This window comes from Centroberyx affinis, unplaced genomic scaffold, assembly GCF_046629955.1.
Source record: "Centroberyx affinis isolate AG114_WGS23_722 - 3 ecotype Tasmania unplaced genomic scaffold, CSIRO-AGI_Caff_v1 ptg002802l_1, whole genome shotgun sequence".
Classification (NCBI taxonomy): Eukaryota; Metazoa; Chordata; class Actinopteri; order Beryciformes; family Berycidae; genus Centroberyx; species Centroberyx affinis.
In genome coordinates this window covers 186,612-330,790 of record NW_027280948.1, presented here as the reverse complement: position 1 = coordinate 330,790, position 144,179 = coordinate 186,612, and the positions used below count along the sequence as shown (strand labels likewise).

General features: G+C 44.1%; 3 protein-coding genes across 3 annotated transcripts; 2 read left to right on the top strand and 1 right to left on the bottom strand.

Annotated features, from left to right (window-relative positions):
• The first annotated feature begins 72,728 nt into the window (after positions 1 to 72,728).
• Positions 72,729 to 73,856, top strand: pou3f1 (POU class 3 homeobox 1). Its single transcript, XM_071535963.1, has one exon. It carries the CDS (start codon positions 72,729 to 72,731, stop codon positions 73,854 to 73,856), a length of 1,128 nt encoding a protein of 375 aa, XP_071392064.1.
• Positions 73,857 to 100,761: 26,905 nt separating this feature from the next.
• utp11 (UTP11 small subunit processome component) lies at positions 100,762 to 104,252 on the bottom strand. Its single transcript, XM_071535965.1, has 8 exons — positions 104,078 to 104,252; positions 103,782 to 103,843; positions 103,518 to 103,620; positions 103,226 to 103,345; positions 102,126 to 102,219; positions 101,872 to 102,002; positions 101,528 to 101,638; positions 100,762 to 101,080 (listed from the first exon to the last, which is right to left on the bottom strand). Exons 1-8 carry the CDS (start codon positions 104,135 to 104,137, stop codon positions 100,997 to 100,999), a joined length of 765 nt encoding a protein of 254 aa, XP_071392066.1. The 5' UTR covers positions 104,138 to 104,252; the 3' UTR covers positions 100,762 to 100,996.
• A 7,078-nt stretch (positions 104,253 to 111,330) lies between these two features.
• fhl3a (four and a half LIM domains 3a) lies at positions 111,331 to 141,219 on the top strand. Its single transcript, XM_071535953.1, has 6 exons — positions 111,331 to 111,513; positions 133,276 to 133,448; positions 134,827 to 135,001; positions 138,036 to 138,205; positions 138,406 to 138,592; positions 139,608 to 141,219. The coding sequence occupies exons 1-6, from the start codon at positions 111,435 to 111,437 to the stop codon at positions 139,757 to 139,759; spliced, it is 936 nt and encodes a 311-aa protein (XP_071392054.1). The 5' UTR covers positions 111,331 to 111,434; the 3' UTR covers positions 139,760 to 141,219.
• The last annotated feature ends 2,960 nt before the right edge of the window (positions 141,220 to 144,179 follow it).

The window sequence follows — 144,179 nt, the reverse complement described above, 5'->3', positions numbered from 1 at the left end:
GCACTATTAATAGGACATGTCCAAATCACTGCTGTCGCATTAGCGGCTAACCGCTAAAGCACGGGGAGTTTAAGTGTTGCTAACCGAGCGTGCCTGGTTTATTATGCCTTGTGTGAATAATAAAATACCTCTCTCCCTCTCTCTCTTTCTGTCTTTGCCCTCTCTCTCTCTATCGCTCTCTCTCTCTCTCTCTCTCTCCCTGCCACACTCCCTCCCGTCACAGTACCTCTACATACATGGGTGAACTTGGCAGAGCACTTTGTTTGAACACTGAGTAGATTGCCTTGTATCGTGAATATTTAACTTTCTCTGACGGCGCTGCGGCTAACGTCGTTACAGAGGGGGGCAAATTAAAAGGCCGCGCCACTGATTAGCTGTGGATGAGCTAACGTCAGTCGCAATTCTCCCTCTCTTTCTGTCTCTGCTTCTCTCTCTCTCTCTCTCTTTAAAGATGCTATGTGTTGCATTTTTAAACATCGATATATCATTGTCAAATTAATTGTGATACCTTTGTATGATTAGCGTAAACAGATGAGATCTTGGTCGAGACGCTTGGGCCTCTATCTCATGCCAGTGTGTCGTTAGTGCTAGTGTTTCTCATAACTAAGACCACATTTCCCATAAGCCCTGTTGATTTCTGTTGCAAAGATAATCTTTGTTTGTTCAGTCAAAGGTTTTCCTTTTTGTTTTACTGAAAAGGATAAACGTGTTGGAAGGGATTTTTTCATACTTGTTGCATCACCTGCCATTGCGAGAAGCTTTAGCTCTGTTTACGCTGGAAGAACAGCGCCCTCTTCCTGTTTTGTGCAGTAAAGCAATCTCTCTTTGTGCCGTAAAGCAATCCAGCAGATTTCCTGTGAAACCGACCCAGTGCCACACAATGTAAAATACAGTGCAGAGGCTGGTAGATGCTGCCAATTATATGAATGTCTCAAAATTATTGTGGTACTTATCTATTGAAGTTAAAATGCTACACATAGCACCTTTAGTAAATCACTCTGTCTTTTTACTTTCTCTGTTTACTGTTCTCTCATTTGTTTCTCTCATTCACCCAGTTTCTCTTTCTCACTCTCTCATGTATATACTGTATATACAGTATGAAGAGTTGCAATCCAGAATGAGACATCCCCCATTTTGAAAAAAAAAAAAAAAAAGATTGACAGGAAAATGTGAGCCGAATTATGGTAGGGTATGGTAGGAGAGTAGGCAAGAAAAATCCTCTGTTGACAAAAATGATGGCACTTTTACAGATCGGATCCTGTATATTTTAGAGATACTGATGATAAACTTTAGGTGATGAAATTCTCCCAAATGGCTATATAGCATTTTGGAACAGAACTTTTTAAACTATGTCATCATGTGTTAGGATATATGATGCCGATTTCTTCCCACCTCATCTAGCCCCTCTTAGAGTTCCCCTTTTCTTCCCGCACTCTCTCCTCTTTCCCCTCTAACTAGGTTTCTCTTCCCTCCCTCTCCCTCTATGCCACCCCGCCGCCGTCTCTCCCTCCTTCCTTCTTTTCTCCTCGTGTCTTTTCTCTCTCCTCCTCCTTCTATCGTCCCCTCTCTCATCTCATGCAGAGGAGATCCCCTGGGATGGCGTTTTCATGTAACACGCCAACAAGCGGAGAACAAGAGGCGAGGAGACTTAAGTGTCCTGCTAAACTGTGTGTGCTTCCCCCCCCCCCCCCCCTCTCTCTCTCTCTCATTCTACCTCTCTCTATCGTTCTCATTTCCTCTTCTTTCACCCCGAAGACTGTTAGCTCTGCACATTCTTAGAGTCACATTCTGAAGGGGTCTTTATATTTTTGACTTGATGGTTTAGTGAATGGGTAAATCTCTGTAAAGCATCCTTGAGAAGAGTAAATGTCATTGCTGTGACGGTTTCGTTTGGATTTCTTTGAGGTTCGGATTTGAATTTGAAATCAGGAGGAAGCTGCTTTTGTGCCGTTCACATAATTGACAATTTACACTGTACACTCGGCTTGATTTCAATACAGATTTTTGCCATAGTCAAGTGCAAGATTACACGCTATGACATGTATGACATGTACAGTTATACTGCACAACTATTGCGTCATTGGTTATACTGTGCATTAATGAAAATAATGAACATCCTTCAGCCAGTCAGAATCAAGTATTCTCCCAGGCCAGGTGGATATTCACAATCCTTAATATCTACCACCAGAGAAGGAACAAGATCCAAATCTCCATCAGGATGTACACCCCAGGAAGACAGTGGTAGTCATTATATTGCCTACCCAGCTCTCCCCCTCATTCCCTCTCTTTCCCATGTTGCTTTGGACAGGCTGACAGGGCCATGATTCCTAATGGGCCAGGACCGGTTCCTTCATTCCAGCCTCCTTGGATTTTCCATTAGCCTATCATAAGGTCAAGGCCTGTGGGCAAGACCCACGACGGCAGCGGCCCATTATTTCTGAGGGAAATTGATTATTGATTGGGACCGACAACAGAACTGATTGAGGGTGGAGGGAGAGAGATAGGGGATGAAAGAGGGAGAGAAAGAGAGAGAGAGGGACGGAGGGCTCAATAAAGAATGACTGAAGCATGTCACAGCGGGGATATTGGCTGGATTGGAATCGAAACAGAGAAGGACCACAATTTACATAGGTTTATATCGACTCCATTCCCACTGAGATTGACAGATTGTCTTGGCTCCTGACTTCATCCCTGTTTTCTATTGTCCTGAGATTTCTTTAATTTCTTTTCTTTTCACTCTTTCTTTTTCCTCTATCTAGCGTTTTCTCTCCCTTTATCCACATAATCTGTCCCTCATTGCACCTACTGTCTGTACAGCACATGACTTTATACATAACTGTATCTGTGCTATATACATAATTGTATCTGCGTGTATTGCTCTTTGCCTGCGAGTGTGTGTGTGTATGTGTGTGTGTGTGTGTGTGAGGTCCAAGTTCCTGCGGTGTTGACAGGTCCCGTGCATGTCCTGGCCACTCCAGACAAACCAAGGTTGGGTTTAATCTTATAATGGCTGAGAGAAGGCCTGCTTAAAGCAAATCATAATGCATTGACCAAAAGACTCATGCATTATTCAGAGTTCATCGGGGTTTCTTTTTTGTTGTTGTTGTTTGTTGTTTTTTCATATCACACAGCCGCAGCAACACACACACATGCACGCACGCACGTACACGCTCATTTGCACTAATGTTTGTGTGTAAAGTGCAGACACACACACACACACACACACTCACACACACACACACACACACACACACTGCCCCACCCTCCTCTCTAGGCCCCACCACCAGTCAGACAGGATTTGGTTGTAATTCAAATAATTTATATGCATCTGTAGATTGATTGAGTTAACCTGAACCGGTCTGAACAAATCACCGAGTCCCTTTGGTCAAAACCCTCAACAGAACAAAGCTATTTATTTAGGTGGGTTTCAAATAGATTTTGGCAACGACCTTGTGCTGGCCGGCATCCAGTAAGTAGGCATTTGTTTTTAGGCTGTATGTAGTCGTGGTGTTTGTTACTGTGTGTTATAAACAGGTTATCTCATATTTACTCATCAAATAAAAATAGACCACATCAAAATAGCACCAACTTGTAAAATATGTTATGACGCTCTTCCTGTGGATGGCACAAAAGAGCTTTGGGAAACCCTGCTTTAAAATGTGGAGGTTATGTGTATCCGTGTGTGTGTGTGTGTGTGTGTGTGTGTGTGTGTGTGTGTGTCCAAGTGACTGTATGTGTGTCTGTATATCAAGCTGAAACGCCCTCCATCACCCCGTAGTGTTCAATACACTAATTACAGACAGATTAAATATTCATTAACGGAGCTATTAGTAAAATAATCTGATGGATTTTAACAGTGAAAAAGGACTCCAGACTCATGTGTTTGACAGGGGATGGACAGTAAATTATTCTGGAATTAAAGCTGTATTTTATTTTGGTGGTGCATTCTTCAATATCAGCTTATGTCACAATTTAACAGTCAAACACCGACATTCAGGCTTTTCTTAGAGACTGGCTATCGATCATTGCAAACAGGCAAAACTCACTCTACCAATATTAAATATCTGTTTAACCGCTGTCAAACGTTTGCTGCTCTATGGCACATCAATAATGTATGAAATATAGATTTTGCCAAAATAAATAAAATGTTGAACTACTCACGCTAAAAGGTAAAACTGAAAAGAAACCCCACTTATTTTTGCCGCCAACATCTAGCCTCAGTTGCATACGTGCCCTTGACTTGGCCTGAAAATAATGATAGGTTAAGACACACATACACACACACAGAGTACGCACATACATGCACAGGGACAGAGCACGCAAACACACACACACACACATGCACCGGTTCAGTCGCAGTAGGGTTTGTATACTTAGCCCCTGTGTGTCCTGCCTTCCCCTAATTGGCTCCTCTGCAGCGGAGTCCTGCCACTGAGACGCAGGGTGTGCCTCCCTCTCTCTTCCATCCATCCCTCCATCCTTCCTTCCATGTTCTGCCCCCCCGCCCACCCCCTCTATTCCCTCCCCACCCCCCTCTCTCTTTTAGAGGGTCCCGGCTGATCCCCTTCCCCCCCATCACCTTTCCATTTACCCTGGGTAGAACAGGGGGGCACGCTGAGCCACCTGGTTCCTGGGTCTGGGGCACCATTAGCCTGCCCTTCAACCTCTCTAGAGTTCATAATGATTAAGCCAGGAAAATCACAACCTACATGCAGTGCAGTGGAATGCTATAGGAAGTCCAAATAGTAAGTACTATGGACTAAACGGAAATCTTTTTTTGGGGTGGTGGGAGGAGGTTTTATGTTGCATCATATGCAGGGATGTGATGGAAAACTCAGCTAAACTCAGTTTACTGTTTATTTGCAGAATAGATCTTATCCATATTTTAAGCTGACAAAAATGTTTAGGACATAAAATCATGGTATTCATCATAGTTAGCAGTATCAAACTGATTTATGTTATAGGAGAATGGTATCTTTTAAGGGTAAAAATCATAAATTAATGCTTTTCTGAAAATATAATTGTTTTTTTTTTATATTTGTGGTTGTGATGCATCATGATGTTCACTGACTGGAAATTATTGTTTACCCTCCTTTTTATTTACCACTACATCATGATGATATGTAACAATATGTGAGCATAAAATGTGATTTTTCTTTATTTTTAATTAGGGCTATTGGTTGTACATTTCTGTAATGAATTGTGCAAATACAGACTTGTTTTTGGTTTAGCTGTTAAATTATAGTATATGATATCAGATGCATATTGTCCCATTTCAAGAGTGAGCTTAGCTGTATTTGGCCTGAGGGGACACTTATAAACACATGAATATGCCCCGACCCAGACACAAAGAGATGGCACCATACACACATACACACACACACACACACACACACACACACACACAGATATATATGCAAAGACAGACACAAACACAGACAGTGTGGACATAAGCAAGACTATGCAAGGTGTTTGATGCATGCATAAATACACTCATGCATGCATGAACACACAAACACACACACATACACACACACACACACATACACACACATGCCCCCACTCTTCCACTCACCTTAATTGGCCCACCAAGCATCACTTAAAAAGCCTTTGAGACACAGAGAGTGTGAGAGAGACATAGAGAGAGGGAGAAAGAGACCCAGAGATACAGACAGAAAAGAAAAGAAAGAGAAAGAGTCTGAGAGAGAAGGAGGAGGAGATCGGGAAGAGGGAAAAGAGGGAGGGCAGGAGGTGTGAGGAGGAGAGAGGGAGGAAGCTCCCTGTGTATTTCTGTGGGTAATTACAGATGCAGATTCGCGTTGCCACTTGCAACATGGCTGAATTCATTTCCATCTTCGCTCTGCCCTTCCCCGGTGCCCCTGGGGAGGTGCAGACAGAGCTTGTGTGTGTGTGAGTGTGTGTTGAAGGAGGCAAATCTGGGAATCTGCATAACAAGCTGGGAAAGAAAGGAGGAAGAGAAGGGAAGAAGAGTAAGAGAAAGAGGAAGAATGTGGAGGAAAGTCAGTGTGTGTGTGTGTGTGTGTGTGTGTGTGTGTGGGGGGGGGGGTATCTAATGATAGCTACTGAATGATGAAATAATGTTTAAACCTGATTTAAACCTGATACAACCTGGCCACTATCTCCTTATGAAATCACATTGGACATATAACTATATAGGGAACAGCATGGTGCTTAATTCAACAAGGACCACAATGGAAACAAATCCATTACATGACCTTTTGTATAAAATGGATTGTGTTTTAAAGATTAGGATAATAGGATATAGTGTCTGGTTATAACACAGATAATTAGCGGTGATCAGGTCTGCAGACAAACAACCAAACAATATTTGCAAACACTTTTTATGGTTTGTTTTATTGCCGAAATGGTGGCAACAATACAACGAGTGCCACAAAGTTTCAACAATCACAGGAAAGTATTTGAAAGTCAATCCAGTATACTCTTGTGTGATTGATAGCTCGCCTGAAAACATCTGAATTGTCCTCCTGTGGTAAATCCCACCCATCTGCTGCTCCCTGCAGATTAAAACATTCAATTTCAAATGAAAGGTGTGGCTCCAACTCAACCATCCCATTCTTACCTGCTGTGATTATTGGTGAATATTCTGCTGGTTAGTGTCCTGTAGAAGGTTCAATTCCTGCAGCAGCCAGTGTGTCCATCAACCGCATCCTTGAGCAAGATACTGAATCCCTAACTGCTCCCTCTGGAAAAGCATGTCAGCTAACTGCCTGCAAAGTAAATGTACGTCAACAGGCAGCCATAGAAAACCGATGCACTGTTTACCCCGCTCACTCTGTTTTCATTGTGAGAGAGAGAATACAGGTGTTTGATGCCACAGCAAAACCCCGGTGGTGTGTTTACTCCAGACTTGTCCTTCAGTCAGTGGAAGATTGATGGAGAGTCACACGCTCCCTCAGCGCATCAGTGTTTGTGTAGTGACAGCTTATGGCCACCAGGGGCTTACTGATCACAGGGCAGTCTGTGTGTGTGTGTGAGAGAGAGAGAGAGAGAGAGCGAGAGAGGGGGAGAGAAAGACAGACAGGCAGAATGGGAAACAGAAGCAGAGATAGAGAGAAAGAGAAAAAGAGAAAGACAGAGATAAAAAGATAGAAACACTGACTGTCTTTGTAAATGAACGTGTATTCAGTTTAAGCATGAGTATATGTGTGTGTTTGGGTGTGCACGTGTTTGTGGGCTCATATGTTGTTGTTCATCTGCACAGCCTCTTTGTTTTCTGTTTTCATGTCCCTATGTTTGTTTTTGGGCATTGTCTCTGGAGAGAGAGGGAGAGAGAGAGAGGGAGAGAGAGAGAGAGGAGAGGAAGAGTCTACCTCTGAGTGTGTCTCTGCGCTTTCGTGCCTGTGTGCAATGCAATATACACACACGTGCGCGCGCACACACACACACACACATACACACCACAGCTCCTTTCCTGTAAGCCCACCTGGCTTCCCGCTGCCAGTCCACCAGCCAGCTAGGCAGCCAGAGACTTGGCCCGATTAATTATCTCCCTGCTAATTGAATGTAGAGGGACTCTACAGGGATGGCTCATTAAACTGATGCAGCGTATGTTTGTCTCCACTGTTTATCTATCTGCAGCTAAAAGATACATCAGACACACCACACACAGGCACACACACAAACACACACATATGCAAGGATACGGCACAGGCACACGTGCAAACAAACACACACCATGCTCACACACACATGCATACACAGACTCTCTCCATCACACACACACACACACAAATAAGCCACGCAGAAATAATTTTGGGTCAATGCCAGATGGATGGGGTTTGCATCACAGGACAGTACAATGAGTGCCAGAAAGTTTAAACAATAACAGGAATGTCAGGAATGTCAATTTAGCATATTTTTGTGATTGACAATTTACCAATCTCAATTCTGCTCATGTACTAAATCCTAAAATAGACAGTTTAAAGATTTATTTGCAAATGCTACTTTACCCAGGTCTGACGCAAACAGATTTACGCTGCCACTTGGCTTTCATCAGAGAAAAGTCTGGCAATGTTGTCACATAATCAAAGCTGCGCGTGTGTTTATTATTTTCAATTATATGTCTGTGTGTGTTCATGTTGTAATGTATGCATAGCAAGCTTGTGCAGCCCACTCAAGTTATCTCAAAAAGGACAAGATTATATTGAGTCATCAAATGTAGTCATCCTCTAATTTCTAATGAGGCTTCTTGAAGTCTGTTCTCTCCCACTGACAAAGGACTGACATTAATACAAAGACAAACACTATAAGGACTCACACACACAAAGACACGCGCACGCACACACACGGAGCATGTGCCGAGGCCTTATGAAAGCCTTATTAATAGAATGTATATGGGGTGTAATTAATGCAAAGCACTTTAGGTGTGACAAGCAAGCCCTTGGTCTCGGCATTAAGCCTACATTGTTTCAGTGCTAACGAGAGGGCTCTCAGGGGAAGTGCAGTCAATGGCGAGCCTCTCTTCTCGTCTTCTCTCCCGTCTTTGTCTTTATCACCTCCTTCATGTTATTGGTGTCATGTGATCCTCCATACTGCGACTCAGTAATGATATGCCAACCCCGAGACGTTGGAGAAGAGAGTGTAATAGCGTTGACACACTCTTAGTGGATATGGTGTCACCGCGGAAAAAGAGAACATATGTTAAGAGAAGCCGGACAAAATCTTTTACAGAGACCTGGCCAAGAGGCAGCAAGTGCCAAGCGTAAAACAATGAATTTTAAAACAAAATCTACCATGTGACACATAGTGTAGTGCAGGTTTACTTTACTTACTTACTTTGTAGTGTAGCGTTACACCTTACTCTGACTGGTCTATACCTTATTTGCTTGTGGACATTGTTGTGCCACTTTTACCTGAGTTGTACACCAATAGCACACATACATTTACAATTAATATACAGGTATTATACATCAATATACTATACGTCTAGTTTTGCATCCAGGGGAATTCAACGTCTCCAAAAACTGCTGTCATGTCTGTCTTGTTTTTGTCCTTCCTCTCCCAACGGTAGGTCAATGATATTCCTATGTATTTGTATTTAGGAGCCTGCGCTGGCTATTCAGCCCCATATATGAGGCCCATTGTTGGCTGGTAAAGGCTGACGGCCGACACCGAGGCCCATTCCCCCCACATGCCTGCACACACATAATGGCCATTTCACAGCTCGTCTGGGGGTAATGGAGCCTGGCTGGGCCCGCCGAGATGGATCACCCCCAGATGGGGATGAAATGAGTGATCTGGCAGGATTGACGAGGCCTGGAGGTGCTGTAAGGGGACCTGACGACCAAAGTTAGACACCCCTCCCTCCCCCATCCTCTGTGTCATCTGCATTGGGTGGAGGTTATGTGGATGAGGTGGAGGGTAGAGGATGGGACATTGATTTGGAGGAAGGTCTGATTGTCACAGGGTTTGGGCGGGTGAGAGATGGATTAGGGTGTTTTGATGTGTTTGTGTGTGTGTGTGAATGTGTCCATCTCTGGATGTACGTATGTGTGTATGTGTGCATCTTGTGTGTATGCATGTATGTGTTGTGTGTGTGTGTGTGTGTATGTGTGTGTGTGTGTATGTGTGGCCAAGTAGAATGTAGAGAACACAGAACGCAAAGAGAATCTGACAAGGATCCAAAGCAATCACCCTAATCACCTAGCCGGGCCCACATAACTACCTGAATTACATCCCCCCCCCGCCACATACACACACACACACACACACACTCCAAACTTAACACAACCAAAACACAACATGACTGTGCTGGTATTTCGAGTGGACCTTTCAGACGAGCTGCGGCTGACGTTATAAATGGCGTGCGGTGGATAACGTCAATACTCTGTGATTGGACTGAGCCTGCTGAGTCGCTAAAGGTCAGCGAGGAGCGCATCGCTGATTGTTTTCCAAAGACAGCCCATTGAAGTTTGTCTGATAGGGGTCATTTAGTTTAAGACACACTCAGAGGCCGAGTTATCGGTCTGTGTCATTGGTGCTCCCTCTTGAAATAGCGCTGTTTATTTGAAGAGTTTTTTTGTTCCAGCCCATTGGTAACGGGCTGAAGTTGTCTAGTCAAGTTTTTGTTTATCCATATTGATTTCATTAATGTCTATTGATTATTGTCGGCAGTGAATGCGGTTTGTTTTGCTTGCGTTGGGTTCAGGGGAAATAGCTCTGTCATTGGAAGATGAACAGGCCATCTTTCATATAGTTCAGTGGCAAATTGACAGATGGATGTCACATGTGCTATGATATCATACATCGATATGTCTATACAAAACTTCACTGTTGATTCAGTTATTGGGCTAAAACATAAACCTGTCATGTTGTAAGCTGTGATTTATGATCAAAGCATGGAACACAATCCCAAACTATAAACTGGTAGTCATTGTAGTTGTATAGTTGTAGCCATCTGTTCAGCTGTAGCCATCAGTTGTGGCATCTGTCCTGCATCTATCCTGTATTAGCACTAGTGGTAACTGTGGACAATTCTTTCTCAAACTACATATGGAGAAACCAAAACAACACAGTGCCCTCTGATCACTATACAATAGAAATTTGAACTTTACAATTGAACCATAGGAGAAGCAACAATACATTCAGTTCAGGATGAGTTAGGTTCAGAATGAGTTATTCAGTAACTATAGAAGCACAAGTAAACAAAAAATTCCAAGCCCATACACTGTCAAATACAACCAAACAAACCAAATAGCCTGAACACCCACAGAGTATGTCCACAATCTTCTTGAAGGGTGAACCAAATTGTGCACTTAAGTAGCGAATCTCTTCATCTGCATCCATGGAAAAGAAATCCCTGTCTTTTTTTCCTATATCCCCCAACCCCTTACAACGAGACGCTTTAATCTCAGCTATTTTAATGTCCATTAAAACACATACCCCACTCAAAATAATAAAATGCATGTATTAACATCTGTTAATCAAGGCTTTTAGGTCTAATTTCAGTGACAATGTTCCTTTTGTGGTATATCCATGAGGAGTGATCTGAAAAACCACAAGATGCAAATGTGGATATTTGCCATGCTATCCGCCCACATCATTTGCGGAGTAGGTGTGTGTGTGTGTGTGTGCGTGTGTGAGAGTGAGCAAGGTGCGTACATGTGCGCTCACGACACCCCTCGTCTCGGTGCCTCTTCAAAGGCATTGAGTGGCGCCCTTTGTGGCCCCCGCTCCCTCCCCTTTCACTCTCCCTCCTTTTGTCTTAGCGTTTCATATTTAATAGGGCTGGCTCAGAAACAGAGCAAGGATAGGTACCTGAAGCTGAGGGCGAAGGCCTACTGATGCCCGGGTAAAGTGTCTCCTCTCTCTCTCTCTCCCCCTCTCTCTCTCTCTCTCTTTCTGTCTCTCTATCTTTCTCTCTCTCACTCTCCCTCGCCCATGATCCTTTCAAGAGAATCTATGAGCGCAGATCAAAGGGATCCACTGATGCCCCCTATTCTGTCAGGATGGAGCGGTCGTTGAGACCCCCCCCCCCCCCGTGTGCGTACACACACACACACACACACACACACACACACACACACACACACACACACTTGCCCACTTTCAAACAGGTGTCTTGACTGATGAGTGATATACATATGGAGTGCCAAAAACAGATGGGCGGAAAATTTAGGGAGCACTCCACAATTGAGTGCAGATTCGGTCATTCTCGCTCTCCATTTCTTTTGCTTTCTTCTTTAGTCCACATCCTTTCTCTCTCTCTTTGTATCTCTTTTATTCCTGCTGTGTTTATCTGTGTATGATTGAATCGAAGGCATTTATCCCCTTAGCTCAGTTTGATTGGGATGGCAGGAGCACCTCAACTGAACTCGAATGCGCCCACCAAACCACCAGCCCCCTGTCTGGCTGTCTTCCTGAACCCTGGAGCGGTTTTGAAGTTAGAACATCATCAAACCAAAAACTACCAAGGGATTCACACATTCTTTGAATGGCTTGGTATCATGTGCATCAAGACCATCACGTTTCACCTTTAGTTTGTTGGAAATAGACAAATACAGACAGCCCAAATAGTAGTGTGTGATTGTTTTTTTTTTGCAAGTCAGTTTAGCCAAACTTGAAATTTGGCTTCCCTACATGGCCGCATGATTTTAAGTAGCATATGGTATGTTTGTCACTGGGCAATGCAAAACATAACTGAACCAGTGAATGCTTGCAATTTCACTTCTAATTCTGATCAACCACTGGTGAGAAAACCCCCTCTCTCTGTCTCTTTCTTTCTCTCTCTCTTTTTTACTACAGTAAGGCGATGAGAGCCCATTGGCGTCTGTCAAACTATCTGGCTGATTTTATAGCTGGCTTTCAATCACCTGCCTTGTAAAGAACAAGAACACATGTTCGCTATTGATCATCAATCAATGATCAATTAAGCAAGCCATTTGTCCAATTAGAGCAAAGGGCCCATCCGGACTACAGCTTATTCAGCTATTTGATTGGAGGGGAGCAGAGGGAATGGATATGCTTGCATAATTGATCAAGACCAGGTCTTTAAACACTTATCTCATCCACGTCCAATTGCGAGGCCATGAAGGTTGCTATCCAGGAAATCTGTTGCCAATAGTAGACTATCCAGCAACATCAGGAAAAAAATGTGGTTTTGTGGGAGTTTGGATCATTGTGTTTTGTGATTATGGTACGACAGTAGATTGCATTTGTTGGATAGATGGTTGAATTTGTTGATGAAAGGATGTTGGGCCGATGAATCAACATTAGGTCTGTCCCTCAAAGGTTGCTGATAGGTGTTTGAGATTCCTCAAGTTCACCACAGTAGGGAGCATCAGACTCCCCCGGCCTCTTCACCCACACTCCCTCTCCTCTCTACCCCCATGATGCCCCCCCTGCTCCTCTCACTACAGAGGGGGCGCTCTCTCACCATCATCACCCAGCAACTCGAACCTCAAACCCTCTGAACCCTCTTTCTCCTCCTCCTACCACTTCTTTTGGGGGAGAGAGATTGTTTATTTGGGTCAAATAGTCAGTTATCTCAGGGAAAAAAAAGAGGGGGCGTCTTCCACCCCCGCCATCCCCTTTTCCCAAATCCTCACCCTCCTTCTCCTTCTTCTCCACTTTTTTTTTGGAGGGGGGGGTTCAGCCATTTAACCAGTCAGCAACAATCAGAGCTGACAGAGCGACGGGAAACAATCGGGGCGGGGTCACCGGAGGGGTGACCTCAGAGGGGTGGGGGGTGGGGAGCGAAGGGAGGCCCAGGCAAAAAACCGCCACCCCAGCGCAGTGTCCCGCCTGGCCCTTTGTTGCGGTCGGCCAGTGAGAAAATGGGGACACTTTAGCTCTCCTCTGTATCCACCTCTCTCCTACCCCCCCACCACCACCACTCCTTTCTCCCCTCCACTCTCTCTCCCTTCCCCATCGCCCTCTCATTCGCTCCCCTCGCACTGTTTTCTTGTCTCTCTTTGTGCTATCGCCCAGAGAGGGGGAACAGAGGGGGCAGAGAGTGATAAAGTGACTGACGGGCCACTTTTCCTCCCATTTTTTCTTCTTCCCTTTCTCTCCGGCAGTGTCTGTGACTGCGTGACACTCAGGTCGCTGATTGACAGGGGGCGTGGATGTGTGAGGGACTGTGGATGCGTATTTGTGTGTGTGTGTGTGTGTGTGTGTGTGTGTTTGGGAGGGGGCGAAGTGTGAGTGTGCGTGTCTCCGTGCATGTCTGTCTGGACGCTTTGAGGGAGGGGGATTGTGGGAGCTCTCGGCTCCCGAAGTGGGCGCAGTGGGGGGAGGAGGGTCGGTGTCGGGGTGGGAGAGTGGAGAGGAAGAAGTGTTAGGATGGAGGGGGGTGGGGGGTGGGGGGTGCTTCCTCTCATTCTCTCACCCTCTCCGTGACAGTTTGGAGGTTTCACACTTAGCTGCCCCTGCGTTTGTCTGTCTGCGCGCCTCGACCAGGTTCCCACGTGAAAGTGCGCTCTCACTGTCCCATGGACTCATCCGACCGTTGGGCGTCACAGCAGTCAGAACCGGAGCTGAGACACACATAGACAGACACTGACAGCTGGGCCCAGATCTGCAGACGCAGGGCATGCAGCACCTCAGAAGGACTCCCCTGGTTCCCATGCCTGTGGCCCACTGGGTGACCTCATGGGTTTTGTTTACTTGGGCCAGGAGGACTAATTACACTGCGTGCTGTTTTGGTGCCACAGTGTTATTTCTGCATGCTGCTGTATAGATATTCCAATCAAATACGTTTACTTTTCATATATTTTAATATTTTCAAATAAACCCGCGCCTTTCAAACCAAGCATTGTTTGTAAAAGTAACTTTAATAGCTTAGATCTAGAGAATGCATCATCTTCAGTGTTGAGTAAGGAACAGCCTACACTCCAATGACACACTTCTCAAGCGGCACATTTTTTACTTCAAATAATCTCACAGGTTAACGTTATGTCATGTTATTGTTATAGTAATGTCTGACAATTTGTTAAATAATCACAGTAATTGTATGCATATTATTGCTCTATCTACTGGAAAATGTCAAACTCGGTTGACTTCATTCTCTCCAAATATCAAACAAATACACTGATACGCATAATTAGAGGTCATGGACTGGCAATTAAAGCAGTATCCCTGTTCTCACTAGGGCTCATCACAAATGTATGATAATTTAATAATTTTGCCACTGGTGTCGTATATGGATGATTGATTAGAGAGAGAGAGAGAGAGAAGGGCGAGAGATGGGTGGAGGCGAGGCGAAAGGAGACAGAGTGGGAGGGAAGGAGGGAGGGAGAGAAAGGGGGGAGCGAGGGATGAATTAGTGACGGGACGGAGGGAGAGCGAGAGGGAAGAAAGGAGAAAGGGAGGGAAGGAGGGAGCGCATTCCTGGGTGATTCAGCACGCCAGGCCGGCATGAGGGAGGGACGGTGAGTGGACAGACAGAGGGAGGGAGGGAGGGAGGGAGGGATGGATGGATGGATGGAGGGGAGAGGAGGAGGGGTGACAGGCCTCCCCTCTAGCAAGTGAGGCGACAGGGACAGATGGCGTCCCTCGGAGGACTGAGTGAGTCCCAGTTTTCACCTGCGGCCCCATGGGAAAAATCCGCCTTCCTCACACATGCAGCCATACAAGAGGCCCTGGAATGCTCGCGCAACACTACAGCAAGATGAAGGATGGACTCCGAGGAGGAGGGGGGGTTACATAGAGGGAAGGATGGAGACGAGAGGAGAGGGAGAGAAAAACAGAGAAGCAGGTCAAGGGAACAGCGAGATAGGATAGTCTGAGCGAACTTTAAAGGAGAGGGAAACACGCAGAGTGGAAAAGAGCAAGTGCAAAGGAGGATTAGAAGATTGTGGAAAGTAGAAATTGAAGGAAGATATAAAATGAGGCAGTGAAAAAAAAAAAAAAAATCAATAAGCACCGTGTTAGAAGAAAGGAAAGCGGCGGGGAAGCCTTCACACTGTGAAAACTATCCGACAGATACTTTCCGACAGACAGCGAAACACACAGCCAGATGCCTCTCTCCCTCTCTCTCTCCCCCTCTCTCTCTCTCTCGCTTTCTCTCTCTTTCCTTCCCTCCCTCCTTGTCCGTCATCTCCTTTCTCCCTGCCTTGTTTTCTTTCCCCTCCTTGCCCCCTCCCTGTCTCCCTCTTTCTCCCCGTCTTTCTCTCGCTCTCTCTCACTCACTCCCTGACTGTTGGGTGATACAGATGGTGCTTTTGAGGGCTGTGAATGGGGTCAGGCCGGGTCGGGAGGGGGGGTGGGGGGGGGTGGGGGGGCAAGGGAGGACCAGACAATAATGTAACGATTCGGCCGGCCCCCCGGACCAGCAGGGCCGTGGAGGAGAGTGAAAGTAAACAATGGTCCGGCACTGAGGGGGTCAGTGGGAGGGGAGAGGAGTAGGGAAGAGGGAAGGGGGGTGTGCGGGGGGTGGAGGGGGGGTTGGGGGGCGGGAGGTGCAGAGGGGGTCAGTCTCCCAGGGTCACGACGCGGGCCGCTGTCGGGAGGGGGCCTAAGTTGGTGCGTGTGTACGTACGCGCACACAGGCGGGCTGCAGAGGGGCAGCGAGGTCGTGAGGCAGCAGCACTCCACTGTTGGCATGTGGTCTCTGTTTGCAAGTTTGTATTTCCCCGAGTAGAAATGCTGGAAACTCATTACTGCACTAATCCTATAGCCCACTGCTATTGTTGTGTGTCTGTATCTCTCTTCTCTCATCTCAAGCCTTTGTCTGAGAATGATGTAGTGTCAAATTTAAATCATGCATTGTAGCAATGACTAAATTAATATGGTAAGAGATGTGGAAAACTCAAGTCAATGAACAGTATTTGCAATTGTCCCAGTCTGTGTCCAAATAAAATCATATGTAATCAAATTTAAAGGCTCCTACACATTTAAGAATTAGTTTTCCAGTAATGGAACCTACATGGAAAATTAAAATATGGATGAAACATTCTTCCAAAATACCTAGCAAATCAGGGGGTTGCAGGTTATTCACTCAAACATCATTAAAATGAGCATTTAGCTGTCCAAAAAATAAAAGCTTTGGTATATATAAACTATATGTGCCCACATCACCATACCTTATGTGATTTTTTTAACCTTTTATTTATCCAGGAACAGTCATCGCTTTTCCAGCAACACCCTGCTTCACAGTTACACACATTCACACATGCAAGCTGCCCAGTACAGTTGGGGGGGGTAGTTAAGTGCCTTGCTCAAGTTCACCTTGACGATTGTTGTTTAGGTGCCCTTTTCTCATTTTCCCAGAAGATCTGGGGATTCAAACCGGCGATCTTCCAATCACAAGCCCACTTCTCTAACCTCCAGGCTCCCACCATCCCAGTGCCACCTCTAAATGAAAACTGTACTAAGCAGCAACTTTTGATATTAAGTTCTGAAGCATTTTTTGTTTCCTTTAGTTTGGTTCTGTGTTGACAGAGAAATCTGTAACTTCTATTGTTAAAACCTTGAAATGTTCAAAAATAGACACTGCACAGCACCAAAGTAATAATTTCTTACTGTTACACCTTATTGAATGTTTGTATGATTAGTTTACAATTGTTTTGTCCATGGAAAATTATTTCCCATAAAAGACACTGAAAAAGGTCTTACTTACATTCAAGGAACTGAAATCTCTGCCTCACACTAGCAAGGAAATCCTCCTTTTTTTATACAATTCTTCATATGTGTCTTGTTCATTAGTTTCAGATTAGTGTTCTACAGGCTGTATTGGACTGTATAGGTTACCATCTGTGCACTGGCAACATGTGTTGGTGTACAAATGAAGGGGATGGTAGAGTGTGACAGTTGACACATGGCTAAGCAGGCCTACAGATGCCTCATTGATCTAATTGACTGGAGAGCCAGAGATCAATACCAGTGATCAGCAGGCCCCCAAAGTCCAATAATCTGCACAATGACTTCACTTCTCAAGCTATCCAGATGTTCGTCTTTTCAGCCCTTACTGAAGACGCCAATTTGACCTCAAGGCAATTGTTTGCTGATAATATGTGGGGCATCAATTGTAGTGCCCTCATCACTTAGGTCAGGCTTTTATGAATGTATTCATTTATCAAGAGAGTAAAATGTGGCTGAAATAGAAAGTCAATTCAGCAGTCCTAAACCTTCTGTTTCCTTTAGTTTGGCTCCATGCTGAACCTGAAACCTGCAACATTTAATGTTATCAATTGATTGTTTGATTGTAAAGTTTTTTGGGATTTTTTTTTTGCACAAAATGTAATATAGCTCAAGGACAGAGCAATTATACCATGTAACCACAAAGTCTTGGGTTTGAATCCAGCCTGGACCTTTATCACATGTCATCATCCTCTCTCTCTCCTCAGTCTTTCCTGTCTCTTTTCACTGTACACATCTAACGCAAAGGCAAAAATACCCCAAAAACAAAAACAAAAAGTTTCCTACCCGAGAGCCACGACAGAGTCCTATGCCGGCTGGCTTAGCTCACAGTAACCTCCTATTTGTATTTTGCAGTCATTCTTTCCTCCTTCTCTAGATTTCATGCAAAAACTTTCAATGGACCAAAGAACCTTTACCGCTCTAGAAAATGACAATTTTGTGCTATCACTTCCTCTCCCTTTTCTCTCCATCTGTGATTTTTGATTGACAGCAGCTGGGAAGTGGAGAGGGACCTTCAGTCCAGAGATGAGAAGGCAGGCTGTGGGGGTCGAGTCCTCGGGCCCCGGGGCCTCCTCTCCGCCTCCACCCCCGTCCCAGGCCAAGGGGCCCAGACAGGGGCCAGGAGATGCTGATCGGAAACCCGCATTGTCTGGGAGCCTCTTGATTGTCTGATTGAAAAGTCAGAGTGTCTGTGTTGTGACACGCTGAAGGGAGTGTAAGCGAAACATTCACACATGCACACACACTCACACACACACACACACACACACACACACACACACACACAGCCACACATACACAAGCAATCTCTTCTGGCAAGGTGTGCACTAACACACTCATGCTACACTAATGTGTGTATGTGTGTGTGTCTGTGTGGGTGGTTGTGGGTGTGTGTGCATATCTGTATGCGACACATGAGCAGAGACACATTCACACACAGATAGACACAAAGCACACACACTACAAACCACTCTATTACTGCCACTCCATAAATCTGGTCCTCAGCTCAAAAGGAGCTGTCTGCAGTGGGAGGCGAGACTTTTAAGGGATGATTGCCGGAGAATACACTGAGTTGTCTGTGTGTGTGTGTGTTTCTCTCTCTCTCTCTCTCTCTCTCTCACTCCTTCTCTGTCTCCCTCTCCCTCTCTATGTCTCCCTTTCTCTCTCTTACTCTGTCTCACTCCTCTCTCTGTCTCACCCTCTCTCTCCAAGACAGATTTTTTTCAGCTGTTCACAAATACACACTCATGCACAAACAGACAGCCACACACATGCATGCAGGATAAAGCAGGGCAGCAACTGTGGTCAGGTAGTGCTGGCGATGCAGTGAAAATAAGGAGAAGGCAGTAAAAAGAGAGAGAAAGAGAGATTGACTCCCCTTGAGAATGTAGGTAAGACCTCATTATGGGTGCATCTTTTCAACGCAACATATTGGCGTAAGTGTTATGTGAGTGATATGAAATTTCACTGTGGTTGACCATCTATATTTTTTAAGTTGCTTACAAAGCTCATTAACTTCTGGCATTAGATATCCCTGGAATCTGTAGCTACTATTGGCATCGATGGTTGGTTGATTGATTTTCTCCTCGCATTGATAATTATAAATATGCAAAATTGCTTCCTGAAATTCATTGTGCAGATCACAGAAAACTAAAAATAATATTATCGTCATCACTATTGATACCCTCGCTAGCTATTTTATGTGGTCAACTATCCATGAATTAATAAGGCACTTTGTGAAAGTGAAAATGTTCCACTAAAAAAGTGAAATATTGCTTTAATCAACGCTGTATCCTACCAACAACACTGCTTAGATTGATTTGTTGTTGACTGCAGGTGCTTTTGTCATGAGACTCGAGTCTCCACTCCACCTGCATGTGCCAAGGTCAAGGACAGTCTTGTGTGTATAAAGGATCATCCTAAGGATGCAATGTACACACAAGCGCAGACACAGGCACATACACACTGGTGCAGACACAGGCACACACACACACACACACCCCTCCACTAATAGAGCCAGACCCTGGGCCTGCTCCAGACCCCACGGACCCCTGGCCTCAACCCCACAGCTGCATCTTCCATGTTAATGCATTAGGTGTGAGCGAGTGAAAGAGTGTGTGTGTGTGTGTGTCTGTGTATGTGTCTGTGTGTGTGCATATGTATGTACGTATGTGTAAGTGTGTGCTACATTTTTCGTTTTTATCCCATATATTGCAAGTGTATAGTCAGAGAGAACATCCCCTGACTACCATCTAAAGATTTTATATGCTAGATGAAGAATTTCATGCTTGAGCAGCATGCATTCACAGTTCCTGGAATGATCAAACAGCTCTATGGCTCCTTCTTAGGCAAAGCTCACATGCAACATGTGGAGAAAAAAGGAGAACTGAGGTGCACTGCAGCTCCGTACATCCTTAGACAAGTTGTTCATCCCCCTGTTGAATCACTGTGCTTTTATATAAGTGTGATTGGCAGCCGCAAGAGCCTCACGAACACCCAGCTCTGTCAAAACGAGGTACGTTTCACAACCTGGTCTTTGCATGGCTTTGCCCAGCAACAAGGCTGAGGTGGAATCTCATGCAGAGGAAACTCGGTGGACCAATCCTACCTATCCTTCATCCCTCCACCGCACCACAGTGGCTCATGGAAGGAGTGGTGGCTGTTATGTGTGTGTGTGTGTGTGTGTGTGTGTGTGTGCACATGTGCATTTGTGAGGGGAGATTTGTGTGTGCCATGAGCGAACGTGTGTGTATGCGTGAGTGTGTGAGGGCAGAAGATGTGAGAAGGTAGAAGCGCAGGCGACGGAGATGTGAGGGAGAAAAAGGGGGATGAGAGAGAGAGAGAGAGAGAGAGAGAGAGAGAGAGAGAGAGAGGGGAGGGTGGGCAGGGGTTTGTAGCGGGACACAGCGGACGCCGGGCCCTGGCCCTAATTGATCTCTGGGTAGTGCAGAGGGCCCTGCCTCGGGGCCCACTGGAGGGGTCATTAGAATGCAAATATAACAGTGTGTTCCTCCTGCACACACCACACAGACAGACAGACAGGTACAGAGGAAGAGGAGGGGGAGACGAAGAGGAGGGAGTGATTCAGAGGAGAGAGACAGAGGAAACAGAGTCTGCCTGTTTCTGTCACTCTTCTTCTGATCTTCTTTCTCCCCCTTTTTCTTAGATTGTTACTTATCATGTCAATTGTTGTTTTGTCCATATCCAACTGTGCTGCTGCTGTCTTGGCTAGGTACAGCACCAACTAAATAAATGTTAGTTTAAAAAAAAATAAAAATAAGAGATGGAGAGAGGAAAGGGTGGCAGTCAAGAATGTAGTGGAGGCTAAATCCAATCTAAACTCAGTTTATTTTTTCATTTTTGAAATAGATCTTCAGGATCAAAAAAAGGATCATAAATCTTTGGGATCCGACTTTTAGTATAGGACTGATGTAAATGGCATCAACAAAGAACTTTTCAAGAAAATAAAACATAAATTGATACTATTCTGAAAACCTCATTGGTGGTAGTAGGACAGTAGAAATGATGCAGGGGAGTTGAATTGGGGAGGAAGATGATGAGGAGAAGAGAATTATAGGTGTAGTAAAGGCAAAAATGAAATTGGGATAGGAACAAATAGCAATGGGTGGGTACACATAGAGGATGATAGAGACTAATAATATTAATATTTTAAAACTGTCATTCTCGAAAAAGGCATTCAGCTCCCCACAGGATGACACCTACCCTTAAAAAATACAAATAGCGCTTTTTAAAGGATAGTCGACAATTTAGAAAAGAGATTATGACATACTGAATGAAGAACTTCAGGTAATCTTTTTTTTCCCAAAATGGATATATAATATTTTGGAATTAAACTATACATTTGCAAGGACAGTCTGGAGAAGAAGGGGGTAAAATGCAGATAAGTATTCATATCAGAAGCACATTGGGGAAGGGAATCAGCATCTCTGTGTCGCGTATGCTTATCGTGTTTGTACTAAAAAGCCATCCGTGCCCTTCCACTCAAACAAACCTGGACCTCTGCCCTATTCAAGATGCATGCTGCTAATCCAAATGCTGGGGCCCCGCCCCTTGTACCCATGTCTCCTATTATTTGTCTTTTTCATGTTTCCATTTTTTAAGACAAAAGCCGGGGATATCCGTGGCAGGGGTTGGGGGCTGGGGGCCAGCGAGAGTGGGGATCGTTTTTTCATTCCCCCCTAATTGACGTGAACAGTTCTTTTGACCCTAATTAGCGCTCTGTAATCTCTCATTTGCATATCACAAAGGCAACAGCATTTGCATATTTGTAAACGAGATGGGCCCTGCATCTGCATGCGTTCCCTTGTTTCCTTGCCTTTCTTCTTTGCCCCTCGCGTCTCTTTCTCTCTCTCTCCCTCTCTCTCTCTCTGTCTCTCTCTCTCCCTCGCGTGGGGACAATGCCAGAAAGCGGCAGCGACAACAGGGCAACACGCAGACAGGGACAAGAAGCTGGCATTGGCTGCCTGGCACGCGCCCTGGCACAGACACTGACGAGGAGAAAATGAGGCAGAGAAGGGAAGGGAAAGCAAGTTTGAAAGAGTTTGTGTGGTTGGGGGGAGTTTGAGAGACAGAGAGAAAGTGGGCATAGAGAAATGAGGGCATAGAGGACGAGCTAACGGTAGTCAGTACAAAATTTTAGATAGACTGATGATGGAGAGAGAGAGATAGATAAAGGGATAACAGAAAGGTGATAAAGGGATGAAAGAAAGGCAGTAAAGATGCAGACTGGACAGAGAAAGAAACAGGAGCAGATGTGGGGAGAGAAAAAGCTGATGTGGCTTTATACCACATGCAAATCACTGGCTTGGTATGTAGACTGTGGCCATGAGTGGTGGTGAAGTGGTTAAGACTCCTGTTTCTGGAACTTGTATGCGCCCCTGCTGACAGGGGGTTCTCGCACATCAATTGTGCGAGAACCCCCTCAGTCTCGATTGATTGATTGGTTGAATTTATTTGATCATCTTAAAAACAAGTACAGGAGTGGGATTCAGCCAGAAAATATCTTCACGTTCAGTTTTAAAATGCAAGTATGTCTTTCTACTGCCTCTGTGAAAAAGGGATGTGAACCACTAAATAAATAAAAATAAATTGTGCTCATGGACTGGCTGCCCACAGTCTCTTCATTTCTCTGAATCTTCTCTCTAAATGAGTCTTCTCGTGTAGCTGTTTGTTTTACAACAGTCATTATTGGTAATCACTACCACTTACTGCCACTTACTGTCAGAGTAGCTATTGACAGCTTGGAAAACAGACATGTCAGATTGGCCGTTTGTCTTTTGCTTTCTGTTTTAATTTGGTGCCCTATACTAATTCCCTCTGTGGCTCACAGCATCCAAAATATTACTTTAAATCTCTAAAATAGTAAATCACACTTGATCAGATACATAAGCAATGTCAAAAATACCAAGCAATTTCTTTTTAGGGTCTGAGTCCCATATATTGAGATTCACCCTAGTAAGTCATAAAGGAAACTTTTTGGCCATTTTTTTTTTGGGCACTGCTCATTTACTGATCACTATACTGTATGTAGTCTCTATACTACTACTAATGCTACGAATAAAATGGTTTTGTCATTTTGTAAATCACATTTTAACTTTGTTTTTTGTTCAAACACTTATCAATTGGTCACTTTTTTATCTTCATTTTAACTTGTAACGCATTTCAAAAGTAGCCAATTTCCATTTTCCACAGTAAATTCACTGCTTGTTCAAAACATTACATCATAACAAATCATAGCGATGACCCTTATAAGGTCATTGCATCTATCAAAATGTCTACATCCCAAGGAGAAACAGAGGAACTTGTCTCAAAGGGCAACACTCTGCAAAAACAACTGTCTTCCAGAGTCCAACTCTGCCACAGTTGGCCCACAGCGAGCTTCTCTGTCACCTCCAAATCTTGCCTATAGTGTTTTTTCGGCAAACTAGACCGGACTCCATATCTTGATCCGCTTGTCATTGTATTGACCTTCACTGTTCTCCAATGATACCTGTATGATTTCACCTCCCCACACAGTCACATCGCTGACTTTGCCCTGCCTTTTTTTCGGGCCATAATGGAGACTGACATTGGTCTGCCTACAGGTAAACTGACAACTCTCTCTCACTCTCGCTTACTCTCTCTCCCTCTGACCGCCCTCCTTCTCCCCTTGTCAGTCCTGACCCTCGCGACGCAGCGCTCTATTACTATGGTAATGGGGGCTAATTGAATGGCCGAGGTGTAATGGGGAAGACAACACAGCCTACATTATGATAAGGAGCCTAGACAATAGCCCCGCGTCCAGGGTCACCACTCACCAATAAGGTGGGCTTAAAGGGGGGATAGATGTCCTCCTTACCTCCCCCACCCTCCCCTCTCCATCCCCTCCATCTCTCCTTGTGTTTGTCTGTCTCTCATTCCCTCATTCTCCCTCGCCCTCCTGTCTCTCATTCCCTCATTCTCTCTCGCCCTCTTTTTCTCCTGAGGATCCCACGCGAGGCTTTGAATCCTAACCCCGGTGTTATCATTCAGGATTGTCATGGAGTGAGCTTGGAAGGGTCAAGGGTGTAGGTGCTAATGCGGTGTGCAGGTGCTAGCTATGCTATAGGTAGCCAGCGGTAAGGAGATATTATGTGTTTTCGATGTTGTATAGTGACGGGTGGGGAGGGCGGATGTCGTCTCGCGGAGGCAAAACTAGATGAAAAATGTAATGGGGACGATTCGTTGTTTTCCATCCTGGCTGCTGTGACGCTGGGGAAGTGAGCGGGCATTCATTTGCTCTCATTCTACATGGTCCTCTAATGTATTCAACGGGGAAAGGTACTCCGTCAAACGTGAAAGCGAGGGGGTCCGCGGTATTGCCTTTTTTGCATATGTGAGATCATCTCTCGATTGCTGTGTTTTGGGACAATGAAGTTCTAAACGCGGCACTTTCGCCATTTTGACGCTTTAAATATTCACGCAGAACATAAACACCAGGCACGCCATCAGTGAAACCTTTGAAATAAGCAACCACTCTAGTGCGGGAAACACGGGAAACATTATAAAATGGTGTAGAGGTTTTCGGTTTTGAAAGGGATATTATTTACCAAGCATTTAGATCACCATTTATTGAAATTGCAGCTTTTAGGTGCACTGACCTACAGTCTTTGGAATAGGTGCAGCTTTGAAAAGAAAGGTTGTTTATGGTGATTTGGGTTCTTAAATAGCATCCATTATGGCTTCCTCTGGAAAAGAAGAACAATGTGGTATTTTAGAACGAGGGTGGTGTTTTTGTGAGGTGGGCCCGAATTCACTTATTGAGGAACATTAAAGAGAGGATGTGGAGGGGAGAAAGTGCAGTTCTCTTTGATTTTGTTTATGTTCTGGAAATTGCATCGCCTTTGCAATTAGCCCTAATAACCTTTGTTTGTGTAGTGCTGCAGTGTGTGTGTGTGTGTGTGTGTGCCCGCGTGCGCATGTGCATGTTTGTATGTGTACTTAAACAGATAAAAGGGAAGGTGGGAGATCAGAGAAGAGGGTGTTAAGGTGTTCACTGCACAATTACATCCAGCAACCTCTCTTAGACATGTTCTCCTCTGTTTTCTTCAGCTAAATTCAACAATCATAAAACCACCAATATATTATGAAATCTATCTATCTATCTATCTATTTTCAACCTTTGTTTAAACCTCTTGTATCGTTACATTTTACTCAACTGTCACACACACTTTACTTTAGGCCTGGGTTTAATATTTGCAAGTTTATCTTACCATCTGTTTTTAACTGGTTGGAGTATAAGATGGGTGAGGTTACCAGTTACTACACTGACACTTCAAGCAGAACAGAATCAGGTAAGTACTGAAGTGGTAGTAAAGTGTAATAATGACTTTCAATTTCTGTCTAGACTTTCTGGGATTGTGCTGTGTCTCATTTGGGACCCCAGGCAGGTTAAAACAAACGCTGAGGATTATTCGCAAATGCTGTTTGACCCAGGTCTAATGACTATAAGCACCATTGAAACTCGGCTAAGTGCCATTTGTCTCAGAGAAACTTGTTCTCATTCACTCACTAAATCAGTGCTGGAATCCACAATTGTTTGCTCTGAGTCCTCTTCCTCTCAATCTGCCCCCCCCACCCCCCTGCCCTTTGCCAGCATGTCTCTCACCTTTACCCACCCTGCGCACTTTGTTGATGTGAAACTCCCCGACCTGAGAGACCCAGCGGCCATGCATAAAACATGTCATACAGTGCTCGCGCCGCTACTCAGGGCTAGCCACGTTTTTCTTTTAGCATTTATACAAAGTCCAATCTTCTTTGACTTTTTAAACCCGCAGAAACAACTTTCAGAAGTTGAGCTCTGCTTTGGCTTTCAGAGCCTCAAAAGTCACTTAGGTGTGCTGGAGAGAGAGAGAGAGAAAGAGAGGGATAGAGAGAACGAGAGAGAGGGATAGACAGAGGGTGGTTTCTTTAATAACAGACCCCCCCCACGCACACCGGGTCTTGTTCGGACCCCCACTCAGTCTCAGCAGCAGGGTCAAGCGGGCTGCACTTCCCAATCTCGACACTACCCCAGTGAGCAGGCCATCAGTGAGGAAAACAGAGAGATAGAGAGAAAGAGAGAGAGACGGAGAGAGAGAGTCATGGAGAGAAGAGGAGCAGTGGGAAGGAGAGGGAGCCAGGAAGCCATTTGAAGCCACCTCCCGTCGGAGGTCTGGGCATCCTCCACCTCTCTCCCTCTCTTCCCACCTCCTCCTTCTCTTCATCATGTTGTTGCTGTGTTTTCCACCCCTGCCGAGGGCCCACTTGCGCCCCCCGCCTCAACCCCATATTGGATCTCAGTGGGCATTTTGTGCTTTTAAATGAATAGGCAAATGAGAAATGGGGTCCAATCGAAGAAGGGTGAGGGAGAGTGGGTGAGGGCGGGTAGGGGTAAAAAGGGGGAAACGAGTAGCAGGGGAGCGGAGGCAATCGGGTCTCTGGGCGGAAACACGAGCCCCCGCCACCCCTCCCTCCGCCCCAAACACTCCACGCGCACACACACATACACTCAAATGTCAGGGGTGGCTAAGTGCCTGGGGGATGGCGCCTCATTTCAATATGGCCTCCCGCCAGGCACCCCTGATGCAGCGACCGGGAGACCCCCGCTCAGAGAGCCACTGATCTGTGATAAAAGGTGCCCCCGCATCCTCCTCATCCTCTCCCAACTTCAAAATCCAATTCCAACTCCTCCAAATTGCTTATTGGTCTTTTTTCTCTCGGCGCGCTGCACTGTCGTATGCCAAAAGACATTTGTTTGTAGTCGTGTTGGGCTTTGCCGTTGGCCTGCAAGATCCTATTTGCCTCTCTAAATGCACCTTTAACATCATCACTGGTGCTCCCTGCATTAGGCTTTTGACATTATGGTTTGGATGGTTGAGATGCACTGAGAGGTAACCAGAGCTACCTATGCAATGATATATGCGGCTATACATATGCATAAAAACACTCATAAGCACACACATCTACACCTATGTTGCTTAGAGAGCAGTTATCTCTGAGTCAGACAGTGTGAGCATACTGTGGAAGGCAGGAAGAAGGAGGAAGAAAGAAGAAGAAAAGGACCAAAAATTTAATGAATTTTTATCTGACGTGTTGCCAGCAGCCTCCATTAAGGAGTTTATCAGATGATCAGAGAGGAGAGAGAATGAGAAAGATAATAAAGATTCAAAGAACATACAAAATCCATCATTTTGTCAACCAATAACTCAAGTCACCTATAATCCTTAATAAGGGACATTTGTTTTAATTTTGTGTTATCAGTCTTTTTATAAGAATAGGTGTCACTTATTGGTTGATAACTCATTTTGGTGCGAAAAGGGGGTAAAGCTTGTGGTGAGGAGATGGATGACACGCACACGGTCACACTTACACCAACACAAGAAATGAAGCATGAAAAGAGAGCAAAGAGTGAAAGAAAGGACAGGGGGAAGAGACAAAGACACAAAGAAGAGTTGCAGCAGCAAGGTGAGCTGGTGTTCCACCATGCACCCAAGCCATGGTGGTTTGGTGGAGGCGGTACAGGGGTCTCCAATAAGGCCCGCTGAAATATTTATCCCTCCCTCTCCTACAGCAGGAATGTGACACACACACACACATTCACACTCACACACACACAGTAGCTCCCACCGGCTCCTGCACCGAGCCTGCAGAGGGCCCTGAAATATTAATGGCCAAAGTAAATTAAAGCTGCAACAAAAAGAGATAGGGTTTTCTCTTTCTCTTCCTGTATATCTGACTGTCTATTCTTTATGACTGGGTGTGGGGGTGGCAGTCAGTGCAAGGGAGAAAAAGAGAGGGAGTGGGTGGATGAATAGAGGAGGGGAGGAGGTGAGGAAGGTGGGTGGCAGATGAAGAGAGAGAGACATACAGTATCTAATGACTGTGAGGACATGGAGGGGTGTTGTGCTGTCACAACTGTGGACGGTGTCCTTGTTGACCAGCTGGATCGCTTCAGAACTCACTGAATTAAAACATGTAAGAGAGAGAGAGAGCAATAAGTAAGCCAGCAGAAACAGGAGAAAGAGAAAAACAGTAAAAAGTAAGAAAATGCTTAAAGGGGGAAAACTGATAAAGAAGTTGAGGGAGAAGAAGTCTAAAAAAAAAAGAGAGAGAGAGAGAGAGACAGAGAGCAGTGTTACTGTGTGAGGGTCTGAGGTCATGTATGCCAGAGTCGAGAAAGGGGATCGACACAGGCTTGTTTTGCATGTATATAAATACCTTGTCGGCTTGTTTATGAATGTGGACCCTCATTTTCTGCTGCGTGGTGAGAGAGGGGCGAGAGGGAGGCAGCGGTCTTAGACCCCCCTGGCTGACCTTTGACCCCTTCGACCTAGACTGGCAGCTCATCACACCTGTACTTCTGAGAGCACATGCCCACAGACACACACACTTACACACACACGCATATATACACAGGTGCACACATACTTTCAAAAGAATCTACAATGAGAAACATAACAAACAAGAATGTGCAAAAATTCATGTTTGTTTGTACTATATGCAGAGCAACACACACATCTTCTCTCACTCTCTCTGTCATCATCAGTTTTGTCTCTCTCTCTCTCACACACACACACACACACACACACACACACACATACCAAGGCTTCAATCCTCCACGTACACTCCCATATCCGTTTGCTTGCATGGTATCAACTAATCAAACGCAACAAAACCTACCTATCTTCCAACATGTTCACACAGCACAAAGACTCGTCCTAAAAAGCCCCAAATTACCACCTGATCAAATACTCGCATATAGACATCGATATGTGCCATAAATCTCTCTCTGCCTCATTCTCTCGCGCACACACACACACACACACACACACATATAATATATATATATATATATATATATATATACAGTATATATACACACACACACACACACAGCAGCAGCAGAGACTTTATCTCCACCATCAATTTCCGCTTTCTGCATATGGCTGGAGCTGCTTATGCATGTGCCGCGGAGCTGTACTTTATCAAAGGGCCCGTCCTGGGCTCGGGGCCATGCATTATTAAACACACATCCCACACACACACACACTCACACACACACACACACACACACACACACCCCAATCAGGAAAGGGCTGCTGCAGGGCCAGGCCAGCCAGGTATATACAGACTCTCCAGTACAGGCAGACACAGACCAGGTGATAGGGGGCAGACACAGAGGCATATGGGGCACTGGAGCTTGTATGGCCACAGACCCAGAAGACACTGACAAGAATGGATATGTGTAGGCTTTGCAGTTGTGTCACAAATCTAGCACAACTGGCGCCATCGTGGAGGTCCATTGGAGAATTGGCTGTAGCCTTTGTAAATAATGGCTAAACAACAGGGCAAGAAACAGAGAGAAACCTCCAAAAGAGCGTTGTGGTGTGGGTGTAGATCCAATCAGCAACGTTATAAGTAAAAGTCAATAGTCTGATAAGGTAGATTTGTTTCTAAATTTAAACAGTCTTGTCTTTAGCCCTAGTCTCTACTCTGAAGAACTACAAATTCTAGCTTGAGAAGAGTCAGTTCAGTTAGCCCAAACAGTTGTTTTTTAGCAAAGCGACCTAATGTTAACATGCAGTTACTAGCCACTACTAACGCTAGCTAGTAGAGGTGTACAGAGACGCAAGGGCGTCACTTTGTGTTGAAAAGTGGTGGGGACATAAGGGCTCAGATGAAAAAACATTTTTTAAATGGTCTTGAATGCGATTTTAGGCAGTGTAATGGGGGGGATCGGTATGAGGTCAGAGGTGATAATTACGGCGAGAAAAAAATTGCATGATGGCGCATCAAAAGGGCCAGAGTCTAGGCTACTACAGAGTCGACAATACGAAAATACTCAGCATAAAACGCACAACAACGTCGACCGCACAAGTACAGTCATCCATATGCATCACATCCACAGCTGCAACACAATTCAAGAAAGTTACTGATCGGCGCATGCACGTTTTTGGGTCATTTTAGAATCAGTAGGCTAGGAGGGATTTTTTTTTTTTAGCTTATGTTACTTTTTTTGGACAATGCACATTTGTTTCTTCTATATATTACATTGTGTTGTATGTTTTCTTATTGTGCAAATAAACCTTTCTCAAAGCATTCTCATTTGTCAGTTAACATTTCTTGGTGCAAGCTATTTTTCAGAACATTTTTAACAAATCGCCAATCGCTTTCAAAAAGTGATGGGGACAAAATCGGCCATTTCAAAAAGTGGTGGGGACATATCCCCAGCGTCCCCAGTGTAAATGACACCTATGCAGAGACGTCATTATCTGTATCTGTTCAACCAACAAAATTATCTGTCTCTGTATCTGTATTCGGATAGAAGACTGGAAGTGGGCGTGGTTTATACCAGAAGTCACGTTAAATCAGGCAAATGTTGTATTTTCTAACCTAATATTCATTGGCAATGCAATTTTTGTGCCTTCAAAGCATCAAATTGATTTAATATTGGCATATAATTAATTATGAAATATATTTCCACATCCTCATACTGTACTTTTCATCTCTCTCTCTCTTTTTTTATTTCTATTTTTAACTAAACTAAGTTTGGGGGACATTGAACAATCAGAAACTGAAAAAAATGTTTTATAAATCGAAAGATTCTGTTTTGCATTGGAAATAGAAACTATTTACAGTAAAGATATATAGAAAAATATCCTTCAGCTGAAGGGAATAATGTTAAATTCCAATGAATTTACTTTACAACAGTAATTACAGAACAGTAATACATGAATTTTTTTTTGCCTGTTTTATTTTATTTTTTATTTTTTTTCTCCCCTACTGAACTAAGGTTGGATAGACTGCAAACCATCTGAACCCCCCCCCCCCCAGTCAGTTTGAACTAGGAAAATTAAGCTTTATAATCTTTTTTTTTTTTTTGTATTATGTATTTGTTACCTCCCTAACATGGGTCAGTGAATAATCAGAACAAAACATTGTTTTGCATTGGAAATGAAAACTAGTTACAATACATGAACTTTTTTTTCCTATTCTATTTTTTCTTTCTTTCAAAGACCCTTCAGACTTTTTCTTGAACTATAACCTTCCTTTGATAAATGAAATAAATGACAAACTGAAAGAGCACCCATCTTAATGTATGCAAATAGTACACATCTTTGTGCAATTACTCAAACTTCCCTAAGTTGTATTTGGTGAAAACCAGCTGCTGCACATGAGCTGGGAGCAGTCTGGAGCGATGGGGAGACACAACATCTCCTGCTGTGCTAAATAATCTCTCTGATGAGATGCTTGTTGGGGGACAGGTCAAATATTTCACAGCCACGTACACCAGTGCTGGATGTGGATCTGAGGACAGTAACTCTGTGTTGCACTCTGCTAGGTAGTTATCTACTACACTACTGGAGGACAGGTGAGTTGACACAGATGTCTCAGATTTCGTTGACATACTTTGCATAGCCCCCCAAAAGAGGCTTTTGCTGTGAGTGCCCTCTCCTTGCTCCGTACCTGGGGACAGATCAATAGCAGCTGCAGCTGCAGCGGCAGGTTCTCCAGTCAGCTGAGTCAACTTGTGATCCACCTCAGAAACAACATCAGCCTTCAGCCTATTAAAGTCTGACTCACTGAGAAGTGACTTGGGCATCATCTTGAATCTGGGATCCAAGAGGGTGGCCTTAAAGTAGGGGCCAGTGGGGTCATCAAAGATTGGCTGGAAGCGTTCAACCAACAGTGTCTCCAAGGATGTTGCAAACCTGCGAGCCTCTGGCAGAGCTTGCACTGCTTCATTTGCCATCAAGTTACCCAAGGAAGCTTTGAGAGCCTGCACACATGGGATAACTGAGGACAGAGATCTAACATCCTCACAGACATTGCGGGGTTGCTTCCTCAAAAGGCTGCAGTATCTTTACTGTGGCCTCCACTATGCACCATTGGTGGTGCAAGAATTAGCCCCCTAAATCCATTTGTGTCCCCATGACAATCATTTTCCCTTTTCTGCTCTAGCAACTGCCGGAGCATGTGGAATGTAGAAATCCACCTGGTGGACACATCATGCACCAGGGCATTCACAGGGAGGCCAATTTCCTCCTGGATTTTGTGGAGTTTCACAGTGGCCTTGTTTGAGCACAAACGCTGTGATTTTCCTGCCGATGGTGATGGCATGGCTCACTCCTTGGCACTGTTTCAGAGCATTTGAAACTACCAAGTGCAGGGAGTGAGCCATGCACCTGATGTGCACAAAACCACCATCAGCGATGGCCTTCACCATGCTTGAGGCATTGTCCGTTACAAAAAACTGCACAGAAAACTGACCATTGACCTCATTTTGCCAAGCTGCAATGAGGCTCTGGAGCTGATCTAGTATATTCACTGCAGTGTGATCCACATTGATCACGGCCATGTAGAGTAGGGTAGTGACACGTCTGTGTGTCACTGCCCCAGATCCAGTGATCTCACGTCCTACCCAATGCCCTGTGAGTGACATGTAGGCATTAGTGGAAAACTTGCTCGTCCACATATCTGTGGTACAGTGTATCACATCACCCTCCATGCTTAACAGGGTTTTGCTCACCTTTGCTTTAACATCACTGTACAGGTTTGGCACAACTGTACGTGAGAAATGAATGCGTGAGAGTACCCTGTAGCGTCGTGCAGTGACAGTTAGGAGCTTACGGAAACCCGTGTTTTCCACAATTGAGTAGGGCAAGAGGTCCTGGCAAATCATTTCACCCACAGTTTCTGTAATTTGCTTGGCAGTCGGGTGGTTGTCTGGGTACAGTGTTTTTGAATTGAACGCAGCCATTATTGGTGACAAAGAGGAGGCTGGTTGCGGCTGTGTATTAGCCCTTGCTTGTTGTTAGCAATAGCACTGGTTGTTTTGCGATTTTTTTTTTTTTTTGCTGGGGGTGCTGCAGAGTCCATTGCTAGATTCACAAATCACTTGTTGCAATAACCATGAAATACTTGGTAGGGTGTTAGTGGACGCTAAGTCAAAATTTCATGAAACCTATGGCTGATACATACAGCATGTTACATCTTAAACGGATGAATACTGACTGAACTTTTTTTCAATATTGGGTTTTTTAAATGGAGGAAATTAACATATACAGCTGTAGGTTCTAAGCTTCATTTCGATGTATAGGTTGCGGGGGTAATCCAGCTGCCACACCAGGCTTTTGTCTCGCTAGCTCCCGCACCTGACTGACGATGGGGGCGACTACAGAATAGCGATCACTTTTCAATAATGTGTAGTAAATGAAATGACTAGTTAGTGAAATCAAAGTCCTATGTTGCAAACAGAATGGGCATTTTTATCTTGTGGCCATCCACAATGATATGAATCGATTTGAAGAAACATAATGGCTGACACGCAGTCATGTCAATCATGGCTTTTTCTTTTTTTTTTCAATAATAACGAGCAACTTCGGGTAGAAGAAATATCTGTTTCCATCGCATTATTTGTGCTTTCCTGAATAACGGATTCGGATTCGGGAACATCCCTACTAGCTAGTGTGCAAATCAGGTGTGTTTACTACAAGACTGTGATGGTTAGCTGACCAGATACTAAAATCAATGAGATTTTAAATCAATGAGATAGAAATTAACCATGGCTATCAAATTCTGTTGAGACAGCCAGGTTGTACGTTTAGAAACACAATCAGCCATTCACAGCCAAACCTGAGACTCTCCAGTACGGTCTCCAGAGTGTTACTACACCTGAAAGCCCAGATGAGTCAACCCGGTCTCACGGCAGTTTGTGAAATAGTCACAAAATTTAATCTATTGATTGGTGCACATGGACACGATTTTTCCATTTTTTTGTGACACTCAGCACGACTTTCAAACTAATGTATTTCAATTGGAAGTGTTTTTTTTCTGTCAGTCGGGACATTGAAATAAAACAGTGGCCAGTAAGGGTGTTGTGGTTGGGGTGGTGGATGGGCGTATAAGTTTGCCTTCGATGCCGACAACCAGGGTTCGATTCCCGTTCGATTCGATTTCTTTTAGGTCGTGTTCATTTCACGAAAAAAATGGTAAAATCGTGTCCATGTACACGAATCAATAGATTCAATTTTCGTGACTATTTCATGAACTGCCGTGAGACCGTGTTGGATGAGTACATACACACATAGCAAGCACAACAACAAACACACAGAAGCAAGCAGATACACATGTGCTCACACACACATATACACACACACACACACACACACACACACACTCTTCTGGACTCTGCTGAGCTGCTCACCAGGGTAATATGTCCTGTCACTGCAGAAAGTGAATGTGACAAATTGAGCGTCAAGTGTGCGGTACACTGAGCTTTGGATCTGAACCACTGTTTTTTTTTCCCCTCCAGTGTCCAAGAAAATGAAATCCTGCTTGCAGAGAAGCAGGCTTTATGACACAGAAGTGCTCCGGTCTCTCCCTTTGGATCAACTGGCTGATGAATTCTCTGTTAATGGCAGAATAACTACATGAGAGACTAAGGCTTGCGTCCTGGCCATTACCACATACTTGCATCAGCCATTCATTATAGTCTGTTAACACTGTAATATAGTGTGATATGTACCTCTTCCCCTTAACAGGTGTGAGAGTCAGCCAAGGTAACCAGCTGCTGGGTCGCCCTCCCTCTCACCTCTCTCACCCCTTCTGTCTGATAGAAACTGGAACATTTACAGCGTTAGTGGCAGGAAGTGCCACAGGTGTGTGTGTGTGTATCTGTGTGTGTGCGTGAGACAGAGAGAGTTTGTGATAACATACCCAGCCTCACCCAAACACACTGACATGCCAAGCAGGTGTGTGAGGAGACTCTTGTGATCTTGGAGACCTTTCAAAGTTTGATACGCTGTGATTAGAATGTGATTTATAGCTAGAATGGTGGATTTTTGTATCCGCTTGAAGCAAGACTGCTCTTCGCCCATCCTAGCACGCAATACATTAATTCGCTTTCATAAGAGTTTCAGCTGAAGGTGCTTCCAATGGAAATTCAGCATCTGCAACATTTGAAAAATATTTCTGCCATTGTAGTGTACATGGCGATGTATTAACCTAAGTGATTATGACTGTATAATATTTTGTGGTTCAAATTTAAACCTCAACTCTAGTGCTGCATACAAGCTTCATATAGAAAATAATTCAGTTTATATGTGTGTGGCTGTTTCCACACACATGTATGTACAGACATACATTTCTCTTTGACCTCCAAAAATGACGGTCACTCTGCTCCTGTCACAGACACATCTTCTCTGCACCCAACTTCAGATTTGTTCAGAGGGGTTATAAAACAGGTGGCTCACATTAATATTTAGGGGATAGCTAGCACCTCAACAGGAGCTGGTAGGTATACCGATGAGCTCATATTGTCAGGGTTCAACTTTGACCCTCACAGCATAGACGGCGGAGGAAGTGGCGCAGAGTAGACGAGTCGGGTGCTGATGACCACGCTGTATCGGTCATCAAGGTGACTGGAGCGCAGAGGGGCCAGCGGACGACCGCTGTGTTCTCCACCGGAGCCGCCCTGCATGTCCGTCACGCCGCCGACCACCGCTGAGACCGTAGCCTTTGCAAATGAGGAGCAGGGATGCGATGGACAAAATGCATGAGCTGCGATGGGATGGAGGGTGAGAGATGGAGGAATGCAGAGATGGAGGAGCGCACACCATCCTTCCAACAGGTCATGTATATTCAGGGACTGAGCTGACCGCGAGGGTTTCTCAACCCTGTCATGTTCAAGAATGACTTGTGGACATTTTGTTGCGTCCCACCAAAACTAGAACACTTACTAGGATATGTTGCAGGTTATGACCCCATATCAGATCAGAGTCCTCTACTGCAAAGTCATAGAGAACAGGAACACAGAGGAGTTGATAGGAATCAATTGCTTTTTTTTACCAAACTCTCATCTTCTGTTTCCTGATGAAGTACTTTAGATGGGTCTAGCTGAACACACCAAGCAGGGTTCACAGAGGGTGTTACATTTGGCATTCAGACCTGTTTGTAGCTGTGGGGCAAGGGCTGGACTGCTGGGATGCGTCTGTGACCTGTGGGATCATGTAACGTGTTTTACAAGCATCTGAGACTTCCGCCCTGCGAGGCCCAGTGTACGGTTGCCAGGTCTGGCAGTGCATTCATCCCTCTCTGGGGTGATGCTGGCTGAGTTTCCTCTCTGGATCCCCTGCCAAAATTCCCCCACCAGCCTCAAACTCCCAAAGCAGCCCTCTCTGCTTTGAATAATACGCTCAGACGGGTTACTTCCCAATATGCACGTATTGTTTTGAATGTAAAGAGATCAAAGGAAGCACATGCCGACAATGTTTTCGTACTTTCGTTGATCATTGTTTTCAAGGTGTTTCTCGGCAGTCACAGCTCACGGGTGACAAGCTAGAAGAGCAGTCTAGCACATTCTGTCTGCCTCATTGCACCCGCGCCCAGCCGCAACATGCTTGCTTACCCCCACAAAATGAAAAATCAATACATGTCTCCCATCTCCCCCGTCTTTTGCAGGACAATTGACCCTGACACCATGATCTCTCAGTGTGAGTGATATTATTTCCAGTAAATTGGACAAGAGGTAACAGACACATTTTTCAACAGGAAAAGGGGGCACCTCTGAAGGCACCTTCCTGCCAATGGCCAATAAAGTCAAGTGCAGGCCATCAAACAAATAAATAGTTGTGGCAGTTTTAGGGTCTTGAGGGGCTTGATAAAAAAAAATCATGCATTTGTACCGTTTGTAGTAAAAAAAATATTTAAAAAAAAGTTTACATTTTAACATAAATAAAGAAATATCTTACATCCAAATTCGGGCTGTCCTTCTCAATACAGTATATTTTCTCCTGTAGTAGATTCTATTGAATTAACATTAGTAAATATTAATATTACTACTACTAAGCCATAATGGAGGCTCAATTGCTTGTCGGAAGTCTTTTCAAATAGGACAAGACAATTCTGAAAATTTTCCACCTAAAAGGGAAATGCTAAATTAATCAACATTATCTGAAAGCAATCAAACTTTTCCGCCTCTCAAACGCAGTTTTCTTCTGGCTTTCCCCGGGACGCGGCGTTGGCTGCATTCCTCCCATTTCCTCAACATGCCATAACTCAGAGCCCGGGACACAGACTTCCTGCTGAGGTGTCGCGCTTTGAGCTTTCTCAAACACGGGCATGTTTTAATGTATTAAAATACACTCTGTCAGCACATTTCAGAAATTATGGGCTAGATTAAACGGCAACTTTGACCCACCTGTCAGAAGATACAAGCTTTTTTGCTGAGGGAGATTAATGCTTTGCTCTAACATTTTCTCCTGCCCCCCCCCAGAATGTTAATCAGAGCCCAAGAGCAGCAGCAGGGAGATTGGTCATTAGGTGAGGTGGAACACATTGATTTTTAATTTTGACATGCAAATTTGTTTGCTACCCTATTTGTACAGTAAAGCCGACCTGCTTGCGTTCTTCTCAGCACTTGGGAATCATGGGATACTTTGTTTCAAAGTGAGTGATTAGTTTACTTTCCTGGCAAAGTTGTGTGGAACTACAGTCCAGTGGTAACTGTGTTTTCCCTTTTCCCCTTTACAAACAAGATTTCAAAACTATTATCCTAATAACATAATCCTGCAACTATATATGTAGTGTGCAGTGTTTGTGGATAGAAAGCTGTTCAAATACATTCTAAGATTTGATTTTCTCTGACTAAAAGGTTTTCTAGTATTGTGTTTTTTTCTAAAGCAGGGTGTATTACTTTTCATTATTCTTGTACATTCTGACCTTTGACATAGATGTGAAATATAGAGGTATAATGCTACATCCACATTATAATGGAAAGATAGTAGATACAAGGTTCCTAAAATACTGTTCATCTTAGCTTTCAGGACTTAAATACTACTATTTGGTGATGGACCATGATTTCTCAGATTTCCCTTCTGAAATCACTTACAACACAACTACCTATTTGTCAAGTGTAGAGAATGATATAGTGCATTTGTTTCAAATAAAACCAACAAAATGAACGGTTTTCATCACATTTTGTCATCACAATACATGGCAAGGCATAACTATTTGCTGGATTTTGTCATTTGTGTTGACATTGCATTGTCTGGATTGCTGTAAAACATGAACTCAAATGTATGACTCAATAAGTGCTCTTGTGTTAAGTGGGGAAAAGCTGAGCACAAAGTCTACAGAAAAGTTCAATCATGGCATTTGACGGCTTACCTTGCGAGGCAGCTGGATTCGCGAGATCACGATCACGCGAGAATCCATCTTGCCAGGCTTCAAGTTATGCGTTTGTGTCCGAACCACCGTGGTGCGGACCAATCAGCGTCCTATGAGGGCAGCTACGGGCGTGGTGTAGGTGTGGCGACAGCAAGAAGCGACTGTTCATTCACAACAATGGCGGCTCCTAAAGAGGCTAGCGTAGATGCTGCTATAACATCAGCTATTGAACTGGAGAGTATTTCTTCATTGAAAGAAGAGCAAAGAACGGCACTGAAGGCTTTTCTGGATGGAAAAGATGTTTTCGCTCTTCTCCCGACTGGCTGGCAAGAGTTTGTTTATATGGTTTGTTGATATGATTGGTTGAAAGTAGCCCGTGATAGACGGTGATAGACAGATGGTTCATCCAATCACCTGCCAAATAGTTTCCAATGACGACTTCCCAGATGGTTCTGTGTAACAAACCATCTGGTGCGTCAGGTTATTTGACGGCCTCAAACGAGTTCAAATGCGTGAACACTTCCAAGTTGCTGCCTTAACGTTATCGACAGTTATTCCCATATGAAGTAAACGCAGCATAAGGTTTGCTTTAAGCTAAATGAGGAAAACCAGTCGTTTACAAAAGCTTGCACTGTGTAGGTGCATATTTATGTTGTTTGGAACGTAGGTGTAAACCCGCACTTGTACAAAAAGTCTCTTGAGGACTAAAACATCACCGATGCTTGTAAGGTTTCGCGAGAGGAGTGTCAGTCAAGAGGGACCGCACAGGAGGTCATTAGGTCACAAACCTAACCATGACTTTGTCTCCCAGGCCGCTCCTTGCCTCCATGACTACCTGAAACAACTGGACAGCGATCAATGCAGGCTGGAGAGGTGGCCATGTTTCTGACCTCCAATCCCCGCCTCCTCAAAAGGACTGAGAAAATGGCCAGGAGGCATGCAGGGAGCAGGCCCCTTAGGAGATGTGCACCAGTGAGAGGAATAGACAGGAACACAGAGGGAAGAAAACACACAGTGTAGGGGGGAGGGGAGGGAGAGGGAGGTATAGAGGGATGTTTGTATGGATGAGACTGGGCTTCACCTGAGGCTCAGCTCCAATTGATCCACTCACCTTCCCCCAGACCCCTGGCACCACTCCACTGTGCACCGTTCCTGTCTCTGCACAACTCCTGTTCTGTGTAAGTTTTGCCTTCGTCTTTCTTTGTCTTTCTTCAACACCTACCTCCTCATCTACATCTCTCTGACTGACCTGTGTCACTCCCACTGCTGCAGGATTAACTCTAGGGCAGTGAGGTCACTGATTTGTATAGGTTCCTCCTTCCCTCACAATTTACCTTTAGCCTACACTTTTACACTTCTGCCACCCCCCTGTAAGTCCCACACAGCCGGACGAGTCGCGGCTGTGTGGCAACTGCGGCTGCCACTGTGATCATCACTTAGAAGTCACCATGTGTTAGTCATATCAGAAAAGCAGATAACTCAGAAAAACCCCTCTCTGTCAAGGCGTGTCAAAGATTTAGCTCAGCATGGGAGATCGCCCGTGGCACTGTCAAGCGAAATTAGAAAAAATTAAGACATCCATCCCAGAGACATCCAATGAGAAAGACAGAAGCGGAGACAGCCTCCAATAGATTGACGTATGGGCTTTGCCGCATATTCATTTGAGCGTGTTCATGGGAGCGCAAGCGGTGTCAGTGACAGCACTTTCTCACCTCAGTGACAGTGAAAAAGGCGCTGTGATCAGCGCAGTGCAAGGCGCAGCATGGCGGGGTTGGATTAGCTATGATAATATGATGACAGTAATTGAGCTTGTCATAATTGCTCAATCACTGAGTCTATCCCCGGGGTCCGAGAGGCAACCGTTAGCGCTGTACAAGCCTTCATTACAGGGGTGTGATACCGGGATAATTCACTTACATTAGGACCACTGGCACTGATCATCCTGCCCCACATTAAACTGCTAAAGCACGTTTCACACAATGTTGACTGTAGCATGCGATGTAATAAATTAGTTAACTTGAACATGGTTCTTATACATGTGTGAATAATGGGTTGAACTAATGAAGGAAGGTCATTTTGTTTCATGTATATAAAGTATTCAGATTTCAGGTTTGTTCTTACATCCAAAATGCTCTTTGTCAAACAGTAAGTAGAGACAATCTACTGTACTGTGATTACGAGTGGCAGCCACTTAGAGGTGAGAAGTGTGAAGGTGTGAAGGATTTCCAGTGTGTTGATTGACTTGATAATAACCAGGGGGCCATAAACAAGCAGACAACATCCTCAGCTCTCACTGTCCCCTACAGACAAAGACACAGGGAGGGAGAGAGGGAGGGAGGGAAAGAGGGATGGAAGGAGGGAGGGAGAGAAATATTGGGAGAGAGAGCCGGCGACGACAGGACCACCTCACGGCGGAATTTACTGTCAGATTTTCTCCACGAGAATCTGGACCAAAAACCCCTTCGCCACGAACGAGAGGACGGAGAGAGAAAAAAAGGGAAATTGGAAAAAACAGCTGAGGGTGTAAATAATTCATGCAGACAATATGACTTTTTTATGTAAATTCGGTGCATTAACCCTCTATTATAATGATGGACGACAGATACGGGTGATGTTTCCTTGGTAAGAGCTAATGGATGACCATCATAAATTCACTGCACATTTTATTGTGTTGCCGGGAAAATTGTGCCTGCAGGCAACGTTGTTTACTTTTATGTCAGGGAGGAGAAAAAAAAATCCCGCCGTCTTCAAAAGGAGAGAGGGGAAAAGAGAATGGGGAGTAAAAATAATGGGGCCCACACAGAGCGCCTTGTTCCGTACCTTCTGCCGTGTTTGGAGCAAGCGATCCCCCGACTGACTCGGTGTGTGTTCTTCCTTCCCGCTTCTCCTCCTGCCTCTCTTTTTCCTCCTCTTCTTCCTCCCCTCCAGCGCTGTCTTCCTCAGAGAACAGCGGGGTCTATTCGCATTAGCAGCGCTGCACTCCTCCACATCGCCCCGATTACAGATTCCTCACTTTTGCCACTGCTGCTAGACTTGAAATTTGGGGAGGGAGAGGGACATCATTTTTCATTACTGTCTTCTGCGAGCAACATGATACTTGTCGGGCGATGTGAGCGAAAGTATTGCATATGACATCAATTTTCATCAAGGGGAAAACCTCAGTGTGAGTTTTTTGAGCTCTGATCCATGAAAATACAGTCTTAGCCACAGTAGATCAAAAAGGATAATTGATTAAAATGAGTGACACTTGAAGGAGTATCAAGTGAGTGAACACATTGACTTTAGAGCAAATAAATGAGTCCGAGTGAGCAGCTCTGCTAACAGACTTTCTGTTGCCACTTTAGTAGTTTGTTATTGATGAAAGGAGGAGGGCTGCGCAGGCCTGATCAGCCCCTGGTTAGCCGGTCTATCATTCCCCTGTCTGCCCTGTAGCCTACCCTCAGGCCATGCTCAAGTCTTCACCCCTCCCTCCCTCCCTCCCTCTCTCTCTCTCTCTCTCTCTCTCTCTCTCTCTCTCTCTCACTCTCTCACTCTCTCGTTCTTTCCTTCCCTTTACTCCTCCTCTATCCCTCTTCCCTCATCTCCCTCTCCTCCAACCCCTCCCTCCATGTTCCCTCCATCTTTGATTTATCTTGTAATATTGGCTCCCTAATTAACACTAGCACTGTATGTCTCAAGTGCCATGTTTCGGGGGGATTTTAGCATACTAACCCCCAACCCCCCAATCCCTCTCTTTCCTGAGTCTGTTAGATAGAGTGGGCTTGCTTGGAGCAAATGATTAACAACCAAAGGGAAAAGCTAACGTACTCTAGGTAGTCTTAGTGTAGCTTTCAAAAGAAATATGCATCCAAGGGATAAAGGAATGTTTTAGTTTTAGTTTTTTTCAAAAAATAAATGGCAATGTTTTTTTTTCTCTCCTATTTTAAAGGGAACCTTAGCATTACTTGGCTTATTTGCCTCCACATTGTTACCTCTCAAAGCAAATGGTATCACTTTTGAGTAAGTATGGAATTGTGCGTTAGAATGGGAAAAAGAAAGGATCTACCACACATGGAACACACACACACACACACACACACACACACTGGTGCTGTTGATGTAGAGGGGTAGCAGATGGTGGGAGCCAGCTGTTTCGTACCAAGCTGGCAGTGGGCACACATGGAGACACCAGCGGACTCACACACACACACACACACACACACACACACACATCTGGGCCCCATGCTCACCATGCTCCCAGCTGGAACTTCATGGGGTCGCTCTCTCACCTTCCCCAAGGACACCCAACTGCACCCGTTCACACCGAGGCCACCCCTGCCGCCCTGGCACCTCGGTACGGGTCGCACACCTGCATCACAAACCAAGGTACCAACTATGGCTGACTTACCAGCAACTGCAGTGGAGCGCTGCCTACTGTAAAGGCAGCGTACCATTGAGAATCTGCACTCATCCCCCACCCACCCACACACACACATACCACAGCACAGAGCTAAATGGGCTAGCTGGTTGACAAGTGGTTAAAGCACAAGTCATATATGTTGCCCTGGATAAGGGCGCCTGCTAAACACATGATGATAATTACCCACCCAGCTGCCTGGTGCCATGTGCCGTAATAGGTCTCGCCTCAGCACCGGGTCCTCCGAGACTTTCCCACGTTGCTAATTTCTCAATTTGTCCGCCACACTTTCCTCTCTCATTTTACCACGCTTAACCTTTTCCGTCCGCTAATGTACACCTTCTCTGCCTCTTTGTCAAATCTGGGCCAAATTGATGCTTCCTAATGATTCACTTACCCGGAGAGTCATTCTGTAGATTCAAATGAATCCCTGATATCAAACGAGCAAACAACAGCTCAAATCTCACTGGGGATTCGATTAATAATAAGATGTAATAAGATGTACATAAGGAATCGACAAAATGAATGAATAATATGTTTTGTTCAAATTGCGAACAAGCCTCGCTAGGTGTTTAGTAGATTTTGTTTGTGCTTAGAAGTTCCATCCTGAGCCTGCGGCAAAGCAGCCAGCGAAGCAGGCGGCACTTTGTGCAGCGTAGGACCACTTCGCTCAGCCCAGCAAGCGTCTGGGAGCCCTTCTCCATTGCAATTGCTGGAGGACAACCAAAGCTTGGCGTCGTTTCCCCCTCTTGTTTGCGGGCATTGGGGGGTGTTTATCTAGAAAGAATAACAACTTGTTTTATTCATGTTGGGGATGGAAGACACCATGCCCTCCTGAGAGAGGGGGTTGATGGGTATTAGCAGAAGAAGGATAGTCGCTTTTTATTGTGTGTGAGTGTGTGTGTGTGTGTGTGTGTGTGTGTGTGTGTGTGGTGTGTGTGTGCAGGTGCCTTATAGTACTGATGGTACACATGTGCCAAGGATTCTCCCTGGCTTTGTGTCAGCTGGTGTGTGTGTGTGTGGGGTGGGGGTGGGGGGGCTTCTGTTCTTCAAGTCCTTTCTTTGCAGTCCTGGCAAAATAGCAGCTGAATATTATTATCTCATTGTCCAAATGATGAGTCCCTTTTTATGCATTTTCAATAAACCATAACTCAAATAGTTCAAATATTTGCAATCATATGCCGCATGAATCCATATGAAAAAACGCCTTTTAATAAAAATGATGTGCAAAAACAATCTTTAAACCATATTCAAATATTGTTTTCAGTTTCAGTATTGTTTTCCAGATTCCAGATATTCTTCTTCATAATGTCATGTGTTTCTTGTCTGAGAGTCAACACACTGTTCCTGATAAGAAAGTGATGAACTTATGTACAAGATGTTTTTGACACTTTTGTTTCTACCTTTGATGAGTGGTCTGAGACATACAAAGGGCATCAACCATCTAGCCCACTCATCAAAAATGTTAATTAACAGTATGTTGTATATTGGCGAATTCTGAAACATCATCTATATCCTTGTTATTGTAAAGTTGTGTGTCCTCATATGAAAAACAGAACTGATACAGTTACATTTTTTGTCTTGAGACTGTGGGCAGTGCTGCTTTAGGTCAAAGCCAGTGGTAGAGAAACACGACTCATTCGACATTTTAAAGCAGAGAGCATGGGACGACAGGCTCTGTTCGTGTGAAGCCTCCCTCTCAGCACGAGCGGTATTAATCCACGGCAATTAAAATATTAATCATCTTACTATTAATTAAGCCGGTTTAAGTGCTAGTTGCGGTTTTATTAGTGCCGCCATTTGGTGGTCTAAGTGACAACCCTAATGGGGCCACTCTGAGAAAAAGACGGTAATTGGGTTTTGGCAATTCCATTTCCTCCACCGACCATCCTCACCCACCCTCTCGCCCATCAATAATTTATCTAATTACTGATATTGTGGCGTGAGTCACTCTCAATTTGGGAGACAAACATGATTATTTAATAATAATAATGCTCCCAAACATATGCAATGTCTCCTGGCCTGCCTTACTTCCTTCAATTTTTTAATGACTTGTTAACACAATGGGCAAGAGAGACCTCAAACAGCACAACAAAAGAAGTCCATCAGTGACCTTTACCAGCTAAATACCAAGTGAGAATTAGAATAATACCAGTCGCAAAATACAGAGCCGCCCGGCTGTGTGTGTACGCATGTGCGTGTGTGTATGTTTGACTATGTGCTTTATTGATAAATGGAAGCTGGATTAGGAAAGCTTTGGTAACCTTTTCGCGAGAGGACTCCAAGATTCAGAATTGCAACAACAAAAAGGGTGGGAGTGGGGGGTGGAAGGGGGGGCGGCGTCTGAATACTATCCACATCCCATAATGATCTCAATAATAACCCTGACAACACTCGTGGACATAAAATAGTGTGTGATATGGTGATATGTGTGTGTGTGTATGTGTGCGTGTGTGAGTGTGTATGTGTGTGGTTGGCTTGGATTATGTGGAGCAGTAAAACACAGAGAAACTCAGTGAATATGCTGGAGGTAAATGAAGTCCCAGGGGGGTAATATTCGCCCCGCTGTAATAATTCTGCCACTGTCAAAAGCCAGCTAGCTTTGCTCTAAGTCTGTGTGTGTGTGAGAGTGTGTGTCTGTGTGTGTGTGTGTGTGTGTGCGAAAGGGAAAGAGAATATGTGCATGTGTGTGTGTGTTTGTGTGTGTGCATGACGTCTGCTGAAGCTAGCACACATTCTCTCTCTCGCCCCTCTGCATTGCAAGCCGAATCCAACTTCCCTTTTCTTTCTCTCTCCATGGCAAGCTCGACAACTCGGAACTGCACCTCAGTAGTCGGCTGAGGCGAGCAGGAGGAAGTAGTCATTCATCCAGTGTGTGTCAACCACAAGTTCACTAGCAGAATGAGCAGGGAAGCAAAGCGATGTCTATTTCTGTCTCGGATGAGTGGAAATGGTCAGGGAGGAGAGCACAGACAACCCACTGAGAGAGACACTGGGTTTCATTGTGAGCTCCGGGGCTGTAGGGAGCAGTGATCGGAAGGATGGATCTGTTGAATATGTGTGTGTGTGTGTGTGTGTTTGTGAGTGTGTGTGCATATGCGCTTGCATGTCTCCTCTGCACCCAAATGCAATGAATGGCACTCATTAGCCTCGTGGTAGCCTTGCTGGCCGCTATGCCCCGCGGCAATGAGGTCACACACAAGGTCTTGACTTGATTACATGGTAACGCACTCGAAAAGACATTGGTGTGTAAGAAACATAACACTAACAAATCTCTTACATAGACTTTCAATACTCCCAACATAGCAAAAATCAACAAACATGTACTTTTCAGAAGTGTTCTCCATAAAACATTAAATGCATGTTTTATGTCGATCTCCACCTTTTGTCTTTGAATCAAGAGGTGTGGGTATAGGAGAAAAGAAGAGCCTGAGGGCATGCTATGTTCTAGGTCATCAACATTGATTTTTGTTCCTACTAAATATTATGCTACGATATCCTTCTCTATAGCCACTCTCATCCACTCCCCTTTCCTTTAAAATCCAAGCCCGGTCTCTACTTTGACACTCAGCCTCGTTTAGCCACATCAGGTCCCGGGTATTGGTAAATGTCAGTAGTTTGTGGCACTTTTCAATGACTCAAGAATTCCACCCTAAAACACTTTACCGCTGTTAAAAAAAAAAAACAATCGGTGATGTACCTTGCGTTTCTGGGTCCATTTTGTTTCCAGCAAAAGGAGAAAAAATGTCTAAAACATCAACAGTAAGCGTCAGGATTTGGCATCAGTCCCTCAGAATCAAAGAGTAAAGGCTTCTTTATAGACACTCCATTTTTCACTGACAATACATAGTCATACAATAGTCATACAGGGAGAAATCAATTTTAGATGAGGAAGAGATACCAATTTCTCCAAAGTCTTAATATTCCATAATGCAATGCAGCCACAAGACATGTTGCATTCTGTGTAAGGGGTGCAACCCTTGCTTTTCTGGACTGGATTATCGCTATCACTAACCCACAGCTGAAATGCAACATGGGTACAACCCAAAGCTAAATTACAACACTTCATCACCAAGCGTGAATATGATTCATAATTATATTAGTTTTGGCAAAACTATGAGTAACCTACAGTAAACAGTAACTGTTGATGCGACGTATGGGTGGGGCAACTTTCCCATATGCTAATTAACAAGTTGTTGAACCTGCTATGAGGGAGTGTGTGTGGGTGTGTGTATGCATGTGAAAGAGTGAGGTAGAAAATTAGCGTCTATCTCCGCGTGTTTGCCTGTGTATGTCATGTTGAGCGTACATGTCTTCGTGTGTGCGTGTGTGGGAGAAAGAGTGTATGAGGGTGTCTTTCTTTGTGCACTTGCATGCCTGTGTCATTTTGAGCATACACGTCTTGTGTGTGTGTGTGTGTGTGTGTGTGTGTGTGGTGTGCACATGTGTGAGAGAGAGTGTATGTGTGTGTCTATCTTTGTGGGGTTGCATGTGTGTGTCATTTTGAGCGTGCCTGTCTTTGTGTGTGTGTGTGTGTGTATGTGGATGTGTGTGTGAGTGTGTGTGTGTGTGTGTGTGTGTAGGCTTGATCCCACAGCCCTCTAACTCAGACTGGGGGCCTAACAGAGGCGAGGCGCTCTACCTGAAATTAGTCTCTGTGGGAAGACAGGAGGCAGCGGTAAGGCCTTCTCTTTTAGCCAGCCGGCCCGGCCCACAGCTGCCCAGCCACTGTCACACTGAGAAGCACATGTCATTGAAAGGAGACATTAATTGCCTTGGCGCTACGGCAGGACGCTCGCTAGCCGTGCTCAGGTGCACCTTTGCTGCTGCCTTGCAAATGAGATGCAGAGCGTTGGCTACAGTACCTCCTTCCCCGGGATAATTGACCCTGGGGGTCCGCCCTGCAGTCCACCCACCCAACCTCCCTCCTTCCTTACCTCCTCCCCCACCTCCTCCTCTCCTCTCCCCCCTCTTTTCCCTTCTTGACAGTGCAGGACACCATCTGATTGGTCGGTAGTCAGCAGGAAGGGGTTGGCCCTTTGACCCCCGCGGCCTCCCCTCCCCTTCACTTCTTCAATCCTTCCCTCTTTCTCTGCCTGGCTCCAGCTCCTTCACAAGGGCGTTCGCATGCTGATGCGGCCAGTGGAGAGGGGAAGAGAGGGGAGGAGAGGGGAGGAGAGGGGGCTCCTTGACACGTCTTCTGCCCGGATCGTTCTCGCAACCTCTGAAGGAGGCGCACACAAGCACACATACAAACATATGACCACACACATACTGGTCAACCCCTACTCCTCCTCTTTTCCTATCGAAAATACTCCCCCTCCCTTCCCCCACGCACATTGCCTCCCCCTCCCAATTCTGTAACACACACTCCCCCTCGCTCCCTCCCTAACACACCCATGCACACCCGCTGCTTAGTCATGTTGTTTTTGTTGTCGCGGCTCCAAGTTTTAATGAGGTGAGAACTCCTTGTATACCACCGTGTTCCTGGCCGGGCTACAGCAGGCGGTGGTGTTTATTTACAGCTAAAGGTCCGCACCGCTCAACTTTAATCGGCCCGCACTCGCTCAATCACAGGCAAGTATATGAAAGACAAACGCCCACCTGACCAGTCCTTGTACCTCTTCACAACCCCCCTCCTCTCTCTCTCTCTCTCTCTCTCTCTCTCTCTCTCTCTCTTTCATCTACTTTACCTTTCAGAACTCAATCAGTAAAATCAGTTAGTACAAGTGCAGGCCTGGTAAGCCATTTGCAAGAAGCCCGCGGCTCAAGTCGCAGCCCCCTGAGGATAATATGTGAGGTGTGGCAGAGAATGACACTGTTAATCTTGAAGGATTACTTTCTCATGGAGCAATTTGTCACAGGAAAAGTCTATACTGTTTGCCTATGTACTCTGTACACATCCTGTAACCCTGTGTTTCTTTGCAACTGCTGATTTGCTTATGTGCACTTGCTTATGTGTGGGTGTTTGAGTGTGGAATTACTGATCTGGTGTAATTGAATAGTGGGCCATCTGTTCGGATGTTTATCTTCATTTTTTTTTTTTGCAGATGTATTCATGCCTGTATGTTTGTGCGTGTCTGATTTCATCTCAGTGTGTATGGGTGTATATGTGTGTCGTGAACGTATGTCTGTGCGTGCGCGTGTTTCATCCGCAGCCTTTAACTGGCTTGAAGCCCCCACTGTGGTGGAGAGGCCAGCCATGGCAGAAGAGGGCTGTGCTTAGTGCGTTTCATGCTTAATTCTCTGTCAATTAGTTGACTGCTACCTTCCCTCCAGCGAAAAAGCGCAGTGAGAAACACAAGCCCACAGAAATCCTCCGGCTTTGACAGGCGTGGTGTTCAATCATTTATCCCAAGGCCCCAGGCCACGGAGCACTGTCAACAAACATTCCATTGAAATCATATCAAGCCTCTTCTGTTCTTTCATTTTTTGCTCTCTGCCTCTCTCCCTCTTTCTCTCTATCCCTCTCACTCTTTCCATCTCTCCTTCTCTCTCTTTCTCTCCCTCTGCCTCCTCTCCCATTCAGCCTTTACCCACCTTCCCTCCCTCTCTTCCTCCTCCTCACCCCTCACCCTCTGGGGTTTCTCGGTCTCTGCAGCAGGGGTTTTAGTTCTTTCTGTAAGCCTCTGTGCCTCGGCTTCCCTCCCAGTACTTGGCAGCAGAGTGGTAATTTGTTAAGCTGTTGCCTGTTTGCGTTGGTTTCACCCCCAGCTTGGCATACGGTCAAGTTGCGGTCGAAGCTCAAGACGAGCACCAGATCAACCAAGATCACAGGAAATAATTAATATATTTCAGCCTGAATTTGTTTCAAAGAATATTTTAATAGAACAGAGACGGACGCATCATAAAACATACATATCAGAGAGGCATACTGTATATGCATTTGTGTATACAAATGCATATACCTTCATATCCTTTAAAACCCATGCAGATGCCTTTGTAAATGCTGTGGTTTTCAATATAGGTTGAAGTTGAAAGGGATCTTTGATCGCAGCATGTGGCTAGATTGGAGGCCTATCATCTAAAAAATATGGAAAATATTGAAACTGAGCGGAGGTATAGTGTACCAGACCACTCTTTAGTTTTACTCACTCACTAACTTTACTTTCATACTGTGTATCAGAGAAAATATATCCTTTTTAGATAACATTCAAACTGTACTCTACAGAGATTTCAGGTCAACATGCCACGTAAAAAAAACAGACAAATTATTTTGAATACATCGGCCAATTAGCTTTGCAGCCTCCCTCTCTCTCCAGTCTCCGCGTTCCTGGTTTTTAGCCCACTGGAGCTCTGGGAAATATGCTGATGTGGGGTGTTTTGCAGGTAAGGTGGACAGAGGCCAAAGCTGGGTTTTTTCTTGGCTTCCTCTGCTCTGGGCTACAAACATTGACGCAGAGGAAGAGATAGAAGAGAAGAAGAGAGGAATCTACCACTCCCTCCCATCCCCTGAGCATTCATCCCAAGAGAAGCTGAACTCACCTGGGTATCTCTGTGGTGGAGAGTAATAAATAAATGTATCAAGTTAATTATTAAAGACAGCCTAAACGGATCCCTCCTGCCTCCATTGAAGATGGATACTATCTTCTGTAGGCTTGGGGGTTCTTCAAACCTCATCTTACTCAAAAGTTGTTGTGATTCCTGTTTGTTTGCCCCATTGGGGGTCAACAGAGTTAGCTTCAGTATGTCTTCTAAACTTCACTCTATCATTTTAGACAATCCTCCATACTTATCCTATTCTTCCTTTCTCCCAGTAAGTGGACAGATACTCACAGTGGGTGAGTCATAAACAGGAAGGTGCACAAAGAGAAAACTGCAAGAGTAAACAATCTTCCAACAATGTCTCAAACATGTATTGAAAATTAACCTTGAATACATGACAACACAAATAAAATGGATCAAAGGGCACCTGAATTGGGTTTTCCTCAGTTTAGACTGAAGTCCTTTGAACAATCGTTTGTGGGTGCACTCTCTTACTCAGCGCAACATTAGCCACCCACAACAAAACCACAGAGCTTTGCTGCAACACTCACCACAGATGCAAACTTTTGTCCATTTCTATTTGAAAAAAAAGTCTTCAATAGGCAGAAGCAGCAGAGAAAGCTTATCTGTCCTCTTGCATTGTGTTGATCAAACAAAACATTCGGCTAGCATAAACCCTCCTCAGGTTTCCCTCCTAAAGCAAAATGCCTCTGACTTGACAACCAGAGATCCAGAAGACAACAACAGGGCCTTCATATCAGTCCCTGGACAAAGCTAAATTAATATTTAAAGATCATTACTAATGCCCTGAAGTAAAACACAGAGACTAGGTAATTAATTGATTGAGCCGGGCGCTCCTCAGAGAGATTAAACCGGATGAGTGTTGTTTATCTCTGTTGTTATTGAAGTATATTTGATCCCTTTGAGCGAATGATTTCCTATTGAATGTAAAGAAGGGGGACATGCTACTGTATGTTTGACCTGTAAGGCATTTGCGATGAGTTCATGTTCTTGGAGTGATGTAATCACTTGAGGATTAATTGTCCCTTGAGTTTTATCTATGTAGTGTAAATTTGCAATGTCGGTAATCTGCTGTACACAGTTTATATTGGAGCTAAGTGGGATCTGTCGGCCTGTTTTCACAAGCTCATATAACAAGTGGATAGATTTCCAATGTTGATATTAACAGATGCACTTGGCAAGACAATAACTTGTATTCTACATCATTTGGCCCGCTTCCTGTATCAACTGTTGGATGTGAATAGAGTGTCAACTGAGTGCTAATTGTTGTTCGGCGTTTTGATGATTTATCACTGGTGCAAGCCAAGGGAGAACAGAGGATGATTCTGCATTTGGCAGACTGTCCCCCTTCGCTAGCAGCATGCCAATGGTTCTGTTTTCTGGTGAAAAGCCTAAATTCCTGCTTTTGGACAGAGTGATTCAGTTCCCTGGATAGAGTCGCCTGATATGTCACCATGCTGCATGGTGGTGGAACAGACTGCGTGGTGAAGGGTTGTTTTTTTTTTTTTACTATTATTATTTTAGAACTGCTGTTTTGTGGCAATGTAAATTTGAGGAGTGTCATACACAACACACAGATATGAATAATGTTTTGGGTGGCATTTTGAATAAACTTTTCTGACTTACCCCAAATGTCCTTGGCTTAGAACACATGAAAATCGTTTTTTTTTTGTTTTTTTTTTGAAAGCATCTTGTGAAAGGAGCATTCAAGAATCACCAGGTTTTTTCTCAAGTTTTTGGAGATGCCTGTCATGAATGAACATGGCGGTGTGTCCCGGTGCCAGCTGGCAGAGGAAGCCAAACACGTCCCAGAGACGAGCGACGGGCCAGCTGGATGCCCGCCGAGAGCTTTAACACACTCCTCACCATTACTGCAAACTCCATCAGCCCATCCTGTTAACTGACACAACACAACACTAATTGTGCATTAATCAGTGGGTTTAGTTACCCGATCCCATGAGCCTATGGTGCATTTCTGTGGATGTGAAACAAAAGTGTGATATTTATGTTTAACTGTTCAGTGGTTGCCTCAAGTTTTTTTGGCTTGCTGTCTGAAGGCATGTGGTTAGTCTGATGGTTAAACTTGTGCTTACATTTTTGTGGTTTGATATAAAGTGAAGATTAGGGGTTAGGTTAAAAGTTGGATAAGATTTAACACTAATAATATGTTATGTATAATCATCATCAGCATAGCAGATGTGATACTGGATTCCATTTTGTGATGTTTTGATCAATTTACATCTTGCTGACATAACCTCTCATAAGCCCGAGGTCTACACCACACAGCTGGATTGGATAGCTAGGCATTTAGCTGATGCTATCCAGCGACTTAAGCTTACAGTAAGCTTCAGATCCTACTGTAGATCATCAACTTTACAACCAATTGAATGCAAGGAGTGCAGGGGTCAGACCCAAACTGCCCTGATGATATATACCTGTGACCCTAGAAGGATCATGTATGAGAGAAGTGCAAGGAAAAGAAGTAAGAGGAATAATAAAAAGAACAAAGGAGAGAGAAGTAAAAGGGATTTCTTTTAACGTCAAGATAAGTGTTTATCAGAGTGAGTAGAGAAGGAAGATACATTTAGCCTTTTTATGGTTTTACTTATAAGACCCACCTGAAATACAATAGCGGCCCTAAACACACAACCATCACTGTGTGGTTCAGTGAAGGTACTGTGAGAAAACATACTCATTACACAAACGATACTGACTGGTTATGTGCTTTGCTCATTTTTTCCCTTTAGGCAATTATCAATCATCAAGTGATTTATCTTACACTGATGTTGAATTCCTTTTATCAACTGCCAGACTACCTCAGGTTAAGAAGTCAAGTTCCCATGCCTAGCCACTGTATGAGATTGCTATGCACATAAACATTTTAGCAATTGCATCACATGCAGTGCACTGAAAAGGGCATGTATGATATGTAATGTTATGGTTATTATTTAAATGTAATAACAACCACTTGACAAATTGTCTGTAAAATTAGCTCTAAGAACGTAATGGTTTTTTTTTTTACATCTAGTAAGTGTCATATTTCATAATTATGCTGTGTTTGAATCGTGAAAGTGTAAAGGGCAAATTCAAACATTTAAAGAAAAACAGGAGATTGTTTCAATCAGTATTGTAGTCCTTGTAATAGTGATAGTACATATCACATACTTTTCTTCCATATTCACAGTGAACGATAATCAAATGTAATGAATCACATCCATGACTTCACACATTACCACCAACTTTCTCTGCATGTACTTTTCACAAGGAGAATTAAATATCAAGAAATGGAAACAAATCCTGAATTTAACCTTTGACAGAAATGGTTTTGGCCATAAGTCACTCTTTGCATTTTTGGTCTCCTGGGATGTCAGCCGTCACAGATGCAGCATGTCTGGCCTCCCTCCTCTGTGGGTCAAAGCTGGCTGTGTCTGTGGTGGTAAAACACTGAGGAGTATGATTGTGTGTGTGCGTGTGTGTGCGTGTGTGTGTGTATGGGGGGTGGGGGGGCGTCGTTCATGCAGATGGCTCACAAGCCAACCTTTCAATTAGGCCCGGAGTATAAATATCCGTGGCTGATTGGAATGTGGCGGCTGCCGGCACAAAAGGCTCGTCTTGGCTCAGCTCCAAGCCCCCGTCGCTCACTCACTCTCTCACTCACGCTGGAAGCCACCCAAGGTTACTCCGTCAATGGACGCAACGACTTCTAACTCCCTGTGTCCGCCTCGACCACCCTCCCCTCTCCCTCCCTCCCCTCTCCCTCCCTCTTTCCATCCCTCTCTCCCGCTACATCTCCCGCCAGCCCCATAGCTAACTTTACATTTGAAAGAGGCCTTCAGTTGAACCCGGCTGGAGGCTTGTTGTCCCTACTTTCCCCCCATGTCTTGTCCATCAAATGGATTTTGAATTTCCCATTGCAAATGGTGTTAACTGTGTTTTCAGCTTAAAATTTCAAACAAATTTCATGTATGCGATTTTGTGTACATATATATATATCTATATACATTTTTATATATACGCCCACAGCGGGTGTTTGGGTTCCAGTCCAGCTCCTAATCTTATTTAGCTAATGCTGCAGGTGAACAGTCCCTGTATTCTGCCTGGGGAGACCCTGTATATCCTTCCCAGATTATAGGGATGAGCTCCCAGACAATTTATCCCTCCGTCCCAAAAGCCTGTCACCGTAAGCTGTCTGAGAAATTATCCACACACCCAGACACATGGTGGTGGGGGTATGAAATGACAAAGCAGAAATGTTTTGGGAGAAGGATACGTTATCACTGTTGCAGAACGATTTTGAATGTTGTGTAGTGCACAGCCTACAAATAGGATTGGAGTTATGCCCGTTACAAGGTGGTTGTAAGCTGCTATCAATATCCTCCTGTTGACTTTTGATGTTATTTTTGATATTTTTTGATTTGGGATACTTTTATGGGTACTTTTTAGCATTTATGAGTTGACAGTCGATTGGAAATTTCTATTCAAGTGTCTAATAACTATATTCAAATAACTCTATTAGGCTACTAGATATTTGGATGATATTAAAGATTCCTTGCCTTGGCCTCACAATCTCTTTGACCAACAGTGTCATGCCCCGCCAATAATATCATATGCCCTTTGTTAGGGAAACTACCCTTCTTCTTTTATCCCCTCACCCCTCCCCCGGCCCCCCTCTCTCTAACCCAGCTACCCACGCCGTGTCAGGGAAGCCCCCAGTCTCTTATGCATCCCTCTGGAATCAGGAGAGATTAAAAATTAGGGGATTAAGTTCCCCTCCTAACCCTGTAATCCAACAAAACAATGCTTTCTAACGTCGAGCGAGAGCTCCCGAGGCGTGGGTAAGTCCTCCATGTCAGTTATTCCTTATGGAAGGGTTCCCTCGGAAAAGACGCGCGCTCGCTTTTCTGTCTCTGAGCGCCTCCTCCATCCCAACCCCCTTTTCTTTATGATCCGGGGCTGTAATGAGGCAACATGGGAGATGAGGCCTAATATCTGCTAATAGGGTCGATGGAATAAACTGCTTTATAGGGGTCACCACTGGCACAAGGACGAAGGGGGTGCTAAACGCTTGTCTCCTCTGGTGCCAATTGTAGCTATGATTTTTTTTTTACATCAACAATACAGCGTCAGACAACAGTAATGATTCCGATAATACTGAAAAGCCCCGGTGATGTAAGACACGGGCCGGCTGCTGAAATAGGGCCCTGTTTTAAATATGTCAGTGCCGGGGCTGAGGCTGGAGCTATAGCTGGCCATGGGATGCACTCTTTTAATTTCATCGCTCTGTCAGCTTTTATTAAAACCCATTCGTCACAAAGAGCGAAGGGAGAAAGCGAGGAGGGGAGGGAGAAAAAGTAGAGAGGGAGGAAAAAGACACAGAGAGAGAGAGAGAGAGGGTGAAGGAGGAAAGAGTAAGAGAGCTATATAAACAGAGGGAGAGAGAGATAGAGAGATGAAGAAGGGTGACTTGAAAGAAAAGGGGGGGTGTAGTGGAGTGGGTGGTGTTGGTGGGGGGGTGGGGGAGGAGGAGGAATGGGTTGCCATCACCTTGGGGAGTGGGTCTTATAGGTGGAAGACGGGGGTGGCGAGGGGAGGGGGGATGAGGGGGGTCCGAGGGGCTCACCAGGAGAGATTAATGATGAATCTGGGGTACTGCGGACCGGTGGGACCCCCCCATCCCCATCTCCATCCCCATCCCCATCTCCATCCTGCTCCTCATCCACCTTCCCCCAGCCCTTCCCCAATCCCTACCCACCCACCCCCCCTCCTCACCTTCATGCCCATTTGTAACTGTCTTGGGAGGGGCCATCAAGGGCCCGATGATGTGCCCCCTCGTTTTCCCCGAATGGAAGGAGGAGAGGTCCAGAAATGTGTCACTTCCAAATCCAGCTCTTTAGCCTTCTTTTTTTGGACAGCCACTGTTTATTAATTGCATTGACTCAAGACTAATTATGCTCCCACGCCTCTTAGAACAACAAGGGGAATTCCTTCAGATCGCAACAATGCGTTCCCGATCACACTCACATACACACTCACTAACGCGCATACAAACACACACACATATGCTCACACGCTATTCAGTGTAACATTAACATGTTTTGATGTTTCCCTTATTTAAATCCTAATAGGATTACGTCCAAACTCCCGTCTTTCATTTTGAAGGTTTGAGGAAATCATGGACCCTGTTTGTGCGGCATGTGCATTTATTTGTTTTCGCTGGGGACCGGGCTAGGGTTTCTGCCAGGGAGTTTATGTGCCTGCTTGTGTGTGTGTGTGTGTGTGTGTGTGTGTGTGTGTGTGTGTGTGTGTGCGCAGCAGGGTGTGTGGCAGCCACACACTTTCCTCACTCTGTCAAATCGCTTTGACTTGGCGCCGGGTTCTGAAGTGGCATCAAAGTGGCCCGCCGCCACGTCTCCACCCCGTCCTGTGGTCCCCTAGTCCCTGTCATCTACCTCTAAGCCCACGCGCCCCACAGGAACCCCAATCTACCTACAATCAAAAGGAAATTAAATGATTCATTATGTCTCCCCGCCTTCCCCACAAAGTAAAAACATGAAAAATAAAAGACAGGAAAGGGCTTTCAAAAACACTTGTACAATGCCTTTTACGTTCCTTTTCCTTCCCCTCGTTTCTGACTATCTTTCTAACTGAATAGTACATGATGGCACTTGACGGAGAAGAGGAGGAAGAAGACGAAGAAAGGGAGAAAGCACAAGGAGGGAGAGAGTGAGAGAGAGAGAGAGAGAGAGAGAGGGGGAATAAAATGAAGTGTGACAACATATGAATTTCAAATTTCCGAGGAGACATCAAAGTGCGCCATCCGGGGCGTCTCTCCGACAAGGACACTTTCTGATTTTTAATTCCGTCCCCTGATTGTATCGCCGAGGCCCTAACGAAGAACGGAGCAGCACTGCAAGTGAGTGGCATCAGGCAGCGAGAGATAGAGCAGGAGGGGAGGGAGAGGGAGAGGAAAGAGGGGGGGTGGGGGGTGGAGGAGAAAGAGAGAGTGAGAGAGATCAGAGGGGGTTAGAAGAGATAGATGGAGGAGGAGGAGGAAGGAGAGAAGAAAGGAGAGGCTCATCCAAACACAGGCGGCCGGGCCCTTTGTTGTCGAAGCGATCACAGCGCCTCTTTCATCAGACAGAGAGATGGAGAGAGAGAGAGGAAGAGGGAGAGTGAGAGTGAGAGCTTTCCACTCCTTTTTCCCGTTCGGGTGATGGGGACATGGGCAGAAGGAGGGCAACTTTTTGTACCCTTTGCACATATCAAACCAAGGCTCTTCTTCCAAGGACTTATCTCATTGTGCACGCTTTCCGGGCAAAATACTTGCATTTATGTGCTTGCCTGTGTGTGCATGGGTGGGGAAGCATGTGAATAGTATACTGCATGTGCACACTGTAATCTGAAACAATATACCTGTTTGCACTCAGTAGGTTTTCAAGTGTCAACACAGTGTCAACACAATCTTTTCATATATTGCTAAACGCTGGCCCTGATCGCTGTTCTGTTGCTTCACTGTTCGGATGACAACACGACTCACACTACCGCAGCAGTCTAATTGCCTGGGAGGCTCTCAGCAGGAAGGTGGTAGGCCTCTGGCAGTCCCTCTTCCTGGCAAAGCTCCGCGCCAGTACTGCCGCAGTGCCAACCCGCCCTGCCCAGCCTCAGCGCCAGGGGTCACATGCCCCGGAGGGCTCCCCCATGCAGGGCGCTCCCCGCAATGCCCCTCTGGAAACGGATGGGAAACCTCAGGGTAGCAGCAGAAAGGTTGGAAAGGTCATTACTGGATTCATATGCAGTGCACACACACAAAACACGCACATGCAATCATAAAGTAACCTTTTTTTTTTTTTTTTTTTTTCATTTTGCCATGTCTTTATTACTTTTTGGAAAACCATAAAACAACAAGTTCCAAGTACTGTACATTTCATCCCTGATGTTATCTCTTATCTAATAAAATGAAATATGATGCCAAGATCAAAAAATGCCGACCATATTAAAAAGACACAAGTCATATATCATGCGATCTGGGGCAGAAGCAAGAACACAGTGGGAAGATGTGGCAAAGCGACTTTCCAATTAATGAACAGGCAAAGCACGCCATTTAAAAATGCCTTTCTTCTTTAAAAGAGGGAGCGGAACCAGTCTGACCAGTGCCATCAATCACAGCGGTGATAAGGTGAGAGAGTTATCTATGTACAGGTATGCAACGAAGGGCCCTGCAGTTCCCAGCAGGGTCGAGGCAGAGCTGCAGGTGACTGCAGGAACACACCTGGCTTTTATAGCCACGCTGCGAGCGTCACCTGTCCCCACCTACCCTACTGCCTTGTGACACAGACAGAGGTAGATGTTAACCGCTGTAAGGCCTTGTCACGTATAGCAGTGTTGAAAGGGAGGCCCTAATTTGTGCTTTTGTGTGTATGTGTGTGTGTGTGTGTGTGTCTGATCACTCAACTTAAGAAATATGCTGCTGTCAGTTACGGTTGTATCTATATCATTATGTAACATGCAGTGGTGGAATTTTAAAATATCCTACTCAAGTAGAAATATTGCTACCTTGCTGATATTTCACAAGTAAAAGTATCGGTGTAAAAATCGACTCAAGTAAAAGTAAAATCTAGCTCATTTAAAATGTATTCAGAGTAAAAGTTACTTTTTTAGAAAAGACAGCATTGTTACATGAGATATTTTCCATGCAATTCTGAAAGGACAAGAGTTAACGTTTGATTCTTTTAATTGGCCAATTTGGAAGTTATAAAATAAAGCGTACAGACAAAGTTAAGACAGACTGGCTGATTGACTGGTTCACTGCAAAGAGCTCCACAATTTGTCAATTTACGATGATGCGGTTTCTGTTGCTTTTGGAGAGCCTACAAAAATTGTACTCTGTAATGGATGTGATCAATACTTCAGTAAAAACATACTTAAAGACAAGTAAAATTGCAGAGTAAAAATATTCAAAAAGTACAAGTACACAAAAAAAGCTACTCAATTACAGTAAGGTAAATGTAAATGCTGAATGTAATGAGTTACTGCACCCTTGGTAACATGTTGCATTTCATCACTGAGTCCACAGTCAGCAGAGGTGAAAGATGACTGGGAAAAGCCGGGATCATTACTATGATTACACACAGTGCGATTTTTATCATCCGATCATGCCAGAATGCATTAATGCTCCCAAGTCAGATTTTGCTTACATAGTATTCCAGTGATTCAGATGACACCCTGAAGTGGGCAGGCTCATACTGGGACTGATTTATAAAATAGTCTGGACTGTGGAATCCTAACATGCACATAATGTAAAGAGAATACTTTACATAATAGGTACAGTGTAAAAAAGTATTATTGGTCAGAGATTTGAAAAAAATACAGCCACAATAGATGAGTCACATGCATTTTGTGTGGTCTTTTATCCTCAGATCTGTACAACTGGGTCATAAATATCGTAGTGAATTCACAAGTGCAACCATCCTAGTTTGACAGTGGGACAATTTGTTAAGATATAATTTTTTTTTTTTTTGCTTTTTCACATTTTGCGTGGCTATGGCTAAAATCAACATTTTGTTCAACAGACCATCAGCGGGACACACTAATGTGTTTAAGGCCCCAGTCTGAAATTGGAGAAAAGCACTACCGGTGGCCATACTGCTGACTTATGCATATGTATTTTTAAATGGAGTGAGAAATTTTTTCACTCTCAAATTTGACTGAGTTCTTAATACGAGGGCCAAAAGTATGTGACAGCAAGTAAAACATGAGTTTTAAATGTATTTTGTAGGCGGAAATGATTTTACATGATTTTGTTTGAGGTTCACTCACTGAAGTAAATCAGTAGTGTAGATATCATTGGATCTGAAAGTTGTAAAGCCCATTTTTTTTTATTAAGTCTTACCTTTCAAAAATCTAGGTGTACATGCTAAACAAAAAAAAAATAGATTCGATTCAAAACAAACAAATAAACAAACAAAATCTTTGGGACTAAGGTGCTGTTTTAAATGATCATAGAATAAACAGAGAAGGTCAAGTGCACCCATACCATGCACACCACATCACCCATTTGTAACACACACACACACACACACATACATACACACACGCACGCACGCACGCACATGCACACACTCAACACACACACACTCACAAGGGCCCCTCCTTGGTTGTGGAGAGGGGTGCATGGTGAAGCAGCTGGGAGACGCGGAGCCACAATGGCCCTTTAGGGCGAGACGGCCCTAATCCGTCCCCCGTCCTACAGCGCCACTGAAAGGAGGCCTGTCAATCATAGCATGGCACCCTCGGGTCTCTGAGATGGGCGTGCTCGGATTTAGGATTTACCTTACCCCCACTTTTCTGTCCTATTAAAAGCCCCTCGACACAGACAGACAGAGATACATGTATGCACATGTACGCATGCAGGCGCGCACACACACACACACACACACACACACACACACACAAACACATACATACATATATTCTCTCTATCCTGCTTCTTCGTGTCTGCCACAGCAGGATAAGACCCTGTGTCTGAGCTTTCAGACATTGTGTGTGTGTGTGTGTGTGTGTGTGAGAGAGTGAGAGAGAGAGAGAGAGACAGAGAGAGAGAGACTAGGCAAAGAGGAACGGAAGAAAAATATGCAGATGAATGATGAATTCATGTGTTTTACCTTTATGTTCACATCAACCCATCTTCTTGATGTTTCATATTTAAAAAAAAATACAATGACAGGTATCTAAAGGACTCCACCACAGACAGAGACTCGTTCACATTTTTTTTATTGAGATTTTTTTTGCTTAGTCATTACACAGTGAAATTACACTTCACTCACATATACATATGAGGACATTGTCACTTCAAATGAGCAGAGTACTTCATGGAATTACATGATGCTGCTGTGTTAATGAAGCAGGGAATGGGTGATGATACATTTGGATACATTTCCTAGGCCTGCTGTTGCCTGGCACACACACCTATACACACACCCACACACACTTACACACACACACACACAGAGACAAATGCTTATGGATGGAGAGGCAAACATACACACAAACAAGATGCAAAGGCAAATACACATGCACACACACACACACACACACACACACACAAACACACACAGAGTAAACACTTATTTAGAGGTGTCAGACACTGCGTGTAATATCCCCTGGCAGAGTAGCTGTATGTGTGTGTGTGTGTGTGTGTGTGTGTGTGTGTGTGTGTGTGTGTGTGTGTGCCAATGAGCCGTCAGCTGAGCTGAGCTGTGCACTGTCCGTTGCAGCTGGGTGACGGTGATCAAATCTAACAGACAGTGAGGACCGGAGCACGCTTTATGCCTTGCAGACATGGAGAGAGAGAGAGAGAGAGAGAGAGAGAGAGAGAGAGAGAGAGAGGGAGAGAGAGAGAGAGAGGGAGAGAGAGAGGAGAGCAATAAGACTGCCTCTGGCCACCATTATCTCTTCAGCGCGTGACTGTGTCCATGTGAGTGTGACAGTGTGAAAAATAGTGTTTGTTTACTTACTGTGTGAATGTGTGTGTATGTGTGCCCGTGTGTGTGCGTGTGTATGTGTACTTGTGTATGTGTGTCTGAGTGTTTGCTTGCTCATGTGTGTGCCTGTCAGTGAACCCGAGTGAACGTGTGTTCGTATTTGCTGTTCAATATGCTGAAGCCCATATAACTGACTGCGAGATAACTACTGAGCCAGATGACATGGCGGGAAGCTGCTTCCTCTCAGGCCCTAATTCAGCACCCCCAGCCTGGGCCGAGCCTCCTCCAGCTCCCCCTGTTGCTCTCCTGGAGCTCGGCTTCAGTCATTATGATTAAAGTGGACAAAATCCTCTCCAGCCACATTTATCCCTTTTAAAATGAATTTATCCTATTTCCCTCTGACCGCTGGTTCCAGGTAGTTACTAACAAGAAAAAACTAAACTAAACTGTATTTCATCCCTGTGGTCGTATCACTACTAAACAAACACATGCGATCCCATGCAGCCCTGCTGGTCTGCACCACTGCTGTTGTTTTGATTCAGTTCAATTTAAACTTTATTGTCACAAGTGAAATGAAAAACGTTTTCTGGGGGTCATGGCGCAAATATGAGTAAAATTGAGAGCAGCACAGGCAATGCAAAACAAAAGAGTGCAACTAAACAAAACAGGGCAATACAATATTAACAGGAGTAATGTAAGTAACCAATGTGAAGAAATATGAGTATTCCAGCATTAGCAAAATCACAGTGTACAGGTATTAATCAGCAGGGATTACAAGATGCATGGGCTGTGATGGTAGATTACTGTCTGCTCTATCTTATATTTCCTGGTGTCTGGTGCATTTATTTTACTGTGAATTGTTTTATTGTGACGCTCTAAATGTAGCACATATAAACTTTTATTTTCCCCACTGGGACGATAAAGTTATTCAACTAAACTAAAATACCCAAAGCCGGAGTGGTGAATAGCCGGCTCCAGGATGTTGCTACAGAGAGCAGGGCAGAGCTGGGCCGGCCTGGAGACCCACATCGTTTACCATACTGTCAACACCACCCCGCCTCCGCAGCCCAGGCACCCCACACACTCCATCCACACATCACTCACTGCTTGGTGCGCGTGTGTGTGTGTGTGTGTGTCTGTGATAGAGAGAGGGAGAGCGAGAGAGAGTGTATGTGTGTGTGTATGTGTGTGTGTCCGTGTGTGTGCGAGAGACACAGAGAGAAAGAGAGATGAATGACCTTCTAATCACACACACAAAACAGCACAGCCACATAATGACAAAGCGCTGATAAGAAAAAATTAACATAAAACCTAAGTGGCACAAAGCGAGACAGTGAACGTAAATAAAAAAGCACATGCACTGTAAATCAAAACCATAAACACAAATATATATGACTCACACGTCGATGTGTAACTCAAAGACATCCTCACTCGAGGCTGAATAAATGAAAAAAAAAAAAAAACCCTGACCTGAAGCATATGTACACATATCTGTTTCATCCCCATTTTTGCTTTTTGCCAGTATCCGCAGAGCTGGGCCCTCCGCTCATAGCACGGTGCAGTAAGTTTTAATGGTAAATCAACAAAGGGCCGACATGAAAGAAAGGCTAGCTTTCCAGTTTGCAGGGTGAAGAATTATTCATCAGCGCTGTAGTGTTGCACTGCGGGCGAAAATCCTGCAGCAGCGCTCCCTTTTAATTGCCAGAAAATGGCTGTAAATGATACAGAGAGACAGGGAGAAAGAGGGAGAAGGGGCAAAAAGGGAGACAGAGGGAGAGAGAAAGAAAGAGAGAGAGTTGGAACCGGAGGTATAAAGTAGGGGGAAAAAAAGGACACCCCCGCCACCAACAGCCGCCCCCCAAATTGAAGGCCACGGTGATAAAAAACTGTGCGGCAATCAGAGAAGTGGAGTGTCCCCCCAGCAGCCTAAAAGAGAGATAGAGGAGGGAGAAAAGAGGAGAGGAGGGCGAGGGGGAGCGCCATCAAAAAAGGAGTGGCGGGATTAGGGCTGAGAGAGAGTTTACTACGCTCTTTTTGTGCGCCGAACCTGCAGGATTAGAGATAACAAATGTTAGCCGAGGACGGGCACCTGCTGTGAGCCGAGAGGAGGAGGAGGGGAGGAGAGGAGGGGAGGAGAGAGGAGCTAACCCGCTAAAACAGCAGAATGGGCTTTTGTGGCCCCGTGCAGAATTAGAGGAAAGAGGGCTGGGGGAGAAGAGAGGGAGAGAGGAGAGGATAAAGAGGGAGGGAGCGAGGCAGAGGAGGGGCAAGAAGTGGATGGAACGGGTACAAAGTAAATTTGTAATTGTCAAACAGATGAAGGAGCTGAGATTTTGTGGAGGAGTAAACATTGAACTTGCTAATCTGTGGACCTCAAAGGCTTGCTCTGCTCACACTGACTGCAACGCTGTCACCAATATACTTTTCTGTTTGTTTGAATTGCCTGTTGCCGGTAAATCCTGAGATCAAAAATTATAAATAAAGCAGAGCAAATCTCCTAACTTTCTAAAGTCTCCCTCTCATCCATCCCCCTTGTCGCGTCCCAGCTACCTTCCTCCCGCCGTCCTGCTCTCCATCTCTTTCCGCCCCTCCGTGGCGCTTGGGTGTGTGTGGCTGAAATTGCCGCTGGGGCCTGGGGACCTCGCCGCCTGCTCTCTGCAATGACCCCAGCCCAGGAAGCACTCAGACTGGTCAATCAACAATTAAAAGCCTGTCTGTAGCCACTAACTCAATTCAACCACTCAGCTTAGTGCTCCGTTATAGAGCCGAGGCACCCAGACAGACCAGAGACAGACTCTTCTGGAGCTCAGCAGCCTTGACCCCACCCCCCCACCCCCCCTCCACTTCGGTTAGGACCGGCCCGGTCACTCCTACGCACCCTTACCCATGTTTGAACCTCAAGAGGGGGGGGGGTGTTTTGAACAAGCGCGTCCCTAGGTAAACAGCGCACATCGGATGCACATGTGACGAGAGGCATGGACGATTTACCTCGAGGCCCGCCCGGGACGAAAGGTCACGACCCCACTCCCACAGCTGTCTTGGTACCTAGACATGCACCGGTGGCCTGCACTTCAACCTGAGAGTTTGACCCTGCTTAGCGTTCAATACCGGGTTTGACCTTTTCTTTGGTCTGACTTAGGGCATTTACTGTAGGCCTGTGCATTAAGAGATGAGGCAAGTGTGTGTGTGTGTGTGTGTGTGTATGTGGTGTGTGTGTGTGTGTGGCGGTGTAATCAACTATTCGCACATGCACACAGACATTCACGGACACAAACGTGGTGGAATAAAAAAGCACTTACATATAAATGGGATATAAATGAAGGGGACATGAACACAAACTAACTTTCTCACTAACACACTCTCTCAAATTCATACACACTGCACACATTCACACACACACTGCACACACGCTTCACTCACCCCATATGTTTTCACTGTTTCATCATTCACTCCCTGGTATATAAAAAAAAAAAGAGACTTGGAAATGTAATATAAAAACAAAAGCTAGAGAATAACTGCGGGGGCTGGTAAACGAAGCATAAAGACCCCGAGTGACCGAGGGGAATTATTTGGCTCCATTAAGCAAGCATTAACATGAATTACTATCTAATTAAAATTAAACAGCTCATTAATAACTTTGCGGTGGGGCCTTAGTGTGGAAGTTCTCCAGAGTGTGTGTGTGTGTGTATGTGTGTGTGTGAGAGAGACAGACAGAGTAGCTGAGTTGTGTCGTGGCCAACAGAGCAACCAAACTAAGCAGCTGCCCCAGAGGAAGGCCAGGGCCTGAGAGGGCTTACCTGTGGAACGAAACTACTCTGAATTACCTGTATGCAAATAAGACATTCTTCACCAAATGAAGTTAACTTTATTTGCCCTTTAATTATGCAATAGCAACAAATTGTACAAACGCTAATAATGCTTTTAGACTTGTGAAAATGTGTTATTTCATACAAATGTCTCCAAACCTCATCCGAAGCTGCATCCTCAGTATGATAGACTCTAGCACTCATTTCTCTTGCTATGTACAGTTTGTTTGACTATTACTGAAGCCAAGCAGTGCAGTGCTGCTGTCGGATGAAAACCTTGTATCTCCAAAATGTCAACTTTTCAGGAACTAAGAAAAACAGCCTTGTTTATAGCTTGACGACTTTGCATTTTATGAGTTTAACTAATTGGTTTTTAAATGGTTTCATCAACCCAAAGGTTGTAGAATTTTCTCAACCTACAGAGGAGGATGTGATGCTTCAAGTGAAGTGAAAACAAGAAAATCATCAAAACAGGGAGTTGTGAGGTTTTCACTCGACAGCAACGCTAGGCTATCTGGATAAGTGATTCTGCTCCGGTGTATAAGTTGTTTTGTGTCCACTCTCGCTTTCACCCTCTCTCTCTCTGTCTCTCTCTCTCTCTCTCTCTCTTTCTTTCTCTCTCTCTCTCTCTCTCACACACACACACACATAGAGTCATGCATGCTCTTTCATACTCAAGTCCAGTGTGCGGAGAGCAGAAAATGAAAAGAATGGGCTTGGTGGAATGGGGCTGGGGCAAAGGCTGGGTGAACAGACTTTCCATATCTTTCCATGCTTACACACTCGCCACTCGCGCACACGCACACACACACACACACACACACACACACACACACACACCGACATGTGCGCGTGAGACGTGACGACTCACTCCTGTTGTGTCCTGCTGAGGTCGTGACCTGCGTGTTGGCGAGCCGGTAAGCCTTGCAGGATCTGTCAGGAGAAGAAGAGACAGAAAAAGAGAGAGAGAGAGAGAGAGAGTCAGGAAGTCTGTGATCATCATGTTAATGGTCTCCTCATCATCATAACCTGGAGAACATGGAAGGGAAAGAGGGCAAAGGTAGAGAGAGAGGAGAGGAGAGGAGGAGAGGAGAGGGAGAAAACAGTGGCCTAAGAAGTGGAGCTGTAGGTTATGGAGTGGTGGAGGGAGAGTTGATGCTGAATGACGACAACAATAATGACTTATCCTGATCAGCATGTTGATGACTAATGATGACGGTGATGATGAGGATGACGACAGTGATGAGTGCGACGCTGACAACGACGATGAGTAATACAGCTCACATGCGCACAAAGAATGCAGATATTTGTTCGGATCCATAAATACAAAACAAGTGTCTCTTCTACCCATCTATCGAGCTACAGCCGCCACTGATTTTACCGCCTTTAAAAATGCAGCATCAGCACCCCAACAGAACCCAAAACTTAAGAACTTGAAAACAGGTTTTGCAAACACCCTCGTACTCAGCGTATTGATAATGGAACCCCCGTCGTCCAAATCCACAAGATTGTCCAAAAGCACAAGTCGACAATATTACAACAAAATAAGGTGAAAGAATAATGATAGATAGTCCTTAGAGATGGCGACTGAATGAGAGAGAGAGAGAGGAAGAGAGATGGAGTTAGGCCCCAAATGTATGCCAGTGCATGCATCCACCCTCCTACCCCTCCCCACCCCCCTCCTCCTCCTCCTGGCCAGGAGCTGTTTACCTCTCTATCAGCGGTGCTCTCTAAAAGCAGGGACCCCATCCATATTCACCGGCCTCAAATTCCACTGCTTATCTCCCCCCAACCCTCGAAAAAACCTCCCCATGTTCCCCTCTGCACATACATACATACATAAACACGTCTTTATGGAGGCAAGAGGCAAACGCGCCGGGCCAGGAGGGGGTCGGGGATAAGAATCACCTTGAATTCAAAGCAGAGGATTGTGGGTCCTCGGCGGACGGACGGGCAGCCGCGCGGGCTAAGGCTCACGCCGGCATGACACGCCAGCCGCAAGACAGGTAGACGGGGGCTTTAGGGGATGGAGGCGGATGTGTGCACCGAGGGCCATTGGCAATTCAGAGGATTTGGAATAGTCAGGTGTGCTGCTTATGAAATTGTGTGTTCTTCGATGATAGGCGTCATTAGGTGATAGGTGTGTGTGTGTGTGTGTGTGTGTGTGTATGTGTGTCACTGTGTGCACGCACAGGTGCATGTTTGTTTGTGTTTGTCCATTTTTGTTACAAATACACAGATCCTCAACTTCACTGAGTGGCTGTTGTGTGTATGTGTTGTCAGTGAAGTCTTCTCAAATTAGGAGCATTCCTTTCTTTTTTAAGGTGTATCATATTTTAATTAAATTCAATTGGATTTCCTTTTTTTTTTTTTTGGTTTTTTTTTTTTTTACTTTTTTTTTTTTTTTCATTTGTTGAAAAGTGACGCCAAAGTTTTAAACCTCTACTCATGTAGGAAATATGCGTTTAGGCCACTTCTGAAAAAAATGAAATTGTTGGTTTTGCCCTATTACTGGTTTAGCTGTTATTCCTACCATGGAGATTTACATGAAGTGGGCAAATCACTCATTTTGGTGGTGGCTTTCAAAAGAGGAGCAGGAGACTGGCTGATAAGAATCGAGAGTATATTTGAGGGCTCAAAGAGTGCTTGGCGCAGAAGCACAGACACATGGAGTAGGGGGGACCGGTACCCCGTTCCTCTGCAAGCAGCGTTGTTTGGGGATTGAAGTTGGGAACTCTCTCCACGACTAATTGCGCGCCGGTGCCTTTCATGAATATTCATTCTGGCGTGTTCAGACCCCGCCTAATTAGCCGAGAGATAGAGGGAGAAAACTTGCACCTTTTACCACAAGAGAAGCGTCTCCCCCCCTCGCATTCTCAGGGGGATGCTGGCAGAATAGCCCGAGTTCATTAGCCAAAAAAGAAAGGGAAAAAAGTTACCTGAAAAGGGCGGGACGATTTGGTCTTCAAAATGTATGGGCAAACAGGGTTTTTGCTGTTGCATATTTAGTGCCCATTACGCATGTCTATCAAAAAAAACGAAAAAGTAACGTGGAAAAAAGAAATACAATTATCTGATTGAGTGAGTTGGTGAATATTTTTCCACTCCCTGTAGTTCCGAGGTTCCATCACATGAATTTTAAAATCCAAACATAGCTTGTGGCAGGTCGAATTGTTCCCTCTGGAATTGAGGAAGACGTGTGTTTAACATCAAATATGGGGTCGTGGCCATTTGGAAATTGGAATAACTTTCAGGAAGAGGTGTTTATAGACCTTAAGTGTGTTTTAGTGAACTAAGAGAAGCCACAGGTCTAAACAATTTCAGTATCAACGTCTTAAGAATATATGATTGCTGATGTATAGTCTGTCTTTGGAAAATAAAATTCTGTAGTGATTAAACTTTATTTTACAAAATACTGCGATCCCTACCACAGAAGACGGACTAAATTAGTTTATATGAAAATATTGTGTTCAAGACGACAGTGTGCACTTAAAAAAAATGTTTCTAAATGCAGATTGGCCTCGTTTAAATTGTATTCTGTTAAAATAATAACATCAATTTCAATGAAGCCTTTTCTGCATGTTTTATCTTTACAATGTTATTTTTAGGCATCTTATTGGAGGATACAGACAATGCAGTGAAACATAATTTCATAATTCCCCTTTTAACTCAGAGATTTTGTCATGGGCTATTTTTGTGTCTGTCAACGGGAACACATTATTATTTTCTTACTGTGTACGCTTACTGTAATGACATCCTGGCAGACAGAAAGAGAGGGGAACTTGGTTAATTGAAGGGTCGGCTGGGTCCTATTGGTTGAGGTGCGTCCTGACAATAACTGCTGCATATTAAGTAGGCTGGGAGAAAGATTAACACGTGACTGACTGAAAAAAGGAAAGGCCTCCGTCCTAATAAATGAACCCCTAAATTACATCAACACACTCACTGCATTTATTTAAACATTGCGGTGTTTGCAGACAAACTATCTAGTGAGGAAATGAAGTTTTGTCAGCCAAAGCATCGTGTATATTTAGTGTCCTTCGTTCATGTAAAGGATTATTTATTTTAAAGAATGCCAGCTTTAGGATAAAGGCCTCAAAGCAGGCCATTGTCAAATGTCTCCCTTAGTTCATGTGAAAAACAGGACTAGTCATGCATGCTCAAATTATTTCAAGACAATCCAGAGACGAAACTCACGAGAGGGTGAAGAATAAATAAGAGCACTGTGTTTTTTAGTGTGTTCAGGGTGATACAAAGACGAGACTTGTGGACATTGTTATTTTTGGTAAGGGTCACCCAACTTCCTCGACACTCACCAGTGCGGTTCATACTCAGTGTGCCTCGTAATTTCTTTTTTTTTCTTTTTTATCCATCATATCGTGCTCATTTCCCCCTTTTTCCTGTACGGCCTGTCATTCACCAGTAAGTTCTGTGTGATCCCTTTCATCGAGCGCACCATGGAAACCTAGTGCGTCCTGGCAAAAATGCACCTCGGCGCACACAAGGCCATATTCTTTACAAAGGGCCAAGCATCTGGATCTTTCTTTCCAGCAGCTCCTCGCTGGCATGGCGAAGCACAAGACTGGGTCTGTGTGGCAGAAACCACTGCTTTTTATAGACTGGGAGACGAGAATGACTGAATGGGTAACGCATCTTCATTAAGTGAGAGCTGGAGCTCCGCTCCCTATAGCAGTCACACAGCCACTGAGGTCCCTCAGGAGTTTAAGGCACAGAAATATACTCTCGACAATAAATATTCTGGCTGCGATTCCCCATGAAGGACGTGCGTTAGTGGATCATCATCCCTTTTTACATTTTATTTTTACATTTTATTTGATGTGCATATTTCCCATATGATATTTTATCAATGAATGACTAGCACATAAAACAATTAATATTTCAATAAATATATGTATCAGTTGGTAATTGAGAGTGTTGACAGGTAATGTGTCACTGTATTTTCTGGCAATTATTATTGTTCTATCTATTCCATGTTTAATCTCATCCAAAGTAAAATCCGGGCAATTTTTAATAATGCAAATTCCTATTTCTCGAGTATTATGACAATGTCGTTGCATAATATATCATATTAATGCGTGACAATTGTTTCTTAAAATGAAACAAATGACCTGAGTGTCGCCGGTATATGGGATATTGCATAAAAAGCTCATATGTATATGTATATATAGCCTGGCTTTCATAGCTCCCTAACAAATGACCCTAAAATGACACGTAGATAACTCGTGAGGATTGTCTCCCACTCATCCCAAATAAATATATAAAGGATGGCTGGACAAAAACCACGCCTTTCAAGAGATGATGACGAGCACCTGTGACCCCGACAACATTTTCTACACACACTCACTACATCGTTCACGGTCGAGACAGTACAGCAAGGACACGGTCACAGGAGAAAGAAGACAACTTACCTTTTAGTCATGTAGTCCCGGATTAAAATGAATACTACAGTTGAGGCGTCCTGTAAATAGAAAGAGAATAGTCGCATGGGAAAGATGACAACAAACAAACACGCGCCTGAGATAAAAAGGCAAAACATTGCTTTCAGGTAAATGATTAAAATAGGACTGTTGCGCCTGAAAAACCTTCCAAAAAGCTCCTGTTTTAGAAGGAGTGGAACATGTGCCTGATTGCAGAGTTTTAGGCGAATGGAACGGGAGAGATGTAAGATTTGTTTAAAGCCCCGCATTTCCATTTAAGAACGTGATTGTGTTTGCAAAGATCCCTTTCAATCTTCGCATCTCCCCCCCTCTCTACCCCTCAGCGTCTCTGAGGCTGCTTTGCAATTCATAGAATTGGTAATTTGCTATTGGGACAAAACGTGAAGGGAAAAATAATCAGATCAACCGGGAGAGGTAGTGAGGAAGGAGCCAGGAGGAAGAAACACAGGGTTTCTCTCCAAGTTGCTGTTTAGTAAAATGCTTCGAGAGAAAAATGATATAAAAATATAGCCTATTTTATTTTCTTGAGTCAGTTAAAAAACAAATTTCCAAGGCTGAGAAAATTCTACAAATGCAAAACCAACTGAAGACAGCCTGGCAGGAATGATACAGTATCGTATGAAAATGAAATTAGATTGTCATATACTCTAGTTTTCTTTTCTCATAAATTATATATGATTATTATCAGATATGGTACTAAACCATGATAACGGCCATAGTAATTATTACGTTCAATGTCTCGTGCTCTATAGAATATATGGTGTCAGATATCTGTCACCACTGTCAACTATATGCACTGTGCGCGCGTGTGCGTCCATATGTAAAGTAAGTGTGTGTGTGTGTGTGTGTGTGTGTGTGTGTGTGTGTGTGCGTGTGTGTGTGTGCGCGCGCACGAGGTTAGAGAGAGAGAGAGAGAGAGAGAGAGAGAGAGAGAGAGAGAGAGAGAGAGCTTGGCCTATCATAACCAAGTGGGTGGTGATGATGAGATCATACAACATTGAAAATTACCGAGACAATACAAATAAATGACAAACGCGGAGGCTTTGATATAGAGCAAATGCTTTCAAATTTGTCACACATTTACAACAGCATTCATAGACACATCACGGCGCTTATTTACATGCCTCTCGTTGTGTGGGTGGTTGCAATTCTGGAGCATAGCGGTTTATAATCTATTTAAAATGAGTAGCGCTAGTCATCAGTGACCTATGATAAAGGTGGAGATGGGGTGGGGGGGATTTTTGTCACCCTTTCAAAAAGATCTCCGTACTCCCCCACGTGGTTATTTGTAAAACAACCCGTCCAAACCCAGGGAAACCTAATCATGCCCCGCTGCTCTGCAGCCCTATTCACCTTCCTTGGAGAGAGAATGGGAGAAAATATTTAAGGGCAGACAATTGCCAACAATAGGATCTGCGCGCAGAGACTCTCTTGGAGAGCAGAAAGGAAACTGAAACATTGGGCATATGCAACGAGAGCAGTATTGCTATAAAACACAAATAGACATTTAATAAATAGAACGTATGTTTTTCTGTAACATATGTGAGACAGGAGCTCTATCCATCCTGTGCGTAAAATGCGCTGTACCACGCTCTGAAACCCTGCGCCTATTGAATATGTCTCTAGTGGGCTTGAATCGGTGAGGAGCCAATACAAGCGGAGGGGAGGCGTGTCTTCGCTCTTCCCCAAGACCTCCCAGAGCAGGTTGTTGCGTTTTGGCTCTAAAGCCTGGAGACCTCCGAAGTACTCGTCAGTTTTCGAAGTCGGAGCCATGGCGACAACAGCTCAGTATATTCCGCGGAATAACTCCTTACCGTCCAACCCGCTCATGCATCCGGATTCGGATAGGATGCATCAGGGGACGACCTACAGAGAGGTGCAGAAAATGATGCACCACGAGTACTTGCAAGGGCTAGCGGCTACCAACACGGGACACCCGATGAGCCTGACGCACCACCAGTGGCTGCCCACCTCCAACACCGACTGGACCAGCGGCACCCACATCGGGCAGCAGGAGCACAAAGCCAGCGTGCAGGCGACCCGGGAGGACCTGAGCAGCGGCTTCCACCACAGATCTCACCTGGTGCACCAGCAGACGCAGAGTAGCCACCACGGCTCATGGGCGCCGACCACGACGCACCACCTATCCCCACTGTCCCCTGCATCCAACGGTCACCAGTCGCTGGTCTACTCGCAGCCTGGATACACGAACCTCAACGCGATGCTGAGTCCCCAGCCCGGCTCCCTGCACCATGGCATGCGGGACCCGCTCCACGACGATTCGGGCAGCCACGACAACCAGATGGAGTCGCCCCAGCAGGCGTTCAGCCACCACCAGGACCACTCGGACGAGGACGCGCCCAGCTCCGACGACCTGGAGCAGTTCGCCAAGCAGTTCAAGCAGCGGCGGATCAAACTGGGCTTTACGCAGGCGGACGTGGGCTTGGCCTTGGGCACCCTGTATGGAAACGTCTTTTCTCAGACCACTATCTGCAGGTTCGAGGCGTTGCAGCTCAGCTTCAAGAACATGTGCAAACTTAAGCCGCTCCTAAACAAGTGGCTGGAGGAGACAGACTCAAACACTGGCAGTCCAACCAATTTGGACAAGATTGCTGCGCAGGGCAGGAAACGAAAGAAGAGGACCTCGATTGAAGTAGGAGTGAAAGGGGCGCTGGAAAACCATTTCTTAAAATGCCCAAAGCCATCTGCTCATGAAATCACCACTTTAGCCGGCACTCTTCAGTTGGAAAAAGAGGTTGTCCGTGTTTGGTTTTGCAACAGAAGACAGAAAGAAAAAAGAATGACACCAGTGGGGGTCCCTCATCCGAATATGGAGGACGTATATTCTCAAGCAGAGACGCCTCCTCTACACCACACACTACAGAGTCCTGTGCAGTGACTGTTCATGAACAATCCGAGCATTTCCGAGGGGGGAAAGAAAAGGGAAAGGGACTATGGAGTTTACAGTATTTAAGTTTGGCTTTTGTTTTCCTGAGAGAAAAGAGACATGGAAAAGTTGGACAGAATGAGTTTTGTCTTTAGAATCCGGAGATCGTCATGTCCAACAAATAAGATGGCAAGAGGGAAAATGTTAAGAAAAAGAGAAAAAAAAAACATTCGCTATTACTGAATTGATTCCGTGCGCATTTAAAATGAAACAAAGATCTTTATTTACCAAAATTCTATGGAGGAGACATGCATATAAAGTAAATTTGATATCCCATGGCTGTTCAAATGGGGAGCAATTAAATGTGGCAAGTGAGGCCATCTCCTCCTGGTGTACCATGAACTGTTGGCGCTCACCAGTAAGAGGTGGTTGCCTGAAAATGATTAACACTGGAGATGAATAGCCTACATTGAATGAACATTTTGCTTTCCAGGCTTAAACTGATTAACCAGATTTCTAAATATTAGTCTATACTTTCTTTGTTATATTAAGTGTGATGTTTTGGTTTGGAAATACTTAAACTTCAGTGTCTCTCTTACAGCAAACAGTGTCTATTATTTCTTTCATTATTTGCTATGTACTGTAACTCATCAGAACAGCCTCCTATTTACCTTTTATGTTGACTCAGTGGCCGGAGGAGTTGGTGGTGGAAAGGTGATGGAAAAATTATGGCACCCGAAGACGAAAATACTCACAATTAACGTCAGATACATTTCAAATAGTGTCGAATGCAACAGGACATCCAAGTTCTGACAGCCTTAAAAATATTCAAAGCTTTGCAGCTGACCACGTCGAAAATTTGCAGACAGCAACAGACGCTAAAAGGGCAATATGGATTCTAAACACGTATTTTTATTGTCGTTTTCTTTTGTTTGTTTTCTTTTTGAGGGGGGGTGTTTGTTTTAAAATTATTGTTTTTTGCATGGAGCACTTAATCTTTCGTTGATATTATTATTGCAATTTTATATTTGTTCATAAAATTGTGAGTGGAGCTGATTTCAATAGGCTTATACACAATAAATCCATGTTTACAGGTTCCTGGTATCACCACAGCGCTGTCAGCTTACACTGCTTACTGCCTATTAGCCTGTTCTATTCCAAACACACGTTAAAAGAGAGATTGGTCAAATACGAAATGAAAAGTAATATCTCAGGTAACTTCAGTGCCCCATGTCGGAATATCACGCTGTACACTCTTATTTTTTTGACTCTGTGTTTTCATAAGTTTTGATCTATCTGTAGAAAGAAACAGCAACACCGTTTCCTTTGTCCCATATCCATTGTATTATATTAAAACGCTGTATTCGGAGAAAAGAAAATAATTCCTTAACGAGGAGCGATGAAGGGACTTGCTTTAGATATATTTATTTTTTTCTGATCTGAAAGGAAAACTGATAAACTCGTGCGTTGTGTGTCATTTCTCAATGTTGGACAGTCCAAAAGCCTACAGCAGTGCTATTCAATACAGATGAGGGAAACAAGTTTTTTCAAGAAAAAAATAATAAAAAAAAGATTTTAGAGAAAATGTTGCCAGGATTATTTCCGATATGTAAATATGTCCAATATGTAAACTTGTATTTGTTCTGAGATATTGTTTTGTTTTTGTTTCTTTCCGGGCAGTTTTGTACACTTACTAATTCCAAGAAGATATTTTAATATGATTTCATTTATGAATCTGACCATTTATATATATATTTATTTCTTAAATGTGTTTGGAGCTTTTTGTTTGGCTCTGTTAATGGTTATGTTGCAGTGGATTTCAATATGTTTTTTTGTTTACTACATTGGTTGTATGTTGATTGCTAAATGTAGACTGCAAAGTCACATTTATATTTATGTTATAGTAATATTTTATTACTTACATAAAACATATATACAAGAAAAGGTCTTTTGTCTTCATTAAGATCCAAACCACTCGTCCTTTGTTGCTGACTATTGTATCACCACCAGGCAAACAAGATAAACATGAGCATAATGTTTAAGGCTATTCAGTATACTGAACACCGTGAAGTGGTGAGCACAACACGTGTTCGGGTTAAAGCAGTGTTTCGTTATGTAATAGGGGTTCGTTTAAAATCAGACGCTGTGTACATGTGCTGTTAAGGGGGATAGACAACAGTATTTTACCTCAGGCATTCCGTATTAAGTTCACACAATCTCTGACGTTGTTCACATCTTTGTGTAATCGCAGTATTAAATTGTGCAATATTAATACGAATTTATTGTCTTTTCATTGACTGAAGACTATTATTATTATTGTTATTATAATTATTATTATAGGCAGCAGCATCAGCATCAGCATCATCCATGACTTATTTATTTCGAGTAAATAGGCCACAATCTCTCTCTCACTGCTCACTGTAACAGCCTACCTAAACCATACTGAAAAAGCGTTTGTAAAAAGCGTTGATTTAGGCTATTTACCTTACATAAACCGCACTTCGTCACTTGTCTTGTTTTAAGCATCCAAAAGGCAACGTGACAAATCTTTGATCTGAGACAGAAGAGCCTGGAGGGAAAAATCAGCCTCTTTTCCAAAGAGAGAGAGGGGGGGAAAAAACACATCAACTCAAACAGTAGGTGCTAAAGTTGAATAAGCGTAAAGATACATTTACATGTCACATATTTCAACATTTTGTTTACCGAAATAATTATCCCTTTTTCCTAAATCATCATAGATTAAATGCAGCCCAATAAAAGCAGTTCAGGCCCTTCTGTCTTCCCATTATCACAGGCCACAGCGGCCAGTGCAGCAGTCCCTTTATAACACATTTACGTGTATAAATAAGACCAGGATACTGTATATTGCTTTGGTTTCGTGGATGAATACTTTCCCAGCGCTGATGATTTTTTTTTGTCTTCCACGGTCTCGTTTATAAATTGCGAAAATCGCCATAAAAAGGCAACAGTGGACAGATCCACAACAGCAGTAATATTCCGCCTTCTTAAGGATAGTTTACAATTTTCAGAGAGTTGAGATTTGTTGAAGAAACTTATTTATCTTTAACTTCCACTGCTGTCGCCTTATTTATCTGAGACAGGCTATTTCAAAATAGTTATAAGCTGCACATCTCATCATATTGGAAGAATTATTTAACTACAATGGCAATGATTCTCAATGAAAGTGTACCGTAATCATTTAATACGAATAAAAAGAATACACAAGGTTCCCTGTGTCACATCTCTCTAATTCAAAGTTGGAAGTAGTATTCAGTCTCTGAATAAAACACTTTTTCTATCGAGGTGTCACACTTTGGAAACAGACAACAACACATCTTACGTGGTTGTTATTAATTTCGCACACATCTACAAATTTCTCCATACTATAAAAAAGCAATATGCATCAAGATTTTCCTTCCCTTGTGCGTAATTCTATTTTTCAAAGAGGGGTTTGTGTGCGTCCGTTGTACAGCCGTGTTATGCGTTCAAAAACTTGATCACAACAAAAGATGGACACAGAAATAAGCCAGATGACACATTTTAATAGTACGTTCTTTTTTTTGCGCTGCTATAAGGTGAATAAAAAAGTGTCTTTGCAGTGGAGGAACTGGCCAAACTGTGGAAGATGAGGCCAAATTAGGCTTGGTCAGAGGAAGCCGCTTCCCTGAGAACAGCGAGCCACAAGCGCCCCCAGCCGGCACAACTAGGATGGTACAGTATGAAAGCTCTACCTCAGTCAAAGATTTATGAAAAAAAAGTAATAATTTTACCTGTGCGTGCGTGTGTGTGTGTGTGTGTGTGTGTGTGTGTGTGTGTGTGTGTGTGTGTGTGTGTGTGTGTGTGTGTGTGTGTGAAGCAGCAAAGTAATCCGACTTGCTCAATCAGCCTACACCTTTGCATCAGTTTGTAATGGGGACCAAGGCCTTGCAACGGCACACAAAGCCAATTCAATGTTTTCCTTTCATTTTTTTTTTATCATTCCAGTGCATTTTTCACTCACCCAAACACATACACAGAAAGAGAGAGCATGAGAAGTAGCCAAGCTTGGACTTGGATGCAGCTGTAGTCGCCAGGAGTGGAATGTAAATCAGAACATATTGGAAGGTCCGTGCAACATAATGTGACTGATTGAATCGTACTAATCCTCCATTTGCCATTTGTGTTTTCATGAACATCATCAGCAATGCATGCTTCCTGATCCTTTGCTTGTACAAGAGGTCATTTAAGCCAGTTCATCATCATATTGTCCATGTAAATAAGGTGCTATTTGATGCTTTTCTTTTCAAGTTTCAGCGGCCTTGGCAGTTAAAGAGACTCAAAACCTCTCCAAAATTTGCTACAAAGCTTAGAACAGTTCAGTGGGTAAGAGGGACAATTTTTAGCTGTAGTATATTGGCTTGCATCATGTGAGGTCATGAGGAATTGAGGCCAGAATAGTCAAGATATTAATGAATAAACCTCATATGAGGTGGACTGTACTGCAGGAGTTTAGCTGTTGTTTCTGTTAAGTAGTTTAAGTGCACAAGAACACCGGCATCCATCTCTTCACTGCTGCAGTGCCAAGCAGAGAGGCAACAGGTCCCTTTTTTTTTTATTCAGTATGACTCAGTCAGGGATCAAACTTCCAAGCATCAGGGCAGACACACCACATATTATTTCTGATGGCACGCAATCGTGATTCTTTATTCTGTATCATACTGGGGAGTACAACCTCCAGTATGCTGATAAATCAATCATACATGAGGGGAACTCAACGCAAGACAGACAAACCCAACTGTTTGACCCGTGAAACTCGGAGGTTCACCCCGTTCCCCCATCCACCCTCTTTCTTCCTCAGCAGGCTGCTCTCCTATACTGAGTGGGCCCTTGGCAGCACTGGCGGAGGAGCTGCAGCCTCAGTATTGCCCGGGCGCTTGTGCACACCAATGCCTCCTTCATCAGGGAAGTATCATCACACACAGGAGATGTGGATTAGCGATGATTAGCAGGGATTATGGCTGGTTAATGGTGGGAAAATACATTAGGAACCATCGGCTCCGGGAGGGGGTGGGGATTTCACTCACGCTAGCGGATTTGCATTGATCCACAGCAAATGAATGGGGATTAGCAGCATCTAGCTATCTGCCAACAGATAAATAACATTAAGCGTATTATACGCCAGCGCCTGTTATTAATGACATTACAAACACCACTACAATGCTGGCAATTATGGAAATAATGGGAGCGGCTGAATAATGTACTTGGTTGGGATTCTCCAGATCATCCTTGTGTGTCGAGACGCGGGGTGATGCTGGAGAGCCATGCTGCTGATAGGCAGAGAGAGAAGCACACGGCTTTCACTTCCTCAGCTTGACAGACGAGAAGCTCAGAGAGAGAATGTGAAAAAATTTGATGTATCATACACTATGCCAATAACTTACAATTGGCTCTGAAATAAAGCTCACCTTTAATAATAATAAGCGCACCTGATTTTCTGGCAGGCAATGGTATAGTTTGACCAGAGCGATATTGAAATATGATTGACATTGATTTAATCGCATAGAGAGGGCATCTATATATCCAGTGCATAGTGATATTGTGTAGGTGGAGGGTGGAGGAGGAAAAGAAGTGCTCATTCCATCATCTAACCCACATTCTTGACCTGACAGGTGAAAGAGCCTGTAGCTTTCTTAGTCTCTATTTCTCCCTCTTCCTCCAGCTGAGTTCTCTTCTCCTCTTTTTACCGTTTATGTAATAAATACTCCACTCCCACAGTGAGCGGCAGGGAGAGGGGGGATGGGGACTGGAAAAAGAACGGAATAATGCATTTTTTCATCAAAAATTCCTTCTCTTCCCCTACCTCAAGGTTTCCTCCTCTGAGCCACTTGAAAGATGGGCAACAATATGGCCACACAGTGAACACCTAGTTACCATATGAAACGCTCCAGCAGTGAACTGGAGGAGAGGGAGAGGGGAGAGGAGAAGTCTTGTGTTATTTATGATACCGGGCCTTGTAGCTATATGGGTTCCCCCTTCATGTCTACTCCGAGGTATAGCCCCCATATGCGAAGGGGTATAAGTGCGGCTTTAGAAAGTTCCTCTCCCCTCCTCTCTGCATCTCTTTGCTCCTCACTTGGAGGTTTTGAAGAAGAGAAGTGGCCCGTCTCCCTCTTTCATGGCTTTGAGGGGTCCTTTATACCGCCTCAGGTGTCTGTCAGTGTGACTAACAGTTCTGAGAGTGGAGAACTAATATCTCAGGCACTTGCCTTCAGGCAGCTGCTCATAGATGTTACTGTTGGTGGTACACAATCGGAAGAAAGTCGTACTTTAGAGGCATTCAATGGCAGCAATCACGACTGATTCAGTAAAGTGGTTGGTATGAAACAATGACTGTGTCAACCTTAGCAGGTGATACAAGGCTGCGGGACGGGCCAGATAAATGCAATCATCTATACTGCACATGCTGCCTTCTCTGTTATGGTATTTGTGCAAGAAGGTTGCAAAAAGTCCAAGGAAAGCTGTATTGATGGTGGAATACACTAAACAAAGAGCAGTAATAATAATGTTTTTTTTCCCCTTCAGGACCTTACATCACATCTGCACTCACTCACTGCTGCTAAGGAGGCCTTTTAGACTGCTGCACAAGGTTGCAAATTTAATTGTTGCCTTTAAAAAGCCACGCTATTCCCATGTTAAAGGTTGTCCCCTCACTTCACCTTCAAACCTGGCTTTTGTCAACTGTAGCGAAGGCGTTGCAATTCTTCCTGACTTTAATAATCAGGTTTACTGCAGAGAAGAGGAGGAGAAAAGAAGACAAGGCCTCACAGTAAAGAGACATGCACCGGTAAACAATAGGAAGGTCATCTGGGCGCTGAGATGTTCAGGGCCTTACCTACCATCAAGGATCTTTGAAAAAACCCAAACAAAAACATGGCTATTCAGAGTTTTCAAATGTATAGGCACAGCATTCTGCACAGAGAGAATATCTTTCTGTGCAGCCTAAGCAGCTCTATAGTTTTCTTAAGAAGACATATGGACCATCTAGTAAATGCAAAGTATTCTTGCACAAATACACAACGATGATTTAGAGGTCTTCTTGGCAGTACAAAAGTAACTGAGGAAGTTCCAACACTGCTCTACACTGTTTGTGTGCCAGCCCTATAATCTAAACCCAAACAATCTTCTTTGCTGTTGTCCTTTACACATCACTGCTCGATCAAGTTATGCACACTGGAATGGATATCATATTGTGAACCCCTGCAAATTGGAACTGGACATTAAACAGATCATCAAAGATGATCCCGCTGCCCCCGACAGTCGGCTTTGCCCTGCGATGCTGAGTTCAAAGGACGAAGATCGGCGGGCAAATGAGTGCTGTTGCACACCACACAGTCAACCGAAACAACAACAAAGATGAGGCTGACGGAAATAAATAAATAAAGAGGGAGGAGAGAGGAAAAAATAAGGGAAGGGGCGGGGGGTTGGTGGGGGGGTGGGAGAAGGGGAAAGAGACGCAGCGCAGAGATGAAATGGAGACCTGCCGCTGCGCTCAAGGACACCGCGTGCCACTCTGTAATTAGAAATGTACACAGATGATTTGGATGCAGCGATATGATTAGGCAAAGCAGTCCCCAGTCTTAGGCCTAATCAGCTCACTTCTGAGAGATACTCCAAGACTGGTGGTGGTGGCGGTGTGTGTGTGTGTGTGTGTGTGTGTGTGTGTGTGTGTGTGTGTGTGTGTATCTGTGTGTGTGTAGGAGGAAGGGGGGGACTGATGGAGGGAGTGGTACACACTACTAGGCATCTCTCCCCTCACTACAAACTCTGGGGGGGTACGCCAGAGACACAGGCATACAGACAGTCAGAAAGTTAGACATGTAGAGACAGATAGAAAAACAGAGGGGAGAGACATAGAGAGAAAGGGGGGTACAACAGTATTATATACAGTGTGATAAGCAGACACGTGAAAATGCATACACATAGGCAAGATCTGTTCATGATGAGCATGAGGGCCACCGTGCAGAGACTGGGGAGCTAGTACTGTATGTACTGTACGTATTATGAGCCCCTGGTGCTGAGCCAGTGTCAAAGACTGGCAATGATGAAAACACACGGTAAAGGAGAGGAACAGAGGGTGCAGTATGCAGGAAACTGATTGGCATGATGAAGGATAAGATTGGGAAGAGACAGAGAAAAAAGAGAGAGCGAGAGAAAGGGAGGCAGAGGAAAGAGCAGAGTGAGAGAAGTTGGCAGAAGTCCTCATAAAATACATACATATAGACAAGTGTAGTTAGTGAACACTATACTTGACTTGTGCCACTGGAGGTAGGATTCAATAATGTGAAAGAAAAGATACAGTTCCCCTGATTCACTGTTCCGCTGTGAGTCAGCTTTTGGGTCAAACTTCAAACCAATGTTTTGAAAGCGGCACATTTTGAGATCAGCTCAAGAAGAATCAAACAATAACACCTACAACCCACCACATATGTGCCCCGGAGCTGGAGGCAGGGACATGCACAAAAGAGGCGATGGTCTACAAAGACCCGAGTAATGAGCGGAGGCCAATTAAAAAGAGCTGCTCCCTCCTCCTCATCTTCCACCTCCCTTTCTTGCTCTATCCCCTCCTTCTGCCTCTCCTCCTCCAGTGGCTTGTTATCGATCACCTTTAACCCCGTCTCTCAGTGGTGTCAAAACTACCATTTAGGCTCATCCCCAGGGCTGAGAGTGTGTCGATCGCACCCTGCCCCATAAATCATTACTGGGAGGAGGGCTTGGGAGGGTCTGGCCTGCCTGAAGCGCAGAGGGAAGGCCTGACATTCACAGACACAGCTTAGCCCAGCCCACCCCCATGCCCCCAGGGGTCAAGGGTCATCGATGGTCCCATGGATTAGCACCCAGACGCCCCCGCCAGCCCTGGTACCCCGGCCACCCCACCTCCGTTCTCCCATAGGCCCAGCGGTGGCACCCTTTTGATTTTTAAATAAGACAAAAGGTCAGGTGGTGTCTTGCCCTGCTCTCCCTCCTAATATGTGACAGTTCCTCTTTATTCATGACTGATCCTAATTTCTGTCCTATCGCTGCAAACTGAATGAAGGATGAGAAAAGTTTTAGGGAAGACAGAAAGGGAAGTTCACAGAATGATACGGTTGAGAGGATTTGTCACTAGTGTGAATGACTGGTCCTGTGGGCTATATCGTTGTTGCACTGTCTATCTCTTTGGCTATCTATGTTCGCCCCATGCAAACTCCCCTTTACCTCCTCCCGGGCTGGAGGCGCCTCATCGCCTCAGTACACGGCTGCACATCAGCCAGATGCCACATCCGCCCACAGCCCTCCTCCCCATCCATCCATCCATCCCCTTCTTCCCCTCTCCCTCCACTTTCACCCTTTCTTTCCAAAAGCAGCACGTGGGACCAATCCAGTCCAGTGCTTTTAGTGTGGCCGCAAGACAAGCTCCCCCCCCCATCTCTTCTCTCTCTCTCTCTCTCTCTGCCTCTCTCCTTTTTCTCTCTGTCTCTCTCCATCCACCTGTTGCTGTCTCCGCAGTGGTCAGGCTAGGTGACCCCTCCTCAGTCACAGCCGAGGGGCCAGGGGATGAGGGGATGATGGGTAGAGGTGACAGGTCTTTTGTTGGGGTAAAGACTCAGGACCCATGGGTAGGCAGAAAGAGGAAGGGGTGGATGGGGGGGGGGGTCTCTCACTCTCCTCAAGCCAGACTCCTTCATATCCCACTGGTTGATAGGAAGCTGGTTCTTTATTCTGTGCTTTTTGTAGTTCTTCTATATTAGTCAGCATAACAAGAAACACAGGTACATATTCACTTCCACATTCACTTCCATTCAAATATGATTGATGTGGCTGTGTAATGTGGTTTTGGCATAACAGAGTGAAATACATGTGATCACACCCTCAGTCCAATCAGCTTGTTTCACTAGTTTACACATGGAGATGAAAGGTGATCCATTGATGTCGAGGGGGGGATGGTGGCGAAACGGAGCAGTGGGTATGGATTTGGTACCCATTGTTGGGGGTGTTGGGGGGCTCCCATGTGCCTCTCCACCCACGCGACCCCACCCACCTCTCCCCTGTGGGACAGCCCAGCCAGGGGGTGTAGGCGTGGGACAGGACAGGCCATCTCCAAGGGGATTAATTGGTGTGGCACCTCTTTGGTGCGCATGGCCACAGCAATTAAATGGTGGCCCTAGGCCCTCGGTTTGCCATTACCAGACCCAATGACAAAGCAGCAAATTGGGCCTTTCTCTCAATGTGTGCCCACATATGTGCACATATGCTAGAGATGAGTTGTGTGTGTGTGTGTGTGTGTGTGTGTGTGTGTGTGACGGCTGAAGGTGCATTATGAGGTATGTATATAGGGGAAAGGGACCACGGGGAGCACCAAGACGTAAGGAATGAAGAGAGACAAGGGGGAGTGGAGATTGTAAAGATATACATTCTTAAAAAAAGCAGGATATATCTTCAGTATGTGCTGTGTGTGAGTATGTCTGTGTGTGTATATGTGTGCATGTGTGTCTGCACTCGCATTTGTATGTGCCATGTGCAGAGTATAAGGAGGGTTTGGTGACTTTCATATCTCTCCCACTGTCTCTCCCACTCCCTGCAGCCGTCAATTAGTGGGCCAGGGTTTGTGAAGGCCCTGTGCTCTTTCACACAGGTCTTTGTTGCCTCTCTCTCTCTCTCTCTCTCTCTCTCTCTCTCTCTCTCTCTCTTTCTCTCTCTCTCTCTCTCCCTCCCTCTCTCTCTGTCTCTCTCTCTACCTCTCTCTCTCTCTCTCTCTCTCTCTCTCTCTCTCTCTCTCTGTCTCCCCAGTGTTTGAAGATTGAGATAAGACACAAGGCAGGTTACTGTAGCTCCTCTCTGGGGTGTTGGCTGCTGTCTGCCCCTCTGTAAGCCTGCCTGGGTTTAGAGGGCCCGAAGCAGGAGACCGGGCTGAGGCTCAGTCCAAAGAGCCTTCAAACACAGGAGGGAAAACACAGGCCTGGCCATGGAGAGCAAACCTCCCTCAGAGAGGAGCGACTCTGTCAGATACGCACATATAGCTTCGAACAATACAGAAAAATTGAATGAAGTCCCTGAGATGTGTATGTATATGGTGCATGTGCCATACATGGTGGCGGTGCTGGTCGTGGTGATGTCGAGGATGAGGAGGGGAAGAAGGTGCAGGAGGTGGAAGAGAAAGAAAAGGCGGAGGAGGAGGAGAGAGAGAGAAGGAGGAGAAGAAGAAGGATGAGGAGAAGAAGGAGCAGGAGAAGGAAAAGGAAAAGGAGGGGAAGGAGAAGGTAAAGGAAAACAAGGAGAAGGAGAAGGACAGGGAGGTGGATGCAGAGGAGAAGGTGGAGAAGGATGAAGAGAAAGAAGGAGAAGTAGGAGGAGAAAGAAAAGGAGAAGGATAGGGAAGCGGATGATGGGAAGGAAGAAAAGGAAGAGGAGGAGAAGGAAAAGGAGGAGGGCGAGAAGAATGAATAGGAGAAAGAAAAGGAGAAAGAGGAGCAGGAGAAGGAAAAGGAAAAAGATGAGGAGGAGAAGGAAAATGAAGAGAGGGGAGATAAGGAGGAGGATGAAGAGGATAAGGAGAGGTAGAATGAAAGGAGGAGAATGAAGAGGAGGAGAAAGAGTAGACAGGTATACATTGACAACAATGAATCTAAAAACACTCCATAATTTCTTTACATCTGTCTCTCTCCTTTTACCCTGCACAGTTTCCTATCTGTTGTCCAGGCTAAGCAGCTGTTTTCCCTACACTAAGGCTGACCCAGACAGTCTAACACTCTCAACAAAAAGGGTTCTGTATGGTACCAGTGTGGGGTTGCTTTGACTTGTACAATAGCAAAGCCCTTTTGGGGACTATTAAAATGTCATGTTGAAAAGGTTCCCTGAAGCGCTGCGGGCAAATGGTTCTATATGGAAACTTCATGTGCTAATATATAGAATGTCCCAAATCAGGTGTAATAAAATAACAGTTTTCAGAACCACTACTACTCTGATTTATCTGCTTTTAGACAGCATGGTGAAGACTTAACAGTCGATAGAGTCCGAGCCAGTTTGAAACCATGATCTAAACCAAGCTAGAAGACAACCTCACCATAAAACTGTGACGCTACTTTTGAACCATCAATGTCCAAACCACTGAAGAGCCATTCCAGGTGCTACATGGAACCACTCATGGCTCCATTTAGAGGTTCAAGTGGTTTAGCAAATAGTGATTCTTCTACAAAATACCATTTAGCCCAGAAAGAACCTCTAAAGAAGCCTTTTTTTTTCTTAGAGTGCAGACAACTTATGTTTAATAAGGGCCAGACATGTCCACCCCCAACCATCCAGCGGCCCAGCCTATTCAGCCCTCCACCCCAGCCCAGAGCTCTAGACACTGGGCCAGAGAGAGGCGTGAAGAAGGGGGCCAGACTGCTAACCATCCATCACATCCGTCTGACCCGCCCCGCAGTGCTGAAAAGACCACGGTTATCACTCACCCCTGACACGGTCGTCGATGTCTGCCCCCGAAAGCACACACATACACACACAAAGACACGGACAGACACACACGCACATACAGACCACCTCCACCATCTTTGCAGTTACTCCAAATGTCCTGTCACCGCTTGTCCTAACGTCCATCGAACTCTCATCACCATCCATCAACCTTCATCATTCACCAAAACGCCAACACGCTCAACAGATGGCTCTTAACCAATCAGATCATGACAAATGCCAGGTAACTCCCAACAGGGACCAATCACATTACACTCTGCATTGTCCACTTGCAATCTAGAACCACAGAACTAGGACAACAGTTATATCCAGTACTGGCAAACAGTTATGCAAAGCTAGCGTCAGCTTCGATCTAGACTGGAGGGGGCATTTGAGCTGATCTGAGTTGGAGTTGGGTGTTACAATAGCCTGTATTGTTCCCCAGCCTCTCAGCTTTATTACATATGTATGTGTTGATTGCTGCAAAACAACAATGCTGGTGCATGGCATTAAGCAGTAACAATAACAGTGATGCTTGGCGCTCCTACTCAGCGTTGGTTGTTTATCCAACAAACCTCTGTGTTGACGCCCATTCCCAATGGTGTGAAATACCAACAGAAGAGCCAGCTTGGGAATATCATGAATGGGAATTATATTTGAATACATTTCTTCAATGTCTCTTTCATTGAGACGTATTGCAGAGATATTCCACACATCAAAAACAATTACAGATCATGGATGATTCTGATTTATTGCTTGGCTTTAGATGAAAGAACTTGTCATTAAACATGTTGTAGCCTACATGTCATGAAATGATACAGAACTTTGCATTTCTGACTTCATATATCCACAAGTCATTTGAAGAAATAAAAGCTTTGACTGTAACCAATGTGCTTTGTATGAGTTGTGTGTCTGTAGACTAAGCTTTGTATAGGAACCCCATGAGATCCATACTGGGTAGATGTGTGAAATTGATATACAGTGCCCGCGGCACAATGGGCACACATGAGAGAGCTCCACTGGGTTCAAAGGTCACCTGGCCCACCCACGTCAACGTGGTGTAACAAGTCTGAGTGGAATGTCGGGGGGTCATTCTGGTCTAAACTTTGGTTTGTCACCCCCCCACAACCCTCTCCCAACCCCAGCATCGTGACACACCCGAGCAGGCCAAGCTATGCGCCACCCCCGTCAGCACCCTGTGGTACCAGAGACCTCCCCACCCTTGGGTACCCATTCACGCAAAACCACACATGGGCGTACGCAGACAACAGCCATCTCTGATGCCCTTCTGATTCTCCCCGCTGGCATTTAGCTGGAGAGTGTGTGCGTATATGTGTGCGAGTGCAAGTGTGTGTGTTACGGTGTGTGTGTGTGTGTATGTGTGTGTGTGTGTGTGTGTGTGTGTGTGTTAGTTTCAGGGGGGCGGTGTGCAGCGCAGAGGGGGGGGGGGTTGAGGTGACGAGCGTTGTGGTGCAGATGTCCCCCCAGCCAGCGGAGCCTCATGAATGGTCGCTGTTGTGATGGTGACGGGGAAACGCGTTGGAGGCCTGGCCTACGCACTACAGCCATCTGAATGGCTGGAATTCAACATGGTCGAATAGACGAGCTCATGCGTGCAGACTGAAAACAATGCACCCTCTCTGTCTCTCTTTTTCTATCTCTTTCTTTCACTCTCCCTCTTTCTTCTTTGGTTTTTAATCATTCCCCTTCTGTAAATGTAGTTGCACTTTTCATTGTGTTGGCAGTTTCACTGTGATGCAAATCCCTTCAATGAACCTTTAAAGTTGTCGCTCAGCCTTGTAAGTTATATATACAGTAACTAAAAAACCATGAAGGCAAATTTTCTTAAGATTTCTTAAATAATACATCAAATAACGCAATGAATACTTAGAGGATCCTGCCCAACCTATTGAAACAAAGCAGCAGAGAAGGAAAGGAAGCCATGCTGTAATTGATTTGAAGTGGTAATGTTATGATTGATCTATTGATTAACTGTCTGGTGCTCCAACCCTTGTTAACAGCAGACATACGGCTTCACTCAGGGGGGACATGAAGCTGGGGCCCCAGCGGTACACACACACACACACACACACACACACACACCACCCCCCAGTCCATCCATTCACCATCTGACCATCAGGAGGAGGAAGAGACAGACAGACAGGAGAGACAGGATGAGGCCGCTTCTCCAAGCTCTGTCCTATTGAACATCTGTTCAACCTATCTCAGACATTAATGCTCAGTCAAACACATTTGGTGACCCAAATCATAGACTGCTTATACTTTAAAAAGTATCTCCTTATATCATTACGTAAATGATATACAAAGGACAAAAGACAGAAAGGGCATGTAAGGACATGTGTGCTGAAAGAATAGGGGCAATCCTTTTTCAGATGTGAAAAAAGGCAGAATCTTCTGTTAACTGGTGTTCTACTTATCAGGTTGCTCTCGGATTTCTTCATGTTGTAAAGTCAATAATAGAAGCAAACACAAACCACACACACACACACACACACGCATGAACACAAAACACCTATTGCTAGTCTGTCTTAGAGCTATCTGTCAGCTACACATACAATTTAAATATCAAGAACGAAGTGGAAAATGATGCTTTCTTGTGAACTGAACAACCAAACAAATATAAAATAACAGCAGCTATAACTTGTAACCTTGTTGTGAGATCACACACACACACACACTAGCCTCCTCCGCCACAGCTCCCATGTCCCCCTTTTATTAGTTACAGCCAGACTACAGTGAACTCCTTTATCCTGACTAACAAACAGATATATCACTCTGCTCGGACCCACACACGCAGGAGAGCGAGAGACAGTAGAAGAGCAACATGTCCCAAGACAGACCAAGAAAAGGATTCTTGTTTTGAAGCAGGAGGGGTTATTGTTCACTAGATGCCAAGGCGTGGGCATCCCAGCACAGATTAGCTGGAGGGAAACATTATCTCTCCAGGCCAGTTTACAAGACCCAGTCTGGCCCGGCCGGGTCTCGCTTGGTCCTCTAGGTACTTCATGTTCTGAGTGGCTCTTGTCTCCTATAAGAACAAAGTGAAGGCTTGTTGGAGAAAGCCGGAGGGGTGAGTCCCTGCTCTCTCCCCTCTTTTCCCACCTCCTCTCCTCCCTTCTTCTCCTCCTCCTCTCCTCCCCTCTGGCCCCCGGACCGGCTGCAAGGCTACCGGAGTTCAAGCCTGGCCACGTGTTGGCCATTACACTCCCACAATGGCCTCGTTGAGCTCAACATTTAGAGTCCCATAAAAACATTATTGTCCAGCTCCTGGGATCATTTGTCCACTACCACAAAGGCTCAGAGAAAACCAAAATGTTAACCCCCAGGGTCTTTCTGAGGCACATTTTTCAAATTCTGCCCCTTCTCCTCCTCTCTACCCGTCCGCCCTCACGGTACCGCATTGCACCCACACTGACGTACTTCCCAGCAGTGCCCACAGTGCCTACAGGGCAACTCCTACACCAGCACAGTCACAGTAAAGATATGAAGAAGGCTGCCTGGTCAAAGTGCTGCCCCATAAAATAGCCATTTTGTGTTTCTGTGCTCCGAAAGAGCAAAACCAACAATGATATCCATTGTTTTTTTGCATACATCACCATTTCATCATTTTTCCCCCCCTCATTTTATTGACTTCTGACCATCAGGCACACAAATGTTCCTGTTTCTCATCCCTCCATCCCTTTTCAGATGTAGAACTATGGACCCGTAACAGCTGAAAGTCCCTGATGGTCATTTAGTCTCTAAATATGTCCACTTCATATGGCCGGGTGCAGCGCAGCATGTACCTGCTGAGTGAATGGGCAAGGTCGTGCCAGCCTATTAGCCATATTAAAAACCTACCCATTATGGTAATTGGGGAGGCCTAATGCATGTACAGGTTGCTTAGCGCCCATCTATTAGGCCTGATGGATGACGCACTGATTAGCATTGAGAGGTACAGTGTAGTACGGCCCTGCTGCTTGCCCCCGTTGCTTTCAGTCCTCTGATCCCTCTCTCAGTGTGGTGACCTCCACTGTGGACACTCAGGTGAGGTACGCACGTCTCTGACCAAATGTTTGCTGCTGGGAATCAGAGTGACCACTATGGACAAGGACATTCTTTAAACAGTATGACAGGGACAAAAGGATCCGAACATGTTTTTCTTGGACGGCTGAAAAACATATTTGATTTCCATTTGGCCAGCAGGGCATCGCTGTGGTCAGATAGACTGGAATGTCACAGGTTTGATACCCAGAATACCCTGTAACCATCCCTGTATAAATGTAAAAATGGGGAAAAAAAAGGTATTTCTAGATACAAAATGTAATAATGCAATCAAATAGGCTACTCCAAATAATATTGTTACACTTTTTGAATCAGTCATAAAGGGGCATTAAGAAATCTATTATTCCCCTTTATCGGCGACCAAGGAATTCAAATCATCAACAGGTCTCTGCTTATGGTGGCCTGTGGCTAACATAAGTAAAAAAAAAGTTGCATTTTCACAATAGAGACCAGAGATGAGGTAATATATCACAATGCAAAATATTGTAATAATAATTACACCGATTCTGGCTTGAGAACAAAATGCTTTGCGACTTGTCTTTCTTGCTCGTAGCATCCCATCAGAGTACGGAAAGTTCTGAAAGCCTCAGCACAGTAATCGTTAAGGCATTGGTATTGATCAACACCACTGTCAAACCACCGCGTACACATATATATTATCGTCAGTTTATGATAGCACAACAAAAATCTTACTTAAAGCATCTTTAATAGTGCAACCGAATGTGTCAAGATCCAAAAACATTTGTGAAGCGGTTGAGTATCTTGAATGGAGAGTGAGAGGTACAGGAAGCAAGTACCCACAATCACAACAGTCTTGATACTTCTCTACAAGGTTTCAATTTAGAAACCCATAAGGGAAATGCTTTGCCTTGAGTATCCAAATCACATTTCATTAAATTTTACCATCTAAAGGCCTGTCCTGCACAACCAACCCCTCTACCCCCCCACCCCCACCCCCACCCCCAAGCCCCCACAACCCAGCCGTCTTCCTCCCATCCACAGCTCCCATCCCCTGCTCTGTGAGCGGCCCTGACTGGGTCTCTCAGGGAGGGGAGCACATTCTCCTTTCATCCCCTCTTAGAGGACAAACATCAGTCCCATCTCGCCGCCCATCCATATTCATGAGCCGCTTATAAATATCTGATAGCAGCCTCGCTACAGCTGTTTAGCTCCGAGAGCAACGTACAGCCCCACGCACACACACACACAGACACACAAACATTTTCTCTGGTGTGTACGTGTGTGTGCGCATACACACGCACTTGAACATATACTTTATTCTCTCTCTCTCTTTCTCTCTCTCTCTCTCTCACACACACACACACACACACACACTGGTCGGAGGCCTGATCTCAGCCCCTCATCTCCCAGTGCGTCTGCCTTCTTGGCCCCCTGATAGCATCGGCTCATTGCAGGGCTATCGCTCTCTCTCTTTCTCTCTCTCTCTGGCTTTAATTAAAGCGTAAGTGTGACCGCAAAATGAGAGAGGAATCCTTAAGTGCGGTATTTACCTTCCCTCTGACAGGGCTCATGCTTATCAGTGAGGCTAGAGTAGTGGAGCCAAGAGACAGGGACTTCTCAAAGGCCTGAGTAATCGCTCAAGATCCCCACCCCTAGCCCCCACCCCCACCAACACACACACACACACATACACGCACACACTTCCTCACCCCGAGCATCAACCGCCTTGTGACTCTTACCTTGTTTGATACGTACGGAGTACAAATGCCTCACACTCGTTCTTTCTTTTCGGCATTTAAATTATCTAACGAGAGCTACAATATACAAAGAGTTAAATTAGATCAACATGCGTAACATCTCATAAAAAAGTGCAAGGCACCACAAAAAAGCGGAACAATGCTGAAGGGTAATAGGGGTATGTATTCTTTTTTATTAAAGTGGTAATCCACAAGAGTCTGATTTTTTAAATATTTCTTTTTTATTTTGGCGACATCTTTGGTGCCTAGGTGGCGCTCTTCTCTCTGTGTGTTCAGCCATGGTGCCTATTGCTTCTCATACTAACTACCCAGTTCTCCTGCTATTTATTCCAAACAAACCGCTCTTTTTGCTGTTGCCGGAAATGTAAAACACATCATTCCCTGTGCGCCAGAAGGATTTTTCCCAGGAAAGATCTACCTAAAATGCTAAACCCTAAAATGCTCCATGAACTGCGCATAAGTTGAATTGTATCAGTCAATGAGACAGCAACAAAGCGGCCATTTTGTTTATATTAAAATGTTGTGGATTATTACTTTATCAGTAAGAATTGTAACTAAGAGAATAATCATGCAAAAGTAGAAAAGGGAAGGTGAGGGTGAGGGATTACTGTATTGCCTATGCTCATATGTCACTGGATCTAGACTCATACAGTGCAGATCTTTGATATACTCTGATGATGTAATTATTTCTGTCTGCCTAATTTAATTCACTGGAAGTGCTACGTTAAGAGGATGGCAAATTGGGTCTACTTTGCTGGTTTGATTATGTGGATATATATAGATTACAAGGAGTTCATTTTTTAATTATTGATGCCTCAAGAATCGTAACAGTTCAAAGCCTACAGCAGTATTGAACAGTAGCTACCGGCAAAATTTGACCCTCTTCAGGGGAGAGTGGTGAGTTATTATATTTGGTCTTATATAATATGATATTTAAGCAGTGATTGATGAAGATGCTGACATAATGCCAACATTATACATTTTAAAATGATCAATATTGCATTTTTTTTTTTCCCTGTGGGATGTAACTATCCGTGTAACATCTTAGCCTTTGGCCTTCCATGTCAAAAAGTTTTGGCAATCCTGGACTTTTATGGCATAGGATACTGTGGATTTTCTCAGCCGTATCACAACTAAGGCACACTTTGATATGACCCAAAAATCCACATCAAACACATCACAAATTTTCTTTCACACTTTCACTTAATGTATGGATAATTGTATATGTATTCCTCCCCATATGAATATATATCAAACTGTTGGAAAAGGCCAAATGCTTACAAGGAGTACAGTATGTATCATAAGAATGAACGGTTGGTCAAGTTAGTATAATATCACTGCTTGACATTCATTTTTTTCACATGTGAGCTCTATGGCACTGAGAGCCACGTCAGTAGCACCTCACACTGTCAAATATTAGTCAGTAATGTCCAAAACTGCCAAGTGACATCAGTGTTTGCATGACTATCAAGTGGTAGTCATCCTTGAAGAAAGCTCAGTGAACACACACCCACCATGCAGAGGGCTGTTTATCCACAACATAGCAGGACCTGAAGCAATCGCTTGGTTGAAAGACTTTGCATTCACTATATAAATAATAATAGTGGTAGCCATTATAGCAGTCACTTATCACACATCTTTCCTGCATCTATCCCATATTAGTTTAGCTGTATAGCCACCACAGTGTTTTGTTTTTGTGTGTATCTTTTTTTTTCTTTTTTTTCCCAATGTAGTAAAACTGTAGAACTAGGAATGTCCTGGTGGATAATCTGGCAAATGCAATTCCCCTTCTCTTTCATTTTTGCCGCTCTCTCCTGTATACTGTCCAATAAAGCAGAAATGCTATGAAAATAGATTTTAAAAAAGGTCCATAAAACCAGGTTTCCAGACCATGCCTGTGCCCTTTGACAGCTGAAAAGGGAGCAAATACATTTGTATACATAATTATCTTCTCAAGACTTGGGAGTAGAGCAATACCAGCAGTAGGGCACTGCTACCAATGGCTGTATTTTAATTCAAACAGGAAATGATGCATAAATATTTAGAGATTCCTACTTTGTGATGCACAATTTTGTTTCTTTGTTAGAATATTTCAGTTTCCTTGTTCACATTATTTCCATTCAATCTCATATTCATTAAATATCACGTTTTCTATTTTCTCTCTTTTCATTTTCAACCTTTATGCTTGATGAAAAGCCTTCTCGCATTTTTCCATATATGAGGAGGAGCCTTGCAGCCATTTACAATGCAGAATCCTTGGGAGAGAAAAACAGAAGGGGCCTTTTTCCTGAGGCTCCAGATTAAAAAGGTGATATGAACACCTCCCTATCTCTGTCTGCTAGTGGCTTCCTAATCACATCCCTGCAACTGATACTGAGGCAGAAAGAGAGAAAGTGAGAGGGAGGGGGAGTGAGAGAAAAAGAGAGAGAGAAGGAGGGAGAGATAGAGAGAACATGAGAGAGGGAAGGGGAGGAAGAGAGAGAGAGAGGGAGGAAGAGAGAGAGACAGCGAAAGGCACAATCTTGGAAATCAAATGCCACAATCCACCGCGTGCTCGGTGAGGCACAGATACAGCGACAATGACAATATTCAAAGGTGACATTGCAATCAGGGGGATATTGGACAATGCTGGCACGGGTTCCTGCACTTGCAGCAAGGTAGAAAGAAGCCCCAAACTGCACTTCTGAGGAACTTTCTGTTGTTTTTTTATTTACTGATAGCTAACGCTTCCAGTGGCTCCTCTCCTCCTCCAACTCATTAGAAACATTAGAATTGCTGATGCCGGCAAGAAAACACATTTTGCTTCGGTCTGAAGAATATCTTTGTTCTGTTTCCAATACAAATAGAAGGAGATTTAAATATTGCTCCTCTGGAGTGTGCCTAGCTGTGTAAGAGAGGGAGGCAGAGCGAAAAAGAGAGAGAGAGAGAGAGAGACACAGAGAGAGAGAGAGAGAGAGAGAGTTTGTGTGTATGTGTGCAAGACTGTGTGTGTGTGTGTGTGTTGAGCCACATGATTGGTTGTGCGTATGGAAGGATGTGCCCTCATGAGAATTTGCGTGAGCCTGTATGCGTGTGCATGCACATGCGTGTGTGTATGTGTGTGTGTGTGTGTGTGTGTGTGTGTGTGTGTGTTCTCAGAGCGTATTTCTGGTCCTTGAGTATGGTTAAACTGAACAATAAGCACTACTGCACTGCACCCTATGGAGTGTGATACTACATCAACAAAAGGCGGTGCACAGAGTTTGTAGAGAAGACTGAAATCCTCCTTAGCTTCTAATGGCAAAGGTTAAAAATGTTGGGTGTTCTGTGGACACAAAGGTTTTAAATATCAATGAAAAACTCTGATGAAGGCCAGGAACTGGAACATGTTTCTGACCTTCTATTATGAAGAGCCAACAGAATACAATAATTTTAACTGGTTTTTACAGTGCCTTGGATCAGTTCCTTGGAATCTCAACACTGCTATAGTCCAGGATAAGAGGTCCGTCCTTGTAGCCAGTGTCACCAAAACATAAACAAAAGCACAAGGGCGGAGGCAAAGTCGTAAAGAATAAAAAAAAAAATGCACAGGAACAGAAGGTGATAAAAAGTAAAGAAGAATAGAGCAATTTGAAATTAGACTGAAGGAGAGAAAGAGAAAATTAGAGCGCGAGAGGGGGGGAAGAAAGAAATTGAGAGGCGGAATTCAGAAAAACAGAGTGTTTCACTTCGTAAAAGAAGAGAAGGAATAAAATGGGAGAAAACAGAAGGAGGGGGAAAAAAAAGGGAGAGAGAGAGAAAGGGGAGGGAGCGATTTGAAGCTAGCTAGCGATCCTCATTAGCCATGCAGAGCGTCTTGGCTCCTCTCCCACACCTCCCGGCTCATCACCGCCCGGGCCCAGGCTGCCAGCGCACCCCCACCTCCACAAACCATCCCTCGCTGCCTCATCCCTCCATCCCTTCCTCCCTCCCCTTCCAGCCCCTATAATCACACCCGCAATCACAGCCCCTAATTAGGTTAATTAATTTGTATCAGCCCTTGTAGGGACTTGGCTGATGAGGCAGCCATAATAGCGTCAGCGATTGCCCCCCCCCCCCCTCTCTCTCTCTCTCCTCCCTACAAAAAATAAAGAAGGAGGGGGGGGGAGAGGGATCTGATGCATGCCCGTCTGTGACAAGACAGGACTATAAACCATGGGGTCACATTTACCTCCCCACCCCCAACCTTTCTCCCCAACTCCCTCCATTCTCCCCTCTAACCCCAACACATCCCTTCCCCCCTTCTCTTATTATTCAATAGGGATGACACTGACACCTAAATAGTGATATATGACCCATGGTGTCACCGGTGCTTCATTGTGTCCATTGGAATGAAAATGTCCCATATAAGAATAATAGAGTCCGCGTCTTCCCAATGTCATACATCGACGTACTAGATCAGAGTTTGGTGATTTGTTTGTTTGTTTGCGCTTCCACAGTCTGCCGATATGTTCCAAAAGCAGAAAACAAGAGTACCGTATGATTATGATCTGATGCGTTTTTTTTTCTTGGCGGTTTGTCTCTTTAGTCGTCACAGAGACCGATCGAAGCATCGCATTACAATCAGCGGCCCTCATCGCCCCTCATCAGGCCACTGACGAACAAACTCTGATTAACACCCCCATCTGATTACTGCAATCACCCAGGCTAACCGCGCACAGGCACTGTCCCCACAAGTGAACACACACACACACACACACACACACACACACACACGTGCACACCCATTCTAACACCTCACGGCTGCGTAGATATGAAGCACACATGTACACACAAACACAAAGTCACTCTCATCACGCATTGTCACGTAGTTGCCATTAGAGAGGCAACCATTAGAGAAGTTGCCATTAGTTGCCATTACGGAAGCAACACACTAACACAAATCTGAGATACAAAAAAAAAAAAAAAAAAAAGTGTATGGGTGGAGCGGAGAAGAGAGTGAGTGTGTATGTGAGAGGGAGAGAGCGATAGAGAGAATTTTATAATGAGGTGAAAGGGAGCATGACAGGAGAGACAACCAATAGTTCTCAAAAACACAAACACCTACTGTATCAAAACCCAAGTACAGTGTCCATTGTCTGTTTTGCCAGGGTAGCGCACGATTTCAAAACACACAAACACAGACATACACACACACACACACACACACACACACAGGCACACAGGCACACACAGACTGGGAGCGTTGGATTGTGATGCAAGCAGACACACACATAAAAACACACACACACACACACAGAACACACGCAATCTCAGGCAGACAATGACACGGGGAGGCTGCGAGACAAGGACAGATCCGGTAGTTAAAGCGTAATGAACACGTCCCCGAGGCGCGCGCCTGGCATTCCCCTGAATGATGGACTGACAGTAATACCGGGGCAGATGGGTGCGCTCCACGCCCCGTTCAACACCACACACACACACACACACGTACACATATACACCCTCCCCCTGGTCTATCCTGTCCCTCTCTCCCGCAGCGAGATACCCCCTGTAGGTCTGATATGGAGGTGGGGGGTACCAGGGGTGGTGCGTGTGTGTGTGTGTGTGCGTGCGTGTAGAGGTGGGGGGCACAAGTATGAGGCCCCCATCATGATTTAGGCTCCCATGCAAATTTAATCAATTCGAGTACCTCTCGCCAGCCAGGGCTCATTAGTGGCAATTTAAAAAGGGGGCTCTGTGATCCCCACCTCACTGCACGAGCCGCACATTCACACACACACACATACACACACACAAAAGCATGCAAAGATACACACAAATCCGAATACTAACACACAAATACACACACTGATACACAAACACACACACACACACACGTCAGGGGCACTGTCAAGGCTGTAAAGATTTTCCTTCAGACGTCTTCCCCCTGGCATGAAGACAGACCCTGCCTGCACGCCAGTCCCCCCCCCCCCCCTGTCCCTCTCCTCTATCCCTCTCCTCTATCCACTACTTCAAAAGCCCCATGACACCCAGCTTCAAGTTAAAGGAGAGAGGGATCCGAGGATAAAGACTACCTCGCCTCCCCTCCCTCCCTCCCTCCCTCCCTCCCTCTCACTTTCTGAGACGCCCTCCCCGCACTCAAACCCCAGGCTACCTCTCTCTTCTCCCCCCACCCCTCGCTCTCTAGCTCTCTGTAATTGGGGGATCGATTAGTACTGTCCTTAACCATCCTTAACCTCGGCTCTGGAAAGCCGGCTTTGGAGCAGGGGCAGAGCTGTGTGGGTGAATAAGGTAGGTGGAGGTGCGATGCTCTTGGGGGTAAGGATCAAGCGCTGGTTTAACGCCATGTGGGAAGGTGAAAGTGCGGTGTGACTAATTTGTATTCTGTATCGCCCCACAATAAAGCGAATTTAACTACAAAAAAAAACGATCTAGGAATTGCTTGGAAAAATCTAAATCTAAAACATTGGTGTCCGGCAGAAAACTGTGCTCTATCTCGAGGTTTACCTTTGCTGCAAATGACAGCTGACACTGCTTGTTTTAAGAACCTGGAACCAAGCCAGTCTATTTAAGAATAAATTAAATAGGCATTGGGATCAATGGAAAACACTGCCACTTATTCTCAATTCCAAAAATGTGCCCCTATTTTTAAGGATCCAAGTTTTTTTCCAGGACACTTCCGCTAATAACTAAACTCATATTTCTCCTGATGAGAACAAAGATCTATTGTATTGCATTGCTTCTTAACCAGGCTGCACTTTCACTCTCAAACAGTTACTATACATCAGGGTCAATGTCATGCCCTGCAGCTGTGTGGCTGCCACAGAGCAACCCCACTTCTACCCCCCCCATTCCAAAAATGAATATCCCTTAGCAAACCTCCAGGGTCATTAACTTTGGGGTGGAGGGTTGGGGGTGGGTAGCAAGTCGGCAAATGAACTTACGAGTCTTTTGACAATAGAGGAATGTCTGTCTATATCTTTAAAATCAGAAGGTCGCGCACTGCCCACTGCCCACCCCCGAGCCCCGCCACTGCACCCAGGCCTGAGAGTCCCGTTGCTGGGGGGGGGGGGGGGGGGGGGGATGAAAGGAGAGCTTGAGGAGGAACAGTGGCTCGTCTGTGTTTGGGTCGGACAGTCAGATAGGGGTCCCGGAACTGCGCACACAGTGTTTTGACCCCTGGGCTCTCCGCAAAGACCTCCACCCCCTCCGCTTATGGACGCTGGGCCCGAGGGTCCTGATACACGCACGCTCTCCCAGCGGTGTGACGCAGTAGGAGGGGGCAGGGAGGGCGAGAGGAAGGCGTAAGGGGAGAGTGAGGATGGAGGGAGGGAGGGAGGGAGGGAGAGAGAGAGCCTGGCCAAGGACGTCAGTCACTCTGTCACTGGGTAGAACACAACTCAGCATGAATGGTCAACACTGAAATGCCAGCAAAGGACCTTGCCCTGCTTTGAGTGAGTGTGTGTGTGTGTGTGTGTGTGTGTGTGTGCATGTGGTTGCATGATGTGTGATTGAGTTACATTGTGAAATACACATGTGTACGCATATATAAGTATATACTGTATGGGTCTTAAACGCATGTAGATATTTGTATATGTTTACAAAAAAAACCATTCACCATCAATAGCCTGGGGACAGTTCTGCTGTATTTAGGAAAGTGATAGCAGGATGATTTATATTCCTAGACTTGGGGCTTTGACTGCTGTTTGCTCCATTCAGTTTTAATGAGGGGAACCAGTCCAAGTCGACACCTACTATCACTCTTTTCCCGTTTTGGCCCATCCTGAGCAGTTGGCCCACCTTTACTCTGGTCAGCAGTGTTTGGGCCAAGGCCTCTGGTCCCTCTCCTCCAGCCCCGCCACCTCTCACTGTGCCTGGTGACATTTCCGCCCGGCTCCCTCTCTCCCTCCTTCCCCTCCAGTGGCTCCCAGGAGAGGCTGATGGATGGGCCCTGTTTATGAAGCTGCTGCCACCACAGTGATCAATCAAGCCCGGCTCACTCTGATCTGCTGCTGGGCGCTGGGCCTGGAGTCTACTCCCCACTATAGGCTGGAGGAACTCAGCGCATATAGACTTTGTTAGTACTTACTACACGCTCATGCACATGACCACATACAGAGTGATAAAGCAAGACAGCACCATAAAGAATGGCTGGTAGACCTGAAGATATACTGCTTTAAAGTTGGGTGGGACATGTACACTACTTTCTATAAACTGATAAGTTGCCTTAAATCCACAGACTGGCCAAAGACTGGACATAGTAATACCAGTGACAACACACACAAAAACTCCCAAAATTCAACTCTGAAGTCCAAATGTTGCAGTGGATAGTAACTCCTCTAACCTAGCTTGGTCTACTGTATTTATTTTCCAATATCTTCAGTCACCAAATGAATTGGGTTTTTCTTTTCCAGATTTTGTCATAAGGAACACCAGTGCCACCTACTGGTACAAAAACAAAAAACAAACAAATGGAGCATCCTGGTGGCTCAGTTGGCTAAGGCACATGAGCCACGAACCCACGACATCCTAGGTTCAAAACCTTCTCTCTTTCCCCCCCATATTTCCTGTCTGTCTCCACTGTTAACTGTCCAATAAAGCAAAGAAAAAAAAATAATACCATTAAACCCCACAAACTATTGACCCAAAATAAGTCAACCGAAAGTATCTGTAAGACAAGAAATCACATCAATTCAGATTTTCTTCTGATAACATTTATTTGAAAGAAACTAAACAAGTCCTTTGATAAATATGTACAAAACACTGCATAGCTGAAACAACATCTGAGGAGAAACGTCTTGTCCGTGTCTTTGCCATGATCAGAAAACGTAATGAAGGGACACATACAGTCCACTCTGTTCCATGGTCTAATAGTCCACTGTTTGGCAGGTGTCAGGCTGGCAAAGGTGGTGATGTCTTCGTAACAGGATGATGCAGCTCCTCTCAGCGTTTCCTCTTCGCCTCAAACTTATAGACAGCTGCAGCGTTGGGTGTCTCCTTCTTTACCTTCACTTTCTTGTTTTTGTCCTGGGACACAGAGGAAAACACACAAGACTTAATAACCATTTGATGACAGCAAGGCTATTGAGTGTCAAGGGCTTTCCAGCTAATAAGACACAGAGCATGGCAAGTTGCACCTCTAATGCAAACAATCCACTATCACCCCAACACATCACCCCCTCTGATGATATCAGAAGTTGTCATTGCATCCTCCGCCTTTTATCCCAGCCACAAATGTAAATGAACAGGAAAGGTAAAGAGTGTCATGTTTTGACATTCCTTTAGCTTGAAAAAAGTCTAGGGAGCAAAAAAGGATTGGGAAGTACAAAGTAAACCCACTGAATCATGCGTTTGCACATAGGCAAACAATAAGCACTACCGAGACTGTGGACAAGAGGCTGATTAAAATGAAGGCTAGATAAAATGTTTTTAGTGAGCAAGGACCATATCCTCCTCCTCCTCCTCCCTCCTCACCTGTAGGTCCTTGCGGGTCTGGATCTTCTGGCTGATGACAAACAGCTTCTTCTCCCTGTCGATCCTCTGGGAAAGGACCTTATACCGGTGCTTCCTCTGCTTGGCCAACTTCTACAGGTAGGGTGAAAAGACACAGGTTGAACTGTAGAACCTTAAATCACCACAATTTAAACACTGTAAGAAATGTAAAACACAACAGCATATATATTAATGGCTGAGGAATCAAACTTTGCAGCCCAGAACACAGTTTTCCACTTGGATTTTGCCATTTAGACATCCATCATGAAAGATTACAGAGGCTCAAGCTACTCATTGAACAAAAATGGGTTGGTCTATATCCGAACCTCAATACTGCGAGGCTCTACCGCTCCCTGGATACTCTTAGTCTCCAGTGTTTGCAGGGTGGGTCTGTTGTACACTCGGTCCACCAGCTCGGGCGCTGTGTTCAGGTGGCTTGCCAGGTCGAATGACCGCACTGGAGGGACACAGAGACAAGTTCTCAGGTAAAGGACAGTGCCACTGCACATCAATGAACACTAATAGGCAGTGAGGAATTATTATTTAACAAACATTTAGATTTACACTAGCATTACACTACCTTGCTTCTTGGAATCCACAAAAAATGTGTGATTGTTTTTCTGTTTGCTGTCAGCATCCAGGAGATGGAGCTCTGCTTTCAGCCTCTCAATTTTCTGAAAGCAAACAATGTATAGAGATTACCAGAGGCATTAAAAATAGCTTCATTTGGACAGGATTAATATTACAGGTGGAGTAATATAATAATTACCGGAGCATGTATGTAATTTTAGTCCCATCTGAATCTGCAATGTTGGATATTTTTATGGACTGTGTGCACTCAAACCAGTAACAATTCCAGCCTCTTACCTCCTGTAAAAGGCCCAGTAAAAAAAACTTCAGGTAAAACTAGTCCTGTCCGAATTGACGTTCATTAGATTGTGGGCAAATAGAGTGTCTTTTCCTGTGGGAAAGGACTCTTACCGTATTGTGGACCATCTGCTCAAATTGCACTTGAGAGCAGCGTTCAGCCCAAACTGAGATCAGATCCAAATCTGGTCCAGATGCAAGTTTTTTTCTTTGCTCTTGCAGCCATGCTGTATTGTTATTGTTCGAGCACGTCAGCGTCAATTGCAGAAGTTACATATGACGCATGGTACATTTTTGGTGTGGTGACAACATCTTAATGGAGTAGACACTCCCATCTCTGTACTTTTGGAGACTGATTACAGAGCTCTCTTTAACTTAACCCTTTACCAGAGATCCCTTATCCTGTGCAAATTGTCCAATAATATCACAAATTATTTATGTTAACCATTAATTTATGGACATTGACTTGAATACTAACCCTGTCCAAATAGGGCAGAAGACACCAAAAACAACTGTTCCCTTCAGTAGAGGGAAAATATACACAATTCATCTTTCCTAAGCAGAGGTTTTTTAAATGAAATGACCAGATATGACCAGAATTCAAACTCCTAATCATTTTTTTCCCCATGGCACATACGTTTTGTAGTCTATGTGCCAGCTGTCAAGGAAAATAATCAAGTAGATTTTTATTGTGTTCATTTTTCCACAACAAATTTTCAATTACAATACATAAGCTAAGCCAGTCAGGTGCAGAAGGCTCTCTAGGCATGATCTATCTATCTTGAAAAGGAATCATCCATGTTAACCTCTTACCTTGGTTTCAGCAACCCTCTTCATCTCCACATATTTGATATCCTGTGTCCTCATCACCTTCTTCTGCTCATCTGTTACCTCACCCTCCCCTTTAGCCTTTTTTGCCACATGGACGCCATCCTGTCAACATGCCACAGAATAAGGGAAACATGTAAAACATGAACAGTTGAGAGACCAAATTAATCCATACGTGTCTACATTTATGTGATATGTTTAAATACATTTTCTCCACTCATTTGACACTTGAATGAAGATGTTCATCATGTTGCTCTGGTGTTGATGCTGATCTTACCTGCAGCTGAGAGCTGATCATGTTGAAGTAGAACTCATCTGGGTTCTTATCCAGAGCTTTCTTGCGCAGGGCGGCAAGAGTGTTTTGTTTCTTGTGGTAATCACTATAAAACAGGATAATGACAACATCAACTCAGTAAACCATATGTTGGCAAATCCTTGCCTCTCAATTTCGCTTTGATTTTGGATTCACAGTCTACAGACGCAAACCAAAACCATGATGAGAAGTGTACTGGACATGAATGTACTATGTTCTGCTACTCACTCTGCACGGAGTTTGTAGTCTTTCTTCTTCTCCAGCAATCCCAAATTCTTCCTGAAACCAGGCTGGTCGAGGAACAAAATGACAACAAGGTTAGGATAACTTAGCTTCAACTATGTACTTAAGCAGTATGTTATTTCGTGTGTCACAGGACTGTAACTTCACATTTATTAGCTTGCTAACATTAGACAATCTGCATCTCAAAGTGATAGCACTGTTGCACTCCATACATCAGCAGCTGACAGTATGGCTCGGCTACCTAGCTAACGAGCTAGCCAACAAAACAGTGAAAACCTCACCTGAGATCTTTCCTGGTGGTTTTTCTGTCGGGATTTCAGCGCTTTCCTAAACGAAGACATGTTTGAAAAAGGTTTCGGAGCCTAATAATGTAAAATAGTGAAGTCTAACCAGATAAATAGGGCTTTAGTGACCACTACAAACACTCAACCCTCCTTGCTGCTTCAGGTCAGATATGCTTCCTCACTACTACTAAACCAGGCACGTGGGTTCCTGCCCGGCTCAGGCCACGGAGTCGTTGCATTTCTTTCCCGCAGATTCGCAACATTACTCTCGTCCACATCTACTGGAGACATCACAGCAGTTACAGTCATAATAAGCCTGCCAGGCACTTTAACTAACATAGGAAAAAAATCAGTTTGAATTTTGTTTGTTATTTCAAACTAGATTGAGGCATTCCGAGTTATTTTCTCCATATAATAGGGTGCTAGGCATTTCTTCCTGCGTGTTGTGTAGAAGTGCATAAATAACAGCAGGTGGCACTGTTGTACACATATTGAAAATCACCTTCCTGCTGCTTATGTAGACTCATTGCCTATGACTGTAGAATCATGGCAAAAAATATTAAATTAATAAATCATTGAGAAATTAATAATGGGATGAAAACATTTGAACAACTTAATTACCTAATTTTTCCACGGGGATCAATCAAAAGTTTCATCTTATATTTATAAACTCATGTAACTCGCGTTCATAGGCCTGTAAAATTTTCCTTGGCTTTAATATTCAAGACCACAAAAATTGCAGTAGGGCCAACTTGCAAGGACAGTGGATTTAATCATAATTGTGCAACTTGGTGCTTCCATGGCCAGTGTAATTGGTGTCCTCCTTCTTTCTCAAATTGTGTAAGAGCCAGGCTTGGAACAAGGAAGACCCACAACAAGTGAAGGTCATCACAGTGCTGCTGACTTTATATGTTTTGGCCGCACTGTTTACACACTAAATTACTTTGGTCATTATAATGAAGGCCTGCGTTTGCCAGAGAGCCTGGTTAACACTAATGAGTAACAAGTTTATGTTTTTCCAACATGGACTTTTACTGCATGTTTCCGCCCGGGGTCCAGACCCCTGTTTTGATTCATGTCCAGAATAATAAACCAAATAGAGATGACAAACCTCAGTAATGGCATCTTACTGTTTACGTCCATGTTTTCATGCATGTACAGTGTATTTTGAAGCATATTTTCAAGTTAATTTCTCCGTATTACAGTTTAAATCTCCACTGTTGAAATGAAGAAATGTGGGGAAAAGTCCACAATATTTTAAAACATGCACAAACGCACAAACAGGAAATAACATACATCCCATCTTCTCATTCAACCATTCAACCATGTTGTTGTGTGTAGCCTCCAGGTAGAACTAATGGGCTATGGCTTCAGCTTGCATGCAAAGAAAGAGATCGATGTGAAGGGTTTCAGTACAGTAATCGGTCCATTTTGAGGGGGAAAAAAGTGCTGCGGGAACTGGGAAGATGAGGGGGTCACCACCCTACTCTGGGGAAAAAGACTCAATCCACTTCCTGACATGATATTTTGAGGAAAGGAGAGACAAAGACAAAGCCGCAGTGGCACCAGCCCCCTAATCTCACCCAGACTCCTCGCTCTTTGTGGATGTGAGAAGAAGCCAATAGGAGGAACAGTGATATTCCACTAAACAGCCATTTTTCCCCCCTGGCAGCTCACTATCCCCTCACTGACCGCAAAGAATTTGTTTTATATGTGTGAGATTTGCCCGGCATGCAGAATGTTCTGCGGGTGATGAGACTTCTGAATGGGATCAGTGTTTCCACATTATGTCACAGGCTTGTTTATCAGTCTGATGGCTAATGACCCCGATTCCTGTGAAGGTTTCAGCCCAAGGCCCGACCGATCCGCTCGCCCTCTAACGTGTGTTTAACTAGGTAAACACAGACGGCAGTCAGGATTTACGGGTTAAATATGTCTGCGTTCTGACTTACTGGGCTCCTCGCTGTTTAATTCATGGGAGTATTTATCATTACAAGTGAAACGCCTGGTGAGCCTCGGCAGGGGTAAATACTACTTTGGAAATCAGGGGCTTGTAACAAGCTGATGCAAGAGCAGGAGGACAAGAGGTTGTGGGTTTGTCGAGGGTCAGCAGCGCAGGAATGCCCTCGTGGGGCAGATGCACGGCCGTTTGGTTTTCTAATATGACCCTGTAAAAATAACACTGCTGACATAAGACTGCTGGACTCGGGCTGAGCTCAGGGCTTTGGTATGTCTCCCCTGACCATGGTCGGTCCTCAGCTGCAGCAGGCCAGCGCTGGCACAAAATGCCCCAGGCAGGAGTTCCCCCGTGTGATTATTCTGCTGCATCCCCTAACTCAGTGGTTCTCAACCTTTTTCATATCAAGGACCCCAGATTTATTAGAGCCACGGACACCCATTTGATTTGAGATTTTGTCTCTTGGACCCAAATCTGAATATGAGAATATATGTTTTTTTGTTAGATATGATTTTGACCAGGATTCCCCCATATCTGTATTGTAGGTAGAGAGATAACAGTGAATCTATGATCAAAATAGTCATTCTTCTGCATTCTCTAATTGTGTTAACTTCTTGTAAATGAAATAATGGTAAAGTTTAACAATTCATCAATTTGCTGGGGACCCCCTGGAACCCCCTCAAGGACCCCCTGGTGGTACCCGGACCCCACATTGAGAACCCCTGCCCTAACTTTACCCAAAGTCTATGACAGTGATTCTCAACCTTTTTCATATTAAGGACCCTAATTTAGTACACATTAGAGCCACAGACCTCCATTTGATGAGATTTTGTCTCTTGGATCCAAATCTGAGAATATTTTTTATTGTCAGATATGATTTTGTCCAGAACTCCATGACTGTCTGTATTGTAGGTAGAGAGATAACAGAGAAACTATGATCAGAACAGTCATTCTTCTACATTCTCTAATTGTTTTAACTTCTTGTAAATGAAATAATGCTGAAGTTTAACAATTCATCGGTTTGCTGGGGACCCCCTGGAACCCCCTCAAGGACCCCTGGTGGTACCCGGACCCCACGTTGAGAACCCCTGCCCTAACTTTACCCAAAGTCTATGAGATGCAAGTGAAGAAGTAGAGTAGGAGATTCCCAGCTATACTTCTCCAATATTCCCCCTCTGTTCCTCAGCTATAGGTGTAGGCTCCTGGGTGGGATTTTCACCATCGCTCCTCAACCGCAAACTCTTGTAAAACAAAAATCCTCCGCAATTAACTGCCGATATGGTGCTTATTTTCCCTGCTTGAGTTTTGGGGTGTATATTATAGCATTACCTGTTTTATACAGCAGTGAGGTGGAGAGAAGTGGATGGGTTTCAGATGAGGCACAGTGTGTTTTTCAGTTGTTCTGTAAAACATCTCTCAAAGACATCAGTTATGATTTTGTCCAATGGTTCTTTCAGTCGATGGTCTTTTGGTAGATAGTCTTGAGCTGATATTCAAAAATCCACACCTACATGACATTGCTGTTGGGTGAAAACCTCGTAACTCCAGTGTTTTAACTTCAATTGAATGATTAAATGCTCCTCTATGGGTTAAAAAAATTCTACAACCCCTGCTTTATAAAACCAATTGTATAAACTGAAATTCATGACTGTTAGAAACAAGGCTGTTTTTCTTAGTTCTTGAAAAGTTGACATTTTGGAGATACAAGGTTCTCACCCAACAACAGCAATGTGCGGGTTCCCTTTGTATTGTTTCACTACAAATTTATTTTCACACATATGGGTCTATATTTGGATTGTGGCAGAAACCCCACCCATAAGACAAGAAAGACTTTATTACTCAAGAAAGATCTCTTTTTGACACATGCAAGGCTTCTGTATAAAAACACTTGTATGCACAATACTTACGTAATGCATTAGAACATAATAGCAGCATACCACAACTGCAACTCCCCATCATACATTTGTTTAAAATAGGCACATTACAATTCAAACCATATTATAAAGGCAGGCCTTTTACTTTCTAATCTTCCCATTAGGCTGCTGTTTAAGGTCATGATGCTCATTATGGTTAATTTCACTCAGGTATTTCCAAAGCCACACATTTAAGAAGGGGTTTTACAGTGTAGCTCCAATGTAAATTTCATTTAGCAAAGCATGATAGTCATTTATCGTTATTGGACACACACACTGCATCCAAAAGTATCACATGCTCCAAATTGTAGCCTACATCTGCATACCAGTGGGAAAAGAAATGCCATATTAATTGGATTTCTACACAAACATTTTCATTCAATGGTTCTTTTGTTGGTTTCAAATGGTGAATATTCAACACTTAACCTAACTTCTAACAATGTTCACCTCAGTGTTGGAAAAAATTTTCACTCAGAAGTGATAACTCAGTTAGCCCCCTATTACACATTTGTCTTGTTTTGCAAAGCTGGAACAGACAGATGTTTTGTGTCATAGGTAAACAAAATTGCCCTCTGCCTCCAGTGAGGGAGTCATCTCCCACGGTGAACAGACAGGCGTCTATCCTCTAATTTGTTCCACGCAGCCTGGCGGGACTACGCCTCAGTGTGTAAAATTAGAATTTATAATTAGGGGGGGGTGTGGAGAATAGAGGGGTCAGGACAGTATCAAGGATGACACTCTTTCAGTTGTCACAGGACCATGAATGACAAGATTCACATGTTTGGATAGTTACGTAAAAGATCAATGTCAAATAATCTGTTCCATAACTAACATTTTGCAGCTGTTGATGAAAACCTTGCATCTCCAAAAAGTCAAATGATCAGTGAAAACATTTTGATGCCAAAGCATTTTTTTTATAGAATGGCTTTTTTCATCCACCCTATGCTCATTAAATTGACTCAGCACATGAACAATATCTCAAATATAGTACATGAAAAATAGAAGAATTGGACTTACATGTTTTTCATCCAAAAATGGTGGCGTATAACAGAATGTGTTTTCAGTAAGAAGCTGGAAAAACAGTGTCATTTTCCATGAAGCAATTACGCTACAAATTTTTATCCATATTGTCTTTTATAATTGTACTTCTTCACCAGTGACGTCCTTGGAAATGTCTTGCTTCAATGACAAGCCAGTTTCCATGTTAGCGTTTTACAAGTGCTATTTCTTGATTTTTATCTATTGTATTTTACTCGGATGGTTTGCTTTGCAGACAGCTGCTTCTTCTCACAATTCCTCAAATGCAAAAAGCAAAGCAGTTCACTAACACCATTCACTTTTAACAGCTGCTTTTTAAAAAAAAAACAAGCGTTTTATCAGATTCATCTTTTCAATGATTGAAGCTTAAGAGAGAGAGAGAAGTGAAGTGTAACAGCACTTTCTCTCTTTGTGAGCGTGTCTGTGTGCATGGTTGCATGTCTGTGTGTGTGCATGGGTGTGTGTATATGTATGTGCGTGCATGCTCATGCACATGTGTATGGTCCTGTGAGTGCATTTGTGTGTGCATGCTCATGCTTGTGTGTGTGCATGTGTATATACAATGAATATACAACATATGTATATACAGTATATATGTGTGTGTGTGTGTGTGTGTGTGTGTGTGTGTGTGTGTGTGTGTGTATGGACTAGGTTTAGACTGAGAGATTAACCTGCCAATACAGTGGGCTGAAATTGGCCTTTTATCCGATATCAGTCAGTCATGTCTTCCACTTTTTTACGTAATTTCCAATAAACTTCTTGGGGAAACACTATGATTTTTTTGTCATGAAAATGGTTAAATGCAAAGACATTGAATATCAGCACAAAATATCGCCTATCGGTGACTAAAAACATCGGTATCGGCCTTCAAAAACCCATACTGGTGGCATGGACCTGTTTGAGTTATAACTGATAAGGCTGAAAACACAGACCATGGGAGTGTGTGGTGACCTGTGAGCTGGATACTGGTCACTAGTCTCTGTGTCATTAAGGCCATAGGGTGGCAACACCAGAACAATGCTATCTATCATGTGGGGAGGTGCTTGTGTCAACACTACAGTGTTATAACTGCCCCGGGCATTATGTTGATTTCTGACTCAGATGATCAGGTGTAAGAATCCTTCGGTTTACGACAAACAACAGCTGGTTATGTTCATATCCAAAGTCACTTCCGCTTGTTGAGTCATGTAGAAAACGGGACCATAGAGGAAGAGACAAAATCTGTTTCACAGGGAAGTGAAATTTAAACACGGTGGGGCAAAGTGTTCCTGCTGGGTAATGCCAGAGTTTAAGAACAATAAAGTTCACTTGAAAGAGCAAAATGCATTGGATAAAAGGGTGTGACTGATGTGGGGTTTTGACAGCTGATACTGATTCTATTTTATCATTTTTTTAAAATATTGAAGCTATTTACATATTCAATAACTTGAAATGTGACCCTTTTCATGCCCAAAAATTTTCCCCCATATGTCAATAAACTGATATATCAGCCTAAACCAATAGGGTTGGATAGTAAGGAATATCATAACAGTCTTACATACTCTAAATACAAAAGGATGTAACTGTATTCCATCGCTTTACCCTAAAAAATGTATTCTGATTAGAGATACTAGTGAAAAATTAAGTAGTACTTCTGGGAATACTTTTAAAGTCAAAATGAAAAAGAAGGCCATTTAAATAGTGGCAGGTGTCCTACATCTTGATAAAAATGTGGCACAGAAGAAAGTGTGCAAGTATGCAAACCTATAATTTTTCACGTTTTATTATTCTGTACCTTTATACTTCAAATATGGCAAAGTAATATGAAAGTAATCAGAAAGCATTAGTTTGGATAATCCCTTGGATTACTTTACTGATCACAATTTTGATGAGGTAACTACTGTGGTAATTAAAATACATTTTTAAAGTAACCCACAAACCCTGTCCAAGGATTTAGTACAGCTGCTGCACATCAGCCTCATTTATTCATCATTACTCACTGAAATTAGTAACCATTGTCCCATAAATCAGAAGGTGATTAACTATGTGCCCAATACTGGCCTATCCAGAAAGCATAAGAAGAACAGGCTTGGACTATGATTTATCCAGCCCATATACTCAGCATTAACATATGAAGTGAACAGTAGAAATTATTTATCACTAGAGCAATGGGAGAAAAGGCCTTGCTGGGACCGGGAGCTCCCATCCAGTCCCTCTAGTGCCTGGACTTCTCTCTGGTCTCGTTTGAAGTAGTTGGGAGGGAGGAATGTTTTTTGGGGGGGCGGGATCTTGTGACTCACCAGCAACTTCCTCAGTAGTAGGACAAAAGTAGCCGGTAGGCTGTATCACTCTTCGCCACAGAGGTTTGACTAACAGTGAAAAGGAACACATAAGTTTTACAGCTGGCGACGCTCCTCAGCCGCTGGAGTAGCGACCTGCAAACCGGTCCCAGTCCTGCTCGGTGTGAATGTCCGCTGACAGAGAGAGGCAGGCGGGCTACGACTGTCAGGTTGCAAAGGTGCCTTCAGCTGCAGACGTTACTTCTGGTAGGAGTGACATCTTTCTCATACTTTTCTCGACTTTTAACTTTTTTTTTTTTTTTTTTTTTTTACTTCGCTTCTTCAGCTCCACTGGGCTTTCGCAAAGAAGAAAACACTTTGCACTCTTTGACCTCACGACTGATGTTATTGTACTTTATTCGGTGACATTTGATCTATTCCGAATGTCATTTTAAGCATCATAGCGGTGATAGTTGATCCAACAAAAGTCTGTTTTTTTTTCCATTAAAAAACGATTTCTGTGGAGTTGGCAAATGAATTAAGATAATGGCAGGGCTGGGCTGGGGTTATACTGTAAATGAATGAATGAAGCAGAGAATCAGTAGCGTTGGAAAATCAACTTTAGACACTTTGAAATTATTTGAAGTATTGATCAATGGCAGGATAACTATTGGAAATACAGTCTTGGAGGAAAATAAGTGATTTTTTAGTCACTCCAAAAGCAACAGTTTCATTTTGATATTTTACACTAGGCTATTCTTTATTCCAGGCTTTATTATCATTATTTAACACATAGATCACAATTACCCTGTCATTTTTGAGGGTTTTTAGAGTTTTTCTTCTCTCACTAAGCTTTGACTGTAAAGATGAAAGATATGGGCTTGACGATATGACAAGTCTTAATGCTTCACACCTTAGTCAAACACATCGCCTAGGGAGAAGCCTGGAAAGTAGAACTCAGAGAAAACAGGGACCGCTTCAAGTGAGGGAGTCTGGAATTTTTCTCTGTCTGCCTTTTTTTTTTTTAAAGTGGTTTCTTTGCTGATGCCTTTCTCTTCCAGTTTTTTTTTTCTCCTCAAATCACAGTCTCACACCTGCACACACTTGCCTTTTGTCCCTCTGAATCACACACACACACACACACACACACACACACACACAGAGTAAGGCAAGAAAACAATGCTCCAGTGGAAGAATACAGTATATTGGATTGTGTGACCCACTGAACTGTGTTGAGTGAAGGAGGGTCTGGTCGCAGAAGCTGAGCGGTATGTCAAGGCCTCACAGAGCAAAGTCCCTCAGGCTAAGCTCTTCTTCTCTTCAGCAGCAGGAAGTGGGATGTGGCAGTGTGCGTCTGGGATGGGTGTGTCCGTGCTGCAGCTTCTGAGTTTGTTTAGGGCAGACATCACCAGCACAGCACGTAGTAGTAGTAGTAGTAGTAGTAGTAGCACACTCACTGCTATTATTGGCTGTTTCACCTGTTGCATCGCTGGCGTTTCTGTCTTATGCATTAGGCTACACATGGGGTGAGGGCACGGTGGGAAAGAAAGTGGGAAAGAAGGTCATAGGCCTTGCTTAAAGAGAAAATCGGATTAGTATTCAACACATTTTCTGGCAACTTTATTGCTTGTTGTGTTAGAGAATGTTACTATACTGAATAAATGCACTGTTGGGGAGCATGGACGGACAGATGAAGGATAGAGTAACTGCCCTTTGTCCTTGCCTATAGTTCCCACAGAAGACCATGCCATGTTTTGTGTCGGTTCCAGTGGGAAGGGATTTGCATGGCATCTATAGATAACGCCTGACTTGGCACTCAAATGCACAAATAGAATATGGCAGAAACGAGAGCAATTTATTCAGCTTCCTACGATTTCATTTAGCATCATAATTCAATTTGAAAACATATGAAACCTATTTGTGCTGATAATACCATTAAACTCACAGGTGTGAGTCCTGGAATTGGAACTAAGTATAATTCCACAGTGTGGATTCTTTAACACTCAAAAAACAGTTCAGGATCAATTTAACAAATTAGCATCTTTAAGATTCAGTTAGGTTTGATTTGTTAAATGTCATTAAAATGAAAGATTGGATTGAAAATGTATGACCCTAGAAAGCCTCAGTTTTTCAAAACCATCATATCATAGCTGCTGATGAAATATGACATGGACAGTGTATTTGTGCAGTTCTAAGCTATAGATCCTCAGCTCTGAAACAACAAAACTCGCTCCAGCACCCCAGCACCCCTCTCTCCTGGCCGTTACAACACAACTAGAATGTGGTCTCTGAGGCATCATGCTGTGCTTTCACAACTGACATGTTATTTTTACACAAATTGTTTGTCACAGTAACAAGCAGAAACAGTCCCCTAGCAGCCGAAAGCCAGTCATTCTGTCTTATTTAACGTCTGGGAATTTTGCCTTGACAGAGCCCATGGGCTATATAATGTATTTGTTTGCTTTTTTTCCTCTTTCTCTCTCCCTCTCTCTTTCATTCACTTGGTGCTGAAGCGACACAGCTCCAGCTAGCCTTGACCACGGTCACATTCTTTAGAGGTCTCAGTGTTTTCCAAAGGTTAGCCCTGCGTGGTGGTTGGACCAGTGCCAGCTCTCAACTACAGTGGGACTGCAGCTAAATGACTTGGACTGGTTGTGGCCGGGTGTTTTAGGGGTTGGCATCTTTTGAAACGAGGCCAACGATAATGATGGAGAATCGGCGGTCAAGTGTTTGCAGGTGGTTAGGGAGCAGAATTTAGATTTGTGTCGGAGCATTTCTGTTTTGACGTTCCACAGCTATTTCTACTCGCTGCTATTCAGAAGACACTGGACGCAGTTTGTATTGTTTCCCCTATTTTCTGTCAGGTTGTGTCTAAGGCTTCGTTGATACGGCAGGCCTTCATGCTCAGTTCCGAGTTGCTGCTCATGGATGACAGTTCATATTTATTCTGGGATGTAACCCATATCTGATGCCAATATGAACTGGGAGTGATGTCAAAAAGAAGAACATGTGCGGACAACAATAACAGAAGATGTCACATCCATTTTTGTAGTTACGCTTCTCCCCTTGTTTTGAACACATCTTGGTTACAGTATGTGCCATAGAGTTTCGATTGAATTGTGGCGTCTCCCCACACACCAATTAAATCAGCCATTTCACTTTCTTTCCATTGTTGTGTCTTGGTGTCATCCGTATTAAAGCTGGGCAAAATTATGACGATTGTCTCAGACAATGTAAGATTTACTTATTGTCATGGCAACACTGACAAATTATGATTTGAATATTCAAATGCAAGTCTCATGTAGGTTTCGTGCCTTGGGACTCAATTTTGTACTACATATTCATGTGGTTCTTATTAGAAAGCATCAGTTCTTTGTCACGTGAGACAGAAAAAACTCACATGCTAGTTGCCCAGCCATATATTTCTATTATAGATATTTATATTTAAGTCATCCTATGCGTTTATGCCTTTCCATCTATGCTTCCCTTGGTAGCCAGCCACCTCTTCAACAGGCTGTGGGGGCGCGTGGCTGGCAGCAGCAGTGTGTCTGCATTCCCTGAATGGGGGGGAAGTGACCTCAGGTTTCCTGCGTGGGGATGGCCAGGTGCTGTGCTGTTATTGTGAGGGGTGCAAGGCTTCCTCCATGGACGCTTTGTTGGTAAACGTCTGAAACCCGATCCTTTGAGCCAGGGCCCCCGTGGGAGGTAGTATGCCCCCTCACAACTCAGTCATCCTGTCTTCCTCTCTTTCTCTCTCTCCCTTTCCATCTCTCTGTACACTCTCTGCCTGGGTGCTCACACAGTATATAAGAGTATGTAAAGAGGACATAAACTTTATATAGGCAGCTAAGGAGACTAAAAGGTAATTCACTCTGTGCTAATGGGGTAATTACATTCTTCTAGGTATACAATTACAGGTCTAGCCTAAGCCTAGCACTTATCTGCTATTCTCAAAGGAAATGCTGTTTTCAAAGGAAATGCCAAATTGTATGCACAGAGTTGCAAATACTCTATAACTACACACTTACTAGTTTAATACCAAGTAATTACATGTTTTATGAGGCTATGCATTGCCTCACTTCACCTTTCACCTTGTGTTACCCTTCTTCTTCTGCATTTGATACATGCTGAATTCAGGGAAGTCAGTAAACTTCTCTCTTGTACTGTACCTTAACCTTACCAATGGTTCCCACATGAAACAGATGTTGTTTTGGTGCGCAAGTCCTGTCGATTCACCACCTCATCATCACTCTCGGTCATGTTCTTAACTTCTGCTGAGCGTGAGTCAGCCGTGACTGTTTCAACCTCGCCTTAATAGGTAGGAGGGGAAGGGCATGGTCCAACAACAGTATATGGTAGGTGCAGTTGATACGAATTGATGAAAGGAATGCTATGATGCAAGACATGCAGTGTCTACCAACTCCTCCATCATGTGACTAACCTGCCACGGTTCCTTCTGGGTAACGGAATCTCAGATAAACCAGCCTGACTGTCCCTGGAAGTGCTGCGCCTCAGCTAGGGGCGCAATGACTCTCTCCTTTGCCCAAACGTGTAAAAATCATTCTCGAATTGCACAATATGACAGTTTGCTCAATACGTTGGCACCCATAAAAGATCTTATGTCAGGTAAACTACATTTCTACACGCTGACTAAATGGAGGCCCATAAATACAGATGACAGCTGAGTATATTTTGTCAGCGAACAGGCCTCCAAAACCAACTTAGCAAGTCACATCAAGCAGCACACAGAAGGGGAGAAGTAGGAGGAGGGGGAGGCACAAATTGTAAGTCTGCAGACAAATTGCAGTGGTTTTTATACAACTGGTAATGTGATGTGTATTATGAATTCACATATAAAGTAATGGTTATGTCGGGCTGTGGCTAATGGCTAAATCATAGGATAACCTATGGTTAACAGAGGCACTTGAGGAGAAGAATGTGGGGGAAGGAGAATTTCTCCAGTACATGGGGTGTGTAATTTCACCCTGTTACAGTGCTAAGAGAGATGAGACAGTAAAGAGCCAAGGCTTACGCTTCATACTGTAACACCACATCTTGGACTCAGGCAAGGGAAAGAGAGTGTTATGGAACAATCTTTTGATATCTTTCTGGGTAGCCTCTTATTGAGGGCATCACTGGTCCACTGACCCACAGTTATCATGGCTTCTGTCAGAATTGGTACAGCATTGAATTGCTATTGCTAATTTGGAGAAGCAAAACTTTATCAGTAAAAGCCATGAAGACTGTTGATTTCTTTTATTCTAGATTCAATGAAGGTTTTTAATGCTAAATCTTTGGGGCTGACTGAACTCTGAATTAGGACTAGTGATAACCATTAAGTATATTCTGAGTAAGCCTACAGTCATTTAACAATAGTCATCCGCCTGCATGCAGTTGACTGAGTGGCTTTTTTGTATGGGAGTAGCAGCTTCGTCATCCTGCCCTTATTTGGTTGTTCTTGCTTACCAGGCACACTGGCTTAATTGGACAATACTCTGAGGCCATGTGGCATGCAGTCCTTAACCACACAGTGATACACAGCAGGCCTCAAACAAGGCAACAATGCCCGAGGCTCAAACTGGCACCTTTCAAAACACTGTAAACCCCAGGGAGAGTGGGCTGTTAACAAAGTATTTCTCCACAACACCATGCTTGCAGGACTCTCTCATAACAGATATGTCTTGGAGAGGCAATTTAGCTTTGGCACTGTATATGTTGTTTGCTCCACAATGCCACTATCACCACCTTCACCCCCCGACTGCTGCAGTAGTTGTGTCTTTATATGGTTAGTCACCTTGCCCATAGTAGTTTGCTACCATGCCAACTGCCCGAGTGCATTAGCGCTGATTGCTTCCCAAACACTTAATGAGGTCGGCCTCCACATCTGCAAAGAATGAACCCAAATAACTGTGACATCATGGCAGATGAAGTGTAGTCATAAGAGTGTGGGTGTATGGTGGTGTGTGTGTGTGAACGTGTCCCTGCATTTTGTTAATGCAAATGTGCATTGTGTTTTTGTGTCGATGCTTTCCTCTGCCTTGCGCAACTTGACTTCCCAGGATGAGCCCAAAAGGACACGACTCGCTGGACTCAATGAAAAGCTGTTACTTGTTCAGAGTAGATATGTAATTTCTCCTCTGATAAATATACGAGTGTTTATTTGGAGTGCAGCTGTGAGCAAGAGCATTCCCCTCTTAAAGTAAACAGTGGCAAAATCCCTGCTCTGCATGATGAAACTGGTGAGCGATCAAGAATGCGACTCCTTATCGGGAATCTCTTACAGTGCACCCCCTCCCCTCATCTCTCTCTCTCTCTCTCTCTCTCTCTCTCTCTCTCTCTCTCTCTCTCTCTCTCTCTCTGTGTATCTTTTGCTCTCTAGTATAACACACACACTGTCTCTCAACCTCTGACTCTCTTCTCTATGGCTCTAGTGAAGAGACAATAGTCTCTTCAAAGGAGACAGGCTGAGACAGGCCAGACTTGCCACATGCACTGAGGTGTAGACTTATGTCAGTTGCTGGACCATAAATCCAAGCGTATATGACAGTCGCCCCTCTACAAAGTACACAGAGAAGAGTGTACCTGGCAGCATTTGGGCACAGATCGGCACTGATTTGTAAGGATGTCAGGACAGAAGGTCAGTGTTCCACATTGCCGTGGACAGGATGGTTCTTGGCCTCCTATGCCTCCCTGCGTTCTCTCACCTTCATTGGACGTTGGCCGGCCCTCATATGGTGCCTTGGAGGAGCCATAAATGGGAGAAAGTGTCCTTGGCGTGGCTATAAAAGGACGCCAGCTCCTCGATGAGAAAATGACAGTGATTTATGACAGGGACGAGTAACAGAGAGCCAAGGAGGGATTTCTTGGCTTCTTCCTCAGTAGGAGTGAAGAGGGAGGATGAAGGGATGAGATGGAGAGAGGAGTGGCCCAAGCACACCATTATTGCTTGTAGGCACATCTGTCAACGAGCTGTCACAGAAAGGCTTAATCGGAGACAAATGCAAGTCCCTACTGTGTATAGTTTGCTCTGTGCGTACCACCTCCTTTTGATTCCAGCATGGAAAGGTTTGTATTAGTGTGCAGAAATTCCAATGACTTTTTACCCCTACCACAACAAATGTGCACAAGGGTGGGAAAGAACATGTTGTGATTCTCCAAGAAATCCAATGTCAGACTCTCATGCACCTTATGTGATTAAAGTTCGCGAAAACGGTGAAGTGAGATCATTAGACAGAGATATTGCTTTGTTTGACAGAATGTTCACAACCAACAGATCATATTGAGCTCAGGATGTTTGTAGTAATTGGACATAACTCAATCCAGAAGGAGAGCATTTACATTCAACACATTTACCAGATGGCTCCCAGGCCTCCAATACCAGAGAATGCTGTTGTTGTTGTTTTGCTTCGACTGTTGTTTAGCATAATCGTATGCTGTTCCAAGCCCCTTTAGATCCAAAAGCATTGTGCTCTTTTGTTTCTGTGGCCATGAAAATCAGTCTTTGGTTCTGTGAATCAAAACATTTTGTCGCTCTTTTGTAACTTCATTAAAGAAGCGACAGACATAAGAGACATGTCATCATCAGGGAAGAAGTATGATGTCACCTGATATCCACCCAACCCCCTCCAGCCAACCCCCTCTAGCCATTTACGACTAGAGGACCCACAGCGCTGACTCTGGCCCTGATCTGACCACTGAACCTGACTGTGACCAGGAAGGTTTAGAGAACCTTTGGTCAGAGTACAACTCATATCTTAACAGCTGTTATTCCTTTGCTTGGATTTTACCTCCAAGATACACTATTAGTCTTCAGTCACTTGTGGATTTCACTTTTTGAAGTTAACAACGTAGTTTAGCCATAGTGTGGTCATATTTGTGTTATTTGAGTGTTAGGCGTTGCTGTGTAGTTCTCCTGCTCCTCTGCTATTGTGCTTAGGGAAGAAGAGCCACTTGTATGATCTTAGAGAAATGGCATGCCAGATATAGACTCTCAAACCTCACTGAACTCAGCAGAAAACTGTATTTTCTACACATTTGCTCCATTCCTCTCAAGAGTCTGGCAAACATCACTAAGTTGTTTGTTCTTTACTTTTCCTAAGGTCCACCATACGTTAGCAATTCGGTTGGTGCTTTAATGGACCTAAACATCCAGCTTCAAACAGAACCACATCCAGTGCTGGTAGTGGAAATTAGATCAATGGGTAAAATGGGGGCCAGACGGTGAGCAAAGCACAGCATAAGGCCAATGACACTAGCACCATGACTTCACTGTGGAAGTATTCAGCCCCCCTCAACTGCCCCCATCCCTCATCCCATCGCCCGCTTTCTCAACGCTGGTAAGTGGAAACTGTTTAAGGTTTAATGATTGCTGAAGAAAGAATGGAAGAAAAAGAGCAGCCCATAGTATGAGAAGTCAGCATGCGTGATGATGGTCATTGGTCACACCATGTCATGCTTGTTTCGATTAGACAGGGGTGTATTGCAATGCATCTGCACAGTACTGTATTTATGCCAAGTTTGTGCCATGTAGCTTTTAACCTTCATCTACTCTGTAGTGCCAGTGGATCCCACTAGTTCACTGTTCAAGGTGGAGCTATATATCCTGTTAATTTACACCATGTGTGACATACATTTACTTTCACTTGATCGATGAAGAGGCTGTGGAGCCATGACGAGAACCTTGTGCCTTTGACTAGCTTCACACTGTCTTTGTTAGTGTCTGTTTTCTGTTCAGTGCTGTTACCGAAATCCTACAAGCCAAGAATTCTCCTATATAGGAAAGAGGCGCAGGACGAAAACAGAATGGGGTCGGACAAGAGAGGGGGGATTGTGGTTAATAGATTGAAAGAGATAGACAGGTCTGCTTAGGAAGCAACATAATTCAACCACGCTATCAGTGTTTACCAAAGCACCTGTGCTCACGTTGTCTCTTCATTTAACAACTGGAGCTGGGACTTTGCATTTTATCACTTGTAATGAATTAGGTGGGGAAGATGAATGGTGTTTTGCATGGCTGCATGATAAAGAGATCCCAGTGTGTGACAGTGGGAGATAAGGACCTGACGGATTGCAGCTCTCTTCTGGCAAAGTCGAGAAACTAGCAATAGGATTTCTGAACTTGCAGCTCTTCTCGAGACTCAGTTGAACCTCAGACAATTCCATGGAGATCCATTGTATACCAAAGGGAGTATTGTTATTTCCAATGATATCAATACTAATCTGTTTTAGGTCAATACATGTTTACAGTCTACCACTCCCCCATTCTTCTGCTATGATTTAGTTAACATGACCCGCTCATGGCCTGGTTACTACAAGATCAAACTCATCTAATCTGGCAATGCGGGTGGATGAGAAAGCCCGAAAAGAATGTATCAGCAATGCACACGAAGGACCGGTAAGATCTAATAAACTCTGAGCAGAATGGTATAAAGTGTGTGAATGCACTAAGACCCAAGGTCTGAGACTAGACTGGAGGACAACAGAGAGAGAAAAGGGTGGGTGGGGGACTGGGGGATGTGGAGAGTGGAGGCAGTCCTGGGCATGGCAGCATGATTTATGGACACCTTTGAAGTGAGCTCATTCCAGCCACACGGCCTGCCTGCTGCATTTCAGAGCCGGGGCATTCTCCCGGCGGTACGGCAAGGGAAAAAAAACGACCCTCAGGTCACTGACCTCCACTGGTGCACCACTCATATATGCACTTCCTGATTTTGTGGCAATTCATCAGCGTGCGTTTGGCTTCCTCCATGCAAAAATGAGCTGCCAAGGCATCCCGTGGACACGTGACTTGCTCCTCAGTAACCCATTTGAAGGTCAAAGAAAACAGAGAGAGAGAGGGAAAGGGGAGAAGGAAAAGGAGGTGGTCCCTTTTTGAGGAGCCCACTGGGGATCATAAAAATTGGGTCAAGGGAGACATGTTTCTACACAATCCAACTAGTTTTCTTTTTTTTGTTTCGTTGTGCAGAATTTTATCTCAAGTGGAGTGGAGTTTAAATCTTTCTCTCCAGCAGTCTCACCAATCATGACATCATTATTTGAATGAGTAAAGCTTCCATCCCCTGCTCTACCAGTGAGGATTGAGGACTAAGGAGGTCGGCTTGGCAGTAGTCAGTCCCAGTACGTCAGTCTGGTTTGAATTCATCATCCACTCAATGTGTTTAGATTGTTAGTACCAAGATCTTCCCACTTTGTTTGAAACTCATTTCCTAAATACATCGAATTGTTTGATCTTATCAGCTTCATTTATGTGAGCAGAAAAGCCAGGGATTGCGAATATGAGCAGTAATTAAACTCAACGGGAAGTCGCCACAAAGAGACTTAAACAAACTGCTGGTGTGTGTATGCAGCTGCTCACTGTGTCTGCTCTTCCTGCACAAGTCACCCATTGTCCCCCCAGATTGGCTGCCGTGTTTATTTTTTTGTTTTAGCCCTCTGTCTTCCCTTAGCTTTGCATCCTTCAGAACTAAGAACTGTGTGTAGATGTGTGTGTGCATGCGTCTCTGTGTGTGTGTGAGTACATATGCTTGCATGGCTGAAGGCTATATTTGTAAACGTCTCCGTCTCTGTTACTTTGTCTTTTTGCAGGTCTGTGTCAGTGTGTTTACACATTATACGCCTGTTTTTCTTCCTTATGACTGTGTATGCGTGCTTGCATATGTGTGTGACCGCCTTTCTGAGATGTCCCAGAGATGTCTTTGCTTGGGGGAACAGGAAAGAAGCACAGTGTGTGTTCATATGGAATTGGACTCCTCATTGTTGTCGACCCCACGCTGGTCAAAGGGTCGTCGTCCAGCAGGAAATGAACCCACTTTTGGTCTCACAGCAAATACCAGAATAAAGGAAGAAGACATTACGTTTTTATGACAGGAAAATGGTGAAGATAGACGTGTCAGAGAGGTCAACCCACATTATCACATCTATTTTTAGATCGTCAGTTTTGTACAGTGGAAATTTACAGTGAGGTGCTCTAGAATACAAAATTCATTGCAACTTTGGGCTGATTGCCTGACTTTCTAGCAAAGTATTGAAGTCTGGCTACACTACTCCACTATAAATAGTCGGCCAGTCTAAACTCATCTTGCATTATCTCTGTTTGTGATGCATTGATCAGAAGTCTGAGTCCCCTCATGGGTTCAATATTTTTACGTGGCACAACACTATGTCATCAGTTTTGACATTGCCACAGCATCCCCTAGAGAACGTCGGGTTCTGCCCTCAGTGAACGCTGCAGAGGATGAAGCGAGGGCTAGACATCACTGCCAAAAGTTTTATGGCCCTGCGGAATGAGGGCACTGTTTACACGTTGCCAGGGAGATGTGCCTGAGAAGGGAAAAAATGGCCGCATATACTGGAAATGACTTCTGAAGTTATTCATCCCGGTCGTTTCACATTTGGCAGGTCCCCCCTGCTTTTTTGGACCGACGTAATGCCTTTTCTTTTCCCCACATATGAACCCATCTTCTCAAGGTTACAGAGTCAGACGGGGAGAGCGGTGGTTCTTGGTGAGAGTGATTCGGCCTGTCGCAGTTGTGGAAGATAATTCATGCAGCTGTTCTCAAGAATGGGGGTTCTTCTCGCTGCTTATCATGTGTAATACCCATGGAAAACCTCTGCACACATAGATTTGAAACGTCCACCTGCTTATGACAACATGCTGAATATTCAAGTCTGGGGATGTTCAGAGTTATGGTTAAAAAAAACGCTTCCCGTCTAGGCATTAACCCCAGGGTCAGGTGCCATCACTGCAGCCACGAGCCGAGGGTGCGTGTCTGCGTGTGTTAGGAATAATTGCTAGCAGTTGTGGGTATGCAGTGCACATTTGTGTGTGGCCATCGCGGCGTGCTTAGATTGCTGAGTGTGCGGCCTTTGAAACCTTAGCCCAGCTCCTTGATGCCCTGGCTAGCTGTGCTGACTCAGCGGCATTAGGAGACCACCTGGGAATGACCGGTCTGGAGGAGCCATTTTGTCTCTTTTGCTTCAAAGTTAGCCTTGGTTTTTGGGCCCTGTGGGTTACCAATAGCCATGAACCTACTGTGTAAATGGCAATTGTAAGGACACGTGGTGATGTTAAGACCAATGCTGCTGCAGTCATTAGCATTATGCTTACTGTGCTGTCTCAAAATTAAATGGTCTTTGCAGTTCCTTTTAGCCAGCCAGTTCTGAAATATACATACTATATAATTAGTCCATTTGGTAAGTAGGAATTTGAAACGGTGGTAGATCGCACTGAAACCAGGAAGGATTGTATTTGTATTGTCATAGAGCAAAGGAAATCAACTGGTCTGGAAAGGCAGGATAAGAGGCTGGATGGTTTTTTGATGGACTGGGTTCTGATAAATGACGCATTTCAAGTTCTGAGTTTCATAACAAGTCGTTCAACTATAGCTGTATCCTGATCTTTGTAATGATATATGCTTGTTGGCAGTGTTGGGCTCTTTACTCAAAAAAGTAATGCATTACTCGTTACTCATTTCAAAAGTAATCATAACACTTCATTACTTACTACTCCTTGAGAGCAGTAATTCATTGCACAACTCTGTATATTACATGAAAAGGAAAATTTTCCACCATAGAAAAAGGAGGGACCATGAAGCCAAGGTTTTCAATAAACCTGGGCACAAGCAAAGGCATGCCCGAAATCCTCAGTGCGTACATCAAATGGTCCAACAGCTCAAACGTACATAAGACCTGTGTAACTTTATGCAGTCTGACTCAGGCCATATCTCTAGCCCAAACTCGGTTAGCTCCAAGGTTTTTTTTTTTTTTTTTAGAGGAATGGTCAAGAGATAATAACTTTCCATTGTGGTGACTTGCGAGCGGTTGCTGTGTCCGGCTTGTGGCAGAGGTACAAAAATACAGACTAAAATGACATTGTCATTTTGCCATTGACGGTATTGCATCAGAAGGGCTCCTCCTGTTTCCTCTCTGTGGGCTCGTCAAGTGAAAACATCATCCTCCCCAGTGGCTCGCAAACCAGTCACTGAATCAGCCCGTTTATAAGTGAGAGTGCCCTAACCCGACTGAGCATACTTCACATTCTGCCCAGATTTTAATGTAAACTGGGCCGAATTCAAAATTTTTAAGTATGTGTGTAAGGCAGCATGGCTTAAAATTGAATACATTGAATACATACAGGTCCACGCTGATGGTATCAAAATTGAGATGGGTTCTCCCTCACTCCGCCGTGACATTACCAGTGAAGGCTTCGGTTTTCAAAGGGTTGCCCTAGTGCCCCCCAGATCACACAGCAGATGATGACAGTCAGGCTGAGCAGATGACAGGACAGTGACAAGGATGGCCATGTTTGGGCATAAATTTGCCCTGGGAAACTGGGGGGGGGGGGGTTGGGGAGGGGGGTCCTGGGATTAAAGGCTGTATTTGTTTGTTCAAAGAGAAATAATATACTCCGCCTCTCATACAGCTATACAGTGGCCTCTGAACAACCCTACTCAACTTTATCAGTCTAAAGCCAGCAGCCACACCAAGGCACAGAGCGAGACCCCCTGCAGCCACAACCGTCACCCTGAGATCTTTCAGCATCTTTCTTGGTTTTCCTTTTACTATACAGGTTTATCTTTTGTTCAGCAGGCATTAGCTTTTAATCCTTTTGCTGAATATTGTGCCTTCATCACACTTTCCTCTTAACCCCATTATTTCTGCATTCCTTACTTTCCTGTCTTCTCTCCACAGTGTGTTGAATGCACCTTATGATCAGCTAGCATGAGAGGTCAAAACTTATTTTTTTTCTCTTGCTTGCTTTCAGATTTGCTTTTTCTCTCTCTCTCCCTCTCTCTCTCCCTCTCTCTCTCTCTCTCTCTCTTTCTCTCTCTCTCTCTCTCTCTCTCTGCCATCTAAACATTTACCGGCAAATACCAGCGCAGAGAATGAAAAGACAGCCTTTCCTGCATTCTCCAGGCAATGACTCTCCAGAACCTCCACTGGCACACAGGAGTTGACTGCATAGTTTCCCCGATGCAAACCAGATGTGAAACTCTAATGTATGGCAGCATTTTTTTTTCTTCAAAGGAAGACAAATGTAGGCCAAAAATGTAGTCTTCTGACCATCCGCGCACAGTGATATAAAAATAAATTCGGAGTCATTCCCAAGTCCCAAACTTTCCCTCATGGTGGTTGGGAGAGTACTGTATGATTTAGAGTAATTGCAATGTTATTGTTTGGTGTTGGTGAAGCATTATGGAACATTGGGATTGAGACAGGGTTGTGAAGGAGGAGAGATGAGATGTGACAAATGCATTTTTGGCTGGGCTCTCCTTCAGAAAGTTGTCATTCACATGCACACGGAGTCTCCCTTGCTAGCACGTCCTCTTATCTCATTTTGCCAAGTAAATGTCACATTATGACAAATTTGTGTTTTTAGTATAACCAAACATTCTTTTTTTTCTCTTTTTTTTGCTTTGGTGTGCATCTTTAAATCACCATATCAAATCCTTTTAATATTTGAGGCCAGAAGCTTTGAAGTACAGTTCTTGCAAGCCAGCTATTATTCACCCATAGCTTTCCTCTATCACTCTTTGATATCCAGTCATGCTACAGGTGTACCACACAACAAAATCAAGGCTAATATTAAAAGACATCAAGTCATATCCCTGCACCTGCATGGTCATTAAAAGTTGCCAAGAAGGGACAAATTACAAAGGCCACGGTGACATTTTCTCCTGCAGGTACTCATTTTCCTCCTTTATGTTTATGGTCTTGGCTTTCATTTGAGCCCTCAGTCTCCTCCCACTCTACACCAGGCAATGTTTAAATGCTCAGTGACAATAACAGGTTAGCTTTCCTGTGTCTGGTCCTGCAGCCTGTCCTCTATCCTCAAGTCTGACCCAGGCTCCCACAGAGGAGCAGTCTCAGGTCTGACTCTGCCCCCCCCCCCCCCCCCCCCCTCCCCTCAGTAAATGGCATTGTCCTCTGCAGCTTCCTGATCATAGCCTCATGAACCGTCTGAGAGTGTGGGTGGCCCAGGTTCTTCTCCTCTAATACGGGAAAGCGTGCAGAAAGTGACAACTCTCAGACTGGAGCCACCGGTTGTTTACCAACAGCATCCAAACAGTGGCTCTGTGCCGGCCCCATAGTATAAACTCTGATCACCACAGATTGCTCAATGCCTTAAATGTCTCAACCCATGAAAATGACTGATGTGCTGGTGTATGGGGTAGAGTTAGTGTCACAACTGCACTAAACCACATAATGCTTTGCTAAACTGACAGTGTTTAGTACTGTTTATTACCAGCAAGTAAGCAACATTCCTTTTTTAACATTGTACTAAACGTTTAAGGACCATTAAAAGCAGAATGTGTTTTTGTGTTTCCCAAACCATAACTTATTAGCTTGTTTTAATAAGCACATGTGTTTATGAATGGAGCTGTGGCATTATCTCTCCTTCATGAGCAATTTCCTTCTCTTCCTGTGATAAGATTCATTGGCTCGCTCTCTCCTTTCGAATACTGGACTTCATTTATCTGATGCAGCTGAAGCCAGCAAGAACAGCGCACCGAACGTGTAACCAGATGTAACCAGTATGTAACAAATATATTTCAAAGCCGGTATGTTGCTTTTCTGTGACCTGTAGAGCCAAGAATGCCAAGTAAACGATGTCCTAAATGGTCCTGACCACTTGATGTTCATGCACACGTCTAGTCATGTTGACCGCTCAGGATTTAGTTTGTGGAGTGACTCGTCCTTGAGAATATGCGGATTTGGAGCCTTCTCCCACAGGACCCCGACCTTGGTTGCCGGCCCGCTGAAGAGTAACGTGAATGTAATCCCTCTGACATCGTGACATAAACATGAGTTCTGGGCCATTGAAAAAGTCTTGTGCAATTCATGAGATTGCCATTTTGCATTAGTCACCAAATGGAAAGTCTTCCACGCTCATGAGACACCGAATAAATAAGAGCAGAAGAGCAGAAGACATCCCTGTTAGGCTCCTTTCAAGTGGCCGTCGGCCTGTAACACAAATTAACGTTTCTGAAGTGTGTTTTTGACATTGTGCTTTATTTTTGACATGCTCAACTGGGCCTTCACTACCTCAAATGATATACTCAAGTGTCCAGCGCTGTATTTTTTCCCCGTCTCCAAGCCAGCTAAAGAGCTTTACACTGTCTGGAAGATGTCCAGGCAGCGGACTGAGCACAATGTGATGGTATGTGTTTATCCAAACCCAGCCTTTTCACTTTTCCTCCAATGTGATTTAGGACATGTCATAGGTTTAAGATCCTGGTCCAACATTCATTTGCCTCTAAATGTCACCCTTTCCTTTTTTTTTTTTCTTTTTTTTTTCTTTTCCTTGTCCCACTGTTCTGTTTGATTTCTCTTCCATTGCTTCATCACTCTCTCTGGGACCTGTATCACAGGAAACAGAGCCATGCGTACCCTATGGGGATCTGCTCAACAAACTCTTTACTGTCTACTGTGGCTTAGTGTGTGGGTCAGCTAGTTGCTGGAGACACAGAGAGTTAACGGTGTTCAAGTAGCTTTTGTGGGTGCTACTACTTTGAATACAGCAGACATACTAGGCACAGTAAAATTCACACTTGTGGAAGTATCCACTTGGACAGAAAATCGCAGTAGACACAGCAGACCTATAAACACAGACCCAACTAAATACAGCAGTTGTCCTGGTGTTGAAGTTTTTGCCCTAATTGTGTTTCTTGTAGACCACACAGTAGAGTATAGCCACAACTTACTTTTAGACCGTTGCCCACTTGGCAATATGCAAAACCATTTCAGTATCCTCTCCCAAGGGCGTCATTCATAGACTATGCTGCTATTTCCACCACTGGCATCTACATGGTGTCTTATCAGGGTGGATACAGTTACACCACTTCCGCATTGTGATTTCTTCCACATAGAGTAGGAGATGTGGGAATGGAATGGGCAGGCAATATCTTCAGCACAAAATCCAGCCTAAAACAGAGATACATGGGTTGTATCATATGTTATTCTTATGGTTCCATTATTCAGTATTATGTCAGTATTTTCCAGATTTGCCACTATTTGTAATAATCAACACCTCCATCCTAAAGCTAGAAAGGCTCTTATCTGTGTTGTCAACAAGAGACAAAACCAAGAGCTGCTCCTTTGACAATAGCTTTCAGAGTGACTTTGTGAAAATGAAACTGAAAATGGGCCCCGAAATATTGTAAAATCATCCTGGGTGCCTGGGTCAAGGAAGTAGCTTGTGCTTATCCATAAACATGCTATTAAGTGTTTGATCTTAGTGTGTGTCTATTTCTTCTTCAGATCTCTCTCCAATTCACTGTAAATGGAGAAACTGCCAAATCCAAAATATAACATATGTCATTTGGTGGACTATTTTGACCAAAGTACTTTACAGTACCATGAGTGCATTCATTTTTAGCATGGGTGGCCCCAGAGGAAATCAAACCACCAACTCTGGCAGTGTTACTCTACCATTGAGCTATACAGGACCACTAGCTATTCAACATGTGTGTCTTAATAGCGTCATCGAGAGAGTGTTGGTTCTTTTGTTTCCTTTTATTGGAGAGATTGCACAAATCAAGACTGGACTATAGTGTTGTCACGATACCAGAATACTAATAATAACTTTAATATCTAAAAAATTTAAACCACTAAGAACAGTATTGTGTGTGCGTGTGTGTGTTTGCGTGTCCTGTGAATGTGTACACTTATGTTTTGTGTTTCTACATTATGTGTGTTTGTGCAAATCATCGTCTGTCTGGTCCTTGTTTGTGTGCCGCTCAGTCATTAAGTACACAGAGACAAACAAAGATCTGAGCTGGATACCGAACACCTGTTGGCTAATGCACACATTCAGGGTGATATCACTCTGATAGGCTCCCCTCCCAAAGCCATGTTTTCACCATTAGCCTACTTCCAGCAGCACTGACTCACATACACACCTATCCGCAGTAAGCTTCCACAGACCTTTAACCAGACAGTGATGAGAAATATTCAGCTTCCAGTCCTGAAGTCAGTCTGTTTTGTTCATGGCAGTTATAATAGCATTCTGACCCTGATGAACAGTTTTAAATACAGTTTTGGAACCTCTAGAAATTTATAAATTCCCAAATTACTTTGCAATTTCCTCTGACCAGCCCATATATTGTAATCTCTTTAGTATCTGTAAGAGACATTAGACATTACACAGTTATGTGTCATTTTGCTTGTGCAACACAGCCATCCGCTTGCTATAGTCAAGATGATCTGTCTCCTATGTTGATGCAACACACTGTCTAGTGCTTTGTCTAGCCTTACTCAAACAGATATTTTACAAGCAGATTCTTCTAACAGGCAGTAGGAAAGGGGGGAAGAGTTGCCAGGCTCGTTCCCAGCAGGCTGTGCGGACTGTTCATTTGGAGCCAACCGGAGCGTGAGCAAAGTTTGGGCTGGGGATTAACGGGCCAGCCTGTGGGACCGGACTGGACAGGGTAGCTGCTAGCCCCCCAGTAACCAACCATGACTATGTTGCCCAGCAACTGCATAGTACATACAGTTGGCTAGCTTGCATTGGTCTGTTGCTCTGTGGCATCTCTCAATTGGCCCTGAACTTCATCCCGCATGTCAGTCAGGGAGGGTTGTGATGACTAGGCGAAAGTAGCCTTGACGTTCCTCTGCTATCTTATATCCTCCTGATATGTTAAAAAGACTGAACAACCAACAGTAAACATACCCCAGCCTTGAAAGGGTTAAGAGAACCAGAGAAGAACATTTCTGCAGAGTCATTCACGTTGACCTATATAGAAGTATTTAACTTATCTGGATATATTTTCAATCTCCCTTTCAGATGAACTCCCTCTGGATCATTATAGAGATTGGAATGCACCATTGCCTATATTAGATAGAAATCCCTTCCCTACAACACTATAATAAAACTCTGTACAGTATTTCTGGATCGTTGTGGAGGCAGTGGTGATTTCCTTGAAGCCCACACTCTCTCCCATGGGGCTGAAGTCAGTCACAGCTCTGGTATTTGGGAATGTTATTAACCCAGAGTGGGGTCCTTAGTCACTGGGTCCTGGGCATGGAGGAGATGGACCTCTGCCGGGAAGCCAGGATAGAGTGGGTTCAAAGCCCTGTGAGAACTGGCCTCCAGACTAGACTTCACTGTGGACCAGATCCAAATCTTCTCTTCTCTTCTCTTCTCTTCTCTTCTCTTCTCTTCTCTTCTCTTCTCTTCTCTTCTCTTCTCTTCTCTTCTCTTCTCTTCTCTTCCCTCTCTTTGTCTTTCCCACCCTCACACACACGTACACATTACAACATCCCCCTCACCTTCTTCTCTGAGGCTGATGCTGGGGAAGCGATTTTGGACGGAGGGGATTTAGTCACGTCTTCACGCAGAGCCCCGGAGGTCAATACACTGACGTCATGCCTCTCTCTGTGAGAGCCTGGTTCCTGTACCATCAGGAATTCATTTCTAGCTGTCTATTCACCACTCAGAGATTGTTGCTCTAACTGATCCTCTCTGACATGCCAACAATACAAGACCTGAAAGTCAAAACAAGCCCTTTTCCTTTCTAAAGTAATACATATTTATGTATCAGGCTTTGGAATCTTTGTAAGTGTAAAGTTCCCATCTGTGCTTTAGTGAGCTCTCCGTTGCCTAATCTTAACTGATTGCTGGCAACCCAGTTATTCTAGCTCAAACCCACATCTCTCCAGAGACCATGAATACACTTGTAGTTGGGGAAGCTGGCCAAGGCTGCATGGGATTTTAGCAGTGGGGAAATAGGCGGCCTCAGGAACACCCTGGATGATCCATCCCAGGTACAGAGACGGCTGTATAGGACAGTTAGACATGCGGGACAGAATTTTCCTCAAACTGTCACAGAGCATATGTATTTTAATCAGTCTGAAGAGCATTTTATGACCTACTTTCTGCAGCCTTTTAGTAAGTGGATGAACAAATGAACTGGGGAAGGGCAATAAACGGCTGCCTGATTTGCTTTGGAAATAAAAGCTGACATCAGACGTCATAGCATTTGCTTCCCGTCTTTGTGAGTCATGCCTCGTCTCGTTCCCTAACCTGGCAAGCGAAGGCAGCACATACCTGCCTGGCACTGCAGATAACATTAAGGTCATAGTGCTCATTTTCAGTTCTATACTTTGTTGATCTAATCTCACCGTTGTGGATATGGGCTGATGCTAACATCGCTGGAATACTCTGATGGATGGTGTGTGTCCAATGTAAAGACATCAATTTTAAAACACAGCCTTGCAAGTTCAACTCCTATATCCATACATTGCTCAGGCCAACCACAGCTGCTTATTCTGACATTTTGCCATAACCTCCAGATGGATACCGTCTTTAACTGAGACATCAGGTCCTAAAGGAGTATCCATTCCCTCATTAGATAGAGAGATACGGCTAGTCTAGTGATGTGAGCCAGTGTATACACATGGCCGCAGCGCTGTCTAACATTTACACTCTCTAATTTATGTCTTAAGGCCATTGAAGGGGGCTAAGAGTGCCTCTCCAGATTGGGGTAAGTGGTGTCGCGTTAGCCAAAGCCTGTCACTGGGTTATATATGAGGACTGGGAGCAGGTGAGGTCTGTTGGATCTTGACTCCCTCACCCCAGCTCATTAAGAGCTTTTGTCTCGCAAAGGGCTGAGACAGATGAAACATGAGAGTCTGGGACTGATGTTTTCTTTGATGATGGATCTTGTGTGATTTGGCTATTACTCTTTCTTCCTTTTTCTGTCTCACCCACACATGCACTTTTATACTGTATGCATGTGTCTGTGTATGTGTGTGAGAGAGTTTGCATGCATGCTATGTGTATATGCATGCTAGCATGTATGCATACTAGTGCTGATGTGAGCTTGCATAGGTGGGTGATTTTGCATGTGTGTGTCTGTGTGTAAGACGGGCAGCTCAAGCCCAGTTTGAAGTTTGATTGATTATTATATCAGAGGTGATTATTATTACTGGGTGGTGGAAATGAATAGCCAGCAGTGTACTCTGCCAGAGGGCTGTATCACTTATCACCGGGCTTTCCTCCAGCCATGCTGTAATGTTTTGGCAACCTGATATTGTTGCCATAATGCTCCCACAATATTATTCTGTCACTTTGTTGTGTGCTCAGCTATGATCAAGGGGCCTATCAAACTGTGAAAACCATGTGCTTAGACAGTATATCTACTGTATCTGTCTGATGTGTATGCATGTAGTTGCATCCGTATGCTGAAACGAAGGCACTTGCAAGATTCAGCAGTCATGTTCAAAACACAGTTTGCGAGTGCTAGCTCTTTTGACACGCACAAACACTCATAAATGCACACGCCTCTTGGGCTTTGTCTATCAGTTGGGGGTCCAGGCACTGCTCACAAATATTTTTATATATTAATATTTAGATATTTGCCTCATAAATATTTACAGGTAAGGCATGTGGATGTCTGCGCGCCTCAGATGTGGGGATACACCACCTTATTCCCACTCAAGCATGGAAGAGGCTGCCTCAATTTATTTTTGTGTTGTTTTTATGTTAGATTGCAGTGGTTGACAGTGTTAGGAAGATAGTGATAGAAAGAAAGCAAAGTGACAGCTCTCTCTTTCCCTACTGTCCCCTCCCTCTCTCTGCACCACACTTTCATCACACAGCAATAAAAGTTAATAGGCGTTTTGTACTGCCTCTCATGAAAGTCATGTCTTTCTCCATCTCATGTTCCCTGTCTGTCTCTCTCTCTCTCTCTCTCTCTCTCTCTCTCTCTCTCTCTCTCTCTCTCTCTCTCTCTCCCTCCCTCCCACTTGCTCTTTGTGTTTCGTTTGAGCTCAACTCCATCGCCGGTACAAGCAGAAGTATTTACAACATAAATATTGGCAGTGAAAGTCTATACCGATGTCCAACTGGTGTGCAGAAGATGGTGAAGTGACTGAGTCTTTCCTCTAGACTCTCCCTCCTTTCCTCCACTCTCCTATTTTCTCTGCCCCTCTGTTTTTATCCTCATCTCCTCTTGTCCTCAATTGGAACTGCTTGTGGTTTTTTTTGTTTGAAGTGTGGCTGACCCAAGCGTCTCTTTTCTGTTTCAGGCTTACAGCAAATCACAATGGCCGACCGTTTTGACTGTGACAACTGCAAAGAGTCCCTGTACGGCCGCAAGTACATCCAGTCAGATGACAACCCCTACTGCATCCCGTGCTACGACAGCCTGTTCTCTAACACATGTGATGAGTGCAAGGAGCTGATCGCCCATGACGCCAGGGTAAGGCGCCCATTTTGACATGATCAGACCTGTAATCTGCTGCACCACAGCAATAACAAGTGTACATAAAGAATTCCAATCCAAAGTGAAATATTCACCTTTTGGAAAGAAGTGATGCCTGCTCTGATACAATGATTTTAAATTAAAGCTCATTATGGAAATGTATTTAAGCTGCTAAGTCGAGACCTGTGCCTACAAAATAGGTATTTTTGTGAGGATGGAATCATTTATATCTTTTAAATATTTTGTCATGAATTTCTGGTAAAAAAAAAAATATATATATATATATATATATATATAATGGATATATACAGTAGGAATCAAACCCTTCATATCATCTCAGAAGTTCTACACTGTGAGGCATTTTGTATAGCATGCAGGGTTAAACCATGATAAAGCACTCCAAGGATCTGCCCTAATTAGCTTTAAGTCATTTTTTACTGTGTTTTGACATGGCCTTGAATAGCTAAAACGGGAGTTGTGTCATGTTAATGATGCATTAATACACGCTAAATGAGGCGTATTCTATATATTTTGTGTGGCAAGACACAGTAAAGGCTAATTTAACATGCAATTATACAGGCAATTTCCACTAAGTCCACATAAGCCAATGGGCTAATTTTGTCTCAAATCGTAAAAAATGCAGCATGAGGGAACGTCTCCCTCTTCCCCACAATCAAGTTAAATTTTAATCTTCCCTTAATGGAAAACACAAACATGAAGTGGATCATTTAAGACCGGCTTACGGTACTAAGTGCAGTTTACAGAATGTGGCATGCTAGTTACTAGCTTGCTCAGTTCAGGAGGCCAATGAGTTATCAACACTCTCACGGGCAGTGGACAGTAAATAAAGCCTGCATTTTTCTTGGCCCTGTGGCCTATACATCATAAATTCAGCCTCATCCTTGTCAAGACCTCTTTTACACACTGAGGCGCACACACACACTCTACAAAAGTACATGCGTGCACACACACTTTAACCACATATATACACACAGACTTTGCCTCTCATTACTGCCTATGCGGATATTACATGTGTCGGTTTGACCCAGGCCAAGCCCACGCTCCTCTCTGATGCTGTTGTAACCAGAAACCTCTGTTGGTGTTGAGTTTTCCAGTGTTTCCCTTAATAGCCTGCTCTAGATGACCTACAAAATCGCTGCAATTCTGAGACTGTAAATTACATGAAAATAATTGTTTGGATGAAACACCACAGAATTGAGATCACTAACTTCCTTGACTTCTTTAGTGATTCTTATTTTGTGCATATTGTGCCACAGTGCTTACATTTACCCACCAACCCCCCACAGGAATAACCACTGCATTATGCATTCCCAGTGTATGAAAAGGCCTCAAACGACCTTGTTGTCTCCTCCAGGAGCTGTTCTATGAGGACCGGCATTACCATGAGCACTGCTTCCGCTGTTTCCGCTGCGACCGCTCCTTGGCGGACGAGCCCTTCACCAGCCAGGACGACGCGTTGCTGTGCAATGACTGCTACTGTAATGAGTTCTCCTCCAAGTGTGTGGCCTGCGACAAGACCGTCATGCCAGGTAAAGAGGGAAGCAGGGGTGTTGTGAGGGATTTGTGTTAAGATATTCCACGGGGCCGATGTCTCAAAATTCTCCAAGCCCCATCAAGCTTTATGCGCTCTGTTTTACTCTCTTTTACCAACTGTATTGATTAAGGATATGCAAAAGTTTTTTTTTAGGATAAAATATTCTCTCACTAGAAGTTAGAGAAGCAGGCTTATGACTGGACCGCCACCTTTTTGAATCCTGCACAGCTTAGAAAACCTGAGTGGAGAAAGTAAAGTGAAGACTCTCTCCCCTCCCTCAACTACTCCTGTCAACATGCCCTTTGACCCCCAGTTGCTCCAGTGGAGCTGAGGCAGAGTGCTGCTGAAAAAGAGCTTATCGGTTACAAATTTTCAAAAAAAGAGACCCAAGACACTGGGAGATTTGAAATACCTCATGAAACAGTCACACAGAATGCATTTCACAGTGCAACATATGCAGTGCCACACATCCACAAAGCATTACCATTGTCATTTGGTAATGTTCACGCCCCCATTGAGAATTCAAGATAAATAAGCAAATGAGTTTTGAAAATGATGACGTGGCAGAGTGTGCCTGCACTGTGTCCCGGAAACAAGAGGCAGTGAATAGTAGAGAGGCAAAGATCCAGTAGATACAAGAGGGAAAAGGGTTTAGAAAATAGAGGAAGGAGAGAGAGAGAGAGAGAGACAGAGAGTGCGACAAAGAGTCCAGGATTGAGCAGCAGCCAGGGCTGAATGTGACAAAGTAATTGCCAGTCTGCTTGACTTGTTGTCTGTGAGCCAAATCCTCAGGGCTGGCGGGCTGCCAGCAGTCTGATGATAACAAGAGATAAGCCAGTCAATTATTTCAGCGCCCCTGTAGCGACCAACATGGCCCTCGTAAAGTAGCAAATGATTCCAGGAAGAGTGTGACGTTCCCCTTTATTTCTAGGTCAATTAATTTCTTCTTGTGAAGATAGCACATTTGCTGCATGGTGTCTACTGTACACCCAAGCAAGTCACCTTGAGAAGGAGCAAATGTTATGGTGGATGATCAGATCAAAGACCTCTTCCTGGTAGGTTAGATGGTAATTAGGGAAGCTCATGGGAAGTTAATAGTATACAGCAAACTCGTAAGAGTTAGTGTGCTATCAGTATCGGTGAGCTCACCTTAGGAAGACTCAGATGTGGTTTTGTTGCTCTTCTGAATAGTAAATCCCATCCTCTAACAACAGAGTCGACAGCCATAGTCCTGCAATCATACACACACATACACACACACACACACACACACACACACACACACACACACACACACACTTGTCTTTGTTTAATAATTGGATACTAAGCTGAAGTGGTGTAGCCGGTGACAAGAGGAGAGAGGCAACTTTGTATCAAAGCCATGTAAATGGATTCCCCAGAAGCTCTTTTGGTTACCAAGATTGATCTGATAGACCTGCTGAAATGCTCCCAGTTGCCAGAGATAGTCATCCAGGCGTTGAAGTGTTATGCTCTCCCAGACAGTGAGCTGCTTCTTTTGTTCTCACTCAATTTATCCTTCGGCGAAAATATTTCCTCCACAGAGGGACATTCTGTTGCTGCTGTCGCCATCCACTGAGACTTATGTCCTTTGAGCTTCATGTCAGAATTGGAATTGGTTTTATTTGCCAGTTACAATAAATATACAGGAATTTGTATTGGCAACGTTGGTGGAGAGATGACAACCTACACTCCATAGTAACAGAGTACATAGGAACACATGAAGAGTTTTGTTCCAAAATGAGATATCCAGCATTTAAAAAAGTGACATCTGCTTTCCCATATTGACTGCTGGCATGAATGTTAAGCACATTATGGGTTAGTATTGAAGTTAGTTTAAGACATTTGCTTATAAAATAGTTAATTTTTTGAGGACAGAATCATTTATTTTTTTTGCACATGTTTTTCTAAATGGATATGAAACCCTTCACATTCAAGGACAGCAGGACCTTATAGAGGGCAAAGAGACAGTGCAAGGACAGACACTGGACTATACATATCACTCTACAAATAAACATTCAATTCTTAATCAGTATATTCAATCAGGCAGCATAGCATGCAGTATACTCGCAGTTGTATTAGAGGTATGTGAGGAGAGTAGACTGTGTTCACCATGAGGTAGTTGAACTGAGTAGGATGAGATGCATGAAATAAGTTATGAGCGTTATAGAGCTAAGAGTATTTTCTGTGCAGAGATATTGTGGGAGGTTTTTGGCATTCTATTTTACACTCATTTAACTTTCATGGGTATTTTAATAACTTTCAAATGCTCTTGAAATGTTAAAAATGACGGGCAAAAACTGCTCCCCGATAATTAGCAGTACCCTTTTTTGCATTTCATCCTGTTCACATTATTTTCATGGACTTGTCTAATATTCATGCCTGAATGTTAGGTGATTCATGGGGAGCCTGTGACCGGGGGATTTTTTTCCGGGGGATTTTTTCCAGTGTGTTCTGTGCCGAGAAAAATGTAGCGGTTTTTGATCAGAAAACAACCGAGTACACAGCCTGAAGTAGAAGAAAATGCTGGCACCACGCAGTCGGCAATAGAAGAAAATGCAGACCCCACATTAACCATTGGATCAACAACAAAATAAAACAACCAGCATCATTAAAAATCGAGGGGTGGAAGATGAACTGGTTGGGGACAGAGTGGGTAAAACAGCACCGTCCTCGTCTGTGAGGCCTGCCGTGAGTTTCCAGCAGTGGGAAAGAAGTGTGGGAGGTGCGGTATTATGATTTAAAATAAAACAGATCTTAGTAGTACAAAATGAGTGTTTATTTGCCAATATTGCAGATGTATTATTTCAAAGTTCAGTAAAATTGCCCCCGTAAACCACCAAACTTCCCTTAAAAATCACATCAAGGGGATAAAAATGCCCTCTGAAAAAAATATTAATTTCTTAGCCTGCTTTCCCTCTGCCTCTACATCCTCCATATCTCTCTCTCTCTTCTTCTCTCTCTTTCTCTATCTCTCTGTCTCTTCTGTCATCTCTCTTTCTCTCTGCTAGGCACTCGGAAGCTGGAGTACGGTGGCTCTACGTGGCACGAGGGCTGTTTCATCTGCCACAGCTGTGAGCAGCCCATCGGCTCCAAGTCCTTCATCCCTGACAAGGATGAACACTACTGCGTGGCCTGCTATGAGGATAAGTTCGCCCCGCGCTGCACACGCTGTAAAAAGGTCAGTAACTTTATCAAGTCACTGAAAAAATTGTTAGCTGTGTTAAAACAAAGTGTGTTTATGTTTAAAGTATTGTTATGTTTATTAAGAGGAAAAGTGAAAGGGATACAGATTGGGATCCTGGACCTGCAGCCACACCAAGTATTTTGAACTGAGTGAAAAAGATCTTTAAATTACCTTTTGACCTATCTCCGTTTAAGACCCTGGCTAAAGGTGGAGTGACCTATCGGGACGAGCCGTGGCATAAGGAGTGTTTTGTGTGCACTGGCTGTAAGATGCAGCTGGCCGGTCAGCACTTCACCTCCCGAGACGACAGCCCGTTCTGCCTCAAGTGCTTTGGCAGCCTCTACGCCAAGAAGTGCGAGGCCTGCAGCAAACCCATCACAGGTAAAACTCCAGGTTACGATATTGAGTCATTATGTGAATCTGTCCCACTCCAGGCGTTACTTTTGGTATTGGGTTAGCGTTGCTTTTCCTTCTTCTTGCTCTTCAAAACAAACCCAACGACAACAGGGAGGGGGAGGGGGGCAAGTAACAACATCCTCTTTGTGACAAGAAGCATTTATGGGAAATGTCGTCTTACTTTTGAGAAACACAAAATGCTACACGTGGCACCTGTAACTGTTCATAAGGCTTTGTTCCCCAGTTTTAATGTTTTGTAGCAAGCATGAATTGCAATGAGTGAAATATGAGTTTGAAACTTACTTCTTAGGCGACAGTTTGTGCTTGCTATCAGCAGCCTTCTTCAGGTGTCTGCCCTGGATGTTGGTGTGGCAGACTTACACTGGACCAAATTGCCACCTCGTGTTGTAGTGGCAAGCTTGTCACGTGTGGTGTAAGCTGGAGGCCTCCTCAGGACAGCATTCCAGGTATGGGAAAGCTGGAAACGGGCCGAGAACACCAAACAGAGTGTGAAAGGGAGACAGAGGGAGCACACGCGCGTGCCAGAAAACTCTTAAGCTGAACAAGAGAACCTCAAATGTGCAATTTCAGACCATTGCAAAAGGGGAAAACCACATCATTGACCATGGTGGTGCAAAGATAATCAGTTCTGAGAGCAGCACATTCCAACGCTGGATCAGAGAAGTAGTTCCGGAAACAGGCCACGCGGACAGTGAACCGGGATGAGGGGGCTTACCAACTTCCCCATACCTGGAACGCTGTCCTGAGGAGGCCTTGAGCTTACACCACATGTGACCAGCTTGCTATCACAACACCAGATGGCAAGTTGGTCATATAAACATCCGGTGGAAGTCTGCCACAACAACATCCGGGGCCGACACCTGGAGAAGGCTGCTGATAGCAAGTCAAAACTGTCACCTAAGACGTAACCTTCATTTAGCCTTCTGTATAAGAATTGCAAACTCATATGATAGTACATTTGAATTCCTCTCTGTCCCAGGTTTTGGAGGAGGGAAGTACATCTCGTTTGAGGAACGCCAGTGGCACCAGCCGTGCTTCACCTGCTCCCAGTGCTCCGTCTCCCTGGTGGGCGCCGGCTTCTTCCCGGACGGTGACAGGATCCTGTGCCGCGACTGCAACAGTAGCCTATAGAGGAGCCATTCACTCTTCCCTCAGCCTCCCCTTGACTTACCTAACCTCCGCCCCTTACACCTATCCTCACAGCATTTCCAGGACCCCCAGTCATTACCGAGGATGGTAATACAGGCTAACACATGGTGCCTCTCAGGTCATTCTTATACAAACGTACACAGAACACACACACACACAAATACAAAAAGAGATCACAGTTCAATTCCTATTTTTCCTTATCTGGATTGGATTTTATTCCTGAAATAGTGCACAAAATCCCATTTTGATGCTGTATTGTTTGGATGAACCACCACAACGATTTTTTTCTGTAGCCCAAAACATAATGATTCTGTGAAACAAAGTTTATGGAGTGCCTTAATAATAATGTTACATATATGTTATGTATCTATTGAACCAAAGAAAAGCAAAATGCCACTTTGCAAACATTTCCCTGATATTTTATATGAGTGAGTCGCCACCTAAAATGGAGGCGAGGCTCTGAAAAACAGACACAGAACACTGATACACTATATGTAATGCTTTGAGTCTGTATTTTGAAAGTATGGTTGAGTTACTGTTGTAATGCTCTTTTAACTGCAGTTTTATGCATATTTTGAATGTTGCCTTTCCTCAAGTCTCAATTATCTTTCCATACTATATCTGTCTTGCTTTATGCCTCCTGAACAAGTTATATTATTAAATAGAAGGGGGTGTTGACATTGCTGCAGAAAGTGATTTATAATTTGACTAATTATGAATAATTATAGTACCGTATGTCAAAATAGAAAGTAAGAAGGAGAAAATGGAGAGAAACATTGAACAAGTTTGCTGATTACGCCTTGGGAGATCAGTGAGGTAGTCCAACTATGTTCGTCATGATCAGTAAAGTCATTTGCACTATGGATAAGATATTATCTTGCTACCATGTTACGTGCACATACAAACACAATTCAAAGACTTTATACATGGCACAAGACACACAGACCACTTTTTGTCCTGTATCAGCTTTTGTTGATCTTTACAATGACACTTATTTTACACTAAGTTTCGTCTTGTTTTTGTCTTTTAATTTGTTGTATTAAATCTTTATATTACCATTGCTCAAAGAGCCAGCATTTAAGAACGGGCTAGCCCAAAAGAAGCTGAAATGCTTTACCTTAGTGTAATGCTGCAGTATGCATGTCTTTGTCTGCCATGATTATTTTTCCTCATTTTGTTGCTGGTTGCTGTTTTTTTGTTTTTTTTTATCATTGTTAGTTTGTCACGTGTATGTGAAAAATTATTAAAAAATACCTATATTTCATTATTTGAGCTTTGATGCTGGCAAGTCAGAGTTGGCAAATATGCATTTTAAGATGGAAAAATATCCCATCAAGGTGATAGCAGTATGAACTTAAATCAGATAATAATTGATATGACTAAATGTTACATTTATGTGATTTATTTGTGAAGTCTTATCAAATAAATTTACATTAACTGATGTTTGCTGTTGAGTTATTTATGAAATGTTATAGTGAGCCTGAGTAGCTAACAGTGATATAACCATTCTGTCTATTTTAGTTTATTAGGACAAAGATATCTAAGGGCTTGTCTACCGTCTAAGCCAGAGAAAACCCTTATGGTGTGCTAAAAAAGTCTTTCTAGGAAAGTTCAGTGGGTGTGTTTGTGCAAATGTGTGTGAGAGACAGAGAGGGGGGTGCTTTTGTGTGACAGAAGGGGAGAGCAAGAAAGTGCGTGTTTGTGTGAGAGAGAGAGAGAGAGGAGGAGAGAGAGAGAGAAAGCATTTGTGTATGTGTATGTGTGTGTGTGTGTGTGTGTGTGAGAGAGAGAGAGAGAGAAAGCGCATGTGTGTATACATGAGTGTGTGCCTGAATGTGTATACATATGCTGTTGTTTATGCTGAGTCGACTGTTTCGCCGCCTTGATGAAGCACACACAGGCCAATAACAAACAGACCGCCAGATACACTCTCCTGTCGGCATTGGTGAATGTCCTCCTCCCCGCCTCTGTTTCAGATTTTTTCACCAAAAAAGGAAATGGAAAATTCGTAGTAGTCGCATGGGGGAGGGGGGTGACTGGTGGTGGAAGTGGGAGAAAGAGAGAGTGTGGGAGAGAGAGAGAGAGAGAGAGAGAGAGAGAGGGAGGGAGGGAGGGAGGATGTTCACATCTGGAGTTGCTCCATGGCACTTTCACTGGGGGGTCAGTTGCACACACAGCCCCATGGATTTATGGGAAGGAGGAGACAGGCGGGGAGGTGAGGGCTGGCAGGAAGGGTCAGAGCAACCATCTTAGAAAGAGAGAGAGCTGTGGAGAGCTCGACTCTGTATCATATGAGGTCATACAAGATGCATATAGTACATGCAGTTAAACCTGTATGGTCAGTGAGAGGGTGGGCTTACTGATTTTGAAAACTTGACTGATTACACACATTGGCAGGAGCAAAAGTGATGATTTACAAAGATTTACAAAGCTGCTTCGTGTCAAGATCTCTCTTTCTCTCTCTCTCTCTCTCTCTCTCTCTCTCTCTTTCTCTCTCTCTCGGGGTTCCTACAACAATGGAAAGGGGGGGGTGGGGGGGTGGAGGAGCCGGGGCACAAAAATGTTCTTTCTCTTTCTCCTTGAATTTGTCCCATGTCTTTGTTATCACTGTCAACCGTAATCAAGTTTGGCCAATAGAGGCGCCTGGGAAACGGCAAAAGGCCTGAGAAAGTATGGCCTTTCATTTGGCTTCATATTGAAGTGCCATGTTCGATTGAGCTGGCGTATGCTGTCCATTTGCAAACAGCAGCATAGTTCTCACACTCACTCACAAGGGGTCGGACACTTCACACAAGAGACATTAGGTTCATAATTTTGGTGCAAGGCCAAGCGTTTATCCAACACAACAACTTTGACTCAAAAGCAGTCAGTGAGACATATTTAGGTCATAGCCTTGGTCAATCACCCATCTATACTGTATATATATGTAGCATGTTAGGCTGTCTGCCAATATTGTCATTTACATTTTCACTAAAAATAGACCTGGTTATAGTTGACACACTCAATACAGCTCATTTTTCCTTTTCAATAAAGCTGCTGCTGTAAGTTTATTAAAACAACTGGAGGATTATAATGGACTTTTGAGTGCTACTCCCCATTTCGTCTATAATTAAAGCTGCCCTATGCAAAATCTTCATATAAAAATACACCTGTCTTATCAGCCTAAATCACAAAGTGGGGGTGCAAAAGAGTAGAGCTCCCCATTAATCCTAATTGAGACATAATAGATTTGCTCTATTTGCCTAAATGAAATTCTGGTATAGACAGAATGGACTCACCAACATTAGATCTTTTGCCTTGTTCGTCCCTTTGGTAAACTTTGGTATAAAGCATCACACACCGACTTGGTTCGTAAAGATAAGCATGCTGTGTGCAGTTTACTAACACAATGTTACAGGATTTCTGGGTTTTAAAGTCACAGTGAAATGAAAAATAAGTTTTTCACCATGTTAGCAAATTTGCCATGTCATAATATGCACCAATCTAACAACAACTTAATTAATTTTCTGTTTATATCAAAATCACATTACTTTTACTTCCTGGAAAACAGTGAATCTTTAATGATTACCTCATGGTGTACCAGTAGCCGTAAATAAAAATTCCAACCAATAATAGGCCTACCATCACATTTTGAACAATCCCTCCCATCAAATAAAACCTTTCTTTCCCTAACTGATATCCCATTGGTTTACACTTTTCCCTTCCTGTGTTAAGTCCCGCCTCAATATCCTGTATTTAAAAAATCTCTATTTAATTATGCTATTGTAATGGTTTAATATTAAAATACAGTTTAAGTATATGTTAATATTTATTATTAACATATATCTCTCTGATCTTTACCACTCCGTAAAGATGATTATATTTATGGAACATGCAGCACAAATCATTGCCCCCTGACAGTGAAGCTTAGGACTTGCTTCTGAGGTCCATAAAAAGTATGTGGAGCGGAGAGAGGCTGATAGAATCATGTTAATACAGGCTCAGATCCCAAAGGCTTACAGAAAGTGAGGTCCATAAAACCAGCAGTGAGAGATGATTAGCACAGACCCCATCCATATTGTTCCCAGATGTCTGCTCTGCCCTGTTCTCGCAAGGCTGGATCAGTTTTCAGCCTAAAATCCGGAGCACTTATCGCAGTTTCAGAGGAAAGTAAATCACCAGAATCCAAGGTAAAGGTGATACTGTAACATAATTATTTTCAAATCTGTGGAGTGCAGTTTGGAAATCGTAGCTGTCAGGAAGATTTGTGTAGTTCAGGATTGTTTCATGTACTCCCCTTGTGATCTGTGATTTTTTTTTAATCTAATGAACAGCACCACCTGGGCTATCTATCTATCTATCTATCTATCTATCTATCTATCTATCTACATTATTCAGCATCTATTTAGAGCTCTTGTCTCAC

Bases quoted from the DNA above. Each gene is read 5' to 3' on its own strand.
- pou3f1 (XM_071535963.1), top strand. From the start codon at position 72,729: ATGGCGACAACAGCTCAGTATATTCCGCGGAATAACTCCTTACCGTCC.
- utp11 (XM_071535965.1), bottom strand. From the start codon at position 104,137: ATGTCTTCGTTTAGGAAAGCGCTGAAATCCCGACAGAAAAACCACCAG. The intron at 103,621-103,781 runs GTGAGTAGCAGA...CCTGTTTTATAG, and splicing joins GACTACAAACTCCGTGCAGA to TGATTACCACAAGAAACAAA. The intron at 101,081-101,527 runs GTGAGGAGGGAG...TCTGTGTCCCAG, and splicing joins AGACCCGCAAGGACCTACAG to GACAAAAACAAGAAAGTGAA.
- fhl3a (XM_071535953.1), top strand. From the start codon at position 111,435: ATGTCCGCTGACAGAGAGAGGCAGGCGGGCTACGACTGTCAGGTTGCA. The intron at 133,449-134,826 runs GTAAGGCGCCCA...TGTCTCCTCCAG, and splicing joins TGATCGCCCATGACGCCAGG to GAGCTGTTCTATGAGGACCG. The intron at 138,593-139,607 runs GTAAAACTCCAG...TCTCTGTCCCAG, and splicing joins CTGCAGCAAACCCATCACAG to GTTTTGGAGGAGGGAAGTAC.